Here is a 144,179-nt window from a genome sequence, read left to right as displayed (position 1 = left end):
ATAAATCTACATATTTGGAGGGTTACTATTCCTCATCTATTGAATATTTTATGAGTTATTTCTCTTTACTTCAAAATATTATTGGGTTTTCAAAAAAGGATAGTTGGGAAAAAATAATTTAATTATAAATTAAGTTAGTAATTAATATATGGTCAATATAATTGTAAAATATTAAAAAAATTAAGAAAAAATTAATACTATTAAATTAATAATTTAGTATTATTATTATTTTAACTAATAAATAGATAATCTAATATTAAAATATCTCTTAAATAAAATAGACAAAAAATAAAATATATGATTTTAATCAAATTTTATCTTTACCTTTACTTAAACTAATGCTAATGCTCTTAAAAAAAAAATTGTCAACCAAATTTTCGCTTGCATTTACTTACGTACGTTTGGCTAACGTGGATGGATAAAATGAAAGGGATGCAAAAGCGGAGTCTTGTCGAAAGGAAGACCCCCCACAATGAGCTGCTCGGGGAAATGAATGACCGACAACAGTACTCCAGACAATTTCAGAAGCCGTGACTGCAGAGGCTATATATCAGAAATTGCTATTTTGTCCGCTTATTTTGATATTTTATGTATTTTAATTTTTTTATTAATTATTTTTATTTAATAATTAAAAAAATGATTATTAATGTATTAATATTTTTTAATATTTTTCAAAAATATTTTAAAATAATAAAAAATAAGAATAAAATAATTTTATATTAATGATAAGATGAAGCAATCATAAGCAGCGATAGAGTAGTTGAACCTGGCTATATATATATACGTACTGCTTGCATGCAACAATTAATCGTTCGAGTAATTTTATATATAATTATTAAATGCATAAATATTATATAAATATTTTAAAAAATAATAAAATTTATCGTTAAAAAATTATTATTTTTATATAAATTTTATATTTATTTTTAAATAATTAAGCGATGATTATACAATTTATCATTACAAATATATTTTCTCTATAAAAAGCGTGGACTCCGCACAGTACTCCTCTCACTTTGGATGTATGAATTTATCATATGATTGCACGGGGCAGCAAGTTTTAGGACATCCGCACGCAGCACGCTGGCTCTAAAATCAATTATCTGTCTGCTCGATGCACCAAATGTCTCATGATTACAGCACCACCGTACAACACCAAGAAATTATACATCATTCCGTAAGAAATCATCCATATCTCTACTTTAGGGTTTGAAATTACGGTTTTTTGGTGCCACCGGTTTACCCTTCTCTTTTTTTCTTTTCTTTTTTAATTTTTTTAGGGACATGATCAAGGCGTTTGAACATCCAACAACGGACTGATCAATAGTCCTCGGCCAAAAGACCATGTGCACGTCGTGCTATTCGGCTAGAAGGCTGTCGACATCCATTTACCCTTCTCATCTGTTTCTTAAAGTTATAATCTCATCCGGCCAATTTAAAAAGAAAAAATCTAGTTATAAATAATTATACGTTTCAATACATACACTTATTTTATATGATTAGTCATAAAATAAGTTTTATTAAAAATAATACTAATTTAAATTTTAAATACGAAAGGAATAATATTAATAAACAGATTAATGCACAAATTTATTTATACGTAATAAAACTCATTTAAAAAATTTGATCACTTTTAAATAATTTATTTGTGAGCGAGATGCTAGGAACGTCTATGTCATTATTATGATCATTTTCATTTTGTGAAGTACTGGATTTTAGAGAATTTGTTGGCTGTTTAAAGGCAGTATGTGTATGATCACTACTAGAGTTAATATTCATGGAAATTAGGGAGATCAGAGCTGCAGCTGTACTATGCATGAGATCTCGTCAAAATAAAATGTACGCCGGTCATGCTAACCAAAACAAGGAAAGTCGATACAGGCCAAGGTAGGAGAACCTGCTATCAGGATCCAGAAGACTGAAGAGAACGAAATAAAGAAGCCAATGTCATTAATGTTTGTTGCTCTTTCGCATGTCATTTTGCAGAGTTTCGACGTCGGGATCTTCTAGTTAAGATAATTCGCTCAAAATCACGTCATCCCTTGGAAATACCCTTAAAATGCTGAAGAGATGAGTGCAGTAATTAATAATTAATGCATGCCCAGTACGACAAGTCACATGATGCATGCACCATAATGAGAAATACTAAGGATAAAATCTCTGGTACTAATTTAAATGGTACGAGGTGAGAGAATGGCCGAAAGCTCTTATTATTTAACTAATTAATTGATTCCCATGGCAAACCTAGGCATGCAGACGGCATTGAACTTGAACTAAAGCTTGTCATGTATATGCGGAGAGAGATGAAGATGAAGGTGAAGACTTCGATATATATGCAACGTACGTCCTTTGTTTAATTAACAACGGCCATATCTAATTTAATTACAGTTTTAACTTACTATCATCAATGCGAGTCCAACCATGCTCAAAGCCAAATACCATCATATCTAATTCAACTACCAGAACCAAAGAGAGAGAGAGAGAGGAGGGCGCCCCCCCCCCCCCCCCCCCGGGGGGGGGGGGGGAGGAGATCAGGTTCTTACGCGCGTTCCCAATGATCCCTCCCCCTTGGCCCTCGCAGAAAAGGAAAACCCGGTAAGAAAACGGCAACACTTAAGATAAACCTGAAAGAGAACCAGCGATGAGAATGCTGGTAGTCCATGACCATGACAGTTAAAATTATTTACTAAGATTCATGATATTTACTTGTTTCTCTGCGCGCAGTGCATGTGCTTCTTGCTCTCTGCTCTGGTTTTTCTGTTTCTTTCTTTTAAGGCATAAAGAGCTTATTCCTGCACTGGCATCGCCAAGCTTCAGGGTAGTACTCCAGCGGAGTACTCAGACTAGGGTGAATGGGCACTCGCATGGGCGAGCACGGCGAACACCTCCCGCACTTAGATCGGCACGTAGGCGGTGATGATCCAAAGCCCAGAGCCCTACGACTAGGGACAAACCGCTCAAATATCGCTGATCCTGCTAGTCGTTTCTCGCCCTTCACGGCGTGCTGCCTCGGTACTGCTTGACTACCTGGAAGATAAGGAGCAGAATGAGTCTCGGTGTTGAAATTGTTGATCATAAGGGTTGGTGTGGTTTTTGCGCGCGTACCGTGTTGGGAAAGAGAGATAGCTGTGGCGGAGGCAAAGAAGAGAAATGTGAAGGCTGTGAGAGTTTGCAGAGTGCGACAACAGTGACGATGGTGGTGGTGGCGGCGGTGCAGTACGCCCATTGCAGGCATGGGAGCCGGGCAGGTTAGCGACAAGCCCTCCCGAGAAAATATAAATGCGGCTCAGGAGGGAGGAGAGACTGCATTCTTTAAAAGGAGTGACGTTAAGATTGCAGATTTTGCGTGTAATCGTGCGACTCTTCGAGTGTCGCAAGTCAAAGATACTGTACCTGTGTGTGTGTGTGTGAGAGAGAGAGAGAGAGAGAGAGAGAGAGTTGTACCGGCCGACATCGTGGGGGCTGGGTGTGCTTGGGTGGTGGACCTCCTATGCCCTGATTCCTGAGTATGATTGTGATGGCCTTCATCATCAGGATGAATACAGGCCGTATAGGACACTATGATGGTTAACGCCATTTTGATAACCAGCTGCCGAGGGGAAAAAAAAATGTTGGGAAAAAAAAATCTCATCCTGGAGTGGTTTGATTATTCTTACACAAATTAATATGTTCGTTATAGAGAAAATCTTTTAAGCTATTTTGATAAAAATTGTAGTTTTTTGTTACAAGATGTTTCAGTGTAGACATGAGCTTTTGTCTAGTAATAACCCCATTTCCTCATATTAAATATATTATTGGTATAAAAGATGCCAAATGAAGAAAGATTCACAAATATATATATTATGGAAATTGTATTAATGTTTTTAACTCTATGCATGGGGGTGTTGTAAAGGGTAATATTTACACGACGAGTAAAAAGGGTGCTGGAGTAGATCGATGAATGAAAACGAGAACACGTGTGGGGCGCAATAGAGGGGCGGGGTGGTGTTGTAAGGGGAAGAAGTTGAACATCTGAGTCAAGTCGATCTCTGAAGTTGAGACGGACCCCCAACCCAAACAATGCAAACATCATGGCTTTCGAGCTTTTCCCCTAACGTGGCGTGTACCATGCCCCTATTAAATTTTCCAAACAGTGTGGGGACCCACTTTTTCTGCTCTTGTTTCTTTTCTTATTGGAGCAGAAAGAAAATATTAATAATATTGTGTTGTGACAGGATCTGGAGAGCATGAGAAGGTGGGGGGTTTCATTAAATGAGGCCGTTGGCCGCATGTTGTTTCTGCGGAGTTCCGGCCTTGTGGGGTTCGGTAGCATTTAAAACGATCCCATGACTCAGCCTATTGAGGAGAGTGAGGACCAGAGCTAGACTGCCCAGGTAAGAATGGCCTTCTTTTCAAATAAAATTGATATGCTTAATTTGGTTTAATTATCACTCCATTCGAAGCTGCTTTGGTGTCCAAAGAGGTTGTGAGCATGTAAGATCAAGATGCTGACGATTTGAACAGTCGTGTAAGCAGCATTCTAAATGCTTGCTTACAAACAAAAGATGATGAGTTGCAGTGCACATGATTGCACTTGCACTGCTTCTTTTGTCCGTCTGGTGGGGATTAGTGATGAATCAGTCCGGTCAGGGAAAAAATTCTTAGCTGGGATCTCTCTTTCCATTTCTTCATCTTATCTGATCTCGGTTATCAGAAGTTTACCCAAAAACTTCGTACTTGACAAGATTTATTTATCTGTCCACCGTCATCCATTTTGGAGTTCTTTCTCATCTTACAAGTAAAAAGAAAATTTAGACTCTTTACAAGTAATATTATTATTTATAAATAATAATAAAATAATTTAAAAATGAAATCACCGTAAATTTAAATAAATAAAAATAGATAAATTTTAACTATTTATATTTATAATATAAAGGATAGGGTACCTTGAGGAGAAGGGCCATATGATATGGATGTGGAGGGAAGTCTAGAGCTAGTACGATGGCATGAGGCTGAGGAGTAGCTGGTAGGCAACTGTATGTAAAACCAGAGCAGCAAGCAACCATTATTTGTTTGTTTCGTAGACGTCGGGTGTGGAACAGTGGAAGGTTTGAAAGCGACACCACGGCTGGGCTTGAATCTACAGTTCTACTACGTGCATGCTCCTATAAGACAAAAAAAAATGTTGCTAAATGCATATATACCGGCCCCATCGATTCGAATTTATTGCGTGAATATATCCCGGACACTAATAGTCATATTATATAAATTTACTAACAGTCATACTATTTGATGCCGGATCGTAATTAAAGATAATTCTTACAGCTAGATAGACAACAAAAACTAGAGATTAAGATTAAGAAAAATCATAAATAAAGGGAGACTTTGAGATAAACTCTAAAATTAAGGTTTGAGATCATCATAAATCAAATATACCATTTTAAAACCCACAAGTCAGATTTAAATAGCTAACCAAAAACAAAAAAATTGTAATTAAAGCTAAACAATAGAATAAGGAATAAAATAATTATGGTTAAAATCTAGTTTAAAAATCCATAATTTGTTCCGGCAAATTCTCACTTTGTCCGTTAAAATTTTTTTAACTTAATATTAAGCTCAATAAAATTCATACTCTGTCAAAATAAATTTAAAACTTGTAACCTATTCTAAAATTATAAAATATTCTTATTATAATAGATTTATCTTCCAAATAATTTGTAGACGTAAACCTTATGTCAAATCATGTAAATTCGTATGTCTTAATTTTTATTTTACATTTGTTGTATTTATTTTTTATTTACTACTATGAATATACGTACATGCACTGTGCCACTGTTCCAGATCACCATTTTAGGCTATGGACAACATCGATCGAGGCTCGAGCCGCCATCCTAAACTAGGGATGACTCTTTCTCTTATTTCGATCCTTGAAGAAATTTACGTCCTTAACACTACAAATTAATAAGATTTTATATGATATGTTAGGTTTACATTACAATAAAAGTAACTTTATAATCTAACATACCACATCAAACCATATTTATCTAATATAGCTTCATATGATTTTATTTTTATGAAATCTTTTTATGACTAAAATATTTATCTTACTAATGTATTTTAAATAATTTTTTTTTTAAATTTTGTAAAATTATCCATTGTTCTAAAAGTGAAATATATAATTAATGAGATGAAAAGTGAGGATTCAAATTTCAAACATAAAAATATTATTTATGACAAAAACTTCAATTAATAAAAATGACTGTTAGTGCATTTATTTTATTTTATTTTAATGTTAATAAAAATTAAAATACATTAGCAGTCAAAACCATAGAGCAAAACCAACTGTCCTTGTGGCTTGTAGCAAGACTTAATTGACTTAGGCTATATTTGAATATTATGAGTCTCTCAGATCATTTGTGGATACTAATGAAATAATTTTTAAATAATAATAAATTGTTTTCAAATAGAAGTTAAATAGTCTTAGAAAAATTTAGTTTCCAAGCATACCCTTATACTAAAAGAAAATGCTATGTTGCCTCTCAAGTGTACCGCTATTCTATTTTGATTTTTTTAAGAAGAATATTTTAAAAAATTATGACTAGTGTATTTGTGTATATTTTTCTTAACATTAAAAAAAAACCAATACTAGATGTAGTTATAGAGTATACAAACGATATATAATCTTTTTGAAAAAGAGCGAGATCCATTATTAAAAAATTAATTTTTTCTTTTACGTGGATTTCAAATTTACTAACTTTTTTTAAATAAATTGTATAGTCCTTACGTATTACACGAATGCAAATATTATTTGTCTTTAAAAAAAGAATACACTAATATAAACTTGAAGGAACTGAATAGCATCATCAAATACTAAAACATAGAGTTTTTTTACTCATCATCCTTACACACTATATACCATTTATTTTTATTTTCTAATTTTTTTAATTTTTATTTTTAGTTTTATTATTTCTAAACTAATTGAGTTCTCCTATCTATTATCCATACACCATATATTTAGTAAAAAAAAAAATTAAAAAATTATGTATAATATGTAGTGAAAATAATGAGTATAATTTTTTTAAATAACAATTCTGTATACAATCTTGAAATGCGTAAACATCGTGTAATAGTTTTAAAAAATAGTGTGATTCATTATTAAAAAATTAATTTTTTATATAAATTTTATATTTTATTTACTTTTTAAAAAATAATTATATGATAATTATATAATTCACAATTATAAATATCTTTTCTCCTTTTTAAAAAATATTTACGTCAGGCAGCCTCGGTTTTGGCTTCCCTCCAGTTTGTTATTAACAGGACCTCTCTTATTCTAATAACTAAACATCAACGCGTGTGTTCTTTTCTAACAAATGGTAGAGATTCAAACTCATGGGTTTTTAAATTTTATTTTTCAGGCATCTCCCTTAAGGAATATATACATGTATATACATATAATTCATTATTTTATGAGCAAAATTAAAAAATATTATAAAAATGTTGTTATTTTATAAAAGTATAATTGATTAGAGTCGTCTAAGATCACCTAAATAGTCATATAGTCAGCTCGCCGACACCTAACTATATTTTTTAAAATATTGTGACTGCAAGAATAAATTTTTATCTAATTGTATAATGTGAGTAAAATATTCTAATATGTTATTTTGTTTTTCTTTATTTTTATTTATTAAATTATTTTTTTAGAAAAAAATTAAAACAACGATAAACAATTCTAGCACTACGCTTAATTTTTATTAATCTCTATCTGAATTTAAACATGAAAATATATTATTCGAGTTGAGCTTGAGTTTGATTTTTTAATAATCGAACCAAGTTTGGTCAAATATTACTCAATTTGATTATAATACTACTTTTTATTTTTAAAAATTTGAGATATTGACAAATGAATTTATAATTTAATTTTTCCTTTAAAAATGATGATAACGAGTATAAATTCATAGCTTTACATTTAAAATGAAGAATCATGTAAGTATATAATTTTAGTAACAGAAGATATCATGTCAAATTCTTAAAATATCAATATTTTTATAATCATGCTCATAAAATAGTGAGTTATATATATATATATACACACACTATGATATGATCAACGTGCAAAACAAGTTTGTCTAATTAGGTGAAATGATTATTTTTAAAAAAATAATGTATCTTCATTTTCAATTAATAACATAGTAAATAATTATATCAAATTTTATTAAATTATACGATAAATTAAGATCTCATTTAACAAAATAGACTAATCCATTCAAACAATTATTAATTTCTTATTATCATTATTACTGAACTTAGTTGTAGTAGAATAATAGTTAATAATATAAATTAAATAAAACTATGATTTATGCAAATACAAATATTAAGGCTTCGAATAAGGCCTACAATGGAATAAAACTAAGTAAAAACAAGTCTAATTAAAATAAAGCTCACTTGAGTCCAATTCCAACGTAAAATAACTTAATAATTTTGTAAAACTTAAGCTCTTCAAAAAAATCAATCCCACATAAACCAATAGTCAGAAATAATTCAGCCATGTCTTAAACACTAAGGAGTATATATATAATAATAACAAAATAATCTTTCATTAAATTTTATAAGACTTAACGAATTTAATAAAAAAATAAAAAAATTTAATAAAATAATAATAAAAATTATTATTTATGATTAGATAACGGTTTATTATAATAGAATAGATATTTTTCTTTTGGTAATCTTGCTCGTGGGATTTTTGTGATTTTATTTTTAATCTGTCATAGATATTTTGTTCATGAATCATGTTGTTGGTCTATGCAAAAGTTATGGGCCCATGGCAGATGCTTATAATGAAAGAGAGTTTTAAAACGTTTGAATCTTTACCGTTTGTTAAAAGAGAATACACGTGTCAGTGCTTAGTTATTAGACCAGAAGACGTCCTGGTAATGACGCACTGAAGGTAAGCCGAATCCGTGCTGCCACCGGTTGCTTGAACAAAACGAGGGGCCTGGAGGTCGGGATTGGAGAAAGTGGTATTCAGTGGGCCGAACAGAGAATTGATGGACTGAAGGAAGTAAAGAGACAACAAAAGTCTGGCCCATATGAAATGTAGCATTCTAGGGGTTCTCTTTGACAACTCATCTCCACAAATCAAAGTCAGGACAACGTACGGTACGTCATGTCATAATGCGGTGAGTCAGAGACAACAGAAAAAGGCTGGAGAAGTTTTTTTGTTTTTAAATTTTTTTTCCCTTCTTCTCCTACGTTACGAACTTAATATCATTACATTAAAAAAGATGATTGATAAAAAGATGGTAAAATTTTTCAATAAACACTCCAAAATAATAAATAATAATGTAAAAAAAATATTATTTGAAATCAATTTTTTAATTCTTACCCATATTTTATAAGAAAATACTGTCAATAAAAAAATGGATAAAAAGTATTTACATAAAAATAAATAATGGAATTACTGCCTGAGATGGTAAAAACTTTGCTGGAAGTGTTAAAAATAGAATGTATACTGTTACTTGTTATTTTGAAAAATTAAGATTTAAAAAAAATAGAAACATAGAGTAACAGCTAGAATCTAAACCGAGTCATCGGCGATGAGACAACACTATCGATAGCGGCACATGTAAGAAAAGAGTAGACGAGCTGATCCAAAGAATCAAATGTTAGTGTAGCCCAAGAGGCCGCACGTGGCCCCATAATAGGCTCCAGGACACTATTACGCGTAGAAAACACATGCAATAGGGGTCGAGCGTACATCAAAAGCGCTGAGTGGAAACATAATTTTCTATTGCAAGCATGATGATTGGTAGCTGTAGAGGTGGCGCGTGTAAGAAGGAGGATGTTGGGAAGTAGTAGATCAGTGAGAGTCTGTGATGACCCGCTTTTACGTGTATTTTTACTGAATGAGTGTTTTTAATTTAATTAATATATTGGTTTATTTATTTTAAATTATTGTATTTTAATTGATTTTTAATTTATTTGATGCGGTTTTTAATTTATTTTAGTCGTTTAATGTTTTTAAAATCATTTTCGGCGGATCAGTTTTTGGTCTTCGGAGTGAAGATTGGATCTCATTTCATTTCATTTCTCTTTTTCTTTTTCTCTTTTTCCGTTTTCTTTTTCTTCTTTTCTTTCATTTCTTTCTTTTTCTTCTTCTTTTCTTCCCCGGTTTCTCTCTCCCCTCGCAGCTCTCTTCTCTCTTCCATTCCCGTCGCCGCCGTTGACCAGCCCAGACCCGTCGCTCGCCAGCGATGTGGCCGGCATTGCCCACCTAGAAAAGTTCCCTGCCGGCCGGCGCATCACCCCCACCGAATCTCAGCCCCATCCAGCCAGCCGTTAGCCCCATACGCCTCTTCTAGGCCGCATGGATTCTTGCCGATTTCGGCGCTGTCGTTCCACCTCCAGCCACCATCTCTTCACAGCTTCTTCCCCTACTTCTTGCCAACCTAACCCACCCATTTCCGGTCTCGATCCGTTGTTGGAGCAGCTCCCACGAGCTCAACTCTGTTCAGCTCCTTTTTGGCCTTCCACCGCCATTTCCACCACCACCCACAACCAAACCTCACTTCTTTTAACTTCATAAACATCTCAAAACCATTCCCTATCAATTTCGTGTCTTGGTTTGTCACCGTTCGAAAGTGGGTAATTTATTACCCACAGTTACAGTGTAAAATATACTGTTACGTTGCTTTTCCTCTGTCGTTTGTAACATCGTGAGCTTTCGAAAAATACCGTATAGCGCTATAAGTATTTTTCAAACTCTAATTTTAGATTTAAATATATTTTGCTCTTACAATAATTTATTTAGTTGGTTGGTTGATTCCGGACTGAATCCGATGAGTTCGGAGGTCGGATGGATTGAGGACGAAGTTGTTTGATTTATTGATTGGTTGATTGGTTTGTGCCTTGAGGCGTGTATTACATATTGCATTCACGTGCATTTTATTTAATTGACAAAAATCATGTTTTGTTGACGTAAATGGATTTTCAGGTGTGTGTATCACGACCCCAAGTCGGGATGAGGTATTATCTCGGTGGAGCTCCTCTGGTCAATCGGGAGTAGATAATATTGAGTGACATCCCCTAGGTTGTCGCATGGCGACGACCGGATTGCACGATACGGTTACGCTGTCATGTACACTCCGTGATCCTTAGAGTGGCGGGGACTAGAGGATGGCCTGGCTAGGGACGCGCTGGGTGTGAGTATTGAATATCGCTCATTTAGGTGTCACACGCGTAGTCGTTACTTGCGGTGTGGCATAGAGCCAGAATATGCGGATGATCCCTAGGAGAAATCATGGTGCATGCATAATTTGATCGGTTTTTATGATTTTGGTTACAAGCCATTTTTTGGGAAAATGACGAGATTTGTTTTGAGGCAATGTGATCCATTTTCTGGAAAAATAGTGGTTTGTTTTGGGCAATTATTGGGGATAATGGCGATGAATGGTTTTAATGGTAATGTTTTTAGGCCAAATGAGTTTTTGGCTTGTGTGAAAAAATATGGTTTTACGGGTCATGTGCATTGGCTTTTCTTTCATGCATATTGTTTGAGTTTTAATATGCTTTTATCTAGTGGTATTTGGATCTCACTTACCTACGGCACTATTTTTAGTACCGTAGTTTTTGGTATAGAGTTCGAGGAAGAATAGGAGGTTAAGCCCGAGGATGCGGCTCTGCCGGAGTTCTGAGTGGAGTTATGCTTTATAGATGGTTTTAAAATAATATTTATAGTTTGTAATATTTTATTATATATATTTTGAACAATTTTGTATTAAACTAAGAAAAATTCTGGTATTTAATTATATGACTTTACTATTCGTTACGTATTTATTCGTGTACACACACTTGATACTTATCGATAAGGTGGTGACCCGCAATGTTACTATTTGGACATCTCGATTTTCTCATATTCGTGCGCGGAGATTTGGAGCTAGCCAAAGTCGATACTGTAGAGAAAAAACAAAAGGAAAAATGATGGAATAAAAATAAACGGAAGAGGATATAAATAAAAGAGCCACTGTACTGGCTGTGAGGGGTAGAAGTCGGAGCCAAAGTTCCAAACCCCTTCACCCAGATAGGTGGAATATCGAAGGACGGTTGAAATTCGGCGATGGTACGGAGAGAATGAAAACGAAGTAGCTTCCGTAATGGACAGTCTTTAAAAGCTCGAGTAGTTGTTTGTGTAGGGAGGTCTAATAATTATTATTATTTATTATTATTATTATTATTATTATTAGCGACAGACATGGCAGTAAAAACCCGTCATATGAATTTATACCGCGAAATAATAATAATAATAATAATTATATCTAAGAACCATAGTCAACTGATCACTGCCATACTGTACAAAGGCGGTAGTGTCCCCTAGGCCCTAGTCAACTTAGGTGGTATTGCCGGATGCTGTAAGCCACTGTTTAAGCTGTTACAAATTCATTAATTACACATGCCCTCTTACGTCACTATTCATCATGTTCAGGTTCCATATCCCACTCTTTTCCAACTAGAATGTTGAAGAGAGTTGACGAATGAGTAATTCTAATATATTTGTGCAATATATGGGTATAGTGTAAATACTTTTTCTTTTCTTTTTATTAAAAATAAAATTTTTTATTATATAAGTCTTTATTAACTTACTTTTTTTTAAAACTATTATTTTTTTATATATATTTTATACCTTTTCAAAAAGTCTTATGAAACTTTTTGTCGATCTTCACTCTCAAGTAGTAAATATTTAATTTAAAAAAATTTATATATGACATTATTTGATATAATATACTAAATTATAAAACATATTATATTATATTAATTTCCAAATTTTATTTTAATATTTTTTTTTCTAAATCTAACGATACTTCTTTTTCCTAAATTACTTACCTAAGAACTCTAAACATCCAAATATTACCAAAATTGTGATCATCTAAACGCCATCACACCTTCTATTCGATTTGACAATGTCTAGACCCCTTATATTTGACACCAAAGATGATTAAAATCTAAGCATTGCATTCATTTTCTAGTAAATATATATTTCGGTCTCCATAAATATTTAAGAGAAATTTTATTATTCATCTAAAATCTCATCTTCTATCTTCTTCTGTTACAAGTAATGTTAAATTGTTATGTCAATCACTAAAATGTCATTCACTTTAAATCTATCACATCATCATCATGAATTCATGCATAATTGGATAATAAAAAGAGAAATGATTTATATAAGTCTTAAATACACAGATTTTATATAAATCTTTTATAAAAAAAAATTTCATAATGAAAACATGTGAATTTGTTTTTTAAGATTCATATTTTTAAAATATATATATTTAAAACTGTTATTTTAACGAAAATTATGATAAAGAAAATTATTATTTAATATTTATACTAAAGTTTTTTGCGATCCTGTCCTTACATCTTCGTTTTGCTTTGTTGTTAAATGAAAACACGACCACTGTTCCCCGTAGGGGAGAAAGAACAAAGAAATAAAAAGCTGGAGGGAGTTAAATAAGAAGTAAAATAAAATAAAATAATAGAAGAGGATAATTAGTTTAGACAATAATAATTAAGACAGCGTAGTACGTGGCAGGCTAGGGTGCATCCTAGCTTGTAAAAAGTCCCTAGCAAAGAGGAGAGTCTCCGCCGCGCCTACTCTTTCTTTCTCCAAACTCACTCACCCACCCACCCACCCACCCGCACGCACTCTCTCTCTCTCTCTCTCTCGCACGCTCGTCCCAACTCGCCTCCCCTCCTCTCCTCCCCCAACACATTTAACCCATACCCACCACAAAATTACGACAACTGCACAGATCACCCGCGGGTCCCGGCGGATTCCTCGCCATGAACGCCGCTGCGACAACGACGACGACGACGACGTGCCGGTCCATACTCGACAAACCCCTCAACCAGCTCACCGAGGAGGACATTTCCCAGCTCACCCGCGAAGACTGCCGCAAATTCCTCAAAGATAAAGGTTTCTCCCGCAAACCCCCATCCTCCCCTATTCCCGATTTTGCCCTTCCCCGTGTTTCCCGCTCCCTGAAAACCCGTGGGAGGCTGCGACACTCCCTACACTCCCCCCCTCCACTCCATCCCTCCCCCCTCTCTCTGTGTAAATATGTAACCTGTTTAAAAAATGAATATAAAGAATGACACGTGTCCGTACAGGAATGCGCAGACCCTCGTGGAACAAATCGCAGGCGATCCAGCAGGTGATTTCCCTCAAGGCTCTGCTCGAGCCGAGCGTCGACGATTCCGCCTCCGGAGTTCTCAGGAAGGCCGTCGTTTCTCTTCCGCGCGTGAGTCTCACCCGCTCTTACCCTCCCCCCTCCCCGTTTGGTTCCCCAGAAAATCGACGAAAGAAAAATATCTTTTTATTAGCTTATAAATCCTCTGTGTCTGTTTTTTTTTTTTTTCTGCGAGGGGAGGGGACAGTTAGTGGCGGCTTTAGTTTGAGCAAAAGTACTAGAAGTTTGACCCAAATGTTGAAAAAAGGCTGACTTGAACATTGCTCTCTTTTGTTAATGATATCTAATCCTTTCCTAACTACCAAACAAAGCTTCACTTTTCTTTTTCGTTCAATTTTCGTTTGTTTTATATATTTTGAAAACTTATTTAACATGTTTCTTTTGAATGAATTAATTATATATTTGTAGGCGACTTCAAATTCGGTTGATTCGGTTAAGGAACCGAGTCCTGATGTCCAAGTTTCATTATCGGCAGAAGAATCACAAGGGAGAAGGGATCCGCCCAAATCAGCTCCTTCTGGGGATCGATCGGCTGATATAGATAACAATGCTGTTAGTCCCAGGTCTAGCCTTTAACATTACGTTTCTGGTTATGCCCTTATACTTAATGTGCTTTGAATTTTTTAATCGGTATTAATATGCTGTGATTAGCTAAGGAATTTTTTAACCAGGAAGTTATTGAATGGGGTTAATTTATTATCTGTCTTTGATTCTTTAAGATGGTTTTGAATATATTTTCTGTATGGTTGTTAATTTTTGTTTGCTGAGGCGTGTTCCTTTAGGACCTTTACACAGAAAACATTCTCCAAAATATTCTTTCAATTTTTTTGCGGTTGAAATTGCTTGGCTGCTATGTTGGGGATTGGCCGGTGTTGGTATCTTTGACGGCAAGGGGGATTGTTTAAACTCAAGGCAATATGGTTGGCTGATATTGTTTAAACTCAGAGTAAAGACTGAACAGGGACAGAGATATATGCTGATAGTGGATGCCCTTGCTGGTTAAGTTTCTTCGTAAAGAAGCTGGTGTCGATTGGTTGGTGTTGAGTGTAGGGTATGGTGAAGCCAAAAGTTGCTGAAACAAGATTTTCCTTGCTATATACGAATTATTTTCACACACTTTTTGGAAGTCAATATAGCTAGAAAGGTGAGCAAGAGCAACTGTAGGTATAAAAAGCTACTATATATTAGATAAAATTAGTATTTTTGTGCTCAATTGGAAGGAATCTAGAAAATGGAGGAGATTTTAAAACGGGGGCTGCAGAATGATGTGGCAGAATCATTGAACAGGCTAACTTTATAGCACCAGATTGAACGCCCAAAAAAAAAAAAAAAAAACTTATGCACCCCTACTATGCATGGAAAGTTTTGTGCTATGTCTATATCACAGTGATATCAATCTGTTATCTGGTGAGTAGGATTGGCAGTGTATTGAGAAAGCCATAGCATGAAGATGTACCTAACCAACAGTTAATTGTGCAGATTGTTTCCAGAAACTTTTTCAGTTTTATTGACCAGACACTTTTCTAACATGAGAGATGCACTTTTAATCTAAAAAAAGAAAAAACTCAACTTGGTGAGGTTTAACTTTGCATACCATCCTAATTAGTGAGATATTTGACCCATCGTCAATTCCTTATCTGAATGCTATATTTTGGATTATGTTACTATTTCTGCTAGGGAGTGGTTTATGGTTGGATTTTGTTATGTGGCCTGGGTTTCATGCTATAATGAGGGATTTCCACGAACCAAAGTGATCACACACGCGCACACATGAACCAGAGAGTAGGCTTTGATTCCATTCTAATCCTGCATCCTATTGCAAATCTCTATTCGCCAAATATTGTGCAAATTTAGAAAGAACCAATGCTTTTATCTTTTAGTGCTGAATTTCAGGACAGATAAAAGCAAATGATTTTCTATTTTCTCTTTCCACTTCTTGATATTTTGGATATTAATGAAAGCGATTGAAGTTTAAACTTTAAAGTCATCTGTTGATTATCTGGCAGGATGTGAAAACACCAGATCAAAAATCACCTTGTCTAGAACTTGATGAGCAGAATGTAATTATAAACAGTGCTTTGCACTTTTAAATGTCGTATTTTTTTTTTCTTTAGTGGAATTTTTTTTCTTAAATCAAGTGCAAATTCCATGGCTACTTACTGTAAAAAAGAGTGGCATATCATGTCCATCCACATGTTTGAATAAGTTTTATAAATTGAAGTATTTGACAATGTGGGCACAGGAGTCCGAGTGCTACAAATCCTTCAGTGGGGCAAATGACGATTTTCTATTGTGGCAAGGTGAATGTATATGATGGAGTGCCAACTGATAAGGTAATGATACTTGGATACCTGGTGGTAACTCCAGTCACATGTTGATCTTACAATACAACTATCTGGATTTCACAGGCACAAGCAATCATGCATCTTGCTGCAAGTCCGATCCATTTACCTCAGGATGATGCACTTTGTGGAGCTGCAGCTGTTTGGTCTCCATGCCATTTACAGATATCAAGTGACAAAGATCATCTTATTCCTCCTTGTAACAATATCTCGCAAATCATGCAAACAGGTAACTTTTTCAAAACAATTTCCTAGCTTATTGTTTGAGTACTGTTGGAAGGCTAACCTTATTGTTTGAGCACTGTTGGAAGGCTATGTATCAGTTTTTCTCATGATTGCTTCAGCTGTACTTGAAACTGTACTTGAAGCTGTACTTGATCTGCCATATATAAGCACTTCTTTCGCATTTGCAGATGGATAACATTGCTAATTTATATCTTCCCTTTCTTTTAGATAATTTTACTACTGAAAGTTGACACTTATTTATTTCATGTGAAATTGGCCTGCTGCACTTGTTTTGTTCATTGCTTATTTTCAAAGGTAGCTAGGTAACCAGTTGTTTTTATTTTGTTTCACAGAGAAGGTGACAGAATATGCTCAGCAGTATAGGGACAAAGGGAGCATTCCTCGTGACCCTGGTAAGAAATTTCGTTCGCATATAATTTTTGTGTATTTTGCCTTTTTTTTTTTTGGGGGGGGGGGGGGGGGGGGGGGGGGGGGGGGGTAAGAGGGGGTGGACGGATTCAACTATGTTTACAGTTTTGCATGAAGAAATTCATGAAGGAATTCTTATCACATAAATATTATGGTGGCCAAGGACATGCTTAGTGATATACTTGTATGGGTAAATGCTAAGCATGTGCATGCTTAGATGGTGTATATCCAAATAAGTAAATAAATGAATAACAAAACTTGGGGTGCTTTTGTTAAGTGCCGAGGGGCCATGTACCCGCACATTTGCATTTAACTTAATGAGACCTCTGTGCATGCTATGAGGGGCTGATGATAGCATTTTAGGGAATTAATTAGTCAAAGGAGCTTCCTACCATGTAATATATGAAAATGATCTCCTTTTGAACTTTTGGTGGTCTTTCTTAAGATGTAGAGGGTCAGGCGAACAGAAAGGTCTCATTGCAGAGATATCTGGAAAAGCGGAAAGACAGGTACCTAATCTGGATAAATTTTGTGCTGGGATTGTTTTCAAGTCTTCAATCTCACCTCATATCGTTTTCTGCTCACGTTCCTTGAAGGGGAAGGTTAAAGATAAAGAAAACTATGGGATCGACAACTTCTAGTTTGGAGATGTACTTAAACCATCAAGTGAGGACACATGTACCAAATGGGAAATCAAGCCGGAGTAGCACGAGCTCTCCACCACAGCATGGACTACCACAAACCGTTAGTTCTGTCGACAATCAGCTAAAGAGTGCTGGTCTTGCTGTTGATCTCAACGACAAAGGTAAGCTTGATAGTCATTTGTCTGCATCTTTCTTTACTTGTAATCTGCATAACTCGTTTACACAACTTGTCACACGTATTGATGAAAAAATAATGACACAAAACAGATAGCTGCAATATGAGCATTAATATCTTAGCAGATGATCAACAGGTTCTCCATTTTGACTTGACTGATGACTAGTAGCCATCAAGAAATGGTTATCAAACAAAACTAATTCCTCGTGAACTGGTCATCGGTCATTTATAGATTATTTGTTGGCTGCATTGCAGATGTCCAAGACTGCTGAATTGGAACCACTCTTTAGGTCAGACGGTGTTTGGAGTTAAATTGAGAGCCGTACTTAGATAATCACTAGGCTAAACATAAACGGGGAAGACGAAACCAATGTGACAGCCCCCTCCATGGCCTGCCTTTTGCATGATTTGTGCTGGCTCTACGGACAGTAAGTCTTGTAATGTCTATTTCTGGAGAAGCTGCTGTGGAAAATTTTCTGTTCTGAATGGGGGGGCCAGTTCGAACTAACCTGATCAATTTTGTAATGCCAACAATCATTTTTCCTTCTTTAGGAATCTCTTTCTCGAGGGTAAGATTTCTTGGTTGAGATTAGAGCCGGAAGCAGCCATTTTCCGTTCATTATGTAAATGTATGCTTTATGTTGCTATGCTATTGCCAATAGCTTATTCTACAATTTGAAGTAGTTTTATTTTATTTTTATTCATTTCAGATGGTTAGGGTAACAGATGGTAGTAGTGGCCGTGGTGCCCCCGGTTAAGGGCGATATCCTAAGAGGTAATGATGGTGCTGGTAGTAGTGATATGGTGGCATCATTCGCAATGGGGATGGGGCTGGAAGTTGGGTGCGTTTGACCCTTTTTTGTGTTTGGGGTGACTCAGACGTCTTGTCGTTTTCTACTCATGTTTCCAAAATTTTCACAAACTACTACTTATCGTTTTGTTAGCTGTGGGTCCCCACGGCCACTTTGCAAGGCTATTATTGCATTCCAAAACTGGTTTTCTGGGCGGTGGCAGTTAAAATGTCTCAAGGCGAAATGTGACAGAAAAATCGATTGTTTATCGCAATTGGATTCGAAGTGGAATGCCTCTGCCTTCCACCTCACTGTTTTAGAAAAGTGAGATAATCAATTGCAATACAATTAAGATCATCATTTGTTGATGGCAAAGGCTTGTGTTCTCCTCTCCTGTTTAACTTCCCTTTCCGAATAAATACGTAGTATGTTAATTTTGGTTTTGAGTATTATTTGAGTTAAAAAACAATAATCTTAATTACCCATTATAATTTTTTATTTTTTAAAGTGACTGAGTAATAGGCCTGCAACCCAGGCTGTGTTTGGATCCGACCCGACCCGATTCTCAGAAGAACAAAACATAACTCGATCCGACTAAAGTCGGATCAACCCGACTTCGCTCAGAATATTGAAATAGGCACAGAACTCGCAGGATCTCCACCACGAACTTGGTGTAGCAGAAAACATATAGCATAGTGGAGACGCCGGCCGAATAATAAGATGACGACAACCCGTGTTTTCCTTGGTCTCGTACCCCGTAAGAACGAAGACACTGCCGCCAATGACACACTGATGAGGATTGCCATATCTCCTCCTCGAACTTGGTGTAGCAGAAAACATACAACATAGTGGAGACGCCGGTCGAACAATAAGATGACGACAACTCACGTTTTCCTTGACCTCGTACCTCGTAAGAACGAAGACACTGCCGCCAATGACACACCGATGAGGAACCATGAATCGAGTCCACCAACCACGTTTTCCGTCGAGTCCATGAATCGAGTCAAGATTCGATCCCTCAACTTCAACAGAGTCTCCATGAGCGCCCTCCCATATTTTCCCCAGCTCTGAAACCATCTCTTGGGGAGAAACTCGTCGATCTCTTGGGGAGAACTCGTCCCACCACGTGAACGTCTTCTTCATCTCATGCTGGCTCCAAGCCTTCCGTCGAGTCCATGAATCGAGTCAAGATCCGATTCCTCAACCTCAACAAAGTCTCCATGAGCGCCCTCCCATAGTTTCCCCAGCTCATAAACGATCTCTTGGGGAGAACCTGTTGGCACGAACACCCCCCTTCCTGAAAATTTGAGATCTAGAAAGAAAATAAAGAAGACGAAGACGGGTTGAGCCAGTTGTACGGGTCGAATCCGACCACTAGCCAAAACCGCTCTTCTCAGATCGGATCGGGTCGGTGTTCACGGACAGGTCGGGTCGCTCGGTTTCCTACACAGGCCTACTGAGTAATGTAAGATTATGAAAAATGATGTACATAATAATTTTCACAATTATTTACACAATCCTATTTTAAATTAGTAGTATTTTTTTTTATAAAAGTAATATATTTAAAATATAGTTGTATAAAGAGGATATTATTTTTTATGGCATTTGAATTTTAGTGTATTTTAATTATAAAACGTAAGATTTTATTTATAATAATCAAAATTTAATATGTATATTTCAAATCAAATTATATATATAGTGGGTAGTGTAGAAGTTTTAGATCCCATTTTGATGTTGAGTTAAGATGAATTAAATTCTTTATAAATAGTAGTGAGTTGAGATGGTAAATTGAGTTTTGTAGGATATGTTTAAGATGAATTTAAATATATTTAAATGTTAAGATGAATTTAGATATATTTATAGGAAGTTGAAAAATATTGTGGGTCTTGCGTGTAAAAAGATATTGAATTAAAAAAAATTATAGGTCTCATATGTAATAAAATTTTAAGTTGAAATAGTTTAATTTAAGAATTAAATTCAATTTAAAATTAGACTAAATAAAATTAATTTCACTTCAATCCAACTTCTAACCGTACCTTATAACAACGTTATTTATTAAAAACAGTAACAATGACTCGTATGGTATAGGATGCATCGTAGGATGATATTTTTTTTTTGTTTTTCTTGTTTTTAATACAAGCTAGAGCCACAAACCACAAACGAAAGTAGAGAAAATTAAACGGTACACGTGGCGCACACTGGCGAGAAAATCTTAAACCGGACGTTCGAGAATGATAACCAATAATCTGAATAAATTCTTGTATAAAAACCCGAAAGACACGCCTACAGCTCCTGTCTTCCGCCATTTCTAAAGGTGCGTTTAGAAGTAGCTGAGTCACTCCGAGTCCAAGGGTGAGTCACGCCATGGCAATCGAGGTGAGTTCCTTCTTCTACCCAGCTTGATGATTAGTATCGCTTCCTAGTCTCGCTATCTATTTCGGAGTATAACATTAACGTTTACTCTATAATCATCATTAAAAATTTCGTAGTTGTAGTCCTGATGGTTTTTTTTTTTTTTTTTTAATAAATAAACCTAATAATTAACGGAAAAACAGGCTTGGTTCATGGACGAGAGCGATGAAGATCCGAGGCTTCCGCACCATCGTATTCCTAAAGAGTTTGTTCCATTGGACCACTTGGCTGGTCAGAACTCTCGCTCTCGCTCTCTGTTTTTTTTTGTTCTGTTTTGAACTTATTGCTGATGAGAAGGGGTGACTATGCAGACTTGGGAGTGTTGTATTGGCACTTGAATCCAAAAGACTACGAGAAAGATGAGGAATTGCAGAGAATCAGGGAAGCAAGAGGGTACAATTACATGGTAGTACACTCGAGTTATTATTTTCTGCTCCTTTTCTTCTTCCTAGTATTAAATGATTCGAGGCGACTCTTTGCTTATCGCTAACTGTTTATCTCAATATCTTAATACGGAGGAATTACAACTTCAAAAATAGATATAATTTATTAATCAATACAAGTTTGGGTTGAAATGTCTTTCCTTTTCTTGGCTGTCTACAGAAACAACCGGTTTTGTATTTTTTCCTTCCAGTATCCTCAGTGGCTCAGTGAAAATTCAATATTTTGCTTTGTAGTGTGGAAGAAGAAAATATGAGTGACACGCATTGTAGTGCTATAAAATATATATGTAAGAGTGAAAATATTATATCCCTTATTGGATTGGATCCTTGTATTGAACGAGTAATGGAAGAAAGTCATGCCCGTTTGTCAAATGCTTGTAATGGGTTTGTGGGTTCTTCTACCAAGTGCAGATATTTGTTTTGGCTGACGCGATCGTTTATATTCAATATATTGAAGGATTTGCTTGATTTATGCCCGGAGAAAGTGGTCAACTACGAAGAGAAGCTGAAGAACTTCTACACGGAGCATATACATGCTGACGAAGAAATACGCTACTGTTTGGAAGGAAGCGGGTACTTTGATGTTCGAGACAAAGATGACCGTTGGATTCGCATCTGGATCAAGGCTGGTGATCTTATCATCTTGCCAGCCGGAATCTACCACCGCTTCACTCTTGACACCAATAACTATACCAAGGTAATTGATAAATTTTCTCCAACTTTATGATAAATCACGATTTTCTAGTCATTTTGCTGCTTTCCAACAATGCTATGGAGGACTACCTTCAAGTCGTTGGTAATAAATTTTTTCAGACATTCATAGAATTTTTCTTCATAGATAGCGTTGCAACAAGAAACAAGCCTATTGTCCTTAACCTGAGTGGGGTTTGGGACATTAGGAACCAAAGTACTGATTATGGATTTTACCTCCTTGAGAAGTCATCCCAAAAGAAAGGGATTTAACAACCCAAACTACTGAATTCCCAACAATTTCCCAACCCTTTTTTAAGAACAAGGCATTAAAACCATGTGGTCCAGAGGCCTTACCATCCTTTAGAGTAAAAAAAATCTCCAATCTCCTCATCAGATACATGTTTCACAAGATCCTCGACATTGAGGGGGGTTAATCTTCTCGGTATAGCCTTTAGCGAGGTGTCTAAAACTATCTCAGCTTTCATAGTGCGAGAGGTGAGAACATTTTTAAAGAAATACACAATGTTGTACTTCACCTCACGAGGGTCTTCAAGTTTGGTTCCATCGACGTTTACAAATTGAAATAACTTTACTCCTAACATGGAGGCCATAGAAAGCTAGTGTTTTGGTCACTTTACTGAATTTGCTGCACTCTATTGGTTTTTGTCCAAGGAAACTTTCCTCTTCTCTGAAAATCATTTCTCCTGATATCTTATAATTTGATTGGTTATTATCTTGATTTGATTTCATCTATGACATTCTTGATTATTTGTTACCATTGTCTGGGTAGTAGCCCTGGAGGAGTATTACTTCAATTATGGTCAAGCTTGTAGAATGAAACAAACTATTTATAGCACTGTATATATAAGGGAAACTGCTCCTATAGAGGATTACCTTCTCTAGATTTTCGTTTTCTTCCAGGAAAAAAAAAGGATTTCACCGATGAACAAAATAACTTTACAGCACCCAAATATGTTGGTTTTGATTGTTGTCAAATTGACTTGTAACATTAACAAGGTTTTGCTGGTTGGGTGGCTAATTGGTGTGAGTTGGTTGGACAGTTGATGAGGTTATTTCTTGGAGAGCCAGTGTGGACTGCATATAATCGGCCACAGGAAGATCACCCGGCCAGAAAGGAGTACGTCAAGAGTGTGATTGAGAAAGTGGGAGTGCCATTGGAAGCTCACTAAGCGTTATGTGTAATGCTATGTACCGATATGAGAGTGCCACCTTGAAGCTGGTTGAAGTTGTGGAGTTTAGGGCTAGAAAGTTATATACATGTATTGGTGTTGCAAGGTCTCTCGACTATTTACCATGTTAGTAGATAATTGAGCTGAACTTTACGTGTATAGGCTATTATATGAGATGGAAGAAACTCCATTTAATAAGATAGCGTTGCGTATTAATTATTAATATTTTGTGTTATACTGTTATTAATTTAGGGGATAAAGGAAAGGTCTTCTCTAAGGCCCAACCCAAGGTTTAAACCGGAGTCCTGACCATTCGAGCCCAATTTTTCTGTTTGGACATCCTCGATCACGATCACAGTTATCTTTTTTTTTTTTTTTTTCTAAAGCTGATTATCAAGGAGGTGAGAAATGGTAAACACCGACACTTCTGACAATTATCACCTGAAATGTTCACTATTCGTTTGAAGGCAAAGCAATGATAAATAGTGTCGAGACCATCAATTCATGAATTCAATATGGACGATTATTATTTTTTGGGGGGTGTTACAATTCGTTTTGAATTTTGAAAACACATTCTACCGACCTTTCATGGTTTCATGAACGAAATCCGACCATATGATGGTGGATCAAGTCTGTAACTTCAACAGCCTGATGAATTTCAAGGTCCATTGCATTTTTTTAAGTCTTTTTTATATAACAAATTGATGTGATTGAACTTATAAGATTTAAATTATACCATGTTATTTAGTTATTTATATAAAAATGTAATTATTTATATAAAAATGTAATGTATTGTGTGTAGGGATTATGAGTATTAAAATTCTTTTGTAAAATTCTCGTCTTAATCATAAGATTGAAATTAAAAAGTTAAAATTATTGATAAGATTTACGCGAATATCTTGTATACATCCGACTTACAAGTAGATCAATTTTCACTTGTTTATTTGACCGCACACATAAAATAAAAATAAAAAATATTTGTAATCATGAATTATAAGATTATTGCGTAATTGTTTTGAAAAAAATGAATAAAATATAATATTTATATAAAAAAATATTAATTTTTTTTAATAATAAATTTACTTTTTTTTTTTTTAAATCACTGTATACAATTCATAATTATCCGTAGAATTACTCGACAATAAAAACAAGAGAAACATACAAAACAGGAGAAACGTATAAAACATGCGGCGTGACTCTCTTTGCACGCCAATAGGCACCATTCAGCAACATTCCCTCGTAACCAAAGAGTGGTTTCGTCTTTCTATTTCCCACACTCAAAATATATGTTCATTGAATCGTATGGGGCTCTCTCGTCAAAGGATCAAAGCTTTTTAAGTCTCCACAGCCGAAGGAAGCCAACAATGGGTGCCCCGAAAAAGGTATGGGGTTGTACGGATATCTCTTCTATAGCAGTAAAGCCACTTTTACGGACTTTTATGGGTAAAAAATGGTGGCTAGTTGAGCTTGCGTTCACATTTGCTTCCGCCATCTTCCATCGCCAAAGCCACCTTTATGGGTCAAAAATGGTGGCTAGTTGACAACCTACATCAAGCTTGCGTTCACATTTGCTTCCGCCATCTTCCACCTCCTTTAACTCCTATAAATACATGTTTTTGCTTTTAAAAACCTATCCCATTTTGAAAAGAAAAATTTAGAGAAAGAGAGAGTTTTAGAGAGAAAAATAGTGAGGTTTCTCCTATATATTATCTTTCCTTTTATAATAAAGAGTGAGTTTTCTCATTTTATAAGAGAGGGTATTGTCAATTGTGTTCTCTTTATTCAAGAGAGAAATTCTTGTAATCCTTTTCCTATAAGTGAAATTCTTCTACAATTGGAGTTCCTTATTATTTCTTTTATTCTTTCTCATTTCTACTTCAGTTGTAATTGTATGCCCCGTACCACAAGCACCTAACAGTGGTATCAGAGCATCAGGTTTATAGCCGATTTTCGTGCTACAGTTAGATCCAGTTAGTGGAAAGGAGGCATCTTCAATAATGGCGACGAAGTACGAAATAAAGAAGTTCAATGGGAGTAATTTCTCATTGTGGAAAATGAGAATAAAAGCAATTTTGAGGAAAGATAATTGCTTGACGGCAATTGGAGATAGGCCCGATGAGATCACTGACGAAGGCAAGTGGAACGAGATGGATGACAATGCTATTGCTAATCTACACCTAGCACTAGCTAATGGAGTATTGTCAAGTGTGGCGGAGAAAAAGACAGCAAAAGAGATATGGGATACTCTAATAAAATTGAACGAGGTCAAATCACTACATAACAAAATTTTCTTGAGAAGAAAACTCTACACCATTCGGATGATGGAGTCAACTATGGTGACAGACCACATCAACACCCTTAACACTTTATTTTCACAGCTCATAGCAATGGGGCATAACATAGAGACGGGTGAACGTGCTGAAATTCTACTTCAAAGTCTACCTGATTCGTATGATCAACTCATCATCAACTTAACCAACAACATTGAAGTTCTAGTCTTCGATGATATTGCAGCTGCGGTTCTTGAAGAAGAAAGTTGGCACAAAAGCAAAGAAGATAGACCAGGAGGTTCACAGCAAGCCGAAGTTTTGGTAATGACGAGAGGAAGATCAACGGAACGTGGCCCCAGTGGGAGTCAAAATCAGAGTAGATCAAAATTCAGAAGTAAGAAGAATGTCAAGTGTCATCACTGTGGCAAGAAATGACACTACAAAAGGGAGTGTTGGCATCTCAAGAAGAACGAAGAAGCCAAAGGAAAAGGCCCTGAGTTGTCAAAAGCTCAGGGTTGTGTAGCAAGCACCTCAGATGATGGTGAAATTTTATACAGTGAGCCAACAACAGTTACTGAAGGTAGAAGAAGATTCGCTGATGTCTAGCTTATTGACTCAGGAGCAACATGGCATATGACTCCCCGGAGAGAATGGTTCCATCAATATGAACCTATCTCAGGAGGATCTGTGTTCATAGGAGACGATCATGCCTTGGAGATTGCTGGTATTGGTACCATCAAATTGAAGATGTGTGACGGTACAATTCGCACCATTCAGGAGGTACGACATGTGAAAGGCCTGAAGAAAAATCTATTGTCTTTAGGACAATTAGATAATAGTGGGTGTAAAACCCATATTTAAGATGAGATCATGAAAATAGTTAAAGACGCGCTTGTAATGATGAAAGTGGAAAAGATAGCTGCAAATTTGTACATGCTTAAAGGAGAAACACAACAAGAAGGAGAAGCATCCACTGCGTTGGCAAGTTCGGCAGAAGAATTAACAATGATGTGGCACCGTAAGCTTGGCCACATGTCGGAACGAGGTTTGAAGATTCTTACTGAACAAAAGCTTCTTCCAGGGCTAAAAAGGTTTCATTACCCTTTTGTGAGCATTGTGTTACTAGTAAGCAGCACAGATTGAAATTCAGTAGTTCCTCTGCTAGAAGTAAAGCTATCTTAGAACTAATCCATTCTGATGTTTGGCAAGCACCAGTTTTGTCCCTAGGAGGAGCAAAATACTTTGTGTCATTTATTGACGATTACTCCAGGAGATGTTGAGTGTATCCAATAAAAAATAAAGCAGATGTATTTCTAGTTTTTAAAATATTCAAAGCGCGGGTTGAGCTTGAATCTGAAAAGAAGATCAAGTGTTTAAGGACAGACAATGGAGGAGAATATACTGGTATTGAATTTGATAGCTTCTGTCAACAAGAAGGTATCGAAAGGCAGCTCACGGTGGCATACACTCCACAACAAAATAGAGTAGCAGAGCGGATGAACAGAACCTTGTTAGAACGAACAAGAGCGATGTTGAGAACTGCAGGAATGGCCAAGTCATTTTGGGCAGAAGCAGTCAAGACTGTCTGTCATGTGATCAATCGGTCACCATCAACCGCAATTGATCTGAAAACGCCGATGGAGATGTGGACTGATAAGCCAGCTGATTATTCTCACTTACATACATTTGGAAGTCCTGTTTATGTTATGTACAACGCCCAAGAAACATCAAAGCTAGATCTAAAATCTAGAAAATTTATTTTCTTAGGGTATGCTGATGGAGTCAAGGGGTATTGCCTGTGGGATCCCACTGTCCGCAAGGTGCTAATCAGCAGGGATGTTGTATTTGTAGAAGATAAGGTACAAGAAAAAGAAAATGATAGCGCTTCAAAAGAGAAACCAGAGACTACTACAGTTCAAGTTGAAGAAAGACAAGAATTAGAAGTTCCAGATTCTTTTGAAGCAATATCAGAGCACGAAGAACAAGAACAAGCTGAGTGTGCAATTCCACAAGTTCGACGGTCAACTCGGGAGAGAAGAAAACCAACTTGGCACTCAGAGTACATCATGGAGGGAAATGTCGCATACTGTCTACTAACAGAAGATGGAGAACCATCAAATTTCCATGAGGCTACAAATAGTCAAGAAGCTTCTCTATGGATGGTTGCAATGCAAGAAGAAATTGAAGCTCTCCATAAAAACAAAACATGGGATCTTATACCACTACCACAAGGAAAGAAGGCCATAGGAAACAAATGGGTTTACAAGATCAAACGAAATGACAATGATCAAGTGGAGCGGTATCGTGCTAGATTGGTGGTGAAAGGATTCACTCAGAAAGAAGGCATAGACTTCAACGAAATATTCTCTCCTGTTGTTCGACTCTCAACGGTTCGATCAGTCCTTGCGATGTGTGCTGCATTTAACTTGTACTTAGAACAACTGGACGTGAAAACTGCATTTCTTCATGGAGAAATCGAAGAAGAAATTTACATGCTCCAACTAGAAGGTTTTGAAGAAAAAGAAAAAGAGAACTTGGTTTGCAGGTTGAACAAATCTCTATACGGTCTCAAACAGGCGCCGAGATGTTAGTATAAGAGATTTGATTCCTTTATCATGAGCCTTGGATACAACAGACATAGTTCAGATCCTTGTGTTTACTACAAGAGATTTGGTGATGGTAATTTCATTATTCTGTTGTTGTATATTGACGACATATTGGTAGCAGGCCCCAACAAAGATCGTATTACAGACTTAAAGGCACAGTTGGCTAGGGAGTTTGAAATGAAGGATTTGGGACCAGCAAACAAGATTCTAGGGATGCAAATTTACCGAGACAGAAATAATAGGAAGATATGGCTTTCTCAGAAAAATTATTTGAAGAAAATCTTGCGACGCTTCAACATGCAAGATTATAAGCCAATTTCTACCCCTCTTCCTATTAATTTCAAGTTATCCTCAAGTATGAGTCCTAGCAATGAAGCAGAGAGGATGGAAATGTCTCGAGTACCGTATGCATCAGCAGTGGGTAGCTTAATGTTTGCTATGGTTTGTACAAGACCAGACATTGCACAATCAGTGGGAGTGGTTAGTTGATACATGGCGAATCCTGGTAAAGAGCATTGGAGTGCTGTAAAGAGGATCCTGAGATATGTCAAGGGTACCTCAAATGTCGCATTATGTTATGAAGGATCAGACTTTACTGTCAGAGGCTATGTTGATTCAGATTATGCAGGTGATCTTGACAAGAGTAAGTCCACCTCAGGTTATGTGTTTACTCTTGCTGGAGGAGCTGTGACGCCCCCAAATTCCGTTTGGGATCGGACGGACATTTGAAGCGTCGAGACATGCAACACAAGGTTACCTGCCCCCGTTCATGACATATAAGATGCAATAATCCTAACATGCATCTAACATTATGCAATATTCGCAGCGGATAATTTTTTTTCTTTAGCAATACTATGCACCAAACTGAAAATATCCCAATACTTAAAACATACTTCATACATAAAGATCCATTGAATAACTAAGATCACAGCACTATTCCAAAATAGTTATGATCCAAAAGTACTGGAGATGCAACTCCATCGTACAAGTAGTAATTTAACTACTATATTAACATTAATGACGCACCGTCGTTCAGTCGACTGTGTCTAGTTGGTCAGCTCCTGATCCTCCTTCAGGTCCTGTAATAAGATCTACCATTCGGGGGGAATGGTAGTTGGGACTACCACAGTGAGATTTGATTACAAATCTCAGCAAGTTAACAAAAAACTTCCATACAGACTAATGATGCATGTATGACAGTAAAAGCATAAATGCATAATCAAATTTATAAGTAATTAAAGCATAACTTAACGTACAATATAGCATAATTGACATAGCTTAAAATGAATCATAAACTGAACTTGACTTGACATAAACTTGATCTGAAACTTGACTTAGCATGAACTTGCTCTGAAACTTGAATTAACATGAAAAATACATACTCCACAGTTGTTGTGGCCCCATGTATTCTACGTGTAAATACATACTCCACAGTTGTTGTAGCCCCATGTATTCTACACAAACTTGACTTAACATTAAAAATACATACTCCACAGTTGTTGTGGCCCCATGTATTTTACACAAACTTGACTTAACATGAAAAATACATACTCCACAGTTATTGTGGCCCCATGTATTCTACGTGTAAATACATACTCCACAGTTGTTGTGGCCCCATGTATTCTACATAAACTGAATATACTCAAGATGAAACGTGACTGGAATATGAAAGGACTGAAGGCCTGACGTAACATAACGTGACTTGAACATAATTTGAAATACATAACCAACTTGAGATAGTAACATTTCGTAACATGGCATAACATATAACAAGCAACATATTTAGCATGACATATTTGTAATGTATAGTAATACATGACAGAATATATTGTGCAACAGATAAAAATTGATGACAGAATAAATTCTGTATAATAGACAATTACATGATAACTTGGCATAGCATGACATATATGATAACATACATACATACACTGTAATTCTTTTACTTAGCACACATACACAGTAGACTGCTAGTAAGTTAAAAGCTAACTTACCTCGATCTCCGCGTTTCTTATAAAACTTCAAGTGCGATCACGAGGAACTGTAATTAGTGATTCTAAAAGTTAGAACTAAATCACTAATAATTTGAAATATGGAAAATACTAACTTAAAGAGTAAAATTTTCATTTTACTCTCTACATGTGGGAAAATGACCGTTTTACCCATAACTTAAGGATTTTGCATACTAACTCCAAAAGTTTCTAAAATTTACATTCCTCATGTAAATCTTGTCCTAAACTTAAATATCAACTTAGAAAAATTTAAAACAAAACACAACTATGAAGAACACACTATGGTCGAAACATGCATAGGCCATTTCCCTTTATTTTTGTTGCAATTCCTTCCAACTTCAAAACTCATGCTTAAACCAAAATTTTGCAACAAACATCTTCCAATCCTAAGTTCAAAACCATACTTAAAACATCCATTTAAAAAAAACTAATAATCAACACCAAACTTTTTTGTAAAAAGATCCAAGCACTTGAATCACAAGTTTTGACCTTAAATCAAAACATCTCCAAGAATTTCAAAAATCAAATCTTACTTCTAACATATTCATAATATCATCCTAACATCAACCATGCTTTAAATCATCAAACTAAAGTCACCAAAATCACAAAATAACATTTGGAGTTTTTGGTTTTACACTTAGTCCAAAAACATAAACTTTTCCCTCAACTAGTTTTGATAAATCTCTTGATCTATGACTTATAAATATATGATCTTCAAACCAAACCATCATATGGTTTAAAAAGATGTCCTAAAACATATATAAGCTTCTAATTCAAGATCATATGGTTAGAAATTAACCAAAACATAAATTTAGCCAAGAATATCTACACTTTGACTTATTTGAATATCTCTTTGCATAAAATTTCATATCTTTGAAACTAACATCAAATATCTTCAAAATAATAATATAACATGTATATAAGATGTTTAGGATCCTCCAATAAAATTATCAAAGTCATTAGAATAGGTTTAGACTACCAAAGAGTTAAACTTTCTCAAAACAGAAACTGTTTTTCCTCTTCCAGTTTCTAAGTTTCTAAATCTAAGAACATCTTTCATCAAAACCTTTAATCATGCAAAAATCCTCAACCAATAGTCACATATACATGTTAACAATACTCCGTAAAAATTTCGGACCAATATCTATCCATTAGCTTGGTCAAAAACTCCAAACTATAACATATTCTCCAGTTTATCTCCCAGAATGACCTTTCTATAGTTTACACAATATTTGACTGACCAAATGATCTTCAAATGGGGCAAATAAGATATCCATGTAAACTAGACTCAAAAAGGAACAACTTATATGAAGGAGACTTTATGATAAAACACTTACAACAGCTTCGAAATGGGCATGCAAAAGATCTCCTAAAATCTGTCCGAGAGAGAGTGTTTGATAATCTTTTATTAGAAGGAGTTATTGAAGATAAGTTCATGGGTGATGGCTGGACACATTTATGGACGAGATAAGGGAGGTGATAAGGCTGGAGTTGAGAGTTAAGTGTGGTTTTCTCCTACCCAAAATATCTATAAAAGATTATCTCATAATATTCTATCCAATAATATCTACAAAAAATCAACTTAAGATATTTTTATCTAATAATATCTATAAAAATCAACTCAAAATATTTTTACCCAATAATATTCACGAAAATTACCTCAAGATATTTCTTTTTATCCAATAATATTTACAATTTTGAACAGACATTTTGTCCGAAAATATGAAAAAAAGTTATTGCGCCATAAGATTTTAAATAACCCTCCGAGTCTAATGGCACAAACCATAATACATTTTGACATTTCTAACTATCTCCAATAATCAAAAATACACTTCTAATACATAGTAAATAATAACACTAACTATGTAGTTAGACAAAAAAAAACTATACGATTAATGGATTCGTGAAAACTTATGGGTTTTTCACGAGATTCCTAAAGTTAATAGAAATTTCACAATTAAATTTCTAGCGGGCTGTTACAGGAGCTGTAAGCTGGGTTTCAAAATTGCAGTCTATCGTGGCTACTTCTACAACGGAGACAGAATATGTCGCAGCTACACAAGCTAGCAAAGAGGCAATATGGTTGCAAATGCTACTGGAAGAGCTCGGACACGTACAAGAGAAGGTTGATTTATTTTGTGATAGTCAGAGCGCTTTGCATTTGGCAAAGAATCCAGCATTTCATTCAAGGACAAAGCACATACGAGTTCAGTATCACTTCGTTCGTGAGAAGGTGGAAGAAGGAAGTGTGGATATACAAAAAATCCATACAAAAGACAACCTAGTAGATATATTAATAAAGCCAATTAATAATGACAAGTTTATCTGGTGTCGATCCTCCTTAGGCCTAGCAGATATGTAAGCGGCATGGAGATGGAAAGTGTAGAAAAGATAGAAGGATTACAAAAATGACTTTAAGTGGGAGATATGTAGCGGTAAAGCCACTTTTATGGACTTTTATGGGTCAAAAATGGTGGCTAGTTGACAACCTACATCAAGCTTGCGTTCACATTTGCTTCCGCCATCTTCCACCTCCTTTAACTCTTATAAATACATGTTTTTGCTTTTAAAAACCTATCCCATTTTGAAAAGAAAAATTTAGAGAAAGAGAGAGAGTTTTAGAGAGAAAAATAGTGAGGTTTCTCCTATATATTGTCTTTCCTTTTATAATAAAGAGTGAGTTTTCTCCTTTTATAAGAGAGGGTATTGTCAATTGTGCTCTCCTTATTCAAGAGAGAAATTCTTGTAATCCTTTTACTATAAGTGAAATTCTTCTACAATTGGAGTTCCTTATTATTTCTTTTATTCTTTCTCATTTCTACTTCAGTTGTAATTGTATGCCCCGTACCACAAGCGCCTAACATCTTCCCGTTTGTTTCTCGGCAAAATATTTCCCGCATAAATCTTTGTGAGGCTCTTTTTTATTTTTATTTATTTATATATATATTTTTTTCAGTTGGTAGTATCTCCGTAATCTCTTTGAAGCTTAATCAAGAAGAATATGTTTGTAATGTTATTATACGAGTTGCTTGAATGACGAATTGAGCTTGAGTTTTGATACGTATAACTATAGTCGCGTATTAATCAGTTTATGAATATTGATTTTTTTATATTCAAAATTTAAATTAGTATTATTTTTAATAAAATTTACTTTTTGATTAATTACGTTAAATTGGTATATATATTATTAGATACTTGTGTGTGTAACTAGATTTTCCAACTAATAAACACTTCGATCAGTTTTATTGGGTGATGGTAAGAAGAGCATAACTTGATACAGAGGTCACTTTGATGGACCACGCGTTGATTAGTTTCTTGGAATAGATTTAAACAATTAATTTCTTGTAATTTTGAACAAAAAAACGTTACTTTCAGAGTAAAGCGTGTTGTATTCTGGACTGAATTTTCAACAATTTCTTTCCTCTTTATTTAGGAAATCTATTCCTATCAGGAAGTCCTGGGATTCAATAGAGAAACCTAGGTGTAGTTGCATAGGATTTTTTTGTTCCTTTTTCATCTACTTTATTTTTATTGAACCTGTTTTGTTCTCTGTAGTTAACCAGCCCTGAATCGGTTAAATTAAACTCACCAAACTTTAGTTTTACCAAGATTCTTATTTTACTAGGCTCAAAACGTGCCCTTAACCTCTAGCTTCTAATAGGTACAAGATCCTAGAGAGGAAGTTGTTCAAGCATGGTACATGGATAACAGTGATGAAGATCAGAGACTCCCCCATCACCGGGAACCAAAGGAGTTTGTATCCCTAGATCAACTTACTGGTGAGCTTCTTTAAAGAACATGCTAGTTTAATTAGATATGTAAATGTTTGGATCTCTTACCTCATATGAGCCATGATGTCAACTTGTAGAACTTGGAGTACTCAGTTGGAAACTGGATGCTGATAACTATGAAACTGATGAGGAATTAAAGAAGATTCGTTAAGATCGGGGTTATTCCTACATGGTTTGTCAGTAAAAATTATTGATGTATTAGTTATGTTTGTAACACCGACATACACTTTTTAATTTCTTCTGCTAAACAGTCTTGCAAGACGAGATTGGGCTTGACTAACTTATAATTATTCTCGTGGCTTGTAACCCTAACTTGTGAAGTAAAAACAAGGAAATTCTCTCGATGGTATAAAACATGACAGATATATGAATCTGTCGGGGCTTATAACTCATGAACTATAGCTCAAATGACACCTCCTTTCTCTGTGTAGATAGGATGGAGGGTGAGCTCTTGAGTTCAAAACTTAGCAATTAAAAGATAATATGTTGGATATAGAAAGAGAACTTTATTCTTATTCATTCTTCCACTTACATGTTCAGTATCAGGTCTTGCTTATTAAAAGGAAGTAAATCATGCTTGTACCATAATCTTAATCAGATGAACCTTTCTTCAGGACTTCTGTGAAGTTTGCCCAGAAAAGCTGCCTAATTATGAAGAGAAGATCAAGAATTTTTTTGAGGAACACCTTCACACTGATGAGGAGATACGCTACTGTGTGGCAGGAAGTGGTGAAGTTAGATACACTTTTTATTTTATTGCCGTCACTTTTCCAAAAGGAAAATGATCAGGTTTTTAACTGCTTGATTTTGGTGAAGGTTATTTTGATGTCAGGGATCATAACGACAAGTGAATTCGTGTTTGGTTAAAGAAGGGGGGAATGATTGTTTTGCCTGCTGGAATTTATCACCGCTTTACTCTGGATGCAAACAACTACATCAAAGTATTGATGTCATACATGCACGCACACAAAAGCAGCTTGTCTACATGTTGACAGGAAAAAAAAAAAAAAAGAAGGATTAACTTTGAAAGATCTTCATTCCACAATACTTGTGATATGCACAATAGTTGCCAATATATCGATACATCTGTCAAGAGACATTTGCCTTGCATGACAAGGACTTATATGGAGAGGACTCATGTTATCATAATGAAACACATTACTTCTTATGTTTCCCTTAGTTATTGCTAATTACTATATGGTAATTCAAATTTGGTACATTAGTGTTGGTGGCGCAATTTGCTATTGATATAAACTATGCTGCTCTTAATCTAAGGAGCACATACACGACCGCATGATGAATATGTGCACATGCTAGGCATGTCTTAGACCTGTTCAATTACATTGATTTTACTTTGGAACCATGAGACGTTAGTTTCACATGCCTTGGAGACGTTGACGTGCTTAAGATGCCTTTCACCATGAGTGTGAACTTCCTTTCAAGAAGGCTCACCAGCTCTTAGTATCCTTTTATATCTTTACCTAAGAGATGTTTCTCCTAAGCTTATTTATTCAGGCAATGCGGCTGTTTGTTGGTGATCCAGTCTGGACTCCATTTAATCGTCCTCATGATCATCTGCCTGCAAGGTATATTTTTTGCCATATTCTCTCTATATCGGGCATCAGTTACTTGTCTATATTTTTTTCTTATTTTGATAGGGAATACTTGTCTATTTTGAAACCTAAAAGGGCATTTTAACTGGCTTCCTGGACTTTTATAGAGGTTTTTCTTTCTTGTAGGAAGGAGTATATTAAAGCTTTTGTGGAGAAAGAAATTGGCGATCATGCTGTTAACGCTGCAGCCTGAATTCTTTATTAACTTCTAAAATTGGACTTAAAAATGAAAATGTTGTAGCCTGCTGCCTACTACAGTTTCCTGTGCTTGTATGCTGCATCTCTCTCTCTTTGCTAGCCTGTTTCCTTACCATTCCCGTTTAGAACGCTTAGCTACAAGACATACTTTCTTCCAATTTTCTGTACATGGATACGCACTTCTAAATATGGAATAAGTTTTTTGTAACCTGGTTGTATTATAATGCATGCACGTCTCGGGTGGGCCCCCGCTTATTTCTGCTTCTATTGCACTTCCTGCTTATATAGAGACCCCTATGTATGGTCAGTTTGTTGAGCACTGCTGGCTTTAATCTTCTTGGTATATTGCTGGTGTAAATTTGATTGAAAGGAGGTTCAAACTGAGATGTATTATTGGTAAACAAATTGCAGAGATCTGACCTATCATGCTTTGCAAATCTCGAGCAGGATACTTTGCTCAAAAAGTTCTAATACGATGGCCATTGGCCCCCAAAAGAGAAATGGGGTCATAACTGGACAAAGTATTTGTAAATTTCAACAATCACTCATTTTCAAGTCCTGCCTACTTTTTTCAACTTTGGTTTTGTCTGGCATATTCGGGGCAGGTTCTACACCCTTCCTGAAGCCTCTTAAAATATTAATGCATGCACTGTATGGTCAAGTGGCCAGTAATGAGCATGGCACAGCCTCCAAAGTGATGCCCGGGCTACTTACGGTAGCCTTTGAAGTTTCACCTTTTGGTCCCATTTTTCTTGATAAAGTATGCACAAAGACATAAACACCACTTGTTGAATGGTTAGTGACTAATATAATAAGATACCATGAGCCAAATTTTTGTCCCTCGAAGGAATCATAGCTCTGGGCAGAAAAGATTAAGATCTCGATAATTTGTTTATGAATTTTGCTACATATAAATATAGTCGCGTATTAATATGTATATCAATACTGATTTATTTATATTTAAAATTTAAATTAATATTGTTTTTAATAAAATCTACTTTTTGACCAATCACACCATATTAATACACAATTGTACTTGCAACTATATTTTTCTTTTGTTTATATATAAAAATATTTTGACAATATAGGAATAAACGTAATATAATATATCTCACCCTATTAAAATTGTTATTATTAAACAGTGTAAATCAGAGTATTAATTGTAGTAGAATTTACATATGATGTCTATATCTGATAAATTATAGAAAATACTTAAATAAAAAATTATAAACAATAAGAAATATCTGTCATGTTTGGACGTGTACATGGTGGCACTCTTATTATTCAGCTCGCCTTATGAGAATATTCTGATATTAATATTTATGTTTTACTTTTTTTAACCACAAAATCTGAATCATGGTGAATTGAAATTAGCACGCTAACATCCAAATGGGTATGTGCAATTATTCCATTTCACATGTAATTAATCATCATGATCAAATCGTTAGATGTTACACTCACTGAGTAGTTATTCAAATTTTGGTTACATCCATCGAAGATAAACGTATGTTGTAAACTTCACATTCAAACAATGTTTGCTTTGTCCTCGATCTCCTTAATTGTGATTTCCCATCAAATAATTACGATCACCCGTTTCAAAGTCCGACCCAAGCTGGAATCTGAGACACGCCCGCAGGCTGCAGCAAACAAAAGTGAAAACCAATTCATTCACTTGTGCCATAGAAATTCAAGCGTCTTCTGGAAATCACTTCATTCCCCAGTTGCAGAATTGCTCTAGAACTATCTTTCTTTCTTTCTTTTTTTATTCGCCCGCTCTCTAACTTTCTTCTGTACAAACTTGCCAGATTTGAAGCCATACACTGTGGCAAATTGATTAGTAGTTTCTTTTTATTCGCCTGCTTTTTCAATACTTTAATAAAAATAAATGGATCAATTACCCCCACATTCCACAACCTTCCCTGTCTTGTACCTGGACTAAATAAATATTTAAGCTTGCCCAGTGGCTTTCCCAAATCAGAAAAGAATCAAAGAATTGAAGGAGAGAAAAAAATATCTCAATGCCATTTAGGGTTTCTTTGCACCGTCACCATCTCAACTAATCAATCATATTTCCCCAACAGTAAAATGAGAAATTAAAAGATCAAAAACAAGGAAAAAGAAAACCAGCACCAACCATTTATAACTTGAAGATATCATTTTTATATCTTCCTCTTAATTGCTTAGTTCTTCCAAATTTCAAGCTCCCCTCCCATTCTTGACCTCCACAGCCGCCTAAGCTCCTCTTACCAATGATCGGTCCTTTTCCAGGCTAGAGGTCGGCTGTATCAGAATATTTCTGTTTCTTGTTCATGTTAATGTCTGATTATTATTCTGGGGTCAACGCTTGTCTATAGTATTAAATTTTCTTACTTTTCTTGTTTTCTACTTTCATTCCCAGAACCCATTTGGAGAAACATTCTATTTTCAATCATAATAGCTTTTCATTGATATATGGTTGAAGTTTCAAGGGCATTGTTGTGGCTTAGGCCTGCATATATAGCCAAGAGACACCTTATCTGCTCATAGCCCTAATCGTATTCATAGTTCTGTGACCCACCCATATCACAACAGTTTTAATCTTCTTTTTGTGCACTTTTTCGCAAACATGAGTAATCCTCAAGGCCGAGTGCAGGAGAGGTTTCCAGTAGCAAGTTCGTCCTTTTCGGGCACGCGCGCGTTGTCATCTTTGAAGATCCCTCCTCCCCAACCAATGGAGGGACTCCAAGAAACAGGTCCTCCACCGTTCCTTACCAAAACCTATGACATCGTCGACGATCAGACCACTGACCATATTATTTCTTGGAGTGGAGGGAACAACAGTTTTGTTGTTTGGGATCCCCATGCCCTTTCCACGAGTCTTCTCCCCAGATGTTTCAAGCACAACAATTTCTCAAGCTTTGTCCGGCAGCTCAACACCTATGTAAGATTTTTTTCCTTTATTCTTTTGGCAAATGATTTATAAGCTAGACTTCCATCTGATCATTCCAAGAGTAATGACGAATTTTCTTTTTTTGAACAAATCTACAACTTGTTTCATGTACTTGAAACACTGGATCGAATCAATATATGCTATCTAGCTTTGTTAGCATTTTGTTTTGTGTTTTTTATGTTTTTGTTTTCGTATAGAAGTTATTGTTCTCTCCTTTACTATTTGTATAGTGATCAATTTGATCATGTGAATACATTTTTGTTCATTTAACGGATTGAAAAGGAAAGTGCAAAGATTAGAACATAAAATGTACGAAAGTACCATATTTAATACAAGATTCAGATGTTTCAGTACTCTTATTTTGTGTTGCTTTTTTAGGTGATAGAATTATAATATGGCTTTCAAATAGTCAATATTGTTGCACTAAGTCTCTAATTAAAGTATGTGATCGTGAAGAACGAATTTGATTAATGTTAGGGCTTTAGGAAGGTTGATCCAGATAGGTGGGAGTTTGCCAATGAAGGGTTTCTTAGAGGACGAAAGCATCTTCTAAAGAGTATTAGAAGGAGGAAAACGCCTCAACTTCAGGCTTCACAGCAGGCTCTGGACACTTGTATTGAAGTTGGACGGTTTGGATTAGAAGGAGAAGTTGATTGGTTGAGGCGTGACAAGCAGGTTCTAATGGCAGAACTGGTGAAGCTTAGACAGCAGCAACAGGATAATAGAACTTGCGTCCAAGCAATGGAGGATAGACTTAGAAAGACAGAACTGAAACAGCAACAGATGATGAGTTTCCTGGCAAGAGCAATGCAGAACCCCAACTTTATACAGCAACTAGTTCAGCAGAAGGACGCCCGGAAAGAGCTAGAGGAAGGGAAAACTAAGAAGAGAAGACGACCTCTTGATCAAGGGCCTATTAACCTCGAAGTTGACGAATTAGGCCAAGGTGGAGAAAACTTTGTTAAAGTTGAGCCTCAGGATCATGGTGACATGTCCGAGTATGGAGTTTCAGTGCTGGACAGATCACTTGTTATGAACGTGCAGGGACCATGTACCGGCCGAAGCCAATTAGAGAACCCAGAAGAAGAACATATAGAGGAAGGAGAGAAATATGAAAGGAGAGATAAGGACCTTGACGAGGGACACTTCTGGGAAACTTTGTTGAATGATGGTTGTATCGAAGACGAAATTGGTATAGCGGGTGTTGAAGAAGTGGATGTGTTGGCTGAGCAGCTTGGTTACCTGGTCTCTAGTTCTAATTAAATATTAGAGAAGAACCACCCCTTGTTTTGGTTTTCCACTTGTATTAATGCTCCATTAATTATGAGCTAGGACGTTGGACTCTCCTACACTATTTTGACTACCCAATTATCTGTTTGATTATTTGTTTTTGTTGTTGTTTCTTTATTTTCATGAGTTAATCCGGGTGATCTTCTTGATGTCAAAACCCGGCCATGCAAGGGACAAGCTGAAATACATGAACCATATGCATGCACGTATTACTCCAAGATCATCTACAAGATACAATTAATAATGTCACAGTCACAGCAACATTACATCCTGTGGCATGACTCACATTTTATCTCATCTAGTTGAAGGCGCCCTTAAATATCTTGGTGTGTTGTTACGTATTAATTAGGACTGCAGATTTCAATCGCCTCTCTTTTCCTGGATTTAATCTATAAAGTGATTGCTGGCAGTGATCTGGTATATATGTTGGAATAATTGCTATATCTCGATATGCATGCTGCATGCGCGCAGTGTTATTCTTGTTCTTAAAACATGAATTGTCCCCAAACTCTTTATAAACAGATTGTAATTACAAGATCTTATGCAAGGGATGGGAGTGAATATGTTCATATGCAGCTGTATTTATGGATGGTTATACACATAGCTCCAAGCCTCCAATTTTTCGAACCAAATTAAGGCGGAAAACATGCAGATTTCAGATCACACTGCTGCGCGCAATACTTTGTCTGGGCAGTGTTGTCGGTAATATTATATATATTTTTGCAAAAATTCATGATGTACACTTTTCTTCAGTATATATAATTTGGCATATAATGACCTGCAGTTTCCCAGCTAGCCAGATCAGTCTGTGGATTTTTCCTTATATATATGGCGGTCTCATTGACTCATCACCAATTTATAAAATGATTAAAATCTTAAATATCTGATTGGCATTCCAAGCACACGGAAGAAGACGTTGAGCTTTCAAGTATGGTGAAATGTAGTGTTTAATAAATAGTGATTTCATATAGTATCATATACCATATCGGATCGATATATCTTGAATTCGATCGGATTTAACTCTACATTAATTTTAATCTATTTAATTAAATATTTTAACCTATTTATTGAGAGGTTAGTTTGTCCACAGTTGAGTAAGAGTGTTAAAGATCACAAATAAAAATAATTAAATTTACATATTTTTATCAATTTAAAATTTTAAAATAAGTGATAATTTTAAGAGATGGTTATACATAAAATGCCATGATTACATGTCGGAAAACTCTAAAAAGGTCTATCCTCCCGGCCTGTTTGTTTACACTTGATTTTAGAGGTGAGGATCGATACAAAATCTGTGGCAACACAAGCCACTGTATTTAGATCGAGAGGCCATATGCAGGAAGCTGCTGCTTCTTCTTCTTTATGTGCCATTAAAGCCATGCATGCACTGAAAATCAACCACACATACATATACATTGGCTGGCATTTTAATGCAAATTAATCATCAGCGTCGTTTGTGAATTAGGAGGCCAGGGTTAGCATGGCACAGCCTGTAAACATGACTTGACGGTACTGCATATGATCGAACATAATGTGTGCCAGCTCTTAAAGATGTTTGGTAAATGGTAACCCTTTTCATCTTTTTATGGGCAAAAAGGCCAAAAAAAAGCTGGAATATTTGCCCCCGGCCCCTTTGGTCACAGGAATTTAATGGTGTAACCGCCGAAATTGAGTAACATCTCAAAGCATGCATGTTGCATTATGATCTGTTAAAGCGATAAGGTTGCACATGCTGTGCATGCGTATCTTAAAAAGGCTGTGCTGTCATTGATATTATTGCTCGAATAATTATAGCAAATGAGTTTTTCTTGTAGCAACTCAGATATCTCAGGAATACCGATCGAGCTAAAAGGCAAAAATTGATTTGAATGAATAAAAATTTAAATTTTAAGTTGTTTTAAAATAATATATTAGCAGTACAGAAGTACGTCTTTCATATCTGCTATTCCGTATAATTAAATAAAAATATTAAATTTAATTATATTAAAAAGAAAATTTTAGTTGTAAGTAATTATGCGTATCAATATACGCACCTATCGAACGTAATTGGTTAGAATATCAGACTTTAATAAAAATTATGTCAATTTAAATTTTAAATATGAAAGTAGTATTAGTATGCAGATCGGCACGTGAAATTCACCTGTACGTAGCAAAACTCATATTAAAATAAAGTGTTATGACGTTAAAAAAATTTCACAAAAATAATGTGTCTTCGTATAAAAAGATTTGATAAAAATAATTTTATAATCTAATGTGTCACATCAAATTATGCCATCTCTTTCTTACTACTGTCATTTCTCTTTCTTGAAACTTGTGCACGCTGCATTCTCTTAGCATCGGCTAGTAGGTTTGGTTTTGATTAAAAAAAAAGTTCTGCTACTTACAATTACTTTCGCGTATTCTTTGTACACTTCAGTGATGCGATTAGTCAAATCAGTTATTTTATATTAAAAAAATAAAAACTCTATATGCAGTCACTTTTATGTACTCCTTGCGCACATCACTAATGTGATTGGTTACGTCATTTACTTAATATAAGATAATTATTTTGATCAATCAAATCAGTGAGATGAGCAAGAAATACACAAAAGTAACTATATATAACATAACTATTAAAAGAAGTGATGTAGCCAATCAGTACATTAATGGAATGTACAAGAAGTATACAAAAGTGACTGCACATAGAATTTTTGTTAAAAAAACTACAATTCATCTCATTTCATCTCATTTAATTATTAAAATTTTTATACAAAATATAATAAAAATTTTAATTTTTTTAAATATCAAAATAATAATAATATTAAAAAATAATATTATAATAATATTTTTTTTAATTTTCATCTCAATTCATATCATTTGAACTTACTGTCCAGCGATCCATTGCAATGGTTGCATAAATTCAGCGACAAACTAGAGACTTGGCAGCGGCAGATCGATGAGTCGTTCATATCTTGATAATAATTTATGAGTAATGATACATATACAATACTCTTCATAATACTCTTCAAAACACGTGAAGTAAAATGAGGATATTTTTATAGATTGGTGTTACTTTTATATAGTATTTTACTATAATATCTCTCATTTTAAAACAAGATTGTGAAATATTTTATTGTAAAAAATATTTCACATATTATTAATATGTTATGAAAAATATTGTGTATTTATTTTTTTATTTTTTATAATTTAATGCGACAAATGAGCTGCTTGCATTTCAAACGTCCCATTGGGCTTAGAAAGCATGTCACGACGAGTGGAAAGCATCTGATATATCCTCTAATTATATATATATATATATATATATATATATATATATATATTTATATAAAATTAGAATATTATCAATTTATCATGCACCCTTCACTATTCTGGATAGTATTTATAAGTTCTTCCTTTTTCTTACTATGCTTTCTAGCTAATAGATAGTGAAAAGTATTAGTTTTTTGTAATTTAATAGTGTAATGCATCAATTTTACTATTTTGGAATACATGATGAATTTATCTTAAAATGTAAAAGAAGTGACTGGTTTATATAGAAATCTTATACAATAAGGTTTATATATTGACGCGATGTAACGTCATTTTTATTATAAAATAAATTCAACATATTATATTAATCTAATTCAGCATGTAAAATCTTTTTTTATAAGATTTATGCGCATGCCTGATACTTTCTCAAAATGCAATTGAAATTTACAAGTATTGGGCGTTGCTACAAATTTAGAAAACTTTCTGAACACATAAAAGTGACACAATGTCGTCATAATGAGACTAGGCATTCTCAACCTCAAAGTACTGTCTTTAGCCACAGACATCTAGCCTAACTTCCCTATCTTCATCCTCAGACTCTTCTCTTCTGTCCTTGCAATGCTATCGGTTTGGGTTTGAGTGTTTAGAATTATTAAGATAGGTTGAAAATAGTAATAAAAAAGTATAAAAAAAATAGTAATAAAATATTAAATAGTAATAAAAAATAAATAAATAATAATAGAATATATTAAGAAATATTAATATATTTTCCACACCTAAATATGAATAATAGTGGAGTGTTAGAGATCATACCAAAAAGGCTTTCCAATCCACATGATTCAACTACAAACTCCACACTAGAAGGCTGATCTGTATGAAAACATAATTTGAGACTTTATTAGCAGTACTCCAAGTTCTTCTATAATTATTTATTTCAAAAACTAATATTTAGAGCATTTGGCATGCATCTCTTGTATATTTTAGTTTTTAATTTTTTAAATGTTACAAAAAAATACGCACACAGATACATTAACACTAAAATTTACTTATTCAATCATTTATAAAAAATAAAATATACTAACAGTAAGTTTGAGTGGTATATTCAATAACATTTTTCTTGATAATATTTATCATGTATGTTAGGAGATTGTTCTCCCGAGCCCAATACCCAGGACCCGAATCGACCAAGCCATCCGTTGACCCAATTGAAGGGTTATTGACTGGGATAATCGAATGCGGGGCCTCGGGGTAGGGGTCAATCCACTATCTAAGGAGCGTGGGAAATCTACCCTGGCGAAGAGAAGAGAAACACGTCATCTCGATAGGACTGAATCTTAAGACGAAGCAGAGCATCACGCTACATTAAATGCGCCAATCAAAAGATTACGCCGCATTTAATACATTTCTCAGAGGGGCACATCACATTAAATAGGTATGGCAGAAGGGATTTTGAGAGGACATCCCTTCCTCCAGCTGCAGGGCATAGTTGCCTGACTTTCGAAACCAAGTATAAAAAGAAAACCCCAAGTATCAAAAGGAGGTTATAATCTTGACTCTCTGAATTCTCTCTACTCTCCTGCACACTTTCTAAATGTGACGCCCCCCAATTCCATTTGGGATCGAACGGAAATTTGAAGCGTCGAGACATGCAACACAAGGTTACCTGCCCCCGTTCATGACATATAAGATGCAATGTTCCTAACATGCATCTAATAATATACAATATTCGCAGCGGATAATTTTTTTTTTTTTTTTAGCAATACTATGCACCAAATTGAAAATATCCCAAATGCTTAAAACATACTCCATACATAAAAACCTAATGAACAACTAAAATCACAACACTAGTCCAAAATAGTTATGATCCAAAAGTACTGGAGATGCAACTCCATCGTACAAGTAGTAATTTAACTACTATATTAACATTAACGACGCACCGTCGTTCAATCGACTGTGTCTAGTTGGTCAGCTCCTGATCCTCCTTCAGGTCCTGTAACAAGATCTACCATTCGAGGGGAATGGTAGTTGGGACTACCACAGTGAGATTTGATTTCAAATCTCAGCAAGTTAACAAAAAACTTCCAAAAGTTTCCAAAATTTACATTCCTCATGTAAATTTTGTCCTAAACTTAAATATCAATTCAGAAAAATTTAAAACAAAACACAACTATGAAGAACACACTATGGTCGAAACATCCATAGGCCATTTCCCATTATTTTAGTTGCAATTCCTTCCAACTTCAAAACTCATGCTTAAACCAAAATTTTACAACAAACATCTTCCAATCCTAAGTTCAAAACCATACTTAAAACATCCATTTAGAAAAAGCTAATAATCAACACCAAACTTTTTTGTAAAAAGATCCAAGCACTTGAATCACAAGTTTTGACCTTAAATCAAAACATCTCCAAGAATTTCAAAAATCAAATCTTACTTCTAACATATTCATAATATCATCCTAACATCAACCATGCTTTAAATTATCAAACTAAAGTCACCAAAATCACAAAATAACATTTGGAGTTTTTGGTTTTACACTTAGTCCAAAAACAGGAACTTTTTCCTCAACTAGTTTTGATAAATCTCTTGATATATGACTTATAAATATATGATCTTCAAACCAAACCATTACATGGTTTAAAAAGATGTCCTAAAACATATACAAGCTTCTAATTCAAGATCACATGGTTAGAAATTAACCAAAACATAAATTTAGCCAAGAATATCCACACTTTGGCTTATCTGAATATCTCTTTGCATAAAATTTCATATCTTTGAAACTAACATCAAATATCTTCAAAATAATAATATAACATGTATATAAGATGTTTAGGATCCTCCAATAAAATTATCAAAGTCATTAGAATAGGTTTAGACCACCAAAGAGTTAAACTTTCTCAAAACAGAAACTGTTTTTCCTCTTCCAGTTTCTAAGTTTCTAAATTTAAGAACATCTTTCATCAAAACCTTTAATCATGCAAAAATCCTCAACCAATAGTCACATATACATGTTAACAATACTCCATAAAAATTTCGGACCAATATCTATCCATTAGCTTGGTCAAAAACTCCAAACTATAACATATTCTCCAGTTTATCTCCCAGAATGACCTTTTTATAGTTTACACAATATTTGACTGACCAAATGATCTTCAAATGGGGAAAATAAGATATCCATGTAAACTAGATTAAAAAAGGAACAACTTATATGAAGGAGACTTTATGATAAAACACTTACAACAGCTTCGAAATGGGCGTGCAAAAGATCTCCTAAAATCTGTCCGAGAGAGAGTGTTTGATAATCTTTTATTAGAAGGAGTAATTGAAGATAAGTTCATGGGTGCTGGCTGGACACATTTATGGACGAGATAAGGGAGGTGATAAGGCTGGAGTTGAGAGTTGAGTGTGGTTTTCTCCTACCCAAAATATCTATAAAAGATTATCTCATAATATTCTATCCAATAATATCTACAAAAATCAACTTAAGATATTTTTATCTAATAATATCTATAAAAATCAACTCAAAATATTTTTACCCAATAATATTCACGAAAATTACCTCAAGATATTTCTTTTTATCCAATAATATCTACAGTTTTGAACAGACGTTTTGTCCGAAAATATGAAAAAATGTTATTGCGCCATAAGACTTTATATAACCCTCCGAGTCTAATGGCACAAATCGTAATACATTTTGACACTTCTAACTATCTCAAATAATCAAAATACACTTCTGATACCATAGTAAATAATAACACTAACTATGTAGTTAGACAAAAACCTATACGATTAATGGATTCGTGAAAACTTATGGGTTTTTCACGAGATTCCTAAAGTTAATAGAAATTTCACAATTGAATTTCTAGCGGGCTGTTACACTAAAAGCATTAATGACTTTGACATTGAAGGCTCCCCCGGCTACCACAAGGGCCACCTTCTCTCGATCTTTTCTTTGTGTTCGTAGGCCTCAAGACTGAAGATCCAAACTGTTGAGATATTGACCTAAAGGCATACGAAACACGACGTTAATAATATTAATTAATTTAATATAAAATTGATAGTTCACCGGATATCATTAAAAAATTATTTTATAAAAATAAAATAATTGGATGACTACCTAAAAATAAAAATAATAAAAATATAAAAGAATGTGATGATTGACCATGCACCTCCTAGACTTTGTGGGAATCCCCAGAAGCATCACATTAAACAACTGAAATTGGCCTGGTTATGTTTGGAACATAAATTCAACACTACTAGCTATTCTACAATTTATCTACGATTTATTATTAAGAAATTAATTTTTTTTTTTTACTTTGATTTAAATTGATTGTCCTAGCAACAGTCTAACGTACAAGAAAAAAATAATTATTTAATACTTAATTGTAAACCTATCTTCATATAGTTGTTATTATATCATTTGCCAATTCAATTGATTAAACTAATTATTGATGAGATTTATTATATTTTTAAATTTTTTATAGAAAATTTAAACTCGTATTAATCTATTTCATATATTTAAACATATAATTCAATTTATTTACATTCAAATTCATAAAATACTATCATTCAAATATCAATTCAAATCATTTCAACATTTAGGGTTGCAATCCAATCGAGCCGAGCCAAGTCGGTCTTTGGCTTAGCTCGACTTAAAATACTCGAGCTTGAGTTTAATATTTTTATTTATTTTTTGTTTGAGTTCGATTCAATAAGCTAAACTCTCAATTTGAACTCAAACTTGGCATGAATTGTTTATTATTATTATTATTATTATTTTAATAAGATTTAATAATTAAAAAATTATATAAATAAAAATAAAAAATCTAATATTGAATTTGTACAACTAATAAATATAACTCTATTGAATTATAAGATTTTAAAAATTTATAAATAATTAATATCTAACTATTTGATATTTATCCATAATAACAATATATTATATCCCTACATAAATTATTAATACATACACATAATATGATCAAATATATTTATTTCATATATAATTCTCACATCCTAGTATATGAAATTATTAAATCTTATCAACTAATTATTATACAAATTATAAAATCTAATTATGAAGTATATTAAATATATAAACATGAGTAATTAGGTTACATATATTTATTTAATTATAAAAGCGCTATGCTTATATTATTCAACAATTCTAGGGACAACCAGCGTGCATTCCCACCGCGGCACCTACTGAAGTATGCCATGTCAACCAATATTATTAATAAATAAATAAATAAACAAACAAACAAAATTTGAAAAACGAGAGAAATTGAAATCTTCTTTCTCACGCCAAAACTTCCGTTGTCCTTGCGAAAGCCTGTGAAAATTCTTGTCTTCGGTCGTCCTCATGGGTGAAGGATTTAGTGGGTTGCCGTCACCGTCTCTTCACCATCTTCGGTCGCCATTGTCGATCTTTAAAGCATTCCGGTTATATGTTGTTCCGCTCCATGTCCAGGTCCTCACATTGTTTACAGTCTGCAACGACCTCCTCTTTTTCTTTCTTGTCCCTCAACGAACCAACCCTCAATCCTCCATTTTTCCCTCCTGAAAACACTCAAGGTTTACTCATTTTCTCTCCATATCTCCTCCTGGTTTTTCGCCTTCACAGGTTTTTATCCTTGCACATTGCTGCTTTATGTTTAACACAGAACAATCAAGCATTAACTAGCCCTCTGTTTTATTTCTTGGCCAACCCTTTCCTCACTAAAAAACTATCTAGCCAGCAACCCAGGCATGCATGCCCACTGCATCTCCAACCTTTATGGCAAACTCCTTCACGTCTAACCATAGCACCCTGTAGGCATCAACGTTGCCCTTCAACACTATGGCTCCAGCCCATCACCTTCAAGTTGTAGAACCCGTATCCTCCATTTCGAAAACTAGCCACTGTCCCTCTATGCCAACAACCACCCATCACCCTTAAGCCACTTGCATAAGGAAATCTACACTCTATTTTTAAGCACCGAAATAGAGGATTTAGTTCTATCGGGAGCACCTTTGCTATCCATACTCAGCCATAACCACCGTGTAAGAGAGATCAACCAAGAACAAACTGTTCATGCCTAGATCAGTTCGACGTTTCCTTAGCCCAAATCAGTTTGGGTAGGGTGGTTCTCTTGGGTTTCAAATCTACCTCATTTTTTTTTTTTTTTGGGAATTAAAATACAAAACAAAATGGTTTTGGAATGTGCCACGTAGTACACGATGCCGCGGCGGGGACGCAGGTCGGTTGTCTATAGACTGTTTCTATATTATTAGTTAATATATGTATATATACATATGTATATGTATATTTATCTATATATAAATGAGTTTTAATTAAGTCAAATTAACAAGTTGATTCGAGCATAAACGAGCAGGACTTAATGAGCCTTAGCCGAGTTTTTTCGGGTATGTGCCATTTACTAATTGAGTGAATATCTGTTTTCACAAGCGAACTTCTTTTTTTACTAATCGAGTTATCAATTCGAATTTAATCGATAAATCCAAGCAAACTATCGAACTGACTGATTAATTTACAACCCGATCAACATTTAAATGCAATCTCAATAATGGAATCTTAGTGGTGACTTACCCCTGGTTAATTACCCTTTGTTTAGTTTTTTTAATTATTTTACTTATTCTTTTGAGAATCTAAACATCGAACTATTTTATTTTTTTAATTATAATGTCTCGTCATGCACCCACGTCACTTAGTTAATAAGATGCACCCAACAAATGACACATGCATTGTCTCATCAATTTCATTATTATCTGGTTAAATTCTCCAATTAAGGGCAGGATTGTGGTTAAGGACATTTTTATCTGGGATTCTGGCTTATGTGTAGGACAGTTTCGTCAACCAAAATAGCACGACTGAAAGCGTAACGATGACGACTCGTCGTTCGACTTCGTCAAGACCCAAAAATGCTCCGAAGACGTCTATTTTTCTCCCAAAACCTTCGTTTCGAAGCTCTCTCTCTAACACGATACTCCACGAAATCTTCATCTTCAATCTTGTAAAACCCAACCGATCTAACTCTCCGAATCTCATCTCTCTATTTTTCGTTCTCTGTAATGCAGTTGGCGACAATCAATTACGACTGGGAGATCGGCCGGCTCGTCATCTGATCAGAGCCGACTAATTGAGAATCAACCATTCTTGTATTTTTGAATGGGGTCGGTGCCGTCAACGCCGCTCAAAGGCGGCAATGTGCGGCCACAGGATACCGCGGAGTACCTGATCGGAACGTTTGTCGGCGAGAAATCGTTCCCTATCTCCTCCGATTACTGGCAGAAACTCCTCGAACTCCCTCTAAACCTTCACTGGCCCGCCCACCGTGTTCTCCAGGCCTGTCAGCTTTTCGGTTAGCTAATTCCATCCTAGTCTTCGTTATTATCAGGATTAATTCCCTCTCATTGTATTCGCAGTGCATAGATATGCTTGAATTAGATACTACTTTAAATGCTTAGAATTCGATGCTGTAATTGACTGGTTTATGCTATTTTTTCGAGTTTTTTACATCTGATTTTGTCTTATATAATGTGATCACCCACAATTTCCTCTTTTATTGTTGTTTTGAATTCTTATATTTTGATTTTATGCCTGTTTTGGTTCTCTCCCTTTGTGCAGCGCAAAACAACCAATGCACCAGGCACCTGGCAAAGTTTTTGATCCACCTTTCATGGTGTTTGCAAGACTGTATATCAGCTTCTGGTGCTCCGTCCGATGTATACGATAAGGCTGTTAATGCTGTCTACATCACATCTGTCTTCTTAAAACACTTGATTGAAAATGCCAAAAGTGATGACATTGAGGGTTTGTACCTGTCCTTAGATGAAAAAGAACCTATCCCAAAGGATTTGATTCAAGGTAATTCGTTTGTAATTCGCTGCAATCTAGTTTGAGTTACTCCTTCATGATCATCTATGAAATTAATGATGTGGTTTGAAACAGCTGTTAATAATAGGCGTTTTTCCAAAATTGTATTTTGTTTTATATTAGATATATCATTGATGTGGTTTGAAATGGCAGTTAATAATAGGCGATTATCCAAAATTGTATTATGTTTTATATTAGATTTATCATGGCTTTTATAAAAATCTTTTATATTTCTTGAAGAACGTGTGTAATGTAAGAAATGGAGGAGCATGAACTTTACCTTGGGAGAGTTCTATTTATTTGGAGACAGTTTAGAAAAGAAAGGTATATATTTATATAATTACTGGAAATCAAATATCCACTCTATTTGTTTGTGTTGCGGGGTGCTTGGTCAAAAATTCTTCTGTCTGTATATAATAATTTATCAAAACATCGCATTTGATGCATGGGTGTTTCTTTTTCACCTGCTTGAGTTAACCCTAGATGGGTGATAGTAGCATAGTTGTTATTCTAGATTTCCATATAATGTTAGGGCGTATCTCATTGCCCTAGCATTGCCATGTAAGTTGCTCACACCAATTAGGAGCGGAGCCTCACTTTCTTATCCATCACACTAGTAATGTATGGCGTCAAAAATTCTTCTGTCTGTATATAATAATTTATCAAAACATCGCATTTGATGCATGGGTGTTTCTTTTTCACCTGCTTGAGTTAAGCCTAGATGGGTGATAGTAGCATAGTTGTTATTCTAGATTTCCCTATAATGTTAGGGCGTATCTCATTGCCCTGGCATTGCCATTTAAGTTGCTCACACCATTTAGGAGCGGAGACTCACTTTCTTATCCATCACACTAGTAATGTATGTAGGTAGGAGTGATTGCGACCACTTCCAATCCATAGCTTTTAGATTGTCTTCCTGCAACTATTTCCCTAGAAATCTGCCTTGAACCAATACATAATTTCTTTCCTCGTTGAGAATGCAATGATGATGAAGGATTGGTGTTCTTTTCAACATAATTAGATGGTAGTTAAGGTGGCTGCTAGAGAGTTTCCTGCCCTTGATGGACCTCAAGGTTAAAGTGATTTTGAAGGAAACATTTGATCTGTCCATGAAGGCTTTATCACATGATATACCTTGGGTTAGTTGAACAGATCCTATGTCATTTCTACTGGGGCTTTCCTGGCTTTGTTGGGTGATTGGAATTTGTATTTTAGATAGGAACTGCAATAGGTTCTCCAGTTATTTGTCTTGAGCTGTATTTTAGCTTCTTTTTTTATGGCTATTTTTCTATGCTTAGTAGAAAAATCATTATAGGACTCAAATTAATGTTTTATTTTTATTTTATTTTTATGCAGATGAAAGCATTGAAGATCTAATGATGCATAGGGTGCTTAGTTTTATCACCTCAGTAGCTGTGAGGTACATGTTAGACTTATCTATTGGTTTGTGGTTCTTGAGAATTACGTATTATCTTCCCCTGATTATTTTTTATATTCTCACAAGTCCCAACACGTACCTTCTACATTTGGAGCTTCTTAATTTCATGCTGATTGCAATGTCAACTCAGCTTCTTTGTGGGCCATCTCCAGGACCAAAAGATGTGAACCCATTTATTGACGCTGCAATGGTTCAGGTTACATTATTACGCTTTGGTCCAGATTTCCAGATCATTCCAATACATTGTTAGCATCTCAGATTGCTACTGCTATTTTCAGGATAGCTCTTTGGTTAGTTTGGTTGTGCGCAAATTGCTGCTCAATTACATCTCACAACCTGGCATGCCCTTCAAAAGTGCATCTTATTCTATATTTTATGAAGGAAGTCAGCCTAGTGTTCTTCAAAGAGTAGGTTCTGCAGCTGGTATGGTGGTTTTCTTTGATGCTCATTCTTTCTAGCTTGCTCCTAGGAGTTTTCACTGCGGGTGCCAGTGCCACTGATAATAGATCAAATAGCAATATTTTATGCTTTGTGTTCCATCATTTTCCCAGGATTTCACATATTTATGCTTCTTTAGAATATTATCACATCCTTTTTCATCAATGAGAGATAAGTTTTTGGGCAATGTTTAAGGCTTATATCATTCATTGAATCTTATCCAGATATTCTCCTTGCAGCAAATTTTGTTTTATTACCTCTGAGTTATTTGGGCAATTCGAAAGGTGAATACTCAAAAAGTCCATTGGCAGACTGCAGTCTGCTTGTGCTTCTTGTGCTCATTCATTATCATAAATGTGTTGTGAGCAATGAGTCCAAGACGGACAAGAGTGCTGATAGTGCTACTTCAGATTCCCTTCTAAAAGAGAACACATATTTTTCTGACAACTATTACTGCAAGGCTTTGGAAAATGCAAAAGATGTTGAATGTAAGATTGTTAATCTTACTATTTATTTATTTTAGCAAGGTTTCCTTTAGTAATGTAGTGCCCTGCTTGCAGTTGACCGTATAGATGTTGAAGGAAATGCACATAGTGGTCCAGTTGTGAGGTTACCGTTTGCTTCTCTGTTTGATACTCTTGGCATGTGAGTATGTTTTTTTCCTTCTGTATCAGTGTTTAAAGTTTAGACTTGTTATTTGAATTATTTCATGTGAGGGTACAGTGATATACTGTGTGCACCTAACTTTGAGTATGCTTGATCAAAATGGATCAATTTCATTAACTTTCTTGATAACGAAATATGCCTGCCAATATATTGTACTTGTCTTTTGTGCCTAGCAACAGTAACTTAGAACACCAGGCTCCTGTTATGTATGTTACCAAGCATCTTCTTAGAAACCATAACAGTTCTGACTTTGCAGGTGCTTGGCTGATGAGGCTGCTGTTCTATTGCTTTATTCATTGCTGCAAGGGAACTCTGACTTTTTGGAGTATGTCTTAGTGCGAACTGATTCAGACACATTGGTATGAAGTAGCAATTTAAGTTTTTCTTTTCAGCCTAAACAGAATAAAGACTACTCTCTCTCTCTATCTATATATATATATAGATATCCATATATATGTATATATATGTATGTATGGTGCAAATGACTTGAGCTTAACTAAGTTCTTAAGATTTTTTTAATCAAGCAATCTGTTGTGCCGTCTGTCATATTTACTACTGATGTGGAATAGCTTCAGCACAGCCTGATTCTTATCTGTGTTTTCATGATGAAATTAACAGTTGATGCCCCTTTTGGAGGCTTTATATAATGCTCCTTGGAGGACACCAAATCAAATCTACATGTTGCTGATTATACTTCTCATCCTAAGTCAGGATTCTTCATTTAATGCAAGCATTCATAAGCTGGTAAGGATTTCATCTGTTTGCCATTTAACTTCTACACAAGGATTGTATTGACATAGATTATGGCTTTTTTTGGTTAACAAAAACCAAAAATCTCATCTCATCTCATCTCAACTCATCATCACAATATTTTCAAATCCCCATACAAAATATAATAAACAATCTAACTTTTTCAAATCCCAATACAAAATTAATATTCAAAAATTAGATTATAACAATATTTTATTCATTACTATTTAAAATATCTCATCTCATCTGTGTAACCAAACGGGGCCTATCTGGACAGATATTGCCTAGTGTTCCATGGTACAAAGAACGACTCCTGCAACAGACATCTCTTGGTTCCCTGATGGTCATTATTCTCATAAGGACTGTGCAATATAATCTATCTAAGTTGCGGGTAAGACTTAACAAACACAATTTCCAAATTTCTTATTTTCTATAATTTTGATGACTTTGTTGAAACTTCTATACAAGAGAGTGCTATAACAGGCTTGCTTATTTAACTTGAAATTGATGTCCATTATGAAAAATCCATTTCTACAAAATTCTAACATTTAGTATCTGGGATCTGATGTAGTGACTTGATTCTTTGTTCAATATGTCAAAAGACAGAAAATATTTTAATGACAAGTACATGCAAGTCAATCTCATGGGATTGAACCCATGGTTGTCCTTCATTTCTTATGTTCAGTGGGAGTAGGTGTCATATTGTATGAAGGCTATTTGACATATATATATATTTTTATAAGTAAAAATTTTATTTTTTTAATCGATATATCAATTTTAAGGTTTTTTCGGGGGATGATGGCAGGGCCTCAACCTGAACCTGATCCCCTAGGAAATGGCCCAACGAAGAGTCCCAAATCCGTATTGGATATTTGTGAGTCACCCATTGCCTTGTCATAACTTGGTTATTCAATCCAGAACCTGATCCTCGAGGTTGAGACAGGTTATTAACTGCATTATAGGTGGTTATATTAAAAATTGGTGTATATACCTGAAATTGCTTCAATTTTCAAATCTTAATTCTGAAGCTAGTCCTACCCTACAAAACTTGGCAAGTCTTTTTTTTTTTTTTTTTTTTTTTTTTTTTCTCTCAAGCCAATCCTACCCATTCCACCCTCCAACCCTTATTGGCCATTGGTCTTTGGACCAAATAGCCTTCCCCCTTCTCTCCTTGGAGGTGAAAATAGTTTTTGTAGGGCAAGTTCATAGGTTCAGTGCCTGGTCTTTTGAGTGTTTTGTATTTACCCATCCAAGACCGAAAAAAAAAAAAAAACTGAACAATTTGATGTTTCTCAAAATCAGTTCAGAACCAGTTTCCATAATGTTTTTCATAAATGCATTTCAAATCAAAGACAATGTTGGCATGTAGCTGGTTATCTACTTTTAGGATAACTCTTCTTCCCATGATCATTTATTAAATGGTCAATTATACAGGATGTTTATCTTCATACCACCTGTCTTGCAACATTGGCAAACATGGCACCTCATGTCCACCGTTTGAGTTCATATGCATCGCAGAGGCTGGTCAGCCTTTTCTTTATGCTCTCACGCAAGTAGGTTACTCCATTTTATTTTCCCAGCCTTCATGCTGTGCTGCTTCATGTTCTGGTGTTTTATGATTGCTGCCATTAATGTAACACTGGATTTAGGTATAGCAAATTAGTGGAGCTAAGAGATAATAAGGTGATTCTAGGCAAAGGCAACTCAATAAACAGCCTTTCAGAAGATGTGGTCAGTAACATTCAAATTCGAGGCTATTTGGATTTTGCTTCTCATAGTTTAGTCTATTGCTAAGCTAGATTATTTTTTATTGCAGTCAGCGGAGTTGCATATATATACAGACTTCCTTAGACTTGTTCTTGAAATTTTAAATGCTATTTTGACTTATGCCCTTCCACGGAATCCAGAGGTATCATCTTTTGATGTGTAATGATTTAAGTGATGTTTTTTTTTTTCTTTAAATTTCACGTCAGTTCCTTTCAGGTTTTCTGAATTCCTTTCTTTATGAAATCGAGCAGGTTGTATATGCGATAATGCACAGACAGGAGGTCTTTCAGCCATTCAAGAATCATCCTCGCTTCAATGAGCTGCTTGAAAACATTTATACTGTATGCTCCAGAATATTTTAATAGGGATTTCTTCATCAATTCTGTCTTGGCATTCTTGCAATTTGTTATATGGCAAGGTTATGTTGCTTAATTATCCATATGGATTTCTTATATGCTACTTATAAAAAAAAGGATTTCTTATATGCTATGTTTTCGTGAGTGCATTTGACTTTTATGGTCTTTCTGCCTCTGTAGGTATTAGATTTTTTTAATAGTCGCATGGATGCCCAATCAATGGATGGTGAATGGTCAGTAGAGAAAGTATTGCAAGTCATAATTCTTAACTGTCGATCTTGGCGGGGTGAGGGGATGAAGGTGAAGAATGGAGGAAAAGATTTTAAACTTAGAAGTTTAGTCTAAAATGGGAATATTATCTTGAGGATTAACATGCCTTTGTTTTAACAGATGTTTACGCAACTACGCTTCACATATGAACAAGAGAGTCATCCAGAAGAGTTCTTTATTCCATATGTGTGGCAGCTGGTTTTATCCCGTCGGTACTGTTCCTGCATCCCCCATTCATTATTATTTTATAAAACTCTACTCAACTAGGTCATTATCCAAGTAGTTTGTATCTGCTGCATGATCATGTTGGTTTTGAGTTTCTTAACCTTATTTGAATGATTATCATGGAGATTCCTTTCACACTGGTAATAAATTGGAAAACAGTGTCCATTTTAATGAATCTTGTTATTGATGTTTTAGTTTTAGTTTATTTATTATTAATTTTTTACTTTGCCTTCAATTTGTGGTTCCTGTATGTGTACTGATTCGTTTGTTCCATCATTCAACCTTTCTTCAGTGTACTCAGCTTCAATTCGGGAGCCATAAATTTGTTTCCAGTTGATCCAGTACCTATGGAAGTAAGCTTATGTATACATTTTATGAAGTTCACTTGATAAATTTATGTTTTTAGATTTTTTTTTTTTTAACATTCTATTGTGTGTGTGGGTGGGTATATGCACGTGGTTGCACACGCACACACTTGTCCCCAATAGCATCTCACCTTGGTCATGAAGCGTAACTTAAGTAAATGACCGAATTAAGAACTCCTTCAGGAGTGATGTTACTCAGCTTATGGAGGTCATTGCAGATGTGCTCATGCTAGGTTTATTTTCATTTTTGGCTTGTAACCCTTCCCAATTTCAAGATGCTTGCATACCAAAAAGTTGAGTATCACGCATATAAGCCATGGGTCTTTTAGAGTTTTCAACTGCAGGGATTGTTATAGCTCATAGATACATGTGAGCGTGCACACGCACATTTACATGGCCATTACATTCAAATTTCTTTCTTGAAACAGAAATTTGATTCTTGCTTGTTGCCAGTACACAATATTTCTAACTCCTGTTGAAGCAGATGGCACGGTGCTGGGAGATTTAGTGATAATATTATGATCTCTTTTTTCTTAGCTGATCTTTCTTTTCACGTCAGCAAACAATTTACCTACACATTTTGGTTTGCTCTTTTCAATTACACAGTTCTTTACTTCGTTGTAGAAAAAAGAGAATGATGGAGAGGTAAGTAGCAAGTCCCGCAATGATGAGCCGAGCATGCATGGACTTCTCCTTGATCCATAGGGGGTGCGATAAAAATCGTCAACCAGAAAGATTCACGGTTCCTGGTGCGTGCATTTGTAAATATATGAAATAGGAGAGTTTATATTCTCCTCATTCTTTTTGTTCATATTTTGCTACAAATGTAGAGGCCCTTTCGCACAGAAAACAATTGACATAATCAGTGTAACGGATAAGTATGATGCTGCTCATCAAACGCAAGAAAAAGGATAAGAAAAGATAATTATATATGATTCCCAATTTCCATTTCTATACCATTGTTTTCGGAGTGAAACATTAACATACCCATAACCGCCAAACTATCTGTGTTATGTCCTTTTGTTCTTCCGTTGTTTTAGCATTTTCTGTAACATGGCTGGCCGAGTAGGAATGTTTCTGAAGTGAAAATTGCTATAGTTTTCGAGATTTTAAAAAAAATATTAGATGCGTTTTGTATTGAATTTTATAAAAGTGAATAGGTAAAATGAATGTTGTCCGAGTTATGAAATGTAATCGGGAGATGTGTATTTTTCAGTTCGTTCGAAAGTTATGATTTTTTTTATGTTTATTTTTGTTACAATCAGAAACTCAAGAAAATAGTTTGATGACTATTTTAGAAAGATTTAAAAAAAAAATCATAAGTTGATCCCTTTAATATAAAAATTTACCGTTTCCTTCAACTTCCCCCAAAGTTTCTGCTGATACAAGAATGTGTCGTTAGAGAGCGTGTAAACAACCAGAATGCAGAGGTACCTAAATTCTGGGAGGAAAAAGAAAAATGCAATTTCAAAATTGTGTACTAGAGATAGCGAGGCGCTGTGGACCAGTCGGTCTGTCAAAGTCTGAAAAGCAGCCCGCCATTCACAAGGCGACAAGCTGAAACACCATAAATATTTTACACTTCACCACACATGATCACTAGAAGCACTACACAGAAATTAGCATCTCCATTCTCTCTCAGGTTCATCCCGTCTTCACTCCAAGCTCAGCGTCGTTTTGCACAACCATCAATCCTTGCCGCCCAACAAAGCTTAGTTCCACCGCCACCATCTCAGTCTGATGCCGACATCTCCATTTTTTCAGACCACCTGACCCACACGTAATAAAGAAACTTCAGATAAAGAAACCCCTAATGAATTACTAAATTTCTTCCAACAAACCATTATCAAACGCCCAGTTATTTTTCACTGCCCTTATCCTATTGACTAGAGGCTAGAATGAGGATCAAGAGTTGTTTTTTTTTTTTTTTTTTTTTTTTTCTTTTGATCCGGTAAGAAACTCCACTGTTGTTCTAATTAGGGCTTCATTTCCATCCTTCAAATTAATACATCGAAGTCATAGACATGAGATTAAGAAGAGAAATCCTTGATAATGAGAAGATAACAAAATCACCGAGAAACAATCATGACATTAACAAAACTTAAAGATAAATTTCAAAACTCAAAACTGAGAAAGATTACCGAGAGAGCGCCAATAGAGAAATTTAAAAAAGCAAAAACTGAAAAAGATTATAGAGAGAGATTACCATCTGGATCGAGCTTTACCATCGTCTGGATCCAGCGCCGTGCAGGATGAGGGGGTCGAAAGCTTCAGGGATGGAGTGGAAAAAGCAAGGGAGAAAGGGAATACGAAGGAGTGAAAGAGGGGAAAGTCCTTTGATCGGGCGTATACAGATGCAGATTTTGTCCAATAAATCTCTTACGTGGCGCATGATTATTGGAGGGCTGTTATTTTGGTTTTAGTAGCCCGACCGGTCCCAGGATTTCTCCTAGAGATATACCATCTCACCTAAGCACGTACTGTTTTTGTTTCCATATCTTCTTGTTTCAATACTAGCTGCTCATCTTACTGCGTTGGTATTATTATTTATTAATCATCAAATTAATCTTAATTTTTTAAGATAATAATTAATAGACTGATGAGTAATATTGTAAATGTAGTAACTTGAAGTTGCGGTATCTAACATTTTCGCTTGTATTTTATTGCACTGAAATCGCATAGTACAAGTAATAAACTATATTTATATAAAAATTATTACTTGCTTTCTAGAGTTAAATGGGATCCCATAAAATAGGAAAAGAAAAGAAAAAATTACATGGGATCATTGCACTTGTATTAATTAATGGTGGAGATTGCCCTACACAATGGTTCCACCTTTGACAAATTCAGTAAAGGCAAGTGCAACCAAACCCAACATGGCGAACCTCCCATTCCAAAGCTCAGCATCCGAGGTCATCAACCCCTTCGACTTCGACTCCACGCTCACCCCTTTGAACAGAGGAATTAGAGATGCAAGCGACAGCAAAATACTGGTTCCTAGAAACCATGGGATCCCACCGTCTGATATCTGCGCGAACAGATCCTGCCCCCTTGATACTTCCACCGCCATCGCCGCGACGAAGCCAATCATCGCTAGCCTGCCGTTGATCCTCTCCGGTGCCGGTCCACTGAATGCCAGCACGTCGGAGAACCTCGTACTGACCTGTTAACACAGCAAAACATGCAGTCAAAATGCTGGATTTAACAACGTTTTTCTGTACCCATACATACTCCAGAACCCTAAATCAAACCCTTCCCGGGATTAAGGTCGCTACCTTGGGTGGCTGTGGTGTAGGTGGTGGTGAGTTGACCACGGGCGTCTGCTGCTCCTGCGAGAAGGAAAAAAGACAAGGAATCGTACGTAAGATTTAATTTCACCCTTAACATGATAGGCTATTACAGTAAAACTAATTTCCCATTATGACAGAGATCAAGTTTGAGACCTCGTTATTCTCAGACGTGCAGCGCACCCTCATGCTAGTGTTTCTCGGCAAACGGAACACATAATTAGCATTGGGAAGAAACTGGTTCACCCTCGGCCTGTTTGTCAGATGGGTACTCAAATTGCTCGACAAGATCATGGATTGCATTGCAGCTGAGGTTGCCATCTAAATAGGAAGTGCGGAGATCAGACTTCGAGAATTCTAAGCCTTCGAAATGCGTTGCAAGCTGTAATGGATGATATAAGTGAATAGAGCGTCGGAGTGGCAAGTATATAGAGGCGTGAGGGCAAGCAGAGGGGTGGATATTTAGGATCCACGTCTTCCCTAAACATTTTCAAAAAGTCATTGGTTCACGTGGGCTTGGTTGTCCACACATGTTCGATGTCCTCGACGTGGCCTGCGCACAAACCACAACATTCCTTCGACAGAGTTCGAGGGCAACGCGGGTTGAGGTTTTCTGTCTCGTATGGGGACCAGGAGGACTGAACGTTCAAGACTGTTCCAACTCCACCCCAAGCTGTCACCCGTCTCAAATTCTGCCACGTTTTGGTTTGTAGTTTGTACGATGAAAATATTGCTTGAGAAATACTTTTTGCAGTCGGCAGATACAGTCGGTGTGCAGTCGACTGTAAAAAGAAAATTAATACGGGACCTACATGTAAAAAAAATTATTTTTATAACTTTTTATAATTCATATAGGTCCCCTTGAATATAAAAAATTTTTTTTATAATTTTTTTATTCATTCCGTACAGTCGACTGCACGCCGACTGCATCTGACGACTGTATGTAGCAAAGCCGATATTGCTTTGATTGCAGAGTTTTGAATATTATTTCGGTAGTCACTCCGATTAAAATAATAAAGCGAAATATTTTGATATTAATACTGTATTATATATCGTTTTAAAATTAATTATATATTATATGAAATAATCATATATATATGTAAGTGTATAATGTATAGAAAAATATAGTTATAAATATAATTGTGTATTAATCTGTATACTAATGTGATGTGATTAGTTAAAAGTAGATTTTATTGAAAATAGTATTAATTTAAATTTTAAGTATGAATAAATCAGTATTGGTACACAGATTAGTACGTGACTATGTTTGTATATAGCAAAACTCATCATGTATATGTATATATATATAGAATAATTGAAAATTTATAAAATAAATATAAGTTTAAAAAATCACAAATTTGAGTTGAAAAACAGAAACAAAGAAAAAGAAAAGAATAGAGAAATTATTAAAAATAATAATATTTAAAAAAAAAAAGAGGATGATGAGACATATTTAAAATTATAAAAAATTAAAATTATATAAATTAATTATATATATAAACTATATTTAAAAATAACATCAATATAAAACTTAAAAATATATATATATATAAACTCAATAATACTTTTTAATACAAGTTTAAAAAAATAATAATAATAATTCTAAATTCTCAATCAAACTATTAAAAAAATAATCACTTATATCCGTTAAGTATCAAAGTCATAGCTATCTTTGAATTGAATTGGGCTTATGATAGGCTTTAGCTATCTTTGAATTGAATTGGACTTATGAGAGGCTTGAGCTGACTTGAACCAAAAAAGTATACTGAATGGACGGGCTTGAAGGGATCTTTTAGCTACATGGCTAATATATACCGGCTACATGTGAATGACTTGGATTATATCCAAACAAGGTTACTTTTATCCAGAATACGGAAGATACAACTCAAGCAACCAAACTGGAGTCTGCTTCTTCATTGAGATGCAGCAAATTGTGATTGCTAAGAGCATTAGTATTGGATTCACTAAATTTATTTTTAAAATTTGATAAAAAGTACATATTTTTTATAAATTCAAAACCTTCATATCTATAATTTCATATTGGATTAGCCATTAGATTCATCAAAATAATAATATAATATTATTTTTTTAATAATAATATTTTTATTTTTTTTCTTCATATTTTGTAATTATACTAACCATATGGATATTAATAGTTTAAGAGTTTTGCTACGGATCAGCCACTATTTACGGCTGATCCGTAGCACACCTTAAATATTATTTTTTTAATCATGATCTTCCCCTACACCGAAATCTCTCTCTCTCTCTGTGCTGGCCTCCTGTTTCTCTTTGCCTCTCCCACGACAGGATTCAAATCTAATCCAGCTGAAATTTACAAGTGATCAAAGTTGTTTTCGATGTTCCGTTTCTTCGATAACGGTGATCTCCAAAACTTGTTTAGCTTCAATATTATCCCAGATCTTAGATCTTGAGCACCCATTAACGCACATCATCTCATCAACTCCATAATCTCCTTGTAAAAAAAAAAAAAAAAAACTCCATCATCTCCTTATGCTTTATCTTACCCTTTCTATTTTTAGTTCTTTCCCAAGTGCCTGTTTGGGCCTGAAAACCTACTCTCACAACCCAAAAAAACCCTTGAACCAGAACTTTAATTAGAAAAAAGAAACTGCAGATTTCTAGATGAAGGATTTCGGTGCTCTGAGAATGGGAGACCTGATTTTTTTTTTTACACCAAGTGGAGATGGCAGCCCAAATATTGTAACTTGCCCAAGTCCTTATCAAAACGTTACTTTACCTTTGCTTTCAGTACTGTATCTACTGTTTGGTTGCTGAGAAAATGGAAAAAAGGGTGAAGAATTTTATTTTTCTGTGCTAAGACGGGAAAGATATTATGTTCTATAAGTTTAAATATTTAGGACTTGGGAGAACGAGGAATTCATCCTCTTAGCAATTAGATGGTTGAATCATTCTTGTTGGATTTTTCAAATTGTATACTCCGTAAGGCTATTGAAAAGGTTTTTGGATGATTTGAACTAAGCCTTTCATACGTCGTAAAAAAGAACAGAATCTACCAAACTTTGAATCTGTCTTCTCTATTAGCTTCCTCTGTTTTCTTAACAACAGAAGGATTCGATTATTTTACTGGTGGGGGAGACGGGGGCTGAGAGGGGGATGTTGACAACGGAACTCGGGAGGGAGATCGAAGAAGACGAAACGAAAGAATGAGGAGATTCGGGAGTGGGAGAGGTTGAGCGAGACGAGGGGGAGAGTGCTGCTGGTAGGGGGATGTCGACGGCAGGGAGGGGGAAAGCCGAGGAGAGGAGAGCTCGAGAGGTTCTTTTCGAACTTAAATCGAGCACAGCACTACTGAGGGAGGGAAAGGAAAGTGGGGGTCAATTTAGTCATTACACAACTGACACGTAGGGTGTGCCTCCGGTTGCTCCCAAACAGGGGCTGCTCCCAATATTTATTCATAGTTTAATTTAGTACTTAAATAATTGATTCCCAACTAATTTAAAATAAAATAAAATAAAACCATTACCTATTAAAATTAGAATAAAATATTAGTTTGAATGTGGAATAGTAGACTTTCAAATTTGAAGAAAGAGTAACAATTACTGTAACTCAAAACTTCCTAAATACCTCTTTGATAAATCTAATGTAGGTTCATTTTAAATAAATTCATCAAAATTTGAAAATATATTAACTTTTGATGAAACCAATACTAGTACTCTAATGCCGACAACCAATTTGAAACTTCCTTTTCGAGATTTGAAACTTCATTTCACATACCAAGAAATTTGAAACTTCATTTCAAGATTTGAGAACCCAAAAAAAATTCCAGATTTTGGAGCCTTTGATGAATTTCATCGAATGATAATGATGAACACAATCTTAGAGTTACCAGAGGCATAGCCCCCCACAGCCCACACGGGCAGAGTAGCAATATGCCGAAGCTTTTCTCAAAAAGCTTTGATAGCATGTCAAGAATGGAGTTTGGGGGAGAAGAAATTTTGCTAAAGAGTCATTCTACAGTCATCGCTCATTCCTCCTGCTCTTCTCTCCCGCTCGAGGTGTCATTATATTAAAATATTAAAACAAAAAAAGAAAAAAAGGTTCAGTTAAGCATCTTCACTTTTGACTTCTTTCTTTTTCCCTTAACCATCACTGGCCGTCTACAGCTCCCCTCCATCTTCTTCTTGTCCCTTTTCACTCTCATGCATCTAGATTGCAGCCAGATTAATTTTACTAGTATGAGCTTCTCTCTCTCTCTCTCTCTCTCTCTCTCTCTCGTTCTCTATATATATATATATATGAAATTTTTTTGAGTTTTCTCTTGCAGGATGCATCAGCAATCATCTTCCCCATATTACTAGTCAAGGCAGATGGTGTTCAACAAATATTCTTCCCTGCAACTGTTTCAGTTTGTTACAAAGCTCTACCTGTTAAGAGGGACTACCAGAGAGAGCCAGATGCCGTGAAAAAGAACTGGGATGACATGAAGGCTTCTACGATATCGAGGAAGGCTTCTACAAGGGAGAAGGATTCTTAGAAGGAACTGAGATGGCTTACAAACGATGGATTCGAAGAAAAATTAATGGACTTGGCTTGTGAATGATGGGTTTGGAAGAGTAGAAAGGAAATTAGAGGAGCGAGAATGTTATGTATTCAAATTTATTTTTTTATTATTTAAAAATAGGCCACGAGACATTCCACTTCAAGCAGGAGAGAGGAGCGGGAGAGACGAGAGAGTAGCGGTGGTAGTAGCATTTCTCTTTGCTTAAAGGTAAGAGAAGTAACAGAGGACGGACGAGTAAATTGCCACTAGTTTTCATGCAAAAATTACGAAAAAACCAGGAGTTTTCCATTAATTACAAAACTGCCACAACCATGTCCCTTATGTTTACTTTTCAGACCGAAATCTGTATTTAGTCTAGTCCACTGGAAAGCCGAAATGGACCGAAACATACTGAAACGATCGAAATTTGATCTGGTACGGAATATTTATCTCCATTGTGCTGGCTTTTGTTCTGGAAAGAAAAATTCCAACCATTCTAGCCGGAACGGAATAGTTTTTAAAACTTTACTTGATTGGCAAAAAAAATTTCATGAGTCACTACAACAAATTTGTTTTTGACACAAGTGACTTCTGTAGGTAATTTCTTTTTTCTTTCCTATTGGTCTGTAATAAGGTACTGTATGCTTGAGAAACTGCTATGAATGAGAAGAATTTAATACATAGAAATTAAATTGGGCTAGTCAATGAGAGTTGTAGGGCTGTACAATTGATTACTTGTAGGAAATATAAAAATGTAATCTTTAGAAAGATCACTTACACATGTAAACCTAAGAAAAATCAAGAACGATGTATTTTACTGTCATATGAGTATGTTAATGATTCGTAGGTGATAATGTGCTGTAAAATTACAACTGTGTACTTGTGTATCTAGAGCTACTTGTGAAGGGTTACGAAGTGATTTCTTTTGATATTCAATGGGGATGGAATCGTCACGGGTGGATTCAAGCATTTGAGAAGTTCTTGGATGCTATCAATGTTCATTATGTGAGAGCTTCAATCTATTTTATATCAAAGTTCTTGGATATATACCATGATGCATGCTCTTATGTATTCTCTAATTTTGGCATTCATGATTGGCACATTGCTTTAGTAGTTATGCTGCGCTTCATATAGTTCTAAGCGCAGTGCTAGTTTGAATGCTTGCAAGTTGTAGTTGAAAATTTACAAGCTTTGTGTAACGTGTTTTGAGTATTTTCAATACAAATAATTGATTATTTTAAGTCATTGTGTGATTTGTCTAATACTCAAGTCTTTACATTTCTAAAGCTTGGAAAAGCTTGTGTGTGGTTATATATATATATATATGAAATTAGGTTCAATGGGTATTAGAGTAAAGAGATAAACATACAAGACAAGAGACTTTAATTGTGGAATTTTTAAAATTTTTTCAGGAACCGAGCCTTATATTGGCTGAGAATAGAGCAAAGTTAAAAGGAGATTAAGCTAGTCATAGATGAAATGAACCTCAATCAACAAGATTGGAGGCCAGTCATGCTATCAACTTGGTGGATTTGGATGTCTTAGATTAACAACTATAGTAGTAGCTGTATGAGCATCAGTGGGAGCAAGATTGTAACCCTTGCATGAGTCACAGAATAATTCGAATAAAGAGATTTTATTTATTTCTTTTTTTTAATAAACATACAATTTTATGGCTTTGTTATTAACTTAATAATATTGGGATAGTGGGCTTTTTATTTTCTAAAGAAAGACATTTTATTGCCAATGATGGAATGGAAGAAATTACATTTGAAAGTAAAAAATGAAGTCGTAAGTGAATATATATTGTCTACAAAATTCATTTGAATGAAAAACATTTTTTCAAACGGTATTGTATTGTTTACACGCGTATTGGGGAGAAAAAAAATTGTCCCAAAAAATCCATTCCAATGGAATTCTGGGCTTTCGAACGACCATTCACTACAAGAAAAGCACCTTTATGCCACGAGTTCTTGTTCCACGACACAATATCGTGGCAATCAGTGGTGTATTTGTCACCAGAGTAATCCATGGGAGCGAAACATGTCATTTACCATGAGATGACAGTGGTCACAAATATTTTATTGGCAATAATATTTTTTTCCACGAATTTCATCATTTAATGCCACGATTTTCTTGTAACGGGAAAAAGAATCCAATAATTATTCAACTTCGTGGCTTAAAACTTTTAACGTCAGAATTTAGTCTTTTTCCACCAGATAAACATCATCGCTATTTTGCACGTGGTGATAGGCACATGAATCTGTGAGTACAAGTTATTTGCCACCATTTGTATGAGGCTTTTCCCACGAGTTGATGTTGCCGCAAAACCTGATTAATGAAACTAACTTTACGCACGTTGGGATAACAGCTCTGTTTTATTTTGCAGACTTTTTTCATTTCTTGGATTGCTGACCGGTGCAAAACTGCAAGTGCACAGTATCGTAGTTTTATAGTAAAGTAATAAGAAGAGTATCGTCCTCAGGGATTGGTATCTTACTCTTGCCAAATACCAAAATCATGCTAATCTCAATTTTATCTAGAGGAATCACTAAGGTTTTTGTAGTAGCAATTAAAACTAGATCAACTCAAGAGAAATAAGCAAAGAAAGTAAAACTGATGTTTGAAGATCAAATTCAATAGGGAAGAAAACTTCTAGGAAATCGATTTCACCATAATTCGTCACTACGCTTTTCTCATCCAGCTAATTTAACTTAAACCTCTTTTGTCTATTAGCAAATCTCTAATTCATCCAAAAGCCTCTTTCGATAGTCAATTGGAAGTGATTCTAGTTTATCAATTCACACAAGAGTATGCAAATTAAATAATCAAGAACGCAATAAGACCAATGATTTAATTACTACACAGGTTCATACAAGTCTTTCGATCTCTATACTTACCTATGCTGAAATATCCAAGATCTACCCTATGATTCCCTCTTTCGATAGCAAATCACAAGATTAATAATCATCTAATCAATGGCCAGTTAATTAGAAGCATTAAACTCAGAATAAATCAGATAAACAAAGAGAGAAGCATTAAATTAGCATGGACAAACAAGCATAGTTCGGAATTAGGTTACATCGTTTTCCTAGAAAGAAGAAAATTTAGCTCATACTAGAATTGGAATTCAACATAAACGAATTCACCATAATTGTTCTGAGAAGATGGGAAGAAGAAAATAAACACTGAAAAATCCTCCTTGCAGCCTCAACTGGTCGTCAAAAGCTCAAGAGAACGATTCAACGCCTTTCTCCCGTCCGTGCTCGTGTATGAATCCAACGTACGTGCAATAAATTGGAATTCCGTCTCCAAAACAAATGATTTGAATCCCTCTAGCTATGTTTTTCTCTCCCAAAGAGTGTTCTCCAGTCAAAACCCGCGGCTCTAGAGTGAAGAATGGCCTTTTATATGGTCCCACGGCGGAAAACCTAAAATCTGTCAAAATACGATGTTCGCTCGAGCGGGGTGTCGAGCGCGCGTCGAGCGTTCGACTCTGCCTGATTTCGCTCGAGCGTCCTATCGAGCGCACATCGAGCGTTCGACTCTGCCTGATTTCGCTCGAGCGGCCAATGTCTCCGCTCGAGCGATCTTCGTTTTTCAGCAACTTGCTCGAGCTCCCTGTCGAGCGGCAGTCGAGCGTTTGAATCTGCCTGAATTCGCTCGAGCGGCCAAAAGCCTCCGCTCGAGCGAACTTGTAAAATCTGCAATATGAAATTTTGCAAGCCATCAATTGCCGTTTACCCCCTTTCCCACCCCCGTCCCCCAAACTCGTGATAAGCAAATTGAGACAATTTGGCCTCCTTTCGTCACAGCCGTAGCTCACCCTCGTCGCCGCTCATTAGATCCCCGGAAGCCCCAACCACCCTGAAGCTCACCGACTCAGCCATTTCCCAGAAATACACCCTCGGTTTGCCCTAGCCTCCAGAACCCAGTTCATCAGTCCGCAGTGTGTGCGTCTCACGGAGCCAAAGAAAAGCCACGGTAAGCCTTTTCCATTCTCCCTTCGTTTTCTTCCTCTATGAAGTGGTCTGATGATGTAAAAAAAATTATATATATATATATATATATAAATGCTTACCGTTTCTGGCATTTTGTAAATTTTTATATTTACTTTAAATCTGTGTAATGTAATTTGCCCTGTGATGGAAGAATGATAGTGTTTATAAATTCCAACATGAAAAATTACTAGGATGCATATATTGCAAATATCCTTCTACTGGTGGGTAAACTGATTAGCGTTAAAAAAAAAAACCTAATATTGAGCTTCAGTGTAGGGCAGATTACTCTTAATCAGAGTAGCTACTTTGATTAAGCAAAAAGCCCTGCATGCAGTGGGCAATTCTAAAAGTTTCTAGAACACTTTGTGATGTTAATTGTATTTTGAATTAACAGAGAATTTTGGGGGGGCATATGTAGATCTGCTGCTGGACATGGTTTCTCTGTGTTACCATGTTTTGTTGACAGCAATATTTCAGCTGGGAGGTTATTTGGAAATTGTTGAATGGAATGCATCCCCAGTCCTTCATTAGCTCATTTATGGTTTGTGTTTATTGTAGGGGATTTCATTTCATCTTTGTATGGCATTTGCAAAGAGCAGATTTTTGTCCCTGAAGTTGATTATAAAATGGCAAATGCTCTGTGAATTACATCTGCCACGCTCTTGACTATCTCTTACTTTGTGCACAAAACGATTCTTTATCTGATTTATTCAATGATTTTACGGAGCCCTGATGAAATCATAGATAATCAACGTTACACCGACCGAGTTAAAACATTTCAAATGATTTCATAAGTCAATCACTTAAATTTTGAGTGATTTAAAATACCACACATCGATTAATAACTAAGAGTAATAAAATTCAGTATGAATAACATGATTCTCAAGTACAATTAGGAAAACTCAGATTCTACGTTTGCGGAGACAGAAATTCATATTTTTAGGTATGTATAATAATGTATTACTGTTATGCATATGAACTCGGGGGTTGCAAAGTTCTGAGAAGGAAATGTGTCCATGTATGTGTTTTTGCTCCTTATTTCTGCCATGAACAGGGAGCTACCCATTTCTCCATTTTGTCTTTAAGAATGACAAACTTAGCATGATTCATTTCTCTTTAAGAATATTCAATTTGGTTTAGGGATTTGTGAGACCAGCTGGCTGTTATATTCACATTTATTTCTAGTTCATGAATATATTTAACAAGGGCTGGAATATTTTCAATGGATCATAATATATATGGGCATTCGTGTTTAATTTTTATTGTTTATGTTATATATGGCCTATGTAAATGGAATGTAATGTAGTGGATAGATGGCTTGGGATGTAATGTTTATTGAGAAAGGGCTGGAAACGGGATATGGTGGCCTATGGAATATAATATTTATTGAGAAAGGGGCTGGAAACAGGAGTATTAAAAGAGTAAAAAATGATGTATACAAGTTAAAAAAAAAAACAAAAAAACAAAAATTAAACCCAGATTTAAATCGACCCGAATGAATCAGGTCGGGTCGGGTCACGAACTACTATGGCGCTGGGACACGGGTCACAACGGGTCGGCTCAAATCTTTGATTTAAGCGGGCTGTTGTTCAGGCCCAGGATATATATGGGTCTGGTAATACCTTTGAATCCAAACATAAGCACATAACTTAAATCCTAGGGATGTTGATGTCAATAAAATGTTTATTTATATCTATGTCCTGCTGATGATGCAGTTTTAGAAAATGTGCAGCCATGACATAAATAATAACAAAAAGTAAATGAGACAGAAATCCATATTATATATAATATATAATATGGACGGACCTTTGTTTCCCATTAAAAGAAAGGAAGTCAAAATGCTGAAGGTACTAAAGCATTATGCAGTATCCGCATTGAAACATACCATGCACGCTCCATAATGTATTTCTGTAGATAGGTAACAGTTATTATACAATGGCTCTCTTATCTTCTTCTTCTGACTCACACATCCACCTAGCTGGCCGCCTCGATTTAGGGTTCGTCACTGTAAGGTGAAGAGACCAAGAAATGTGGGCAATCTAGTATGTCAAAAGATTCTATCCAACAAGATTGGTTACCATTATTGTTAGGCTATCTTCATATTTACGGTTTAGCACAAATGCAAATTGTGCTAGCATGAATTAAATCCAACACTTAAAAGATAAATTAATAGATTAGCTAGATCATCATCTATATCAAGTATATAAGAAATGTCAAACCCATGGGGCCCCCACCATGCAACGACTATTACCCTAAGATCATGATCCATATATACACAAAATTCAATTTATTTTGCTTAAGTTCTGGCTATTTGACTTGAGCTAGCTCGTACTAGTGCAGTACTTGGAATAGTCCGGACGTGAATATTCCATTATGTTTTCCTTTTCTTTTTGAGCTTCTTTCACATATAATAACTAACCTTTTACCCCATATAGAATGCGTTTGATATCAACCAACATATAACCAACATATATGTGTGTGTGGGGGCATGTAAGAAGGCAATCAAAGTTCAACTGATCTCAGGTTCAAACTGTGGAAAAATTACTGTGCATGAGCATTTAGATAGAGCAATGGATCTGTAATTATTTGAGCAATGGATATATAATTATTTGAACCAAAAGTTAGGAAGTATTCAAATTGCTGATAACAACATATTCCACTACTCACTTATTCTTAGGACAAATTCCCCCCACCAAAAGACCACTATTTCAAGTGAACCTAACAGCTGAGAGTTGTAATATTATATCATATATATCCATGCCCCTTTTTGAGGAAGATTGACGCGTCTGGACAGGACAAATTATGATATTTGTCACTAATTACCCCCATGCCCCAAAGCAAATACCTCTGGTCTATATGCCCCAAAGCATATATCATGGTATGCCTTTTCTATCATTTGTACATTATGAAAGTATATAATATAACCACCACACAAAACTTATTGGTTCTTTGCTCATATATGTTTATGCTTACATACTTGTATCTTATTTCGAGTGATTTTATACCCATCAGTATTGTTAATTCAGCCTAACTGTTTAGTTCCCTGTTCAATGTGTAGCTGTTTTAAATCATAGTATATATATTATGATGCAATTATATGGACCAGTTTAAACATCCTGTTGTAACACGTACATGATGTTTTTTGCGTTTTCTTTTGAGGTTTTGGATTAGGGGCCTCTTTGGCATTGAATTTTTTCATGAAACTTATTTGTGTTACATATGTTATATTATGTATTCTGTGTCTTTGTTGTCCTCTTCTTGGCTTTACTTGCTTTTTCAGAGCCATCGTTTAATTTTTTATTGGGTGGATTTGAAGACATCTAGTTGGAGGACATATCTTTACTATCATTTCCTGCCCTCCTGTATTTGAAAATATACAGTTAAACTAGATGGTTTAACCGGGTTAGCCATTTGAAATTTCTTCCTAAATCTTACTCATTATTTTCACCGGCCTATGTGTATGATTAGGTGATTATCATACACATATTCAATCTGTGGTTGTGCTGGACACACAAAAATCAGTCATGAGAAAATTAATCCTTGTCAAGGACTGATATATACAATTCCAGATTCCCATATATGATTCTCCTGTCGTGCCCATAGTTATCTTGTCAACATATATTCACTAGTCATGCATCTGTGCTGATCTTGTTCCTCTGCTGAATATAATATATCTGTGGCTGAATCACCAACCTTGTAAAAATCCTAATCTGGGTTCAGCTTTTTAACCCAGTCAAATTGCTATGAAGTAAACATTTACGCCAAGGGACTTTCTAACATGTAAATGATGTAGCCTATTTCAGCCTCGTAACCCATTAAAATATACTTGCACTTTGACCTACCAACCCAAAATTCTACCAATAAATTGGAAGTCTTTTATTCTCAAATATTTTACTTCCACTCATTATACTTATTTAGAATTTAGTTCATGCAGTGTTAGACCTGACTATTGTGCTACGGTATCTTCTTCTTCCCATGTTCCCTTCCCTCCATGCAATACCGGCCTACTCATTGAGAGTGTATATAGGCTCTTTGTTCTGTGACTTTATACTGAAAATTGATGATGTCTAGTAGTGTGGTTAATGTTGGATATTTAGCTCCATCTAAATTAGGCCATTCATGGTTACTCCTCTCACTAAACATGAGATGTAACTATAATATGTTTCGTAACCATTGTTATTCCACTACAATTCCCTCATGTACCTAACAAACTCTTTTCTACTATCTGGTCAGCTACATAAGATGGATAAGGCTTGGATGCATATTGATGATAGATTGCATTCCCGTGAGTATGAAGAAGGTGTTAGACAATTCCTCGCTATGGCCGTAGCGCACACTCCAACCACTGATCAGATTAGGTGTCCATGTAGAAGATGTCGGAATAGAGCTTTCCATTCCATTCGTACTGTCGAAGATCATTTGTTTCTTAGAGGGTTTGATCCAACTTATCAATGCTGGATATTCCATGGAGAAGATGATCCTTTCCTTTCCACTCCTTTGTCTGATGAAGAAGCAGATGACACCTTCGATTTCAGTGAATATCCAGATGATCTGGACGAGATGTTAGATGACATTCGTCATGGCTCGTATATGGGAAGTCACTGGCAAAGGGACGGAGATGTGAACGTGGATGATCAACCATCCACCTATAATACTCAAACAAACTTTACCTTCGAGGAGTTGGTCGCTGATGCACAACGTCCACTTTATCCTTCATGTAAGCAGTTCTCGAAGTTGTCATTCATCGTGAAGTTGCTTCACATCAAAAGCATTGGTAGTTGGACTGTGAAGTCCTTCGATATGGTCATAAAGCTTTTGCAAGAGGCATTTCCGGAAGCTCTATTCCCTGATTCATATGCCGATGCTCGTCGCTTGGAGCGTGGCTTGGGGTTTAGTTACGAAAAGATACATGTGTGCCCGAATGATTGTGCTTTGTTTTGGAAGGAAAATGCCACCTACAATGAATGCCCGAAATGTCAAGCATCTAGGTGGGAGCAAAGCACAAGTTCCGCTCGAAAGATACCGAAAAAAGTTCTCCGATATTTTCCGCTGAAGCCGCGGTTGCAGAGGCTATATATGTCAAAGAAGACAGCCCAGGCCATGAGATGGCATGTAGATGGACGTGTTGACGATCCGACATGCATGCGACATCCATCAGATTCTAGGGTTTGGAAGGACTTTGATATCAAACATCATATGTTTTCCCAAGATCCTCGGAATGTTAGACTTGGTTTGGCCAGTGATGGGTTTAATCCTTTCAATAACATGAGTAGACCATACAGCATTTGGCCCGTACTGCTTGTACCTTACAACTTGCCCCCATGGTCATGCATGAAAGATCCATACACCATGTTGTCGTTGCTAATCCCAGGGCCTAAGTCACCAGGTAATGATATTGACGTGTTCTTGCGTCCTCTGATAGATGAGTTGAAGGAGTTATGGGAAGAGGGTGTTCGTACCTATGATGCGTACAGTGGGCAAAACTTTACTATGCATGCAGCTCTACTTTGGACTATCAATGACTTCCCTGCATACGCCAATCTTTCCGGGTGGAGCACAAAAGGCAAGATGGCATGCCCATATTGTACATCTGACACAAATTCACAATGGTTGGTATATGGTCGCAAACATTGCTACATGGGTCATCGACGATGGTTGCCCGTAGGGCACACATGGAGACGCAGGAAAAATGCTTTTAATGGGTTTGAAGAGCACAGACTCCAACCATCAAGAGTCGATGGAGAGGAATTGCTTGAACAACTAAGTCTTTTGTCACATGTTGAGTTTGGTAAATCTACTTCGAAGAGGAAACGAACGCCCAATCAGCTTAATTGGACAAAAAAATCTATATTTTTTGAACTTCCCTATTGGTTATCCTTGGGTTTGAGACATAACCTGGATGTTATGCATATTGAGAAAAACATATGCGATAATGTCTTGGGAACGTTATTGAATATTGAAGGGAAAACTAAGGACTCTGCCAATGCGCGTAGGGATTTGGCAAACCTTGGAATAAGGAAAGAGTTGCACTTACAACATGAAGGCGATCGTGTAACTATGGGCCTTGGTTGCTACATGTTAAATGTAAATGAGCGAAAGGCTTTTTGTGCATGGTTGTCAAAAGTTAAATTCCCTGATGGGTTTGCCTCGAATATTGGCCGGTGTGTAAATGCTAGTGACGGAAAGATCAGTGGAATGAAGAGCCATGACTGTCATGTCTTTTTGCAAGCACTGCTGCCGGTTGTGATTGGTGGGTTCTTACGGGCCGATGTGCGTCAAGCATTGATAGAGTTGAGTGGGTTCTTCAAAGAGTTATGTTCCCGGACTTTGAACATATTTGTATTGGATCGTCTTAAAGCTAATATTCCCATCATTCTATGCAAACTAGAAATGATATTCCCTCCAGCTTTTTTTGATATAATGCTGCACCTTTCTATTCACTTGCCAGAGGAGGCTCTACTAGCAGGACCCGTGCAATACAGATGGATGTATCCCTTTGAGAGGTATTTAGGGAAGTTCAAGCGTTACGTCCGCAACAGAGCCCGTCCTGAAGGCTCAATTGCTGAGGCATATGTGCATCTCGAGTGCCTAACATTTTGCTCAATGTACCTCCATGATATAGAAACGAAATATAATCGGGACGAACGCAATAGTGATGTACTTATTGGTTCGGTTGAGACGGGAAATGTGGAAAGTTTATCTGTTTTCTCACAAAAGGTTAGACCATTGGGGACACCGCACTCGCACATATTAGCCGACTCGATAAAGTTCAAGGCCCGATGGTATGTACTTAATAATTGCCCAGAGGTTGATCAATACATTGAGTAAGTACATCATGCTCAAATTGTTAAGTTCAGCGTTTATTTTGATATAATCTGCCCAGGCCTCGTAACCATTACCTTGTATTACTCAGGGAGCACTATAATAAGATGAAAGAAGAGGACCCTGATAACATCGACCGTAGGCATCAGAGTCAGTTTCCATCGTGGTTTAGATCACGCGTAAGATAAGACATATATTCCTAATACATCACTATGGCAGAAAATGTACTCAAAAATTATTGTCTATTAGTTTAATAATCTGATCGTATTCGACTCTTTTCTGTGGTAGATTCGAGAGCTGCGTGCAGTTAGCCCAACTGAGGTAACCGATGAGATATATGCATTAGCATGTGGTCCAGATCCGTGTGTAGCGTCTTATGCCGGATGCATCATGAATGGTGTTCGATTTCATACTCAAGAGCGTGAACGGCATCGGCGCACGCAAAACTGTGGGGTTGTTGTTCATAGTGAGCATCAGGGGTCCCCAGTTGACTTCTACGGTTTGTTGCATGATATTATAGAAATACGCTACATGGGTTGGCGTAAGGTTTATCTATTTCAATGCACTTGGTATGATGTTGGGGACCCAAGAAGGGGGATACGTGTAAGGGACCATCTAACTTTAGTGAATACTGGTAGGCAATGGTATAAAGATGAGCCGTTCGCCCTTGCGAGCCAAGCGACGCAAGTATTTTATTTGCCTGATCCGATTTTGGGTGGAAGTTGGCAGGTAGTCCAAAAGGTTACAAGTAGGAATGTTTACAACATTCCTCCTGTAGTTGTGGCCCCAGATGATGATGATTCATCAGGGGGTGATTTTGAAGACGAGGAGCACAATATTCACTCCAACTATCCCCCTATCCAAGATGTCGATGAAGCCATCTTTGATCCCTTGAACCGAGTCGATGAAGAGCATTTGCCCGTAGATGTAGAACACCTCTCGCGTCTTCAACCGTCCCAACCAGTTGACGATGATGTCTTCATTGACCCTAGCCCAATTCGTGAAGACATGGGAATGGAGGACATAAGTGCCAACGATAACTCTGATAGCGAGACCATGTATCATCTGAATGGGGGGACAGATGATGATGACGGTAATCCATATTTTGCGTAGTTTGTTAGGATTGCATAACCATTTCTTTCTATGATTTAATGCATTTCTCCACCCGATGGTTTAACTTTATCAGTCATAATGATGTGACTATAATATATGTGGGTTATGTGTAGACAATGCATGATGTCCAATGCATCGATATTGAAGTCGATGTAATGGTGGGAAACAAGCTACGCAATGCAGCAGGTATTAATCCAAAACTAAGCTTACATGTTCAGGTTATGTTCAAAACCAAAGCCTGGTTGTTCATAGTTGGAGGTCAATTTGTTCCCCTCCATTGCTGGTGTCCCAAGACACTAAGCACTCAAAGTATGAGTGCAGAATTTGGTGATTATACATAGAAGCTTAGACCCTTGGTGGAGATATTTGGTTTACAAATTCAGCGAATGTAAAAGTTGCCTTTTTGTACATAGGTCTATGATCACGCCCAATTGTAATCCATTTGGGCATGATCGTTGTTGCAGATTTGTAACCCAAATATCAATAAAAATAAAACGTAGACTTGATAATTAGTATAATTATACAAGACGTAGGCGTTATCATTATAATGCACTAAATAGAAGCCCAGTTAGTCATTTGGGAGCCTAGACTTGAGGTTACAAGCTGATGCAGCTAGTAAATAATGTGCATAACAGGCTAGAGATACAGCTGTATAATTACATTTAGGACATTATACATGTGGGTATAACCTACTTAGTCACATATGGTATGTAGTTCGTACCTATTTTGGGTGGAGGTTTATACTTAATAAGTTTAAGTATATTTGTTAGCTTTCCTATGGAAGTAAAGAGATACTCATAGTGGATGCTAACATTGTGTGCAGATTAGCTGATATTGCACCTTCAAGTAACAAATTTCAGATTTGTACACCAGTGCTCGACTGTTGATGGAAAGAGGTTGATGCTGTGATATGAGGTTGGATCTTCTTTGAAGTACCAGCAAGGGTGGTGAATGAGGAGCTGTAGTTGTAGAAAAATATGTAATTCAGGTCAATCTAAATATTGGCCTTAATGTGTAATTTGTGTAACTGACTTAGTGACAATATTTTGTGCATGGCTTGTACTTCCAAGGCACGAACATGTTGGCAAAATAGAATGCTAAGACTGCATATGAACTTACTAACATGAGTTGATGCAAGGCACTGTAGATGGATAGTATATGGTATATATGCATTAGCATGGGGTACTATAAGGGAAAGTTAAAAATATCACCTGTGGGGTTATAAAACTAATTGGTGTAAATATGGTGCTACTGGTGGGAATTCAACTTGGTTTTTTAGCTCATGTAGGGTATGTGCATGTTGGAAGATTGATGGGGATTCCTAATTTATAAATTAGGAACACAACAACTGAACTTAAAAAGATTTAAGTTCACTGCAACATTCTACAATCCAGCTTTTAGAGTCCACATATGAAATTGATGAGTTTCTGTTTTCTCACATATAGGCTTCAAGGGTTATGCCCATCCACTCCTGCTGTATAATGAGTAGAGCCCAGGATAAGAACATGTACATCTGACCTGATTAAGAATGTCATATAGTAGGGCTGGTAATTTTCATGCATTAACCAATATGCATTCAGTTATATAAATATATATATACCTATATATATAACAGTATAGGTATATTTGGGATGTAAACTGAATTGTCTCGAGAATGGGGGGACAATGATGATATATTGATAAAGTGTCAGGAGGCACTAACACCTGGCCACGAAAATATCAAATCTACTTATGCAGCATGTTGATTGAGGTAGCAAATGATTGTCATTTTTAATGCTCCATAAAATAATTCTACCACAAAATATGGACCCTCCACTAGAAGGAGTCCAAGTCGGCCACTCACAGTTGAGATGTAAATATGGATACATGCAATATACCTTCTATTTGAGAGTGTATATATATATATATGGCATGTTAGGTGATGCATCAGCAGGAAGTATCCGTTTCTCACATTGTGTAATATATAATTGTGTGGGATGGTAGCCTACCAATTTGCTACATGGATTTTAATTTACCTTGATATAATCTGTTTTATGGAGAAGAAGGTTTATGGCAATATATATTGCCATATATAATCTATGATTTATATATATATATATATAATATGATATAATTTACTATTTACTATTGCCATATATAATCTATGATATAATTAACTATGATATAATCTGTTTTAATTTACTATTGCCATATATATATATATATATATAATATGCAACTTCATATTATATATCGTGCGTACTTTGTAAATAATAGGTGGCATTCATGCCTGATAAGCCTGTAAAAATATGGTGTATATACCATATGTTATATATATATATTATATATATAGCGTACGTGATGGTTATCAAGTAGGTGGTAGACCACACGATATATGGTCAGGACAAAAAGTTGGCTGCAGTGGCTTTCGAACATTATCCTGAAACTTTTGGGCGGGATAAAATTGGGTGGGGGGACTGGTTTGAGTGGGAAATGGCGCCAGAGAACAAAGCTGGGGTCCACAGCAAGGCTTTGTGTGCAGAAGTCCAAAAAACATGGGGTTTACACGTGGTAATAAATTTGGAAACTGTGTATCAGCAGTAGGACTCTACAGAGATACTTAAAACATTTGCCCGTACCCCTTCCCTCCCATATCTTAACACACCCAGCAGAGAGGTAACTGATTTACAGGATACAACTCAAACTGTGGTTGGGGACGAGATATTCTTCTCGTGGAGCTGCTAACCAACTCCTTACAACATTGGCAAACCTTGGAATAACTGCAGAAGAAAAACAGCACACCGTGTAAAAGTGAGTGTTTTCTAGCACAAAAGCATTCTCTGCCACGCAAGGAAGTTGGAGCTGCAACCAGGTACATAAAAAGTTTCAGATTACTGCTTCTACTACTTCTGTTGGCTTTTAACAAAGGCCAACACTGCCTTTTTAACTACTTCTACTACTTCAAAATGATTTTAACAAAGGTCAACACTTACTTCTTGTAATGGTTGTTTTACACACTCAATGGTAACCTGTTGACGTGTTACCATTCCACTTGAGCACAAAAGTATGGTGATGTTAGAGTGGGTTTTGGTTTAAGGCTAGCATGTCAAGACATGGGTAAATGTACTAAGCATTTTTAGGTTGAGTGAGTTTTTAAGGGTAAAATGTTAGAGTGGGATTTGTTTTACTGCCAGGATGTCAAAAGACAGTAAATATACTGTCCAGTACGGCAGGGAATAATAGTGTCATATATGCATATATTCTTCATACCATCGTGGCAGCTTGAGTGTTTCTATGGATGTGGTTACAGATGCCAGACAACCTGGATGTTAGTATTCTGTTTTCTCCTCGTACAACAGTTTATCGAAGGAAAATCAGCTTAATATAGGTCAAGGTGTTTTACCTATTCCATGAGTCATCTCTACATTGTAAAGTAGAGATGACTTTTAGTATGCAATGTTCTGTTAAGAAAAAAAATTCCAGATCTGTGATGAAAGGCACTTACCATTAATCAGCAGAAACTTTAAGAAGGTAAATCATTTGTGAATACTTCACAATATCCATCAATATTGTACCCCCAGGGTTTGGGTCCAAAATTCCCAGAAATACACATGAGTGCAGAAATAGTGTTGGGGTTATAAGTGATAGTGGCTTGGGGTATTGTTTTTAGGATTGTAAAATACACATGCACAAGACTTTGTGGCTGTAAGATGTTTGTTGTTGGATATGACTAACACAATATCCAAAGCTGTAGTTAGTCCATGTGGTTCAGCTTTGTTTTTAAAAAAATGCCAGTGATCCCTAAATTTTTCAAGGCCCACTAGTCGCTACTGGTGGGTATAGTGGATACCATACAAGTTGCCACAACTAAGCAGCTTCTCCTCCACCTACAGCAGTTGGAATAAGCCCATTTAAACACTGCATCTAGGTAATTTTTCCACACTAAATAACATAACTATACAGTTAAAATGTAAACCAGGGGGTACATTTTGGCGTAAGGCTGGGATAGAAGTCCAAACTTCAGAATATAGGAAGTTGGCCTTCTAGTTCCCATTAAAAGGCCAACACTGCACTTTGATGTGAATAACAAAAAGAGTGACAACCACTCTTTTTGTGTGTAAGAGTTAATGCTTGAACATGTTCTAAGGGGTGTTGTTGATAATAATTATGTGGGTTCTGCAGGTGGGAGAACATGGTCAGGGGCATTTTAACAAATGTCATTGATGATGTTATTTCAGATGTGTGTTACACATTCCAAAGGGTGGTTTAATTCCTACTTCTAGTTAGTAGGAATTGGTTTATTTAGAGCCCTGTGATTAGGCTGGATATACTACCATCATGATGGCTAGATGGTAGTAAAAATTAATTCCCTCCAGCATTCAAGCTCATAGCCTGAACTATGAGCTGTTACAACTTGTTGAGCTGTGGGACAGTATTAAATAATGGAAACTTATGTGTATTAGTCTGGTTGTGTTTTCATGTTACAGAAGCTTTTTCCACCTAGCAGAGAAGGCAAGGATGGTGAGAGCTATTAAGTTTCGTGGGGGCCGAATCAGACAAGGTAGAGTAGAGATATGTCGCAGTCCAATAACAGAAGCGCCCTTGCCTCCTCAAACCATGTTGCGGGACGAACCGGATACAAATGATGAAACTCAGGATATAGGAGCCATAGCCGCACAAGAGGCTATGGGTGGAGATGTCGTTGGAGAGGGGCAAACTAATACAGGTATGTCATTAATAAATAAACGATTAACTGAATATATGTGTTATCAAATCATTTTCAACGACATTAAACATTCAATATATAAACGACACCTGAATTAATGTCTTATTTATCCTAATCAATTGAGGACGTGATGTAGATCCACCTAGGAAGAAAAGAGGCCGAGGGCCTGCGAAGGGAACACTATTTGAAAGAATGAGGAAAGTGGGCAAGATACCTCTGGTAATTCAAGATGGTCATCGAGGGCCATCTTGCGAGAATGCATCCATATTCACTGGCCGGCTAACAGACATCATTAAAATACATGCTGACATGAGGCATAATAGTTGGAGTTATGTACCCGAAGCTGAAAAGCAAGAGCTGATTGACCGTGTCAGGGTAGGAGTTTAATTTTTAATAAACATCATGCAATTAAGTTGGCTGCTGACTCTATTAGATTATTCTTCAAATGATGGTTATCAAACTCATGTAACACTTTCAATATTTAATGCAGGCAGATTTTCTACTGGATTGGACAAAAGACAACCACCGGGAGATGGTTGTAAACCATTTGGCCGACAAGTATAATGCATTCCATTATGCATTACACAAAGTGTATAATAAATATGCCTCACATGAAGAGGCACTACGTGGTGGGACAGACAAGGTGGACAAACAAGTATGGGAAAAACTATGTGAAAGGTGGGCAAGTCCTGCATTCAAGGTATTGGACTTTTGTTTAACTTTCAGGTTATAAATATAATTGCAGCCATGAAATTAATTATAAGTTCAGCTTAGGCACTCAATATTGCTACATTCAGGGAATCTACTTTCAATTTGTTGCTTATGTCTGATTTTGAGGAAAGTGATGTACAATTTTGAGGGGGAAAACTAATATTCACAAAACCAAATGCAGGAGAAGTCCAAGAGAAACATTTCAAATAGGCAAAAGCTGAAGGTTGCTCATACCGGTGGTCGCAAATCCTTTATTCGAATATTAGAGGAGAAGGTTTGTGATACTCAACTATAACAAAGTTATACGTATTTAATAGTGTAGCAACAAATTTTCATGACTAACATTCTTCGATTTTCAGCGACCGACGCAGCAAAATATGGTGGCCTTCTATAAGGATACCCACTGGTCAACACGGAAAGGAAAATTCATAAATGAAGCTACTGAACTCAATTACGTAAGCTGATGGTTCTTCAAGTAATTATGATATTTATATATGCTGGATCAACAATAGGTGTCAATTGCTGATAATTTTCCTTCTTCCCGTGCCATTAACAGAATTTAATGATGGAGAGGTTAGCTGAGAAAGAGTCAGACGAGGATCTTGAAGAAGCAGCTTCCACCATCTTCAAAGAAGTATTGGGCAACAAATCTGGATACACGTCTGGTATGGGGCACATGGTGATTCCAGAACCATCTCCTTCAATGCAGAAGAGTAGAGCTTTCATTCGTCTCTCGGAGGAGAATCAAAGGAACAAGAGCAATGCTGAAATGTACAAAAGTAAACTGGATGGAATGATGGCTGATATCCTAGAATTGAGGAGGAATTTTTCAGAGCATGAGAAGCTATTGATGAGCTATCGGAACACTGATTTACCCTCCGGTACTGAGTCTTATAGAGAGACTCAGCTGGATGATTAGCTGGATTTATACCATCAATTTTTTGTGGAGGGGGTTTTTTGTGCATTAACTAATTTTGTGGATAGTTTAGAGCACTATAATGTAACTTCCTAAATTCGAAGCTAAGACATACCTAAGGTACTGTTATTTTAGTCAAGTAACATAATAGTTAGGCTGCCTATCTTATAACATAGTTACAGGAAAGGTTGCATGATGGGTAAACTTTTTGACTTGCTTGGTATTTTGTCTAGTGTTCAAGGGTTCAGTTCTGAAACAAATATGGTACAAAAGGTACATGTATTTTCTTTGCTTTGCATATATGGGAGTAAACAGAATATATATATATATATATATGCTGATTGGTTGTCCCTTCCATTCTAAATTACAGGCTCAATAGCAGTGATGATAGGCTGGGATTTCAGCCTCAGGGATTGTCGATGGTAGAGCAGGGGGATGGTTCATGATCTTAACACATTTTCAGATGAAAGGTAATTTCTTGGGATTCAGCCTAATGTAGCTAGAAATTGCCTAGTAATACTTGGAGATTATTTAACAAAAAGCAAGAGTCCTGGAAGGGACACCATAAACAGGGCAACATCTTAATGTACAGGAAAATAGAAATGAAATTTGTTAACTCAGGTTTTACAATTCATGAAACAGAGTGGGTTATAAGGAAACTCGGTAAACATTTTCCAGTATATTATGTATAATGGAGTCATCAGTTTCCTAATGGAAAATGGTGAATGGACAGTTTACAGATCATATCCTAATAAAGTACTCATAGGACTAGTGATTTATATAATATGTAATATAAATGTTTACAGTTTCTGTAAATTTCAGTAGTGTATGTCAACTAATTCAGTATGTCATAATATATGGGAACAAAACCTGTGGGTGGGTCTGAAATCACTACATTTCAGAGTTGGGTTGTGGGGAAAAAGTGAAAAAAAAATGCCGTGAAGGCAATCAAAGTTGAAATTTGTGCAACGTTGTGATGACCTTTCAATTTGTTTGTTCAGGCCCAAGAAAATTAGGATATACTTGCATATCCTAATATGTAGGAGATGGTAGATGGGAATACCTATAGATGTGTTGGTATTATAGACCAGTTTAGCTGCACATAGTACATTACTCTAATCCAGCAACTTTGTTCTGCATTTGAAGGTTTAAACATCAGTTTAAACCTTATAATATTGGTGTGGTTTCAGCTATAGCAGCTGCATATATACCAGAATATTCTACTGCAGTATATTAAGTATTAGCAAATTTGTAATGCTAATAATAATATAGTGTACATGTATGGGAATATCAACTTAATAATATTGGCAACACATTCATGATTAATTATAGGTAGATGATACATTTGTACAATCTGTGGCTGAATGGGGCATCATTATTAAATGATGCAGGCTTTCATAATGTATATGGGAAATTGATATATTTGTTTATGACATGACATTGAAGTAATGTCATGTAATATGCATGCAGTATATATAATATTGTTTGACAATAAAATGTTTATCTATTTCATTGTAATAGGTGACAACAGAACTGATAATTTCTGGAGCAACAGGCAGAATGCCCTCATGTTGGTTCCACGACAATCTGAAATGCAGATCAGATTCATGCTTAGACGATCCGTGAATATGTCCTTCATCCCATCCTTAAAAGAGTCATTAAACTGATGTACTTAGAATATCAGTTGTAAAGCAAACTGTAGGTTTCATGGCCTTGAATTCATTTGTGATGAATTAACATTAAGGTTTCAGGTTGAACCCATTTGGTACTGTAATTCAGTTGGGAGATTGCATGCCTCCTTTTGTGTCTCTATGGATGTTTGCATTTCTTCCATATCTTGGGAATGTGCTCATATATAGTATATTGACAGGTTATTATGGAAGTTAATGGATAAGTGTATGATTTGTATGTGTTTCTTTGCAAGAAATTGCCAAATACTTGGATTCTGAATAGGGAACATGATTTTGGTATATACTTGGATTCTGAATGTGTTGGGATAACAGGATTTTGTGAATGAGGTTTTGATAATAAGTGATGGTTATTATGAATTGTAAAATTTATATATTCAACATGTAAACAGGTTATTCCCATATTCCCATTTCGTCACAAAAAGTAGGTATATATAATACTCGGTTTTGCCACCACTTTGCAGGGATGGCAAACTTAGCTAGAAAATGATTTTCCCATGTTGGATAATTGATGTGAAAAGATTTAATTGCACAACATGACAGATGGATAATAATTTCTTGCCACGAGTTTTGACTGGGGTCTTTATGCCTAGTTTCCACCATGTTCACCTTTTCCCACCACCAGTGTGTATGGATGTAGCGTATTCGAAACTAAATTCATATATGGAATGGAGTTATTTCCAATGAATTCAAGTGGTGGGCACAAGCTATTTTGCCAAAACATCACAGAATGGGTAATAATATATTGCCAGAAAAACGACTTGTCCGAAACAGAATTTTGTCATTATAGCATCCAATGGCCAATAATATTTTGACAAAACATAACTGAATGGGTAGTGAATATATTGCCACCAAAACTAGTTGTCTAAAATAGATTTTTGTCATTATAGCATCCAATGGGGATAAATTTTTTGCCATATTATGTTCCACGATTGTCAAACATGGCACATACCTTTTTCGGACTACTGGTTTTGACACTAAACATATATTACCCATCATATCGTGTGGTGGAAAAAAGTGGAGTTTCACAATCAGAAACCAAGTTCTGATTGTATAGGCACCACGAAGCTAGTCGCAATTATCTAACTGTAACCAGAAAATATAATTACATATATCTTTTTGCCACCATTATTTCCATGAAAGATCTCGTGGGAGATATATATATCCTGACCAACACACGTTGTGAAAAAAAGAATTTAACTTACCACCGGTAAATAAATCCAAATAGCGTTTGCCACCACACCATACTAATTTTTCCACAAACTGTTTTCGTGGGAAATATTAGTCTTTTCCCACGAAAGTTTTTTAGGGTGAGAATAAAATTTTCCCCACTTATTATATGCCACCAACCTCCCACGAATATAATTTGGTGGGATAAAACTGATTGCGACTGGATGGTAGCCTTTTTCGACAACTCTCAACCATGGCAAAAAGCTGCTTTTGTTGTAGTGATTAGGGATGAAAGAAATAAAAATATGTTCTAATAAAATTTTTGGCTTTCGAATGACTATTAGGGACGAAAGAATTTTCTAAAATAAGCCGTTCGAATGGAACTCATGATGCTGGCATTTGAACGACTATTAGATACGAAAAAAATTTTGTTCAAAAAATAAATCTGTTCCAAAAAATCTTTTAGGACATAGATACTGGGACAACCTTGGGACGAATTCTTTTCATTCCAAAAATATTTTTGAGATGAAAATGCTATTTTTTAGGACAGAAAATTCTATTTTGTTGTAGTGAGTCTCAAATGAGAATAGAAAAAAGAAAAAACATGAAATGTTGCTTATAATATTTATTGTTGTCTATATATATATATATATATATATATATATATATATATCTATGCACATATATTTTAAATAATATTAAATTAATAGTAAATATTATACAAACTTCTTTAGTACCTATGATCTATCTATCTCTTTTGAGACCCTCAAGTAATAATAATTTGAGAAAGGCCATTGATATGACAAAGATCTCTTATTATCTTAGAGCATCTGCATCCGGATGCCTAAAGTCTCAAATTCTCTAAATTTTAGTAAAAACACCTTTCCATCTGGTTCCTTATTTTAATAAAAGGTTTTGAGATGTGAACAGTTATTTCCCATATTTGAGGAGTCGCTGTTTATCTCTAAATCACTCTTGATAAATAATTTATTCTAACAAATAAAACAAATTCTTTTTCCAAACATCAATACTTTCTCTCATATTTATATTTGTTATCGTTGAAATTGGAAAAAAAAATGTCACCATTGAGATGATCTAATTATTTTTGTTTTTTTTTAATTGACCATGTGTGAAAATATGATTTTTTTAAAAATATTATTATTACTAAAGCACTGATTTAAAAAATATTATCATTTAGAGAGATGAGTAGTTTTAAAAAAATCATTACAAAAAAATTTGAGAATATGGATACAACAAATAATTAAATAATTACGAAAATGTGAAAAAAAAGTTAAAAAATAGGGAGTGAGATATAGGAGGTTTTTTAAAGGAACGATGCTACTCATCATCCCACTCCACACCTTAAATATTTTTAAATCATTTATTTTTATTTTTATTATATTTTATCATTGTTAAACTATTTGAGTTGTTCTACTTATCATCCAAATACCATATTACTTGTTACAAGAAAAATAAAAATAAAAAATTTAAATAGATGTGGTGTGTGAAAATGATAAGTATAATTATTCTTTTGAAAAATGAGTAAAATTTAAGAAAAAATTTTAAAAAATTTATTTTTTAAGTAAATTATATGAAAATTTATGAATGTTACAATGCTAATGTGTACAGTATTATTAATATTAAGTATAAAGTAATGTTAGTTGCAGCATCCCGTCATAACGAAAGTAATGTTAGTTGCAGCATCCCATCCCATCAGAACGCTTACGACATTATTAATGTGAGTATATTTATTAAAAGTTGTAATCTAACTTTTAAATTTAATTATTTATAAGCAATACTCAACATCAATGATATTGTCTATTAGTGTAAGTAGGAATAACATTTTTTTATATTTTTTTGAAAGGATGGATAATAGTTTTACGTCCTAAATTGTTTACTCTATTATTCTCATATGTTATTTTTTCGTTTAGATTTATAGATGAGATGAAATAATTTTAAATAAAAATTAAATAAAATATTATTATAATATTATCTTTTAATATTATTATTATTTTAAAATTTAAAAATATTGAATTGAGATTTAAAAAAATTCTCATATGCTTTTTTAATTTATTTTCTTTTTTGTTAATAGTTAAAGAAACGACTGTTAGTATATTTGTATGTTTTTAAAAAAATATAGGATAATCACTCGTATAAAGTACGTGGCTGAAGCCTATAGGCTATTATGTCATCTGATGATTCCACCGCTACAAGTCAACAATGGTGCTAGCAGTTTAGGGCCGGGGGACATGATTAGTGTAAAGTGGGTGTCATTATTATTAGCATAAGCCGCTAATCCAATGGATATGCTCAAAAAATTATTTATTAGTCGTTACATCAATCTTTATTTTTTACGATAATAAATTAATAGACCGATGAGTAATATCAGAAAAGTAGTCACCTGACGTTGTGCAGTATCTAACATTTTCGCTTGTATTTTAATGCACTGATATCGGATTGTACAAGTAATAAACTATTATTTATATAAAAATTATTTAGAATTACATGGGATCCCATAAAAAAGGAGAAGAAAAGAAAAAAGTACATGGGATCGTTGCACTTGTACGTATTAGTTTAATGGCGGAGATAGGCCTACACAATGGTTCCACCTTTAACAAACTCAGTAAAGGCAAGTGCAACCAAACCCAACATGACGGCCCTCCCATTCAAAAGCTCAGCATCCGAGGTCATGAACCCCTCCGACCTCGACTCCACGCTCACCCCCTTGGACAGAGGAATTAGAGATGCAAAAGACAGCAAAATGCTGGTTCCTAGAAACCATGGGATCCCACCGTCTGATATCTGCGCGAACAGATCCTGCCCTCTATATACCTCCACCGCCATCGCCGCGACGAAGCCGATCATCGCTAGCCTGCCGTTGATCCTCTCCGGTGCCGGTCCACTGAATGCAAGCAAGTCGGAGAACCTCGTACTGAACTGTTCACAGTAAAACATGCAGTCAAAATGCTGGGTTTAACAACGTTTACCTGTACCCATACATACTCCAGAACCCTAAATCAAACTCTCCCCGGGATTAAGATCGCTACCTTGGGTGGCTGTGGTGTAGGTGATGAGGATCGATCCTGCAAAAAAAAAAAAAAGAAAAAAAAAAGGCAAGGAAACGTACGTAAGTTTTAAGTTCACTCTTAACCTGATAAGCTATAACAGTAAAACTAATTTCCCATTAAAACAGAGATCAAGTTTGAGACCTCGTTTTTCTGAAACATGCAGCGCACCCTCATGCAATTGTTTCTCGGCAAACCGAGCACATCATTAGAATTGGGAAGAAACTGGTTCACCCTGGGCCTGTTTGTCAGACGGATACTCAAATTGCTCGACAAGATCATGGATTGCATTGCAGCTGAGGTTGCCATCTAAATATATAGGAAGTGCAGAGATCAGACTTTGAGAATTATTCTAAGCTTTCGAAATGCGTTGCAAGCTGTAATGGAATGGAAGATATAAGTGTATTGAACGTCGGAGTGGCAAATATATAGAGGCGTGAGGGCAAGCAGGGGGGTGGATATTTAGGATCCACGTCTTCCCTAAATATCTTCAAAAAGTCATTGGTTCACGTGGGCTTGGTTGTCCACACGTGTCCGATGTCCTCGACGTGGCCTGCGCACAAACCACAACGTACATTCTATCAGAAGAGTTCGAGGCCGACGCTGGTCGAGGTTTTCTTTCTCGTGAGGGGCCAGGAGGACTGAACCTTTAAGATTGTTCCAACTTCCACCCCGAGTTACCCGTCTCAAAATCTGCCACGGTCTGGTTTGTGGTTTGTGCAAAGAAATATAGTTTGATTGGCTAGAGAAGGGAACGTCCCTGGACAATTATTTTCTCGCATGCGTTTGTTTGGCGGGACAAGGTTTTCCTAGGAAGCCCACACAACTCACATTTTACTAAAGCGCCACTTGTTTCCACACGGGGCTAAAATTTGAGTGCCGAACCTGCCGGTCCCCGCTAAATACGAAGCATTCTCAACAGAACAGGCGTAGCTAAATTTCCATTTTAACTAATTTAACTATATTACGCATTTACGAGTGGATTCACGCATTTGAGAAGTTCTTGGATGCTATCAATGTTCATTATGTAAGAGCTTCAATCTATTTTATATCGAAGTTCTGGATACCATGATGCCTGCTCTTATGTACTCTCTAATTTTGACATTCTTGATTAGCACATTGCTTCAGTAGTTATACTGGGCTTCATATAGTTCTAAGCGGAGAGCTAGTTTGAATGCTTGCAAGTTGTAGTTGGAAATTTACAAGCTTTTTGTAAGATCTACAGGTTTTGAGTACTTTCAACACAAATAATTGATTATTTTAAGTCATTGTGTGATTTGTCTAATACTCAAGTTAGTCTTTACATTTTAAAGCTTGGAAAAGCTTGTGTGTGGTTATATATATATGAAATTAGGTTCAATGGGTATTAGAGTAAAGAGATAAACATACATGACAAGAGACTTTAATTGTGGAATTTTTAAAATTTTTTCAGGAACTTAGCCTTAAATTGGCTGAGAATAGAGCAAAGTTAAAAGGAAATTAAGCTAGTCATAGATGAGATGAACTTCAAGCAACAAGATTTGTAAAAAATTGAACTTGAGGATGAAGTTGACGTTTGAAGGAGAAGGATGAGGAGGTGAATGAGAGAAACTTGAGAGACAACTCTGTTGAAGAGAAAACTTCTTGCTATTGATTCAACGTTTACAATGGTGAAGTGCAGTCATTATATACAGCTTGAAAGATTATAAAAGAAAGCTAGAAAAGTTAAAAACAATTTTTGACACACTTTACACAAATGGTCATATGCACTATACCGAGAGCAGGGGGTACAAAACACGTCCATCTTAGTACTAGGGCACTCACTTACTTGGTGCAAGGTTGTCTGAACTTGCAGCTTTCTGTGTAGTGGATGCACCTTCATCTGCTGCTGCAGCAGACTTAATTCCTTTCCTTATGGGCCTCAATGCATTAGGCTTATCTGTTATGGGCCTCATTGCATTTGGTCTTTGTGAAGATTGGAGGTCATGCTATCAACTTGGTGGATTTGGATGTCTTAGATTAACAACTATAGTAGTAGCTGTATGAGCATAAGTGGGAGCAAGATTGTAACCCTTGCATGAGTCACAGAATAATTCGAATAAAGAGATTTTTTATTTTTTTATTTTAGTAAACATACAATTTTATAGCTTTGTTGTTAACTTAATAATATTGGGATAATGGGGCTTTTTATTTTCTATAGAAAGACATTTTATTGGTAATGATGGAATGGAAGAAATTACATTTGAACGTAAAAAATGAAGTCGTGAATATTGTCTATAAAATTCATTTGAATGAAAAACATTTCTTCAAATGGTATTGTTATTGTTTACACGCGTATTAGGGAGAAAAAAAATTGTCCCAAAAAAACCATTAGAATGGAATTCTAGGCTTTCGAATCACTATTAGGGATGAAAGAAATAAAAATATGTTCGAATAAAATTTTTGGCTTTCGAATGATTATTAGGGATGATAGAATTGTCTAAAAAAGGTCGTTCGAATGGAACTGTTGGCATTTGAACGACTATTAGGGATCAAAAAAATTTTGTTTAAAAAGGATAAAATTCCATTCCAAAAATTCTTTGAAGACATAGATACTGGGACAACCTTGGGACGAATTCTTTTCATCCCAAAAATATTTTTGAGATGAAGATGCTATTTTTTGGGACAAAAAATTCTATTTTATTGCGGTGAGTCTCAAATGAGAAAAGAAAAAAAAAAAATAGGTGAAGTGTTGCTTATAATATTTATTGTTGTCTATATATATACACACATATATTTTAAATAGTATTAAATTAATAGCAAATATTATACAAACTACTTTAGTACCTATGATCTATCTCTTTTTGTCTTTTAATTTGAGTCGACCCTCAAGTTATAATAATTTGAGAAAGGCCATTGATTTCACAAAGATCTCTTATTATCTTAGAGCATCCGGATCTGGATGCCCAATGCCTCCAATTCTCTAAATTTTAGCTAAATAAATTAACATTTTGACAAAAATACCTCTCCATCTAGTTCCTTATTTTAGGAAAAGGTTTTGAAATGTGAACGGCTACTTTCCATATTTGAGGAGTCACTATTCATCCTTAAATTACTTTTGATAAATAATTTATTCTAATAAATAAAACAAATTCTTCTTTCAATCATTTACACTTTCTCTCATGTTTATATTTGTTATCGTTGAAATTTGAAAAAATGTCACCATTGAGACGATCTAATTTTTTTCTTTAAATTGACCGTTTGTGAAAATATGATTTTTTAAAAAATATTATTATTACTAAAGCACTAATTTTAAAAATATTATCATTTAAAGAGATGAGTAGTTTTAAAAAATACATTACAGAAAAAATTGAAAATTTGGATACAACAAATAATTAAATAATTATGAAAATGTGAAAAAAAATAGAGAGTGAGATGTAGGAGATTTCTGAAATGAACGATGCTAGTCATTATCCCACAACACACACTTTACATATTTTAAAATTATTTTTTATTTTTATTTTTATTTTATCTTTTATTAAACTATTTGAGTTGTTCTATGTATCATCTAAACACCATATACTTGTTATAGGAAAAATAAAAATAAAAAATTTAAATAGATCGATGTGGTGTGTGAAAATGATAAGTAGAATTATTCTTTTGAAAGATGAGTAGAATTTAAGAAAAAATTTTAAAAAATTTAATTTTTAACTAAATTATAGGGAAAACCAACGTGGATGTTACAATGCTAAGGTGCACAGTATTATTACTTTTAAGTATAAAGTAATGTTAGTTGCAGCATCCCATCATAACGCTTACGACATTATTAATTAATGTGAGTATATTTATCAAAAGTTGTAATCTAACTTTTAAATTTAATTATTTATAAGCAATACTCAACATAATGATATTGTCTATTAGTGTACGTAGGAATAACATTTTTTTTATATTTTTTGAATGGATGGATGATAGTTTTACATCCTAAATTGTTCACTCTATTATTCTCATATGCTATTTTCTCGTTTGAATTTTTAGATGAGAGGAAATGATTTTAAATGAAAGTTGAAAGTCGAATAAAATATTATTATAATATAATTTTTTAATAATATTATTATTTTAAAATTTAAAAATATTGAATTGAAATTTGAAAAAATTGAATTATTTATTATATTTTATATAAAAATTTTAAAAATAAATTTTAATAATGAGATGAGATGAAATAATATCTAAATCCAAACAAACTTTTTCGTCTCATGTGAGATATGTACGTGTCTAATGTATAATAGATTTGGTAGATGCTGATTTTTCTCTCATTTGATCTCTTAAGTTTAACCGTCCTTCATGCTTTTATTTTATTTTATTTTCTTTTTTGTTAATAGTTAAAGAAACGAATGTTAGTATATTTGTATGTTTTTTAAAAAATATTTAAAGATATTTAAAAAATATTTTTTTGAAAAATAATACAATTAGATTAGATGGCACGCTTAACGATAAGTACTTGAAGGTAGAAGAAAAGGGTCCAATAGGTTTTAATCTATTTTCTCACTATAATTCCTATAAGAAGGTTTGTTTATTGAAATACAATTAATAGAAAATTAAAGCCCGATCCATTTGAATTTTGTTATGATCATTATGATCTCACAGTAAACACACTTGTTTTTAAAAACTAAAACTCATGAGGATTATATAAATTAATTACATTCTCTGTGTGATATTATTATTCGTGTATCCTTAAATATTATAATTAGTTTATAATAATATAATACTACATTAACAAAATGCAATGAAAGTGGTGCATATAGGATAATCACTCGTATACAGTACGTGGCTGAAGCCTATAGGCTATTGTGTCATCTGATGATTCCACCGCTACAAGTCAACAATGGTGCTAGTAGCTTAGGGCCGGGGGGCATGATTAGTGTAAAGTGGGTGTCATTATTATTAGCATAAGCCGCTAATCCAATGGATATGCTCAAAAAATTATTTATTAGTCGTTAAATCAATCTTTATTTTTTACGAAAATAAATTAATAGACTGATGAGTAATATCAGAAAAGTAGTCACCTGACGTTGTGCAGTATCTAACATTTTCGCTTGTATTTTAATGCACTGAAATCGGATTGTACAAGTAATAAACTATTATTTATATAAAAATTATTTAGAATTACATGGGATCCCATAAAAAAGGAGAAGAAAAGAAAAAAGTACATGGGATCGTTGCACTTGCACGTATTAGTTTAATGGCGGAGATAGGCCTACACAATGGTTCCACCTTTAACAAACTCAGTAAAGGCAAGTGCAACCAAACCCAACATGGCGGCCCTCCCATTCAAAAGCTCAGCATCCGAGGTCATGAACCCCTCCGACCTCGACTCCACGCTCACCCCTTTGGACAGAGGAATTAGAGATGCAAAAGACAGCAAAATGCTGGTTCCTAGAAACCATGGGATCCCACCGTCTGATATCTGCGCGAACAGATCCTGCCCTCTATATACCTCCACCGCCATCGCCGCGACGAAGCCGATCATCGCTAGCCTGCCGTTGATCCTCTCCGGTGCCGGTCCACTGAATGCAAGCAAGTCGGAGAACCTCGTACTGAACTGTTCACAGTAAAACATGCAGTCAAAATGCTGGGTTTAACAACGTTAACCTGTACCCATACATACTCCAGAACCCAGTCCCGTTTGGTTGCATATTATGTTTTAAATAATAATGAGTAAAATATTATTTTAATATTATTTTTTAATATTAATATTGTATTAAAATTTAAAAAAATTAAATTATTTATTATATTTTATATAAAAATTTAAAAAGATTATAATGGTGAGTTAATATGAGATAATATATTTTAAATTTTAATAAACAATCGGGACTAAATCAAACTCTCCCCGCATTAAGATCGCTACCTTGGGTGGCTGTGGTGATGAGGATCGATCCTGCAAAATAAAAAGAAAAAAAAAGGGCAAGGAATCGTACGTAAGTTTTAAGTTCACTCTTAACGTGATAAGCTATAACAGTAAAACTAATTTCCCATTAAGACAGAGATCAAGTTTGAGACCTCATTTTTCTGAGACATGCAGCGCACCCTCATGCAAGTGTTTCTCGGCAAACGGAGCACATCATTAGCATTGGGAAGAAACTGGTTCACCCTGGGCCTGTTTGTCAGACGGATACTCAAATTGCTCGACAAGATCATGGATTGCATTGCAGCTGAGGTTGCCATCTAAATATATAGGAAGTGCAGAGATCAGACTTTGAGAATTATTCTAAGCTTTCGAAATGCGTTGCAAGCTGTAATGGAACGGAAGATATAAGTGTATTGAACGTCGGAGTGGCAAATATATAGAGGCGTGAGGGCAAGCAGGGGGGTGGATATTTAGGATCCACGTCTTCCCTAAATAGCTTCAAAAAGTCATTGGTTCACGTGGGCTTGGTTGTCCACACGTGTCCGATGTCCTCGACGTGGCCTGCGCACAAACCACAACGTACATTCTATCAGAAGAGTTCGGGGCCGACGCTGGTCGAGGTTTTCTTTCTCGTAAGGGGCCAGGAGGACTGCACCTTCAAGATTGTTCCAACTCCACCCCGAGTTACCCGTCTCAAAATCTGCCACGGTCTGGTTTGTAGTTTGTGCAAAGAAATATAGTTTGAGAAAATAATTAATATTATTTTTCTCGCAAGCGTTTGTTTGGCTGGACAAGGTTTTCCTAGGAAGCCCACACAACTCACATTTTACTAAAGCGCCACTTGTTTCCACACGGGGCTGAAATTTGAGTGCCGGACCTGTCGGTCCCTGCTAAATACGAAGCATTCTCAACACCCTACAAGAAAAATAAGTTTTTGCGATTAATTTATAACAACGAAAAAACTATTAATAACGAAAAGAAAATAAGTCTTTTCGTTACTATAAATTGGTCACAATTATCTATTTTTTTTTGTAGTGACAGAACAGGCATAGCTAAATTTCTATTTTAACTAATATAACTATATTACGCATTTACCTAGTTCATTTGCATTCCATCACTATTGAATTATCTATTTATTTATTATATAATAATAAAATAATATTAATTTTTATTTTTATTTTATCTTCTTTTACCATTCTACCAATTATATATTAATTACTAATCAAAATCTAATCAAATGATGGTTAAAAAATCATAATTTTAATAGTCATTTAATACTAATATACACAAAAGTCTAATTAAACTCATATAAAATTTAATATAATATCTTAATTACAAATCAAATTTCTATATTTTCCTTCCAACTAATAAGATTTTCCAAATAAATTACTATAAGGGCAGAGCAAATGGAAATGTTGAGAGAAGAGAGAGAGAGTAGAAAAATATGATTAAAATCAGATTTAGCTGATGAATAATATAGATCAAAGATATATATATATATATATATATATATATATATTTATATTTACATTACGGTAGCAAAACTCATAGATAAGAAGATTGTGACAATTAACCACACGATTCTCGCTTAGTAATGTGGCTCCCAGCACCAAGCTGATAATGCTACAATTTCAACAAGATATATCTAATGAACGTTCTTTACTTTATTTTTCCTGAACATACAACACGAGGTAGTAGAAAAAGCAGATAGAGAAGAAAGGTTTCACTTCAGAGGTTTGCGATTTAATTACTTTGGTGGGGTATTTGCATTCTTCCATTTGGTGGGGTATTTGCATTCTTCCATTCAAATTTAGCTAACATGGCAGGATCTCTTTCTCCACCAACTTCATTGGCGGGCACAGCTCCAGAAATTTCTTTCAAATCCTCTTGAGTAAGCTTCAATGCCAAGGAACCAATGTTGCCATCGAGATTCTTAACCTTAGTCGTCCCTGCAACTCATCCAAATCAATTTCTTTCACATCAAGCTCTAGCTGAATCTCATCTCGTTTTTCATGGAAAAGAGAATAGCAATTGATCATCTATTAAACTGAACAATTAGCCTATGTTCATAAATAACTCAATTACCTATGATACCATTAATAGATTTCAATTAAGAAAGTAATGTACCAGGGATTGGGATTATATTGTCTCCTTGATGGAGAAGTGAAGCCAGAGCTAGCTGAGGCGGAGTGCAGGCATGCTTTGCAGCCAGGTCGGAAAGTCGGGCATATAGAAGTTTGTTCTTCTCTAAGTTCTCCCCAATGAATCTTGGATGCATAGCCTATGCCAAGAAAATCAAAGTGAGAGTACATACCAATTCTTGTTGTGATACCATATATTAATTTTTGTTAATGGTATTGCTGCATGCACTGTTAAGACATGAAATTACTTGCTCTATATCTGGGTTGGATAGGCGTTGAAACGAAATTCATTTAATAGAAAGAACCATGAGCTGAGCTTATATTCAATGATTTTTTTTACTGGAAATTTATTCACTTTGGTCGATCTCCTCACCTCATTAGCATAACAGAACATATCTAGTGAAAAAAATACTGATGTAAGACAAACTTAATAATCATGCTTCTATGTGTTAGTGTATGGAAAACATGAGATGTTATATTTAGTTACCAGTCACGTACTCACCAGGTAACTGTCATTAGGCAAGCTTTCGAGGACTCCTTTTCCACCGAATTAAGAACCAGTGACCAAGAGGGCTATATGCCACTATCCCAATACCAAGTTCTCTGTGAGATTTAACAAAATCATTTAATACTTTGAAATTTTTCTTGACGCTCTCTCTAATAATATTGTTCACAAAATGTTTGATTCATGGTCAATTCAAATACCACAAAGACATAACTATCACCCATGTCGTTAGTACAATGACGGGCTTTGAAATGCAAACATCAAATAAACCTGCAAAGTGGAATTATCTCGTCTTTGATGTCACATGTCCACAACGAACACTCCATTTGTAGCGCAGTGATGGGATGAACTGCATGAGCTCTTCTAATTGTGTCTGCACTGGCTTCGGATAACCCAATGTATTTTATCTTTCCTTCCTCCACCAGCTTCTTAAGCTCCTCCATCTACCATTGCATGGCAAGCAAAATCAAATTACAGTGAAGAACTATATTAAATTGAAAAATATCAAAGTTCCAAGTTTGAATCATTTGGAAAGACAAAATATTGCTCAAGAATCAAGACTCACAGTATTCTCTATTGGCACTGAGGTGTCCACACGATGCTGATAGTAGAGATCGATATAGTCTGTTGTGAAAAAACGATGACAATGAATTGAAAAAGAGAATATGGAACGAGAAAAGCAATAAACAATCACACATGACATAAGATTTACGTGGTTCGACAAATTGTCTACATTCACGGGAGCTGCAGAGGATTTTATTATTGAAGAATATCACACTACAATGATGGATCTCAACATAGTACGTCCACTGTGTTCACTCGTACGACCATATGATGTAAAACATCATATATATAGTTAAACGGCGAAAAAACCCTAAAAAATGCATGTTCGCTCGAGCGGCGTGTCGAGCGAACTTCCATTCCGCATCTGCTCAAGCTCACTGTCGAGCTGACATCAAGCGTTCAACTTTGCTTGACTTCGCTCGAGTGGCCAATGCCTCCGCTCGAGCGAAAGCTTCCTGCTTGAGCTCACTGTCGAGCTTACATCGAGCGTTTGAATCTGTCTGAATTTGCTCAAGCGGCCAATGCCTTCGCTCGAGCGGTGTGGACTAGACTCCACAGTACTCAACAATTCTCCCACTTGGAGACTGGTACACTCGCTGTATCGCCGTCTTCCTCAAACATGATATCCTCCACCTCTGCAACTCACTGCCCCTGTCTTCATGCTAGAAGACCAACTGAAGTTGTGCACAACTTCAGTTTCTCAAGTGTAACACCCTTTGTCAACATATCAGCAGGGTTCTTGCTTCCACAAATCTTCTCAAGTAACAACTGTCCGTCATCTAACAATGATCGTATGAAGTGATACCTAATCTGAATGTGCTTGGTTCTGGAATGGAATGCTGGATTCTTGGCAAGGAATATGACACTCTGACTATCACTGTAGAGAGTGCCTTTTTTATTCTTTTTACCCAACTCCTCCAAGAAGCCCTGTAGCCATACCATCTCCTTTGTAGCCTCTGACACTGCAATATAGGCTTCTGTAGTGGATAAAGAAACTGTTTTATGTAGATTAGAACCCCATGACACTGCAGTACCACTAAGTGTATAAACAAAATCCGTGCTACTCTTTCTGCTATTAATATCTCCAGCTAAATCAGTATCAACATAGCCCTGCACCTCCAAGCTCTCTCTAGAGAAACATAAACAGGTTTCTGAGGAACTCTTTAGGTACCTCAAAATCCATTTCATTGCTTCCCAATGTTGCTTTCCTGGGTTACTCATGTATCTACTCACAACTCCCACTGCATGGGTAATATCCGGTCTTGTGCAAACCATAACATACATAAGTGAACCAATAGCTGAGGCATAAGGAACCTTACTCATGTAATCTTGTTCCTCCTCTGACTCTGGTGACTGATTCTTGCTGAATCTGAAGTGACTTCCCAAGGGTGTGCCAACTGGTTTGGCCTTGTCCATATTGAACCTGCTGAGTACCTTTTTCACATACTCAGCCTATGAGAGTCTCAATGTACCTCTGACTCTATCTCTGACAATTCTCATGCGAAGGGTTTGCTTTGTAGCTACCAAATCCTTCATTACAAAGTGCTCTGACATCTGCTTCTTCATATTATTGATCTCATCAATACTAGCCCCTGCAATAAGCATGTCATCCACATACAACAGCAGAATAATATAAGAATTGTCAAAATGCCTGACATAGCAACAGTGATCTGCCTGACATCTAATGTACCCTGCACTGTGCATGAAGTTATTAAATTTCTTGTACCACTGTCTAGGAGCTTGTTTCAGGCCATACAAGCTATTCTTCAATCTGCAAACTGAACCTTCCTTTTCCTGTACCACAAACCCCTCAGGCTGGTGCATGTAGATGTTTTCTTCAAGGTCTCCATGAAGAAAAGTTGTCTTCACATTTAACTACTCAAGAAATAGATCTTCAGTAGCAACCATAACCAGTACCATCCTGATGGTTATGATCTTCACTACAGAAGAAAAGATCTCAGAGTAGTCAATACCCTGCTTCTGCTGAAAGTCTTTTACAACAAGTCTAGCCTTATACCTCTTACTGCCATCATGCTCAGTTTTCACCCGGTACACCCACTTGTTGTGTAATGCCTTCTTCCTTGATGGAAGTTCTGTCAACTCCCATGTCTGATTCTCTAACAGGGAATCCATCTCATCTTTCATGGCCAGCTCCCACTTGCTAGAATTTTCATCTTGCAAGGTTTCTTCGTAACTCTGCGGTTCTCCACCATCTGTTAACAGAATATAATTCAAAGTAGGTGAGAAACGCTGTGGAGAACGTATAGTCCTAACTGACCTGGGAACTGCAACTGTAGGAGTGGACGGTTCTGAAACTGCCTGCGGAATAATAGGAATGGGTGCACTGAACCCACTCTCCCCATCACTCACATCTCTACACTACATTGTGACCTCTGGTAAGTCATCTAGTCTTACAAATTCGGACTCCTGAGGAGCTACTACAGAAGTTGTACTAGACTTATCATTGTACATAATTTTCTTATTGAAAATCACATTTCTACTTCTTATGATTTTTCGACCCTGATCATCCTAGAAACGATAGCCAAATGCCTCGTCTCCATAGCCAATGAAATAACATTTATTTGACTTAGCCTCAAGTTTACTACGAGCATCAGAATCAACAAACACATAAGAAAGACAACCAAAAGTTTTAAGGTGAGAAAATTTGACCTCTTTCCCGCTCCAAACCTCCTCAGGCAATCCACAATCCAGTGGAACTGATGGCCCTCTGTTTATCAAGTAACGGCAGTGCTGACTGCATCTGCACAGAAAGTGGGTGGTAGTCCAGCGTGCAACCTCATACTTCTAGCACGCTCATTAATGGTTCTGTTCATACGCTCAACAACTCCATTTTGCTATGGTGTCCTAGGAATGGTCTTCTCCATTCTGATACCCAGAGCTGCACAATACTCCTTGAACCCGCCATCGACATGCTCACCACCATTATCAGACCTCAAACATTTCAGTTTCAAGCCTGTCTCTGTCTCAACCATGGCTTTCCAAATTTTGAACACATTAAATACATCAGATTTATGCTTCAAAAAATAAACCCATACCTTTCTACTATGATCATCAATGAACGTGACATAGTAGCGAGAACCTCCAAGAGATGCCACTGGGGAAGGACCCCACACATCTGTGTGCACAAGATCCAGTCTTCCTGTCTTAGGTGTCCTATCACTTTTCAAGAAGCTGACCTTCTTTTGTTTCCCCATAACACAACTCTCACATATACTGAGATCAACTGACTTCAGTTCTGGTAGCTTGCCTCTAGACAGAAGTTCTTTCATACTCTTCTAACTCATATGGCCAAGCCTGCAATGCCACAAATCTGCTGTGCTCTCTGCAACAGTAGTAGCAATAGTGTCAATTAAACCAGTAGTCATATATAGTGTACCAGTTTTCTTACCCCGAGCTAGTACCAATGCCCCTTTTGTGACCTTCCAGGTGCTATCTGAGAACACCACTGAATGACCACACTCATCGAGCTGCCCAACAGAAATGAGGTTCTTCTTCAACTCAGGAATGTGCCTGACCTTTTGCAAGGTCCATTTGTTCTTGTTAGGGAGTGCAATATCAATGTCTCCCATCCCCACTACGTTCAAAGCCTCACCATCAGCCAAATATATATTCCCAAAATCACCTGCAACATAGTTCCGCATTAGCTCCAGATGGGAAGATGTAGGGAAGGAAGTTCTTGAATCCAGTATCCAGTCATCAACTGGACTATGAACTGCAAGCAATAGTGCATCCTATACTTCTTCAGTTACCACATTAGCACTATCATTCTCCGTCTTCTTAGGGTTTTTGCAGTTCTTCTTTATGTGGCCAGCTTTGCCACAATTCCAGCAAGTTGCCTGCTGACTAGGCCTCGACTTGCTCTTGCCCCTGTACTTTGATTTTGATCTTCTTCTGTTTGAGTTCCTGTCGTGTGATCTCCCTCGAGAATCAACATTTAGAGTTGAACTCAAACTCGAGGTCTCGCCTGAATCTTTCCTGCGCACCTCCTCAGCCAAAATCAAATCACGAATATCATCATATTTTAATTTAGATTTTCCAGCAGAATTACTAACAGCCATTCTCATGGCTTCTCAACTATTTGGCAGTGAAGCCAATAGTATCAGTGCAGGTATCTCATCATCAAATTCAATTTCAACAGACGACAATTGATTTGTGATAGTATTAAAATCATTCAGATGTTGTGCAACAGACGTACTATCTGTCATCTTCAAATTGAATAACTTTTTCATCAAATGTACCTTATTATTCGCTGACGGCTTTTCATATATACCTGACAAAGCCGCCATGAGATCCGTAGTCATCTTCTCCTTGATGACGTTGTGTACAACGGATCTCGATAGGGTTAATCGAATAACCCCTAGAACCTGTCGATCCAACAGGTTCCAATTAGCATCATCCATCTTCTCCGGTTGCTTCCCCAATAGTGGAAGATGAAGTTTCTTCTTATAAAGGTAGTCCTCTATCTGCATCCTCTAGTATCCAAAGTCCGTGCCATCAAACTTCTCGATCCCCGATACCTTCAAATCATCTCCAGCCATCATTTTTCCTCAGACCCGAACTTGGCTCTGATATCAATTGTTGTGAAAAAACGATGACAATGAATTGAAAAAGAGAATATGGAACGAGAAAAGCAATAAACAATCACACACGACACAAGATTTACGTGGTTCGACAAATTGCCTACGTCCGCGGGAGCTGCAGATGATTTTATTATTGAGGAATATCACACTACAATGATGGATCTCAACACAGTACATCTACTGTGTTCACTCGTATGGCCATATGATGTAAAAACGGTGAAAAAACCCTAAAAAATGCATGTTCGCTCGAGCGGCGTGTCGAGCGAACTTCCCTTCCGCATCGGCTCGAGCTCACTGTCGAGTTGACATCGAGTGTTCAACTCTGCCTGACTTCACTCGAGCGGCCAATGCCTCCGCTCGAGCGAAAGCTTCCTGCTCAAGCTTACATCAAGTGTTTGAATCTGTCTGAATTTGCTCGAGCGGTCAATACCTCCGCTCGAGCGGTGTGGACCAGACTCCACAGTACTCAACAATAGTCCACATCAAGATACTTGAGACTAGCTTCAAAACATTCCCGTTCATATTCAGGGGTACACTTGACACTGATTTGACCTTCCTCTAAAATAGAAAATCCAAATTTTGTAGCTAATTGAATTCTCTCTCGAGGAAGTTGCTTCAATGCCTAGAAATACAAGATAAATTCACTCAATTTAATATGTCCAACATTCATAGAATATACATGTTTCTGCTTGGCACGAGGCAAGTCACATCTTTTTTGGTTTCAATATGAGTATAGGCCAGGCAATTACATACCTTGCTAATCATGATTTCGTTATCATGATTCTGTCCATAAACATTTGTGTTGGAAAATAGATAATTGATTCCCTCAATCTTTGGTGTATTAGGAAACCTATATATTTGTATCTTTGACTTCCCTAAGAGTAGGGGATAGCCATTAAGGAATCCTACTGATATAGAAACCTGTTTTAGGAATTGAAGGAAAGTTACCTATTTTATTTTCCTTGTAATTAGCTCTGTAAATCAGCCATGTAATCGTATATATATAGTTTGTGTAAAGGCTACAATCAAAATAATACAATTGATTCATTTTTTTCCCACATGGTATCAGAGCTTTAGGCTCTTTTTTGGGATTCTTGGCCTTCATTGTGAAATCAAAGTATCCAATACTATGGCACAATCTGAGGACGCCCTTTCACATCAGTCATTCGGTGACCTGCAAAATATTCAGGTAGCATATAGGCTGAACGGAAAGAACTACTTGAAGTGGTCCCAATTTATTCGAACCTATTTGAAGGGAAAAGGAAAACTTAGCCATCTCCTAGGGACTAGATTGAATGAAGGAGATCCACGGTATAATGTGTGGGATGAACTAGATTCCATGATCATGGTTATGGAATTTGAAGAACCTGGAGATTAGCGACACTTGTATGTTTTTATCCTCAGCTAAAGAAATCTGGGATGTGGTTCGATAGACGTACTCAAAGGCCCGTGATGCAACTCAAGTATATGAGATCAAGGTCAAGACCAATGCAACTAGATAAGGCAATAAAACTATAACTGAATATGCCAACTTGCTGAAAAATCTGTGGCAGGAACTTGATCATTACCGGTGCATAGAGACTAAATGTGCACCAGATGCTGCCATCTTAAAATGTTTTATTGAAAAGGATAGAGTCCACGACTTCCTTGCAGGACTTAATGCAGAATTCGATCAGGTCAGGGTTCAAATTCTCGGCAAAGAAGAGGTACCATCTCTCAATGAGACTATCTCTCTGATTCGTGCTGTGGAAAGTCGTAGGGGAGTTATGCTGGAACCCCAAGTTCTGGAAGGTTCAACCATGGTGACTAAAACAGAGTAGCAACCAATACAAGAGAACGTGAAGAGAGATCCATTGAGAAAATCAGGACGAGATAACAAAGATGCCTTCTAGTGCACTTATTGCAAGAAACCATACAAAACAAAATTGTTGGAACCTGAATGGCAAACCACCAAGCAAAGAATGGGGTTTACCAAGGAGGACAGAAGCAAAATCCAAACCAAGCCTACTTCACCACGACTCAACCCACAAATTAGCAACATCAAGAAAATTCCCAAAATCTGGTTGAGCTCAATAAGGAAGAGATTGAGAAATTTAGGGTCCTTTTGGGATCATTGGAGAAGCCTACTGGTGCATGTTCTCTTGCACTCTCATTTAAGTTCTCCATTTCTCAAGAATTAAATGTCTCAGATGAACCTATTAGGAATTTATGGGTTATTGACTCAGGAGCCACGGATCATATGGCTCACTCTTCACTACATTTTAACAGTTATACCTCATGCCCAAGCAATCAAAAAATAGCCGTTGTCGATGGTTCTCTGACTACAGTAGCTGGTCTAGGGGATATCCTCATCAATCCATCTCTTATCCTAAAAAATGTTTTTCATGTCCCCAAATTATCCACCAACCTAGTATCCATCCAAAAACTAACTCATGATATTAATTGCATTGTGGTTTTCTATTCCTCTTACTATGTATTTCAAGACTGGGATTCAGGGAAGAGGATTAGACTTGCTAGGGAGAAGGACGGGCTCTACTATCTTGAGGAATCAGGCATATCAAATATTGTTAGGAATAAATTATCTCTGTCACTGTTATCATCATCCAATAGAGACACCATTTGGCTTCATCATTTTAGACTAGGGCACCCATCATTTGGAGTTTTAAAAACTATGTTTCCTTCATTGTTTAAAGGGCTGAATTCTGAACCTTTTTTCTGTGATGTATGTGAGTTTGCAAAACATAAACATGTACCTTTTCCAATAAGTAATGAGAGAAGTTTAGTTCCATTTGCTTTGATTCATAGTGATATATGGGGACCCTCCAAATTTCCAAATGTTTCAAGTTCACAATGGTTTGTCTCTTTTATCGATGATTGCACTAGAGTCTATTGGATCTTTCTCCTCAAAACAAAATCTGATGCAAGCAGTGTGCTCCCAAATTTTCATAACATGGTTCAAAACCAGTTTGGTGTTAAAATAAAAAATTTTATATCGGATAATGCACGGGATTATTTCAATCGTATCTTATCTTCTTACTTCCAAAAAGAAGGTATTATCCATGAATCCTCCTGCATTAATACCCCATAGCAAAATGGCATTGCTGAGGGGAAGAATGGTCATTTGCTAGCCACAGCTCGAGCCTTCCTTTTCCATCAAAATGCTCCAAAAACTTTTTGGGGGGAGGCTGTACTCACAGCTACATATATCATAAACCGATTGCCATCAAGGATGCTAAGGTTTAAAACACCAATGGAGACACTTTCTTAGTTTTATCCCGATCTAAGAATAACAAATCATCTAATTTCACGAATTTTTAGTTGCATAGCCTTTGTTCATATTCATAGCCATTAAAGAGGAAAACTGGATCTAAGAACAGTTAAGTATATTTTTGTGGGGTATTCATCAACCTAAAAGGGGTACAAGTGTTATCATCCACCTACCAGGAAGTTCTTTATTTCTATTGATGTCAGCTTTGAGGAGCAACAATCATACTTTACTCAGCCTTATCTTCAGGGGGAGCCCTCGTCATTCATTGAAGATAAGGACAAAGATTTGTTTTTACTTGACTTACCATCGAATCCTTCAATTCCTCAAACCTCAAACTCAGCCCCTGAATCTGTCCAATCCACTTCCATACCTGCTAAACCATCTCAAACTGTGACAGAGAATGATGAATTTTGTGACTTTAGAAGATTTGTGTAGGTTTACTCAAGACGAAGAGATCCGAACCCTAATCCTGAGCAAATTCAAGCTTCAACTCCAAATCTTGAGAATGAGGTAAGTCCTGATATTTCTCCTCCATCAACTCATGATCATGATCTTCCTATTGCTATTAAGGAAGGCACAAGAGAATGCACTAAACACCCATTGTACCCTTGATCAAAGTTTGTGTCATTTAGAAAATTCTCAAAATCACATAGGAGTTTTCCAGTCAGCATAAATACCATTCCTATTCCTAATACTTTATGTTGAATCCAAGATTTCAAATTTTGTATAATTATATATTTACACATAGATTTGATGATAACAAATAAATTCAAATAATAAAGGAGTTTCAACCTCAAGTTGTCTACACAATAGAGTCAATCACATCAAGGAACCAAGCATGAGTAAGAAGGGAACAAATTCACATAAAGTCATAGAATAATGTTGTAAATCTCTTAAAAATTTGAAATTAGGATTAAGGCTTAAAATTAATATTTTATCATAAAACATTAAAATACATTTTCAACATGTACATGAATATTTTGAAAATTATGAAGGATGATTGATTGTCATCTTTCACATGTGTATTACATGATTAAATGTTCGAATTTTAAAAATATTAAAGATGATTGATTGTCATCTTTCACATGTACATGTTTTATTTGAATATTTTCAAAAATAATTGATACTTTTTTTGACTTATGCAAAAGGTAGATGTTTTTGTTTGAAAATTTTGGAAAGTAAAGTGTGCTCAATTTGTCATATGCAAAAAGTAAAAAGATTAGATTTGAAAATTTTGAAAAGTAAAGTGTGCTCCTTTTGTCATATACAAAAAGTAAAAAGATTAGGTTTGAAATATTTGAAAAGTAAAGTGTGCTCCTTTTGTCATATGCCAAAAGTAAAAGATTAGGTTTGCAGTTTTTAAAAAATGAATGAAGTTGTTTTTGACAATTGAAAAAGAAGAACCTTTTATTTGAATTTTTTGAAAAAGTGAATGATATTGTTTTTGATATGTGAATCTTTTAAAATTTGAATATGAAGTCTCATATGCCTATAAATAGATCATTTGAGAACTTCACATTTACAACATCCAGAGCATACAACATTCATTCAAAGTTTTCATTCTCTCTTCTCTAAGCATTGAGCCTTAATCCTTGTTCATTTTGAGAGAGATATAATTTGCACTGTATTGTTCTTATTTCACATATTGAGGAGGGTTTTCTGATAACCTACCCACTATCAACTCTTGTATCAGTAAAATGGTTTGTATAACTCTTGTGAGTGTAGAAAGTGTTCTACACAGAGAATAGTTGAATCACCACGTGTAAGGTGATTGCAAGTATAGAGAGTGTTCTACACAGATCTTTTCTAGCGGTATTGTTCAAAAGTATAATAGGTTTCTATCTCCACCTGAAGGAGGTTGAATAGTGAATTTGAAAATTCTCAAATGGTAGCTTGAGGCGAAGACGTAGGCAGTGGGGTCGAACCTCGTTAACATACTGAGTTTGCTTCTTTCTTACCCTTACTCTTTATATTTATTGCTGTTTCGTATTTTGTTATATTTTATATTATATATTTAATTTATAATTGTTATTTTTTTTAAATACAACTCAATTCACCCCCCTCTTGTGTTAGTCATCTGGGCAATAATTGGTATCAGAGCAAGCTCTGTTATAAGATTAACTATTTTTTGAGTTAAGATCTTATGGCTAACATTGCAGTTTCATTTGGTGAAAGTCAATGTAGCAGTCGGTCTCCACTCTTTTGTGGAGACAATTACTCATTCTGAAAAGTTAGAATGAGAATAATCCTTCAGACTCAAGATCGAGAAATCTGGAAATGAATTGTAAATGAACCTTATATTCCAACAAAAATGGTTGATGGAGTAAAGGTTAGAAAGGAAAAAGAAGAGTTTGATCGTGAAGACGATAGACTTTATACTTTGAATTTAACTGCTATGAATATATTATTTAATGCTCTAAATGAAAATGAGTCTAATATAATAATGACTTGCGCTACGGTAAAAGAAATTTGGGATAATTTGAAAGTTACTTATGAAGGAATTTCGTAAGTCAAGGAATCAAAAATTTATAGTCTAACTCATGAATATGAAATGTTTAACATGAATGATGATGAATCTATTTCTAGTATGCACACTCGTTTTACTAACATTATAAACAGATTGACAGCTCTTGGTAAAATTTATTCCAAGGTAGAAATAGTAAGAAAAATTCTCAACTCTTTACTAAAATGCTGGGAATCAAAAGTGACAATGATTCTTGAAGTTAGAGACCTCAAGAAGCTCGAAGTGAATGAACTCATCGGATCATTTATCACCCATGAGTACACATTGAAAAGAGGAGAAGAAGAAGGAAAGCCAAAGAAGAACTTGGCACTTAAAATTATTCCTTACGAAAGTGAAAGTGATGAAAATGAAGAAAATGACGACAAAGATGAAAAAGTTGCAATGATAATAAGAAGAATTTAGAGGTTTTTAATGAAAAATAAAACTCATCCAAGGAAATCTTTCAAAAAGTTTTTTAAGACAGATTTAGGTAAAAATGACACTTTAATTTGTTATAAATGCAATAAGTCTGATCATATCAAACCAGATTGCACTCTGCTAAAGAAAGATCGAAACAAGGGCAAGAAAGTAATGAAAACTACATGAGATGACGATTCAAGTAGTTCAGATAGTGAAACAAGCAATAGAAAATCAACAAATCTTTGTCTTATGACTAAAGATGACATTGAGGTAACAAATCTTGATAATATTGAAGATTCTTCATATGAAAAATTACAAAATGTTTTAGAAGAATTTTTTAGGTGGAGAATCTTGAGGAACTTGAAAAATTGGGTATCAAGTATATTGTTTTGAGAAAGAAAAATTTTTCTTTAACAAACGAAATTGATATTTTAAGAAAAGAAAGTATCGTTTTGAAAGATAAAAATCTTGAGTTGAAAAAGAAGAAAACTGATTTAGAAAATATTGTTGAAAACTTTATGAATAGAAAAAGAAATTTTGAAAAAGTTCTTGGTAGTAAAAAATGTGTTTTTGACAAGGCATGCTTGGGATATATGCCGAAACAAAAATACAAAACTTATAAAAACTTCTTTGATAATCATTCTACATCAAAGTCTAATATTCAAAATTCTTTTCATAAAAATAATTTTGTCAAAAAAAGATACTATTATAATCACTCAAGTTTTTCATATATGCCACATGCTATTTATAATTTTTGTAATAGAAATGGTCATAATTATTATACTTGTCTTATTAGAAGAAAGCATACAATGACTACTAGGGCCATATGGATACCTAAAAATCTTATTTGTTTTAATACTAATAAATAAAAGACCCAAAGAACTTGGGTACAAAAAAAAATCATTTTAATTGTTTTTATAGATATGCATGAAGTCATTCACAAGTAAAAATAATTGGTTTTTAGATAGTGGATGCTCAAGATACATGACGGGAAACAAAACTAAGTTCTTTGATCTTAGATCTAAAGAAGAAATACACGTGATATTTGGAGACAACTCGAAAGGGAAGATCGTGGGAATATGTAAAATTGGTAATGAATCTTCTCTCATAATTGAAGATATTCTCTACTCGTTGAAGGTCTAAAACATAATCTTTTGAGCATAAGTCAATTATGTGATAAAAAATTTACGGTTATTTTCAAAATAGATAAGTGCATTATTTTGAATGATCATGATTGTAATATTTGTTTTATTGTTTTTAGAAGTAACAATGTTTATACAATCGATTTTGAAGAAATTACCTCACAAGATGCTATTTGTTTTTTAGCTCAAAATGAAACTAGTTGGTTATGGCATAGAAGACTAAGTCATGCCAACATGGAACTTATTTCCAAATTTTTAACAAATGATCTTGTGAGAAGTTTACCAAAAATAAATTTTCTTAAAGACAAAATTTGTGATGCATGTCAATTTGATAAAAAAATAAAAACTTCTTTTAAAATCAAGAAATATATTTCCACTACTAGATCATTGCAACTGATACACATCGATCTTTTTGGACCGAATAGAGTTGCAAGTCTAGGAGGAAAATATTATGCATTTGTTATTATTGATGATTTCTCTAAATATACTTGGGTCATTTTTCTTGCTCATAAAGATGAGGTACATAATGCTTTTACCAGGTTATGCAAGAGAATTCAAAATGAAAATGACTATACTATTTCAAGTATCCGAAGTGATAGAGGAAAAGAGTTTGTTAATAAAAATATTGAAATATTTTGTGATAAAAATGGTTTTATGCATAATTTTTTTGCTCCTCGAACTCCTCAACAAAATGGGGTAGTTGAGAGGAAAAATAGATCTCTTCAAGAGATGACAAGAACAATGCTCAATGAGAACAACTTGCTTTGTTATTTTTGGGCCGAAACTGTAAGTAATGCATGTTATGTTATAAATAGAGTTATGCTAAAGTTTAAGTTAGATAAAAACCCCCTATGAGCTTTGGAATGAGAAAAAATTCAACATTGGTTACTTTCATGTATTTAGATGCAAATGTTTTATTTTGAATGACATGGATAATTTATGCAAGTTTGATGCAAAATCTGATGAATGTATCTTTCTCAGGTATTCTACTAATAGTAAAGCTTATAGAGTATTCAATAAAAAGATTTTGACTGCACAATAATCCATGCATGTAGTTTTTGATGAATCTAATTCTTTACTCTTCAAAAAATCTATTGATGAAGAAACAGAAGGTATAAATAATACGGAAAGTCTCAATTTCAACAAAGAAAACACAATAGAGGAAGTTCAACATGGAAACATCAGGAAAGATTATCAAAATTCAATACAAGATACAACCAAACAGTGGAAATTTGTGAAAGATCATCTAGTGGAATAAATTTTTGGAGAACCTTCACGAGGTGTAAGTACTCAATCATCTCTTAGAAATATTTGCAATCATACTATTTTTTTATTTCAGATTGAATCCAAAAATATTGATGAAATACTTATTGATGAATATTGGATTCTAACTATACAAGAAAAGTTGAATCAATTTGAAAAGAATGATATTTGGATACTTGTTCTTAGACCCAAAAATATACTATTATTGGAACAAAATGAGTTTTTAGAAACAAGAAAGATGAGTCCGGAGTCATTACTAGAAATAAGACTCAACTTGTAGCCCAAGGTTTCAATCAAGAAGAAGGAATCGATTATGATGAGACATATGCACCAGTAGCAAGATTAAAAGTTATTCGAATGCTACTTGCATATGCTTGTTATAAAAATTTCAAACTTTTTCAAATGGATGTTAAAAGTACTTTCTTAAATGGTTTTATAAATGAAGAGGTATATGTTGAGCAACCTCCAGGTTTTGAAAATCATATTTTCCCACATCATGTTTTCAAACTCACAAAAGTACTATATGGACTCAAACAAGCTCCTAGAATTTGGTACGAGAGATTTAGTGGTTTCTTGATTGAAAAAAGTTTTTTCAAGAGGAAAAATCGACACAACTCTTTTTATTAAATATGAAAATGATGATATTATTTTTATTCGAATTTATGTTGATGATATAATATTCGGTGCTACTAATGACAATATGTGCCAAGTTTTTGCTAAGACTATATGGGAAGAATTTGAAATGAGCATGATAGGAGAACTTACATTCTTTCTCGGATTGCAAATTAAGCAAGCAAAAAGTGGAACATTCATCAATCAATCAAAATATATTAAAGAATTATTGAAGAAATTTGGGATGGAAGGTGCTAAGGAAATTGGAACACCAATGAGCCCATCAACTGAACTTGATAAAGATGAAACCGGTAAGCCAGTTGACTCGAAAGTATATCGAGGTATGATTGGTAGCTTATTATATTTGACAGCTAATAGACTAGATATTATGTTTAGTGTGTGCTTATATGCATGTTTTCAATCATCTCCAAAAGAATCTCATTTAATTGCCGTTAAACGCATTCTTAAATATCTTAGTAGTACAATTAACGTAGGGTTATGGTACCCTAAACACATATCTTTCGATCTAATCAGCTACACATATGTTGATTATACTGGTTGTAAAATAGATCGAAAAAGCACTAGTGGAACATGCCATTTCTTAGGTCATGCACTAGTTTCCTGATTTAGTAAAAAACAAAATTCTGTTGCACTATCTACTGCTGAGGCAGAATATGTTGCTACAGGTAATTGTTGTGCTTAAGTTCTTTACATGAAGCAACAACTTGAAGATTTTAAACTCATGTATTATCACATTCCAATCAAATGTGATAATACAAGTGCTATAAATCTTTCAAAGAACCCAATACAACATTCTAGAACTAAGCATATTGAAATAAGATATCATTTTTTTCGAGATCATGTGCAGAAATGCGATATAGTATTAGAGTTCACAAACACACACGATCAGTTAGCAGATATTTTTACAAAACCTTTACCAGAAGATAGATTATGTATGATTAGAAGAGAAATAGGTATGGTGCATGCTATGAATATCTCTTAAAAGATAGATCAGAATCAATAAAAATAGAAAGAGATTTTTTAAATACTTTTACATAAACTTGAGATTCTTAGCCTCATGTTTGAGACGCTCATTCTCTTCATACAATATCATGTTATTCTTATCCATGAGAACTGGCAAGTGGAATGAAGAATCTAATAGAGATTTCAATTGTTTATTCTTCTGCTGAATGATTCATTCCTTTGTGTGAGACTCTTGAACAATTCGTTGAAGTACAACAATTTGTTCTTTAAGTTTTTCAACCTCATGGTTTCTGACTTGTAGCGACTGGAAAAAAACAACAATAGAGGAGGAGTAGCGAGTCCCAAAACTCACCAAGTTGTAAATAGCATCGAAATCTGACTTATTAGCTAAATTATTATTTTATTGCTGCAACATGACACCAATGGCAACTGCAGAAAGGACATGAGGTTGATGTGCATAATACCTCATGGATGGATCTAGAGAAATGTTGGTTGAATGAGCCATTGAGAAAAAAATTGAAGGCTTAAAGCGAGACTATTGAAGGAATGCAGATGAGTTATAGAGATGAGAAGAAAATTTGATGCGGATTGGATGAACTTTAAGACTGATTTTATAGAGATAGCATAAAGAACAAGACGAGCTATCATACAAGTCAAAGAGCAATGTAATTTTTTTTACCGATTGGTGAAAATGACATTTTTTTTAGAAACTCGGAACCCTTACTCTTGTTTGTCAACAGCATCAAGCGATTTTTTCAAATCTCCAGCCACACTTGTTGGGTCACGGACGGATCCATTTTTTCAACTATCTACAGTTTCTACTAACACACCGTTTTTTTCAATCTATTTACTTGCTGCGGATCCTTTTTAATGATGCTAAAAGGGAGAGAAATGTTAGATGAGAACATTAACATTATTTGAATTACTAAACTTGTTATATATGCTTGGAACTATATTTATACTTTTGCTTGAAAAACTAACGCACATTCTCAGGGGGAGCTTAAGTATTAATACAGGTTTCAGGTTCTATCAAGTATTTGTCATCATAAAAAATGGGGAGATTGTTGAACTCAAGGTTTCAAATTTCGTGTAATTATATATTTACACATGAATTTTGATGATAACAAATGAATTCAAATAATAAAGGAGTTTCAAGGTCAAGTTGTCTACACAATGGAGTCAAGCACATCAAGAAATCGAGCATGAGCAAGAAGGGAACAAGTTCACATTAAAGTCATAGAGTAATATTGTAAATCTCTTAAAAATTCGAAATTAGGATTAAGGTTTAAAATTAATATTTTTATCATAAAGTATTAAAATACATTTTCAACATGTGCATGAATATTTTGAAAATTATAAAAGATGATTGATTGTCATATTTCATATGTGCATTACATGATTAAAGGTTTGAATTTTGAAAATATTAAAAATGATTGATTGCCATCTTTCACATGTGCATATTTTATTTGAATATTTTTCAAAAGTGATTGATGCCTTTTTTGACTTATGCCAAAGGTAAATGTTTTTGTTTGAAAAATTTGAAAAGTAAAGTGTGCTCATTTTGTCATATGCAAAAAGTAAAAAGATTATATTTGAAAATTTTGAAAAGTAAAGTGTGCTCTTTTTGTCATATGTCAAAAGTAAAAGATTAGATTTGAAATTTTTGAAAAATAAATGATGTTGTCTTTGACAATTAAAAATGAAGAACCTTTTATTTGAATTTTTTGAAAAAGTGAATGATGTTGTCTTTGACATGTGAATATTTTTAAATTTGAATATAAAGTCTCATATGCCTATAAATAGATCATTTGAGAACTTTACATTTACAACATCTGGAGCATACAACATTCATTCAAATCTTTCATTCTCTCTTCTCTAAGCATTGAGGCTTAATCATTGTTCATTTTGAGAGAAATATAATTTGCATTGTATTGTTCTTATTTCACTCATTGAGGAGTGTTTTCTGATAACCTACCCACTATCAGTTCTTGTATCAGTAAAATGGTGTGTATAACCCTTGTGTGTGTAAAAAGTGTTCTACACAGGGAATAGTGGAATCACCACGTATAAGGTGATTGCAAGTATAGAGGGTGTTCTACACAGATCCTTTGTAGCGGTGTTGTTCAAAGGTGTAATAGATTTCTATCTCCACCTGAAGGAGGTTGAATAGTGAATTTGAGGATCCTCAAGGGGTAGCTTGAGGCGAGGATGTAGGCAGTGGGGCCGAACCTCATTAACATACTGAGTTTACTTCTCTCTTACCCTTACTATTTATATTTATTGTTGTTTCGTATTTTGTTTATATTTTATATTGTATATTTGATTTATAATTATTATTATTTTTAAATACAACTCAATTCACCCCCTCTTGTGTTAGTCATCTGGGCAACACTTTATTTGAGGTATTATCTAATAAGAATTGGAGAAATGCTATGAATGAAGAGATGCAGGCACTAAGGAAAAATCAGACATGGGAAATTATGGATTTACCACTCGGGAAGAAAGCTGTGGGATGCAAGTGGGTATTTACAGTGAAGTACAAGTCAGATGGTTCCTTGGAGAGATACAAGGCCATACTAGTGGCAAAATGATACACGCAAACTTATGGTGTTGACTATCATGAAACATTTGCTCCAGCGGCTAAGATGAGTACAGTAAGAGTGTTGCTATCACTAGCTGCTAACTTTGACTGGTACTTGGAGCAATTCGATGTAAAAAACTCATTTCTTCATGAAGAGTTGGAGGAAGAAATATACATAGATGTTTCTCCAGGCTTTAAGGGAAATCTGAAAAGTAATAAAGTTTGCAGATTGAAGAAAGCACTTTATGGTCTTAAAGTAATGCTTGGTTTGGAAGGTTTACCAAAGTAATGCTTGCCATTGGATACAGACAGAGTCAAGGAGATCATATACTCTTTGTTAAGCACTTAGATGCAGGGGGAGTCATAGCTCTTTTAGTATATGTTGATGACATAATTGTGACAGGAAATTATGAGAATGAGAAGGAAGCCTTGAGAATGTGTCTTCTTAGAGAATTTGAGATAAAGGAACTTGGAAGACTAAAGTATTTTCTAGGAATTGAAGTAGCTCATTCCAAAGAAGGAATCTTTATTTCACAATAGAAATGTGTAACTGATCTTCTAAGGGAGATAGGAAAGTTGGCATGTAAACTAGTCTCCACATCGATCGAGCCAAACCACAAACTTGGAGAGGCAAATGAAGATCTAGCTGTAGACAAGGAAATGTACCAGAAACTAGTAGGAAAACTCATCTATCTTGCTCACACACGGCCAGACATTGCATATGCTGTGAGTGTGGTTAGTCAATTTATGCATAGCTCGAGAGAAGTTCACCTACATGCAGCATACCGTGTACTACATTACCTAAAGGCCAATCCTGGCAAGGGGGTTCTATTTAGAAGAAACATCGGATTGATTCTTAAAGCATATATCGATGCTGATTATGCAAGCTCACCAGTTGATAGGAGGTCTACTATAGGTTACTGCACTTTCCTTGGAGGCAATCTTGTGACCTGGAGGAGTAAGAAGCAGAATGTGGTAGCTAGATCAAGTTCGGAGGCAGAATTTAGGGCAATGGCTCAAGGAGTGTGTGAATTTCTATGGCTCAAGATAATTTTGGAAGACCTTGGAATCAGATGGGAATGACCAATGAAATTATTTTGTGACAACAAGTTGGCCATCAACATTGCTCACAATCCTGTTCCACATGATAGAACAAAGCACATTGAAGTGGATAGACACTTCATAAAAGAGAAGTTGGATAGTGGATTAATTTGTACCCCATATGTGTCAACTAATGGTCAACTAGAGGACGTACTCACAAGAGGGCTTACTAGTGCAGCATTCCAAGGACTTATCTTCAAGTTGGGAATGAAAGATTTATATTCACTAGCTTTTTGTTGGGGGGGGGGGGGGGGGGGGGGGGGGGGGTAGTGTTGTAAATTAGATAATTGATTCCCTCAATCTTTGGTTTATTAGGAAACTTATATATTTGTATCTTTGACTTCCCTAGGATTAGGGGATAACCATTAAGGAATCCTACTGATATAGAAACTTGTTTTAGGAATGAAAGTTTTCTATTTTATTTTTCTTGTAATTAGCTCTATAAATTAGTCATGTAATCGTATATATATAGTCTGTGTAAAGGCTACAATCAGAATAATACAATTGATTCATTTTTTCCCACATTGCTGTATCAAAGAATGTTATACCCTTATAAAAAGCTTCCTTCAGAACGGAGCATCTAGCTTCATGTGACAGATGAACATTCAATTTTTCAGAGAGTCCCTCGCATCCAAAGCCCAATCTAGAAACCTGCAGTCAGAAAATTGATTCCATGAAAAGAATCTCATGCAAGTGAAAGTTGAAACTAAGCTGAGGAAACTACCAATCCAAGAGTTTTGAGTTTCCATGTAGTATCCAAGGTTCACCAAATACCGGACCAATATTGATCTTAAAGACTTAATTGGACAAGTAGTTTTGGAAAAGGTATAAAAAAACAAAGAAAGAAAAAGTTGGAATTTTTTAAATTATTTCTCAGTTAATTATTTGAACAAAATAGACTCATGCATGATTTGTATCCTTCGGCTTTTCTACTCAAAATTTGATTCGAGAATTAGATGCTTGGCCTTTCTATCTTTTAGAGAACCCATTAAAGAACGGCCTTGATTAAAGTGAAGCATCGAAAGATAGGAAGATGGCAAAAAAAAAAAAAAAAAAAAAGCTACACGATTTCTTGGGCTTAAAACCAGTCCCAACTGCCAAACTATGGAGTTTTCCAAATTGGAATGTTGGTGCAATCTATACAAGATTGTGGAAGTATAAAAGAAAACTTGCAAACTATGATCTCAAGGATTGTAATTAAGAAATTGAAGATTGTCAATATAACCCTGATTAGAACACTCACCAGGTAAACGATTAGGAAAAATCTAGTTGTAAGTATAAATGTGCACTAATATATACATCAATCTAATGTGATTGGTCAAAAAATAAATTTTATTGAAAACAGTACTAATTTAAATTTTAAATATGAAGAAATCAGTATTGGTATGCAGATTAGTATGCGACTTTGCTTGTACATAGCAAAACTCAAACGATCAAACGATCAATCTATTTTTCTGTTTGGACTTTTTGGTTGCATAGTATGTACGTGCTGCCATTCAACCAAAGATGCATTGTGAAATCACTGATTAGATTCAAAAAAGGAGGGGAAAAAACATCTTGCATGAACCTAGGTGGCTTTATTTTTGGCTATGATGATCGTGAGGGTGTGATTTGTTGAGAAAGGTATGGATCAATACAATTACACAATTACAGTTAAGCCAAACTGGGTATGATATGAACTTGACTGAGACTCTGTCGTTTGGGATGAGCTGTATGAACTTAAGTTGCAACGTAGCGTTTTGGAAACGTACAAAATGAATAAACGGGATGCATGGGGGGGGGGGGGGGGGGGGGGCTTAAAACACGGTTGTTTTAAAGGGATTCTAGAACAACAGTTTTGCTATAGCAGATTTCCATCAACGTTGATATAAATTCTAGAGGATAGAAGAAAATAGTTATGGAAAATCTCTTGTAGAACATTGAACCTGTGGAGGCCGGATTACCTCGAATAAATCCCCAATCTTATGACAGTATTTTAATTTCATCTTCTGCTTGGAATCTGATTACAATTTGAAGTATTACTGGAACCTAAAACTTGGCATCAGAGCCATACGATTTTTCGGACGGGGTAAGATTCAAGAAGCAGTAAGAAAATTTGATGTTAATCAAATCCATGGATGAAATTATTGAAGCAATCATGCAGCTCAGGGATTTAGTTGACCGAACACATGAAAATTACAAGGTTTTCAAACATCAATTAAAGGAAGACTTCGAAGGATGGCAAGACCAGGTTGCGGAGGAAGAAGTAACAAATGCAGCAGAGGTGGAAGATATTGTGGCAGTGCTGACGGGAGTTTATCCCAAAGAAATTCCCCTCTTCCCTCTCCATACCCACCCTCTCATTCCTAACCCTAGAATAATCATTCCCAAGGGCAAAAACCGTATTTGCCACATTCACAAACATCATCAAATCCTCAAATCCCATGTTTATAATCATTTTCTTCTTCCTCACAAAAGCATTCCCAAAGATCTGATCCCCTTCCTCCCATTCTATGCACCCCTTTCTCTTCCGAGAACTCTTGTCACTGGGCCCTCGTATTGCTCAATGACCTCACCTTCACTTTTAGGCTGTGTTTGAATGTTAAGTTAAGCTAAATTGGATTCAGTTCTTTATAAATAGTAATAAGTTGAGATAATAGAGTGAGTTTTGTAGGATCCATCTAAGATAAGTTTAGATATATTTAAATGTTAAGATGAGTTTAATATTATTTATGAGAAGCTAAAAAAAGTTATGAATTGCATGTGTAAAGAGTTGTTAAGTTAAAAAAATTATGAATTACATGTGTAAGGAGATTTTTAATTGAGACGTGAATTTAATAATTTGAGAATTATATATTTAAATATTAAAATCAATTTAAAATTAAACTAAACTAAGTGCATTCCATCAATCAAACTAACCCTTAAGTCAAATCAATTACTGGGGGGTGAATTTTTGACCCTGGCATTCGCACGCCCTTTCCATAGGGGTCATGGGAGCCGCCATCATTGCTTGCCAAACCACCACGGGATACTCTAACACCTCCAAAGGCACTGTCATTGATTATGCCTCCATCCAAGTGCGTGAGTAGAAGTTCTTTTTTGAGCTAACGAAGGAAGCTTCGGAAATAAATGGATGCTTTAGTTCAAGAGTTAGGCATGTCCTTGATTTTCATGTTGCCTCTGGAATGCAGGGATATTTATTTTGTTTGCATCATTGTTTCAAGAATGATCAACAGGCAATGGTACTAGAGGGACGGATGCGAGGTGAATATGTCACAATGAATGCGATTGCAATCAGACCAATCCTTAAGAAGTATGATAAAGTTCATTGCTCATAAAATGGGAGGAACACATTGAGCTTTTGCAATCTCCTTTGCTCATAGAATTGGATGCTTTTTATTTGAGTTTCAATGGGAAAGAAAATGAAAGCTTAATGAGTTTTCTAGTAAGTTTTTTCGTGATTTTGATGCAACCCCACCTGTAATGACATTGAGGCTTCCGCATTCTTTAAGGCTAGAATATGATCTGACTTGCGCTGTTTGCTTGGATGTTGTTTTTAATTCATAAGCATTGAGTTGCGGCCATTTTTTTGCAATTCATGTGCTTGCTCATCTGCTTCTGCCTTGATCTTCCAAGGTACGCATGATTTCTGTATGAGTTTTGCACTCAACTTGTTCAATAAAATACACAAGGGAGATTTATGTTCTAGGATATTGGAATTTGAGGTTGATGATGAACGGACCCTCCAGATCAGCAAGGAAAGGGGTTGGGGGCACCAGCCAAATTACCCCGCACTCGTCCAATCCCAACTTGCCATCAAGGATACAGAGTCTTTAAGAGCTTCGACAATGAAGTATCATATTCCTAATAATCTTAGTGACCTTAAAGAGACAGACATTATTGTTTTAAAGAACTACTTGGATGCTCAATACCATGGTGAGATTGGGATCCGAACTCTCCCTTAGAATTACTCTGTAATTGTTGACACCGGTAGCTCAGATCTATGAATGCCATCATCTAAGTGCTATCTCTCAGTGCCATGTTATTTCCATGCCAAGTACAAAACAAGCAATTCGAGTACCTACAAGAAAAATGGGACATTGGCTAAATGCAATATGGTAGTGGAGCAATTTCTGGTTTCTTTAGCTATGGCAAAGTCAAAGTTGGTAATCGAGTTGTGAAGGATAAGGAGTTTATTGAGGCAACTAGAGAGCCTAGTATTACATTTTTAGTGGCACAGTTTGATGGTAGGGTACTCATTTCATAATAATTGATATTGGTGCTGACAGTTTAGGAAAAAGAGAAGGGAATATTCCAAAAGAGGCTATGAGAAATCCTACGGTGATCTCAGACAAGATTGGTAATTATGTGGGTTATGTAGCTGGGATGAGATCCAGTCTGTTGGCTTTAATGGTGTTTGAAGTAAACGGGTCTGATCTTTATTTCTGGATAGCAATCATTCCTATTGCTCTTGTTCTTCTGGTGGGCACAAAGCTGCAGCATGTTAGTGAAACCTTGGCATTAGAGAATGCAGGTATAACTGGATTCTTCATAGGATCAAAGTTGAGGCCTCGAGATGATTTTTCCTGGTTTATGAAGCTAAAACTATTGTTGCCCTTGATCCATTTTATTCTATTCCAGAATGCAATTGAATTGGTTTCATTATGTTGGTTTTGGTGACAGTTTGGGTATAATTCTTGCCTTGTTGGGAATCATTTGTTTGTGTACCTAAGGTTGGCTTTGGGATTTGCTAGACAGTTTTTGTGCAACTATAATGCCATGTATGATCCAGAGTATGGGACAATGGTTGATGGGACTTGCTACAATAGGGACGTCAATTCACAAGCCATGGCAAAGATAAGAAGTGTTTGCAATGATGTTGGGAACACCAATACTGCAATTGACAAGAGAGTTACTTATTACAAAAGGAGTTCTAAGGAAGAGGTTGCTGAATGGGAAGGAACAAAACCTCAAGTTATGAACCTAATAATGGGTTTATTGCTGCTGAAGAGGTTTTGTATTAATGCTTAAACCTTGAGGAATAGGTTCTTTAAAGGAAGGAGATTTGTTATGAACCTGACTGAGATGTTATCGTTTGGGATGAGCTGTATGAACTTAAGTTACAACGTAGCGTTTCAGGAACATACAAAAGGAATAAACGGGATGCATGGGGGGCTTGAAACACAGTCGTTTTAAAGGGATTCTAGAAGCAGCAGTTTTCAACTATTGCTACACTAGATTTCCATCAACGTTGATATAAATTCTAGAGGATAGAAGAAAACAACTATAGAAAATCTCTTGTAGAACCTTGAACCTGTGGATGCCAGATTACCTCGAATTAATCCCCAATCTTGTGACAGTATTTTCATTTCATCTTCTTGTGTAGCTTGGAATCTGATTAATTTAAAGTATTATGGAAGGGTCCTAATAGGGTATAACCATGATCTGCAATTGAAGATTGACTTAATCTCAAAGGGTTGGAAAATAGAAGCTTACCTCTAGTCCCTGGCTGCCAAGTCCCACTCTGGAAATTTGGATATGGGCCCCTCCATCCTAAGATACCACTGCTAAGTTGCAAGATTAAGATGCTATAATGGAAAAGGAGGGTGTAAATGTTGTAAACTACCGAAGTGTGAAACCAAAAAGTCCAAAGGCTGCTCTGCACCGTCCTATATATTGTTGCAGGTTGAACATAACTCATGTAGCTCCCCAACTATCTCATTTAGTAAAGGTTCTTCTATAAAAGGAGAGCTCTGATGGGTAAAAGTGTGTGCGTGAAAAATAGAGAGATAGAGAGCTTTATTTGAATGTTGTACAAATACATTGAAATATAGTAAATTTCCGCTCCAATGGACATAGATAAATTGTCGAATTAATTAAATATCATTTTGTGTGTTTTTGGACAGTTTTGTGTGCAACAGTAAATGATTCCATAGTACCTACTGCACTGCTTCAAGATATTGAGGACTCCGCTTGCAAAAGTCTCGTCCTACCCACCAACTCCATAAGATGATGTTCTTGGTGGGGACATTTGAGAACTCTTTTTTATTTGTGGTTTCGTTTATTTATTGCCTGTTTGTGGAAGGAAGCAACGGATGAACTAGAAAAGGCACAAAAATGCGAGAAGAATCTCACTGGGCTAAAGTTACAACCTATAACGTTCTTTGAATTTTACTGGCGAATTAATGTTTGAAATAGAAGAAAGCGACAAGAGAGACGGCATTTTTTATTACACATACAATGAGATAAAATTAAAAATTGAGTAAAATATTATTAAAATATAAAATTTTAATATTATTTAAAAAAAATTAACAAGATAAAATGATTTGTATAATCAAACGAGTCCTAACTTCTCCAGCAAAAGAAGCCTTAATTGTTCTCACCATGGAGAGGAAGTTTTAGTGCATGCTTGGTGGATACATGGAGTCTTTTAGATTAGAAAAATATTATTTATATTTATAATTTTTATTCACATAACAACACTTACCAACGTGTAGCACGCATTAGCTATTGTGATAGGCTAAAGATTAAGAAATTTAAAATTTAAAATTCGACTTAGAAAAAGAAAAAAAATAAGAAAATAGATCTTTTACAAAATGCATATAATATTGTGCGTAATATTGTAAGTACGTATAACACTAATTTTTTTATGAATAATAGTGGAACGATTTGAGTTAAAATATTTTATTAGATTTAAAAAAAGAAATAGATAAAAATTAAATAAAATTATTATAAAGTTAAAATATTATTTGAATATAATTTACTAATATTAGTTTTGTTTTGAAGTTTGTAAAAATTCTATTAATTTTTATGTTTAAGTAATGATTAGATGAACAAGTCGAAGATTTAAAATTAAAAAAAAAAAAAATTTTGTTTGGTGATATTTAAGAATAAAATTATGAAAATTTTTGAAAATTCTATACTTCATCTCTGTATCTAAACGTCCCTTAACGCAGGTTGTTAAATGGTCTTGGCAAATTTAACGCCCAGTGTTTTTCTAGGAAACATGCGAGACATGCACTATTTAATAGAGAAGAAATCTATTTGCAAACTGGTCGTAGGATCCACCTTCTACACAATTGATATGTTGAATTGAACAAGAACAAAACTTGTAAAGTCTATAAACTTCTCTTACAAACCAATTTCTACAATATCAACATTCCACGCTCGCTTGAAGACGTTCTCGCAATTCTTTACATTCTTGGCACATGCATGAACCATAAACCATCTCATAACTAGTCTCACTCACAAAATTAAGAAAGAAAGGCCCAGGCCCGACAACCCCAATGAGCTTAATTGTAGCTTAAGATTATTTACAATGTTTCTACCAAATTACAAACAACATAGGTAATACAAAAAGCAGATCGAGAAGAAAGGTTTCACTTCAGAGGTTTGCAATTTAATTACTTTGGTGGGGTATTTGCATTCTTCCATTCAAATTTAGCTAAAATGGCAGGATCTCTTTCTCCAGCAACTTCATTGGCGGGCACAGCTTCAGAAATTTCTTTCAAATCCTCTTGCGTAAGCTTCAATGCCAAGGAACCAATGTTGCTATCGAGATTCTTAACCTTAGTCGTCCCTGCAATTCATCCAAGTCAATTTCTTTCACATCATGCTCTAGCAGAATTTCATCTCGTTTTTCATGGAAGGAAAGAATAGCTATTGATCATCTATTAGACTGAACAATTAGCCCTATGTACATAAACAACTCAACTACCTATGATACCAATAGATTTCAATTAAGAGAGTAATGTACCAGGGATTGGTATTATATCATCTCCCTGATGGAGAAGCCAAGCCAGAGCTAGCTGAGGCGGAGTGCAGGCATGCTTTGCAGCCAGGCTGGAAAGTCGGGCATACAGAAGTTTGTTCTTCTCTAAGTTCTCCCCCATGAATCTTGGATGCACAGCCTATGCCAAGAAAATCAAAATGAGTGTGCATACTAATTCTTGTTGTAATACCATATGATAGTTGAAATCCATTTACCAGATGTGTCCAGTTAAAAAAAAAAAAACACTGGCAAGATTTATTCACTTTGGTCGATCTCCTCATCTCATTAGCATAACAGAGCATATCTAGTGAAAAAATCACCGTTGTAAGACAAACTTAAAATATTTATGTGTTGGTGTATGTGATGGTCCCAACAAACTTAGTATGAACGCTGTTTCCAGACAACCTGGTACTAACAAAAAAAAATGTATGTGTTGGTGTATGAAAAACATGAGATGCTATATTTAGCTAATAGTCACGTACTCACCAGGTAACTGTCATTAGGAAAGCTTTCAACGACTCCTTTTCCACCGAAGAACCCGCGACCAAGAGGGCTATATGCCACTATCCCAATACCAAGTTCTCTGTGAGATTTAACAAAATCATTTAATGCTGTGAAAATTTTCTTGATGCACTCTCTAATAATATTGTTCACAAAATGTTTGATTCATGGTCAATTCAAATACCACAAAGACATAACTTTCACCCATGTTGTTAGTACAATGACTGGCTTTGAAATGCAAACATCAAATAAACCTGCAAAGTGGAATTATCTCGTCTTCGATGTCACGTGTCCACAACGAATACTCCATCTGTAGCGCAGTGATGGGATGAACTGCATGAGCTCTTCTAATTGTGTCTGCACTGGCTTCGGATAACCCAATGTATTTTATCTTTCCTTCCTCCACCAGCTTCTTAAGCTCCTCCATCTACCATTGCATGGCAAGCAAAATCAAATTACAGTGAAGAACTATATCACATCAAAATATATCAAAGTTCCTGAGTTTGAATAATTTGGAAAGAAAAAATATTGCTCCATAATCAAGACTCACAGTATTCTCTATTGGCACTGAGGTGTCCACACGATGCTGATAGTAGAGATCGATATAGTCCACATCAAGATACTTGAGACTAGCTTCACAGCATTCCCGTGCATATTCAGGGGTACACTTGACACTGATTTGACCTTCCTCTGAACTAGAAAATCCGAATTTTGTAGCTAATCGAATTCTTTCTCGAGGAAGTTGTTTCAATGCCTAGAAATACAAGATAATTCACTCAATTTAATATGTCCAACATTCATAGAATATATATATTTCTACTTGGCAGGAGGCAAGTCACATCTTTTTTAGCTTCAATATTAGTATAGGGCAATTACATACCTTGCCAATCATGATTTCATTATCATGATTCCGTCCATAAGCATTTGCTGTATCAAAGAAGGTTATACCCTTATAAAAAGCTTCCTTCAGAACCGAGCATCCAGCTTCATGCGACAGAGGAGCATTCAAATATCCAGAGAGTCCCCCGCATCCAAAGCCCAATCTAGAAATCTGCAGCCAGAAAATTGATTCCATGAAAAGAATTTCATGCAAGTGAAACTAAGCTGACGAAGTTACCAATCCAAGAGTTTGAGTTTCCATGCAGTATCCAAGGTTCACCAAATCCCGGACCAATATTGATCTTAAAGACTTGATTGGACAAGCAGTTTTGAAAAAGGTGCCAAAAAATAAAAAATAAAAACTAAAAAGGAAAGAAAAAGTTGGATTTTTTTTCATTATTTCTCAGGTAGTTGAACAGAACAGACTCATTCAGTCATTTGTATCCTTGGGCTTTTCTATACAAAATTTGATTCAAGAATTAGATGCTTGGCCATTCTATCTTTCAGAGAACCCGTTAAAGAATGACCTTGATTAAAGCGAAGCACCGGAAGGATAGGAAGATGGCAGGAAAAATAAAAAAACGACAACATTTCTTGTGCTTAAAACCAGTCCCAACTGCCAAATTCAGGGTTTCTGTAGCAGATCTCATGGATCGTAATTAAGAAACTGAAGATCGTCAATATAACCCTGATTAGAACAGCCAGCAGGTGAACGATGAGACTATTTTCTGTCTTTGGACTTTCTGATTACATAGTATGTGCGTGCTGCAATTCAATTAAAGATGCAAATCACCAATTAGACGCAAAAAGAACAATCTTGCATGAACCTAGACGGTATTCTTTTTGGCTACGATGATCATCAGGGTGTGATTTGTTGAATTGATTAATACAATTACACATTTACAGTTAAGCCAAGCTGGGTATAACCATGATCTGTAATTGGAGATTGACTTAATCCGAAAAGGTTGGAAAGAAGAAGCTTACCTCCAGTCCCTGGCTGCCAAGTCTCACTCTCGGAATTTGGATATGGGGCTTCCCCTCCATCCTAAGATACCACTGCTAAGTTGCAAGATCAAGATGCTATAATGAAAAGGAGAGTGTAAATCTTTGCGCGGTGCCTACTGCACACCTTCAAGATATTAAGGACTCCGCTTGCAAAAGTCTCATCCTTCCCACCAACTCCAAAAGATTGTAGTTCAGGTTATCTGTGAAGAGGGAACGGATGAACATGTGAGGGGTTTTTTCCCTTCTACCCCCGGGCACTGACATGGGCCATCCAGGGGCAAGAAGCCGGGCCATGAGGGGTCCTTTCAGCCTGACCCAGGGCAATACCCAGGAAAGGGATGCGTCGACTAGGCAACTCCTCGAACAATGCCCGACCTTCAAATACCTATCCACATGGACCAGCGAGAAGTGAGGAGAACCTTTAATTCTCTGATATAACTTCATGGACGGGCCATAGGAGTAGCCAATAGGAGAAGGTCAGACGGGAAACTATGCTGCAGTAATAGTAGCCCAACTTGAGCCATGCGCAACATGAATGATGCTGTGGCATAGGCACGCTGCATTAATAAGACTGATAATAAAGAGCAATGAGGAGGACAAGGGTCCACAGGAGCAAGGGGGATTTGTCTCCTCTCATACACCAGTATAAATAAGCCACCACCTAGATACAAGGAGGCTCTTTGGCTCTCTTTATTTTGCTCTCAGTATTTATTTATAAACATCCCATAAGCTTTTACTGACTTTGGCATTGGAGGCTCTTTGGCCCCAAGGCCACCCTCTTCCAACTTCATATTTTTCATGTTTTACAAGGCCCGCATTGAAGACTCGAGTCCCTGGAGCTCGATCTAAATGCATACGAAACATGACGTTAACCAACCAAATAAGGCACAAGATGCGAGAAGAATATCATTGGGTTGAAGTGTTATGTTATCACCTATAATGATCATTGAATTTTAATTGTGAAATGTTTGAAATAGAAGAAAGCAACTACTGTATTGACTATAGAGAGACCTTTGCTTCTCTGACAAAAGAAGCTGGCTCCGTTTGGATGTTTAGCTGAGAGATGACTTGAGTTATTTATAAATAGTAGTGAACTGAGATGGTAAAGTAAATTTTGTAAGGTCCATCTAAGATAAATTTATATGTATTTGAATGTTAAAATAAGTTTAAATATTTTATGAGAAATTAAAAAAGATTGTGGGTCTCACATGATAAAGAGGTATTGAGTTAAAAAATAATAATTGTGGTTCTTTGTGTAAAGAAATTTTGAGTTGAGTGATATTTAATAATTTGAGAGCTGTGTATTTAAATATTGAGATAGGTTTAAAAAAAAATTCAACTAAAATGAACTGACCTGATTCAAAAATCTAAACGAAGCCTAATTTCTCACTATAGTGGAGAAGTTGTTTAATCTCTGCAAACTTAACGCCTAATGTTTTTTTCTAGGAAACATGAAAGACATGCACTATTTAATAGAGAAAAAAATCCATTTGTAAACTGGTCATAGGACCCACCTTCTACCTAATTGATATGTTAATTAAATTGAAAATGAACAAAACTTTAAAGTCTATAAACTTCTCTTAGAAACCAATTTCTACAATGTCAACATTCCCCACTAGCTTGAAGTCGTTCTTGCAATTCTTTATTAAATATCAATTCTCGGTGGCAGCAGCTGCAACAGTGGCGATGACTGGCAATGGGAAGGCCTCATATTTAAAATACTAAGAAGTTAATACTTTTGGGAATGCGGCGAGGTTGTTAGATTAAAATGCACCGTTTCATTAAATGGTATAGGTGGAATTGGTGAGCAATCCGTCCCCCAACTTGCCTTCATCCAGACTTCTCCTTTAAAGGTTTGATTCGCTCTAGGGAATTATTCTGCCTTTAGAGGGGTTAGAAAGCTGGGGTGCAATGTACTTTGTAAATCCACAATGCCTAGGTTTGTCTATCAATAAAATGAAAAAATAAATAATGACATATACAAGCCTTAAATCTATAAGCTTCATGCATATCTTTTATAAAAAAAAGTGGACCTTATTATGAAATTGTGAAAAATTTATTTTTTCTTAATAGAATCCACTTTTTTACAAAAAGTTTGCGCAAGGCTTATTATGGAAAAATCTAGTTGCAAGAACGATTGTGTACTAATCTGTGCACTAATTTAATGTGATTGGTCAAAAAGTAGATTTTATTGAAAACAATATTAATTTAAATTTTAAGTATAAAGGAATCGGTATTGGTATGCAGATTAGTATACAAGTCTGCTTGTATATAGCAAAATTCTTACTCATAAAAAAATACCATATGATGAATGTATTTGTCATAGACGATACATTGATTCCATGACCATAAACGCAATGTTTAAGAATAGAAAAAATCTTCTGTAAGCTTTTTTATTGACACAACCAATCTTGTGGTGCATTTATACACTGACTTATATGTAGTATAATTTGTTTGCAGTATAAGTCCCACGATTGAAGGAGTCCAAAACTGTAGAAAGTTAAATATGATGGCCTATTTAATTTTCATTTTTATTCATATTGACATACCAATACACTCTTTGGGGCCAAGGGCTCAAGAACTGCCTTTCTAGCAAAGAAACCACGACTAAACAAATGATTCAGGAAGCCTAACCCGCCTTCGGATCCCCAACAAACGATTTAGGGAAACAATAAACTTAGAATGGGAGGACTAGCTCGAGTGTTTGCACTAACATCTAAAGTTGCTGAGGACGACAATGACGCGATCACAGGTACTCTACTGTTTTCCTTCTTGATAATTATGTTTTAAGTTGAGTGGGGCCTAATCATGATTGTTTTTTAATGGATCTTCCTCTAAGTTTTATAGCTTAGAATATTGAAGTTTGGATTGAATTGAATGTGCATGATTTCCTAAGGAAGGCATAGGCCATATAAGAGCGCACAAAAGTGTGTAGTCCAAAATTATAAGCCTGGTAAGAATTGCACGATTAGTCATTGAAAGGAATTAGACTAATAATTCATATCCATGAGATTCTAGCCTTAGGTGTTTGGTTGGTTAGCGTGTATAATTGAAGTGTGAATTTTTTTAGAGATTTGATGGTTTGAGAGTAGACTTGTGAGGATTCGGGAATTGTGATTTGAGCTCCCTTAGACTTAACTTTGGAGCATTTGATTGTACTATTATTTAGAGGTTTAAATGTTATTTTGGGAGTTCTCTTTTAGATATAAGTGAGGTTTTAGTTAAAATAATAATAATAACAATAGAGGAATTATTAAACTTGCAAATCCATAGTTTAGGTTCATGTGGTTTGGATTTGAGCTCACTGTGGAAATTGACATTTGGATTTTGGGAAATTATTGGGGGAGAGATTTTGGGAAAGTTAAGATTTTTGAAATAGGAGGGATTAGTGTATTAGTTTTTACTTTTGAGGCAACAAATTTTAAAGACGAAATTTTTTAAGGATGGAGGATGTAACACCCAAGTCCAGCACTAGGCCTGCTTTCTAAATATTTTTGGGTTTATAGGTATGAAAAGCTCATTTGGGATTATAAATAAATTTTTAGAAGAGACTACGAGTCTAAGATTTTATTTTTGGCAGATATCGAAATTTTATTAGACTTGCCATTTTAGTTAAAATTAAATATTTTGGTTTGGATGGAATCTTAGTTTGGGCCGAGGAATTTATGGAACAAGTATATTTTTTTTAAGGATTAGTCGAGACCCAAAATTAGAAGAAAAAGCCTAAGACGTGAGATCTTGTATTAGACTCCACGCTCTACTCAATGAATGTCCGTTTGTCAAAGCATGCACGCTTCAATCATGTCCGTTTTCTACGGTTTGCCAATGCACGTCTCTCTTTCCCTCCCTCTCTAGGATTTTGTTTTCAATTCTCTATATATATACTTATGCACATCAACCATCCCTCATGCATAAAGAAACCTCAAGTTGCTGCTGCCCTCTTTTCACGACCTAAGCCATCCAAACATCTTCTATGATTTATCCTCCATTAAGAAAGCATGGCAACCACCTACGGGTAGGAACGTTTGCACCTTTGTTTTGTTGCCAAAAAATATAGCACATTTGTGCTCTTAGCCCGTGCATAGCAGAAGCCGAGTGATGTCGCCGCGCACTGCGATCCACCGTCGATCTTCAGTCTTGCTTAGTCACCGTCACCCTCACGCCGTCTTGGTATGTACACGTAGAGCTTCCACCACTTTCATCTCTCTCTCTCTCTCTCTCTCTCTCTCTCTCTCTCTCTCTCTCTCTCTCTCTCTCTCTCTCTCTCTCTCGTTCAACCACTTAGATCAGTTGCCTGCTACGCTCGGCGTCCCTGGCCACGCCACCGTGATACTCTCTCGGCAACTAGCCCGTTGCTTGGTCACTTTTGCAACTTTGGGTAAACTACCGCCGCTTAACACTCTGGTTTTAGAAATGTTTTATTCGTTAAGCTGCTTTTAATGCAAGAGTTGAAAAATTACGGTCTCACCCTTAAGTTCAATTCTTGGCAAGTATGAGGAGGGATGGGTTTAGTTTATGGTGGGCTTGTTGTGTTGGGTCTGATAAATTGATATTGGTTGATTTTTCATGTCGGCTTTATGATAAGTTGTAGGGGTGTTCAATCGGGCCGGATAAAAAATCCAGCCCGGCCTGGATTCTGGTTCCGGTTTTCGGCCTGGGTCAAATCCGGGCCGAAACCCGGATTGAGAAAACCGGATTAATCCGGTTCGGGTACCGGAATTTAAATCCAGGACCCAGGTTTAAACCCGGTACCCGTTTATAAATTGGAAAAAAAAAAAAAAAAAAAAAAAAAACCCTAATTCTACCCTCCCCCCAAAATTTCAAATCTCTCTCTCTCTCTCTCTCTCTCTCTCTCTCTCTCTCTCTCTCTGCGATGCGAAGTGGGTCTCTCCCTCCCCCAGTTTCCCTCTCTGCCTCCTGCGAGTGCTACCAAAAGCTGCTTCCGAAACCCTAGATTATCCGATCCTCCTAAATTCCACAATTACCTGAGCTACTCTCCCTCTCTATCTCCCTCTTGACTACCTTGGCTTTGTATCTTTGGAGCTCCAATCCAGTTTTCGTCGGTGTGTGTTTGTTTGTCTAGCTCGATTGGATCTTCCTTCTCTCTTTCTCTCTCGCTCTCGCTCGCTCAATCTCGCGACTCATTAATGGGGGAAGGCAAGCTCGATCTTCCGGACGATCTCATCTCATCTAAGCCTTCTGATCATTCCTGGACCTTGAAAGGTATTTCCCCGCTCTTCCACTCTACTTCATTTTTCCTTTTCATTTGAATTTGTTCGAGATTTTCATCGGTTTTGATTGGTTTTTTTTTCACTGTCGTGTCTGTCTCGATTGCCGATGACCAATGTGAATGATGAATGTAAATGTGGTAGATCTAGTGATTGGGTGAACTGGGTCTCTCTGTGCTTGGATAGATCTGGTAGATCTAGTGATTTGGTGAACTGGGTCTCTCTGTGTTTGGATAGATTTGGTAGAAAGCAATGATACCCTGATACCCTGCATACTAATATTTGTAGTCCAAGAGTTTTCATTACTGATGCAAAAACAATGATACCCTGCATACTAAAGCTTGAATAGTATACACTTAGTGTAACTAAAAAAAAAAAAAAGCAAATCACTTTATGGACAAGAATTGTCAAGTAAGTCAATGATATATAAGTGACTAATAAAACTGTTTATATACTATAGTTCTTGTGAAAAACCCCATCCTTAGAGTCCAAGTTTTAGTGGATGTGGTTAAGGGTGCAAAGGGCATCTTGAAATGTTTAAAATGGAGGCAGTTTCCAGACTTTGTACTCGCATATTCTTTATCCTTTTGTTTGAAGCAAATTGGAACTTGCGAGTATTTGTCCAAATTTGAATATTTTACATGCGTATTGGAACTGCTACCTAAATTGGCCGGGGGACTTGAAATAAATTTGACTTCTTCTAAAAGCAGGGATTCTAAAAGAATTCATAAAGAATTGCTCTAGTATTCATAAAATTGTAGATTATCATACATGAACGTTCTTAAGGGTTTACTAAGTTTAGAAATCTACGAGAAGTGAGAAATGTACACTGTTTATGCTTTATTGTTACAAGCTGGTAATATCTCTTATACATCATACTTCAAAATTAAAACTCTTGGCACTTGGACTGAGTTTTGGCTCTTTTCATTTCTAAAATGATGTGGGTATGGGAACTTGTGTGATTCTTGGCTCTTTTTATTTTCTTCTAGACATGACCCACCTGATTTTGTTTGACATGAAATACAACAATGTCCAGATTCATAATTAATTAGATGAGTCTGATGAATATGTTAACTGGGTTGTACTAATTATCATCATTTGTTTTTAATTTATATTGTTTTTGCCTTTTTCATGATCTGTGTATTTTTCTATTGATTATCTTTGCAAACCGAAATCCATGGCAGGGCCAGGCAGTTCTATGCTCTATTCTATCCTTCTGTTCACAGTCATCCTCTAGCTTCAAGAAGTGTATAGAGGGAAGTTAGCAGGCTGGCAATCCTTTCCTTGACCAAAACTTCACTGCCAATTCGTGTGAACCATCACCTGGCCCTGTTCTAATGCCGTGTGTAGCAGAATACCAGCATCACCCCCATTTCTTCAGACTACCAGCATCAAGTCCATATGATCATTGATATTAAATCATTGATGGAAGACCATGCTATTTGCTAATGATTTTGTAATTCATATCTTGTAATTTTGTATTTGGTAATGTTATGTATAAATAACAAAATAATGGAATATGTAGTGGATTGCATGCATTCCAATTTTTTATTTTTATAGATTTTTATTATTCTAACAATGTTAGTATTATGCTTTTTGACATGACTTAGAAAAAGTTTTCATAAAATACAGGGATTTTCAACGTTTTTTTAAATAAATATAGGATTTTACACGAAGGAAAGTATGCTTTTCAGCTTGGATTTTTATTGAAAAGTCTTTAATATAATATAGGCATTTTTTTTTTTAAAAAAAAAAAAATAGGCACTAAAATATGGGCTTAAAAAAAAAAAAAAAAGGGTTTGATCCGAAACCCGGATTCCGGGTTGTAAAAATCCGGATTAATCCGGATTTCGGACCGGGTCATAATCTGGGTATAACTGGGCCGGAACCCGGTCCGATTTTTAAATCCGGTTTCCGGTCCGGGTATACCCGGATACCCAGTCTGAAATCCGGTTGAACACCCCTAATGAGTTGGACTTGCTTTCAAAGTCAGGGCTTAGTTTTAAAGGATAGCTTTGATATCTCATGTGAGTTTTTTTATTATAAAAAAATTCAGCTCATGTGTTTTGGACTTGGGCAGTAAATTATTTTGGGCGTGTTAGTATTTTGGTTATATTTTTTGAGTATTCAATTGGTTTGGGTTTAATATTTTTTAAGTGGATATTTATGAATTTGAGAAATGATAATATTTTAGGGTTACGAGAATTTTGGACTTTTAAGAAAAATAAGTAATTAAGTATTTTAGATTTAAGTATCGAAATATATGGTTAATTGAAAACTTATGAAAGTTATGTGATAATCTTATAGGTGACAAGTAATTTTCGTTCGGCACTGTTATGAGAAAATTTTTGAAAAGTTAAAAGTTTAGGTAAGTGGGATTACCATGCAGACTTTGGGTAAAAATAAAATGAACTGAGGTTAATTTATGAAAATATGTATTATATGTTATGAAAATAATTATGAAAACAATCTCAATAATTTGTTCTACATCATTCATAAACTCTGATGAAAGAGAAAGCATTTTGTCATAACTGGTGTAGACATGAACTTATTTTTCTGACCTTAAGTTTCTAAATTATGCAAAAGAGAGCGAATATGAAATTTTATTCATAAATTATGTTTTTGTGATCTGATTTTGTTATGTTCTAAAGATGTTCTATATTCTGATTTGACGTGATGTGATTTTTGAAAACTTTTGGCATGGCATTCTGAATTTGGATATAGTTTGTGGATGATGATTTGTTTGACTTATCACGGGTGCTAATAGTGGCTTCTGTTTGGGTTGTTACCAACTGTTATGTTTCTGGTGCGCCCACTTTAGAAACAAAGTGATTTTTTCGGTAGTCTTTCCTGTGTGCACACTCGGGGCTCTGAGAATAAATAAGGAGAAGATTCAAATTCTGTTTTTACTCGGTTAACTATCGAGGTTTGCATAACCCTACCATGGAGGATAAATAAGGCTTCTGATGTGATATGATGTTCTGGTATGATGGTGGTTAGTTATGCTATGTCAAAAGAATTTTGAATAAGAATATTTTTGAACTTTTGCTCTGACATTTTTGCTCATGTTTCACACTGGTATATGTTCTTTGCTTACTAAGTTGTTGATAACTAATCCCCTTATCTCCACAACATTTTTAAGATAATCTTGATGGTTCGGTTGGAGAGCAAGAGTAGGAGGTGTAAGAAAATTTTGATGGTCATAGATGAATAAGTGTCTGAGGTTACAAGTGCTTATTTGAGTCATAGTTAAGTAAATTGGTTATTTTTAGGTTATTTTGATCTGCTAAGTTAATGATATTTTCGAGTCTTTGAGAAGTTTCTAATTTATTTTATTGAGAATTTTTTTGTTATCCCTATGAACATAGATATTTGGAGCAAATGAATTCATATTTTATAGAATTTTTTTAAATTTTATAACTATGATATTGGAGTTGATATTAAGTAATAAGGACTAACCCTCCAGACCTTTGAATCTGAGGCACTACGGAGTGAGAGTTGGTGGCAATCATAATGCAAAAGATATGGCTTAGATAAAATACACTAATATAATCACTCTAATTATTACACAAAGAGTTGAACTATCGAAATTAACAACAAAATAAGAAATAAGAAAAGTCGACAAGCAAACCTGTACGAATCTGCTATCTACGTTGAATAACGTGTAATTCAACTTGGTCCATTCGATCTCGTCCGTAAATTCATTTAGTTTGATTTGTAAGTTTGTTTGTGCTTTCATTTGGATTTGTAAGATTTGCAATTTTGCTTGGTGCGATTGTTTTGGACTTTTTTGGCAAAAACATGGTGGTCTGATGGTAGTAGTGCTAACCTACAACCTAGGATTCAGACAGGAGCACTTGTCAATAGGGGCAAGGTCGGGGACCAAGTCACTCACTCCCTCGGGGTCCATGTGGCGATGAACAGAGCTAATCACTCGTTTGTGGCTTACAGGTAGTAAAATGATAGTAAAAATCCTTATGGCTATTTATCTCTCTAATATTTGTGAGGTACCAAAAAAAAATAAAAAAATACATAGTCATATTGTTTTTAGCATCTACAGTAGAATATATGCACAAGGTTCTTCTATCTACACAAGAATGTAAGAGATGAGATAAGAGATCGGAGGAGATGAGATGAAATATGAAATAAGATAAGATATGAGATGAGATGAAAGATGTGATGAGATGCAATGCAATGCGAGATGGGAGATACGATGTTAGATGAGAAATGTGATGCAATGCGATGAGATGAGTGATAAGATGATGAGGTTTACATCCGTAATGCAAAAAAATAAAGTAAAACACAATTGCATTGCAAAGTAGTAAATGTATTGAAAAAACATGAGATGAGAAATGCGATGCAAGATCAGAGATGCAATGCAAAATGCGATGAGATGAGATGATATATGAGATATGATGAGATGAGATGATATATGATATATGAGATGATCCGTAATGATATGAAATATATGATATGAGATATGATGAGATGATTTATGAGATTAGATGCTAGATGAGATTGTGATGTGAGATACGATGCGAGATGAAAGATGTGATGTGGTGCGAGATGAGAGATGAGAACAATTTGCTTTGCAAAGTTACATAATTGTTCTTGAATTAATAAAGTGAATTTATACATCAAAAAGGGAGAAAAGTGTGCAGGAAAAAAAAAACTAAATATTCAGGATTTCATTGTTCGAAACAAATATTTTAATATTTAAAAATTAATTAAAACTAAATTAAAAAATTATTTATATTATATATTCTAATTTAGAATTTATATATTAAACTAATTATAATAATAACCAATTATAATAATATAATAATAACAATATTTATTTTATTCTAATTAATAATTCTAATAGAAATATTAGAATTATAATAATAGAATTCTAATATTTATTTTATTAGAATTTAAATTCTATAGTCTATATATTATATATAATTAAAAATAGAATTCTATTTTAAAAATAGAATTCTAATGACATTAAACTGGACCATAATTTTTTTTTTTTTTTGTCGAATATATTTAAACTCTTTGGTTCTAACAAAAACACAGGCTGTGAAAGAATTGTATCGGCAAAATGTATTCTATATCGTTTTCGTGCTACATCAATCACACCAAAGTTCACCCATACTATTAAAGTAATCAATAAAGTAATCAATAAGCAATTATAGTATGGGTGAACTTTGTTCTGCACATCAATGCATATACTTCCTCACTTCGTGAGATTATCCACACAAAAATAGCAATACAGAAAGGAACCACTCAAGAGAACAACAACACAAAAAAAATAAGAATACCAAGATTTGGTAGAAAAAAGAGAGCTAAATAATGTCACTGATCTACTTCAAATTTCATGCAATAAATTTCACAAAATAGCATGCAATAATTTATTGAGAAATTCGTACCCTTTTTTGTTCAGCTTTAAATTTCATGACTGCAGCAAATGAAAGTCCCAACACTCAGAAGTTGATTTCCCTGTAAAAAAAATGCTTCGGGGTTTGTGGAACATTCGAAAGAATTCAAAGAGTTAAATTTACTACACGGAAAATGCTACACAACCTCTCAACACACCATATTTTATTTTTTTTTAATTTTTTAATATTTTTTTAATATTTTTTTTGAATTTATTCTTTTCAAATTAATTTAATTCTTTTATTCATTATTTATATATTAAATATTTAATAAAAAATAAAATAATAAAAATTAAAAAAAATGTGGAGTGTAGAGTGTTGGGAGGTTGTGAAGATTTTTTCTTACTACACAGCATCCATTTTCGACTCGTAGATTTATTTTAGGAATTACGTTTGACTCAAAAAGAATAAAATCAAACTAAATCTGTATGGTTCTATCAAATTGATTAAAAAATACTTACGAATCAATAATCCAAATTGGTTCCAAAAGACAACTCCGCTTTAGATTCAATGAAATTAAAATCCAAATGTCTCAAGTCCAGCTAATGATTGCGTTATCTCGCCATTGGATATTGTGACTCTAGCAAACAAAAGCCGATTGCAGATTCAATCCATTGATGCGAAAAAAATCAAAGCCAATGTAAATTTCACATAAAACTAGCAGATAAAAAAGTAACAAACATAGATGTATTGAGATTTAGAAAAGGAATCTGAAGTACCTCTTGCTGTTGCAGGGGAACGACAGCTCCTGTGGCCATCTCTTGTTGTTTCCATTGAGAGTTCTCAATGAGTGCACGACTTAAAATCTTTCCAAGACATTATTAATATAATTATGCGAGGAATATAAAAATAATGTGAAAACAGCAAAAAATAATATAACCCTACCTTGGACCTTTTCAACTTTATGCTAAGGTCTACACGATCAACCTTTCCACCACAAGGCACAAACCCTTGTATAAAGTATTCAAGGCTCATATATACACGGAATGAAAGGAAGAGAAGTTGAGGAAAATATTCTTTCTAGATAGAAGGATCAATGTATGAAGACTAGAATCTGTACTTTGAGCTTTTGAGATAGTGGAAATTAAAATATGCGAATTCCTTTGTTAAATCCACCAAAAACTAAGTACTCAAATATTAGAGAAATTAAAATGAATCATGCCTCAACCCTAATAACGCTTCATATCCTGGTTAACTTCTTAACAACTTCAGTTTAAGAAAGTCGATTTAAAAGACCACCACGTCCAAGTGTTAGAAAATGAAGCAAAGAGAAACCAAAGCATAGTCTTGGAAGGAGATATTCATATATTAATTTAAAAACCAACTACACAGCCAAACAAAGAAAAAAGAAAACAAAAAACAAACGAAAGCTTTGTCAAGCGGAGATTCAAACATTCCTGATCTCATGACTTCTGCGTCAAGTGACGAATGATACACCTCAGATAATTTTCTAAGACTTGTGATACAATCATAAAATCCCATGACTGTTTCTATTAGCACAGACCCATATATACTAATAGCAACTAACTTCTCGCTTCTCCAACAGTAATCAACCATAAGAGTGTTGATAACAATGAATATACTCACAACCTCTAAAACCACAGACACAGGATACTGCACTTCAGAAAATCCATACTATCAAAACCAAATTAGTTCACTATTCAATTTGAGATATATTGTCAGTCAATTAGTTTTGATTACAAACCAAAAATGCATATTTTGCCGTCACTTTCCAAATCACAATGGAACACAAAAATATCCCAAGATCCACCAGCTAAGAAGCTTAAAACGCAATTCGACCATCAAAGAGCTAAAAAAGCATAATTCTTTTCCCGTCAAACTTCCATTTACAACAAACCATTAATATTTGTTTGTAACATTATTACTTTCCAGCTTTAATAACTGTGAACAACCTTATATGAGATAAGATGAAAGATGATATGAGATGAGATGAGATGAGAAATAAGAGATGCAAGTAGGGCTGAACAAAAAACCCGAATACTTGACCCGACCCGTTTTTCGAAGTTGGCCGATCTGAAAAGCCGGCCCGTTTGCTGTTAAATCGGAAACGGGTATTACCCGTTACCCGATTTAAGCATCTTCTCTGTTTGTTTCTCTTTTACATTTCTGGGTTTTTCTTCTAGGTAGCGATGTGCTCTTATTTTTCTCTGCTTTCATCATATTTGGCAGCATCTACGTTCCAGCCGAGTGTCACGCGCAAACCCAAAACCCATGAAAAATTCCATCGGAGCCTTGAAGGAGAGCTCTTGGATGATAAATGAAGCGACGATGCTGCTTCACTGAACCAATCCCAGAGACCATTCGAGGAAGAAAATAAAAAAGTAAGGCTTCTGATTCTAGCTCCTTCACTGAACCAATCCCAACGCAGCTAAAGGCCTCCTTAAATAAATTTATTTATTTATTTAGATTAAGCCATAAAAGGGTAAAACTTATTAAGGAAACCGAAACTGAAAGCAAATGCTGAAAGAGTCAAGAAAATCTCTCTAGTTTCTTTTTTTCTTCATTTTATGAAAATTCTCGCCAACCAAACAGAGGAGCTGAGGTTTTTCTAGGGTTAAACAAATTGAGAGAGAGAGAGAGAGAGAGAGAGCTGGAATAAATTACTTGACTTTCATACGAGCAAGGCGATCAGCAACGGAAGTGTCCTCCATCTTCGGCTCTTTTGTCTCGAAGGTGTAGCTTGAAAATGGATACGTGTCTACCACTGATGACGATGCTTCCAAGAAGAAGAGGAAGAAGGATTCGGGTAATCGGTTAACGGGTAATTGCCCAATCGGTATGAAGCATCTTCGGTTCGGGTCGGAATTTGGTGTTTCCGGAACGGGTCGGGTTGGTGAACTCCCCTAGATGCAAGATGCGATGCAATGCAATGCGAGATGCGATGCGATGTAAGATGAGAAATGCAATGCGAGATTAGAGATGCAAGATGCGATGGGAGATGAGACATGCGATGCAATGCGATAAAATAAAATGAGATGAGATGCAAGATGAGAGATGCAATGCTATGAAATAAAATGAAACGAGACGAGATGAAATGAGATGAGATGCAGGATGAGAGTGTTAAAAAGCCACCCTACGTGTGTGAGAAACATGCACCGTTTCTCTTTTAGCTTATTAGGCACTGTTCGGTGCTTTTGTATTGTTAGGCACCTCCCCAAGCATCATGCAGCAAATTGCTGCAACGTAGTGATCTGCTTTCCTATTTATAGGAGAGCTTAAGTGTGCAGAAAAACTCATCCTCACTGCGGTGAGAGATCAAGGGCAGTGGAAGAAAGAAAAACAGAGAAAGAGGGACGTGAGGGAGAGATGAGAATTTGTAGATTTTTGTAAATCTTGTACAAATTCTATAAAAGAGGCTCCAATGGACGTAGGCAATTTGCTGAACCACTTTAAAATTGTTTTGTGTGATTTTCGGACAGGCTAAAGGCACAACAAATGGTATCAGAGCTCTGGTTCGATCTGTCTGAAAATTCAAGTTGCTCAAAATCAATTTTTGACACCTCCAGGGTGTTCCTCGCGTCGAGACGAATCCGTTGCCGCACACGCGCCCCTAGAAGGTCAGCGCGTGCACTGCTGTCATCCACGCGCCCCCACGCGCGTCAGAGGAGGAAGACGACTGAGCTACATGCGCCCACGCGCCCTCACGCGTGCCAGAGGTTGAAGACGCGTGGCGGACACGCGCGCCCCCACGCGTCCGAAAATCACACAAAACAATTTTAAAGTGGTTCAGCAAATCGCTTACGTCCACTGGAGCCTCTTTTATAGAATTTGTACAAGATTTACAAAAATCTACAAATTCTCATCCCTCCCTCACGTCCCTCTTTCTCTGTTTTTCTTTCTCCCACTGCCCTTGATCTCTCACCGTAGTGAGGATCATTTTCCCTTCACAAATTGTCTCCTTTTAGAGGAGAAACCATGGAGTACAAGACACATGCAATCTTTCGGTGCAACTTGATCAAGAGCCCTCTTGGTCAATATTTGCTGCATAATTACGGTGGAGTGGGTGGCCTAACAAGTGGGTGGTGGTGGGTGAGCACACTTGGGTTGATTTCAACAATCATCCCCTCCACCCAAGTGTGTCATACCAGGCCGCTTGCAAACTGATTCATTTTTCAAATGAATGCACCTCTTTCTTTGACATGAGAGATTTCTGCTATCAAATACGCTCCAATGCATCTACAGGTACGTCTTCAAATGGATGTCCAGATGCTTCTCCAAATGCATCTTCAAATGCATTAGTATCGTTTACACCCATGGAGCTTGCAAGGGATTTTCTTCAGAGGAGATTTACAAGTGCTTCACTGCACAATCTCAACTCTCTAGGATTCTTTTTTCACTCGAGTCCACGAGTCCGCACTCATGTACACCTTGAGCAAACTGAGTTTCACTCGAGCCACAACCGAGCGAACAATCCACCTGGTGCCTTTACAGCTTTCAAACCAGGCTCCATAATCCTACAATCACACCAATCTCCAACCTGGAGACTGGTTCTCAACATGCCGAGCTCTATCTCCAGCATGATCCCTTATCATCTATGCAATTTTACAGCTCATGTCTTCATCTTAGAAGACTAACTAAAGTGATGCATAACTTTAGTTTATCACGTACAGTGCCCTTAATCAACACATACATATAGGGGCAACACATTTCCTACTGCACTAGGAATCAATGGTCTCGCACGGACCTTGACACATATCAGAGAACCTGTTGCTGAGGTCTCCATCTCTGACTTGACTGACTCATCATCCTGCTGCTGCCTTCAATCGCATGTGCCCATCTTGTGTGCAGTCTCCGACTTGCATAATCTTCCTTCCTGCAAGATTTTTTTTCATACCGTAGTTCACTGCCTTCATTCAGCAGGATATAGTTTAAGGTAGTAACCACCATGGAAGTCTGATCGTCTTGGCAGCCATGTGATCATCAATTTTAGGTGTAGATATCCATGGAACATTTGACGTTTTGTTCTCATCTCTCACACCTTTGCTTCATGTTGTGGTCTAGGGAAATTTCTTCATGTCCTTATCTAATTCACACGACTATTACCACAAGCCAAGATCAATGAATCATTCTTGACCTTCCATATCTTTTTGAGAAAACACTACTGAATGACTGCTGTCTTCAAGCTGTCTTTAACAGCATTGTGCACTGCAAGAAATGCAACGCCATGTATTTCTTCAGTCACCATATTCACAGCATCATTCACAACTTTCTCCTGATTTTAGTAGTCTCTTGTGGCCTGTCTTGCCACAATTTATAGCGAGTCATCTGTTGTCCAGATCTTGACTTGTCTCTGTCCTTACTATCAACATTCAGGACCAACAACTCGAGATCTTGCCAAAATCTCTTCTGCGCACCTCCTCATCTAGGATAAGATCTCCCAACCTTTTGACCACAACGTCAAATGCTATTGGGCAACAATAGTATCCTCTGCCTTTTCTGAAGTTGAACAATTTCTTCATTAGCATTTTGTTATTTCCAACAGGCTTTTCAAAGAAAGCCACAATGAGCTCCGATATGGTTCCCCTCTTAATAACATTATGCTCCATAAGTTGTCTTACTGCCAAAATCTGCTGATATAACAAGTTAATCAGCATCGTCCAATGATCAGAAGTTTGCTCCTCAAACTTCACGATCCCGACTGGCTTAAATCAAGCCCAAACGAACCGAATCCGGCAACATTGGACTCCAGCTGGTTGACATCAAGCCCCAAAACCAATGAGTCTGGCACGACTCCAACTGGCTGCGATCAAGTCCTAAACACATGAGTCCATCATGACTCCAACCGGCTGCGATCAAGCCCAAAACAAATGAGTCCATCATGACTCTGACTGGCTACGATCAAGCCCACAACTGATCTGCAACTATGAATGGTTCAGATCAAAAATACGGATGGCGAATCTCAACATTCTCACCGTACCGATGAGTCTGAAATGATCCAAATAGTTTGTCAGCACTATTTGATCATCGCAACGGAACTCCAACTGATGTGGATCTAGCCCAAAATGATCTGCAACACGTGGACGGTTCAGATCGAATGTACTGATGGCGAATCTTAACATTCCCATCGTACGGATGAGTCCGGAATGATCCAAATAGTTTGTCAGCAGTATTTAATCATCACAACGGAACTCCAACTGGCGTAGATCTAGCCCAA

General features: G+C 35.6%; 10 protein-coding genes, 2 long non-coding RNA genes and 2 pseudogenes across 19 annotated transcripts; 8 read left to right on the top strand and 6 right to left on the bottom strand.

The window, feature by feature from the left end:
* Nucleotides 1-2,330: 2,330 nt before the first annotated feature.
* On the bottom strand, nucleotides 2,331-3,375 carry LOC122295135 (EPIDERMAL PATTERNING FACTOR-like protein 5). The gene is made up of 2 exons (XM_043104201.1): nucleotides 3,106-3,375; nucleotides 2,331-3,027 (listed from the first exon to the last, which is right to left on the bottom strand). The coding sequence occupies exons 1-2, from the start codon at nucleotides 3,233-3,235 to the stop codon at nucleotides 2,771-2,773; spliced, it is 387 nt and encodes a 128-aa protein (XP_042960135.1). The 5' UTR covers nucleotides 3,236-3,375; the 3' UTR covers nucleotides 2,331-2,770.
* An 800-nt stretch (nucleotides 3,376-4,175) lies between these two features.
* On the top strand, nucleotides 4,176-5,275 carry LOC122295128. The gene is made up of 2 exons (XR_006237863.1): nucleotides 4,176-4,373; nucleotides 4,916-5,275. It is a non-coding gene; the product is annotated as an uncharacterized LOC122295128 (long non-coding RNA).
* An 8,378-nt stretch (nucleotides 5,276-13,653) lies between these two features.
* Nucleotides 13,654-19,277, top strand: LOC122300768 (protein TIFY 4B). 4 transcript variants are annotated; one of them, XR_006240079.1, is made up of 10 exons: nucleotides 13,654-13,948; nucleotides 14,143-14,273; nucleotides 14,631-14,785; nucleotides 16,465-16,555; nucleotides 16,631-16,793; nucleotides 17,143-17,202; nucleotides 17,664-17,727; nucleotides 17,815-18,023; nucleotides 18,293-18,606; nucleotides 18,748-19,277. XR_006240079.1 is itself a non-coding variant. In XM_043111647.1 (9 exons), exons 1-9 carry the CDS (start codon nucleotides 13,816-13,818, stop codon nucleotides 18,753-18,755), a joined length of 1,014 nt encoding a protein of 337 aa, XP_042967581.1. In that variant the 5' UTR covers nucleotides 13,654-13,815; the 3' UTR covers nucleotides 18,756-19,277. The 4 variants fall into 4 exon arrangements, 3 of the variants coding, with proteins under 3 accessions (XP_042967581.1, XP_042967580.1, XP_042967579.1); XM_043111647.1 differs by lacking the exon at nucleotides 18,293-18,606; XM_043111646.1 differs by lacking the exon at nucleotides 18,748-19,277 and having other exon boundaries at nucleotides 17,670-17,727; nucleotides 18,293-18,711.
* A 1,765-nt stretch (nucleotides 19,278-21,042) lies between these two features.
* Nucleotides 21,043-23,789, top strand: LOC122300767 (1,2-dihydroxy-3-keto-5-methylthiopentene dioxygenase 1). Its single transcript, XM_043111644.1, has 5 exons — nucleotides 21,043-21,204; nucleotides 21,384-21,471; nucleotides 21,552-21,646; nucleotides 22,141-22,380; nucleotides 23,438-23,789. The coding sequence occupies exons 1-5, from the start codon at nucleotides 21,193-21,195 to the stop codon at nucleotides 23,564-23,566; spliced, it is 564 nt and encodes a 187-aa protein (XP_042967578.1). The 5' UTR covers nucleotides 21,043-21,192; the 3' UTR covers nucleotides 23,567-23,789.
* A 10,247-nt stretch (nucleotides 23,790-34,036) lies between these two features.
* On the top strand, nucleotides 34,037-36,297 carry LOC122295123. The gene is made up of 3 exons (XR_006237862.1): nucleotides 34,037-34,233; nucleotides 34,860-35,831; nucleotides 35,985-36,297. It is a non-coding gene; the product is annotated as an uncharacterized LOC122295123 (long non-coding RNA).
* Nucleotides 36,298-38,066: 1,769 nt separating this feature from the next.
* Nucleotides 38,067-40,368, top strand: LOC122300766 (heat stress transcription factor A-6b-like). The gene is made up of 2 exons (XM_043111643.1): nucleotides 38,067-38,976; nucleotides 39,463-40,368. The coding sequence occupies exons 1-2, from the start codon at nucleotides 38,662-38,664 to the stop codon at nucleotides 40,246-40,248; spliced, it is 1,101 nt and encodes a 366-aa protein (XP_042967577.1). The 5' UTR covers nucleotides 38,067-38,661; the 3' UTR covers nucleotides 40,249-40,368.
* Nucleotides 40,369-50,432: 10,064 nt separating this feature from the next.
* Nucleotides 50,433-58,630, top strand: LOC122300763 (dymeclin-like). 4 transcript variants are annotated; one of them, XM_043111640.1, is made up of 18 exons: nucleotides 50,433-50,886; nucleotides 51,153-51,392; nucleotides 52,758-52,821; nucleotides 52,906-53,035; nucleotides 53,118-53,262; nucleotides 53,502-53,765; nucleotides 53,838-53,922; nucleotides 54,200-54,302; nucleotides 54,562-54,687; nucleotides 54,971-55,084; nucleotides 56,128-56,246; nucleotides 56,343-56,424; nucleotides 56,510-56,602; nucleotides 56,712-56,801; nucleotides 56,997-57,116; nucleotides 57,207-57,298; nucleotides 57,604-57,664; nucleotides 58,283-58,630. In XM_043111640.1, exons 1-18 carry the CDS (start codon nucleotides 50,694-50,696, stop codon nucleotides 58,298-58,300), a joined length of 2,139 nt encoding a protein of 712 aa, XP_042967574.1. In that variant the 5' UTR covers nucleotides 50,433-50,693; the 3' UTR covers nucleotides 58,301-58,630. The 4 variants fall into 4 exon arrangements, 3 of the variants coding, with proteins under 3 accessions (XP_042967574.1, XP_042967572.1, XP_042967573.1); XM_043111638.1 differs by having other exon boundaries at nucleotides 50,435-50,886; nucleotides 58,301-58,630; XM_043111639.1 differs by having other exon boundaries at nucleotides 50,436-50,886; nucleotides 53,517-53,765; nucleotides 58,301-58,630.
* Nucleotides 58,631-60,307: 1,677 nt separating this feature from the next.
* On the bottom strand, nucleotides 60,308-61,374 carry LOC122300765 (early light-induced protein 1, chloroplastic-like). The gene is made up of 3 exons (XM_043111641.1): nucleotides 61,120-61,374; nucleotides 60,952-61,005; nucleotides 60,308-60,839 (listed from the first exon to the last, which is right to left on the bottom strand). Exons 1-3 carry the CDS (start codon nucleotides 61,282-61,284, stop codon nucleotides 60,495-60,497), a joined length of 564 nt encoding a protein of 187 aa, XP_042967575.1. The 5' UTR covers nucleotides 61,285-61,374; the 3' UTR covers nucleotides 60,308-60,494.
* Nucleotides 61,375-73,728: 12,354 nt separating this feature from the next.
* Nucleotides 73,729-77,421, top strand: LOC122301878. Its single transcript, XM_043113240.1, has 3 exons — nucleotides 73,729-76,268; nucleotides 76,370-76,487; nucleotides 76,597-77,421. Exons 1-3 carry the CDS (start codon nucleotides 73,729-73,731, stop codon nucleotides 77,419-77,421), a joined length of 3,483 nt encoding a protein of 1,160 aa, XP_042969174.1.
* An 11,645-nt stretch (nucleotides 77,422-89,066) lies between these two features.
* LOC122300762 (early light-induced protein 1, chloroplastic-like) lies at nucleotides 89,067-90,090 on the bottom strand. The gene is made up of 3 exons (XM_043111637.1): nucleotides 89,821-90,090; nucleotides 89,659-89,694; nucleotides 89,067-89,548 (listed from the first exon to the last, which is right to left on the bottom strand). The coding sequence occupies exons 1-3, from the start codon at nucleotides 89,983-89,985 to the stop codon at nucleotides 89,204-89,206; spliced, it is 546 nt and encodes a 181-aa protein (XP_042967571.1). The 5' UTR covers nucleotides 89,986-90,090; the 3' UTR covers nucleotides 89,067-89,203.
* A 4,663-nt stretch (nucleotides 90,091-94,753) lies between these two features.
* On the bottom strand, nucleotides 94,754-95,965 carry LOC122295118 (early light-induced protein 1, chloroplastic-like). The gene is made up of 3 exons (XM_043104172.1): nucleotides 95,692-95,965; nucleotides 95,540-95,569; nucleotides 94,754-95,233 (listed from the first exon to the last, which is right to left on the bottom strand). The coding sequence occupies exons 1-3, from the start codon at nucleotides 95,854-95,856 to the stop codon at nucleotides 94,889-94,891; spliced, it is 540 nt and encodes a 179-aa protein (XP_042960106.1). The 5' UTR covers nucleotides 95,857-95,965; the 3' UTR covers nucleotides 94,754-94,888.
* Nucleotides 95,966-97,282: 1,317 nt separating this feature from the next.
* On the bottom strand, nucleotides 97,283-122,904 carry LOC122301877 (annotated as a pseudogene).
* Nucleotides 119,338-123,168, top strand: LOC122295623 (annotated as a pseudogene).
* Nucleotides 123,169-124,312: 1,144 nt separating this feature from the next.
* On the bottom strand, nucleotides 124,313-127,829 carry LOC122300761 (perakine reductase-like). Of its 2 annotated transcripts, XM_043111635.1 has the most exons (8): nucleotides 127,339-127,829; nucleotides 126,882-127,119; nucleotides 126,356-126,526; nucleotides 126,026-126,229; nucleotides 125,730-125,902; nucleotides 125,461-125,557; nucleotides 124,960-125,113; nucleotides 124,313-124,782 (listed from the first exon to the last, which is right to left on the bottom strand). In XM_043111635.1, the coding sequence occupies exons 2-8, from the start codon at nucleotides 127,002-127,004 to the stop codon at nucleotides 124,607-124,609; spliced, it is 1,098 nt and encodes a 365-aa protein (XP_042967569.1). In that variant the 5' UTR covers nucleotides 127,005-127,119; nucleotides 127,339-127,829; the 3' UTR covers nucleotides 124,313-124,606. The 2 variants fall into 2 exon arrangements, with proteins under 2 accessions (XP_042967569.1, XP_042967570.1); XM_043111636.1 differs by lacking the exon at nucleotides 126,882-127,119 and having other exon boundaries at nucleotides 127,339-127,813.
* Between the last annotated feature and the right edge of the window lie 16,350 nt (nucleotides 127,830-144,179).

Source organism: Carya illinoinensis, chromosome 2 (genome assembly GCF_018687715.1).
Source record: "Carya illinoinensis cultivar Pawnee chromosome 2, C.illinoinensisPawnee_v1, whole genome shotgun sequence".
NCBI lineage: Eukaryota > Viridiplantae > Streptophyta > Magnoliopsida > Fagales > Juglandaceae > Carya > Carya illinoinensis.
This window is presented reverse-complemented; position numbering and strand designations above follow the sequence as displayed.

Bases quoted from the DNA above. Each gene is read 5' to 3' on its own strand.
- LOC122295135 (XM_043104201.1), bottom strand. From the start codon at position 3,235: ATGCCTGCAATGGGCGTACTGCACCGCCGCCACCACCACCATCGTCAC. The intron at 3,028-3,105 runs GTACGCGCGCAA...CTTATCTTCCAG, and splicing joins TATCTCTCTTTCCCAACACG to GTAGTCAAGCAGTACCGAGG.
- LOC122300768 (XM_043111645.1), top strand. From the start codon at position 13,816: ATGAACGCCGCTGCGACAACGACGACGACGACGACGTGCCGGTCCATA. The intron at 14,786-16,464 runs GTCTAGCCTTTA...ATGTGGGCACAG, and splicing joins AACAATGCTGTTAGTCCCAG to GAGTCCGAGTGCTACAAATC. The intron at 17,203-17,663 runs GTAAGAAATTTC...GTCTTTCTTAAG, and splicing joins GAGCATTCCTCGTGACCCTG to ATGTAGAGGGTCAGGCGAAC.
- LOC122300767 (XM_043111644.1), top strand. The intron at 21,472-21,551 runs GTCAGAACTCTC...GTGACTATGCAG, and splicing joins TCCATTGGACCACTTGGCTG to ACTTGGGAGTGTTGTATTGG. The intron at 21,647-22,140 runs GTAGTACACTCG...AATATATTGAAG, and splicing joins CAAGAGGGTACAATTACATG to GATTTGCTTGATTTATGCCC.
- LOC122300766 (XM_043111643.1), top strand. From the start codon at position 38,662: ATGAGTAATCCTCAAGGCCGAGTGCAGGAGAGGTTTCCAGTAGCAAGT. The intron at 38,977-39,462 runs GTAAGATTTTTT...GATTAATGTTAG, and splicing joins TCCGGCAGCTCAACACCTAT to GGCTTTAGGAAGGTTGATCC.
- LOC122300763 (XM_043111638.1), top strand. From the start codon at position 50,694: ATGGGGTCGGTGCCGTCAACGCCGCTCAAAGGCGGCAATGTGCGGCCA. The intron at 53,036-53,117 runs GTTACATTATTA...TGCTATTTTCAG, and splicing joins TTGACGCTGCAATGGTTCAG to GATAGCTCTTTGGTTAGTTT. The intron at 57,665-58,300 runs GTAAGCTTATGT...ACTTCGTTGTAG, and splicing joins TTGATCCAGTACCTATGGAA to AAAAAAGAGAATGATGGAGA.
- LOC122300765 (XM_043111641.1), bottom strand. From the start codon at position 61,284: ATGGCAACCTCAGCTGCAATGCAATCCATGATCTTGTCGAGCAATTTG. The intron at 61,006-61,119 runs GTCTCAAACTTG...TCCTTCTCGCAG, and splicing joins GCACGTCTGAGAATAACGAG to GAGCAGCAGACGCCCGTGGT. The intron at 60,840-60,951 runs GTAGCGACCTTA...CTGTGTTAACAG, and splicing joins CTACACCACAGCCACCCAAG to GTCAGTACGAGGTTCTCCGA.
- LOC122301878 (XM_043113240.1), top strand. From the start codon at position 73,729: ATGGATAAGGCTTGGATGCATATTGATGATAGATTGCATTCCCGTGAG. The intron at 76,269-76,369 runs GTATGTACTTAA...TAATCTGCCCAG, and splicing joins ATAAAGTTCAAGGCCCGATG to GCCTCGTAACCATTACCTTG. The intron at 76,488-76,596 runs GTAAGATAAGAC...TTTCTGTGGTAG, and splicing joins CATCGTGGTTTAGATCACGC to ATTCGAGAGCTGCGTGCAGT.
- LOC122300762 (XM_043111637.1), bottom strand. From the start codon at position 89,985: ATGGCAACCTCAGCTGCAATGCAATCCATGATCTTGTCGAGCAATTTG. The intron at 89,695-89,820 runs GTCTCAAACTTG...TTTTTTTTGCAG, and splicing joins GCATGTTTCAGAAAAACGAG to GATCGATCCTCATCACCTAC. The intron at 89,549-89,658 runs GTAGCGATCTTA...TACTGTGAACAG, and splicing joins CTACACCACAGCCACCCAAG to TTCAGTACGAGGTTCTCCGA.
- LOC122295118 (XM_043104172.1), bottom strand. From the start codon at position 95,856: ATGGCAACCTCAGCTGCAATGCAATCCATGATCTTGTCGAGCAATTTG. The intron at 95,570-95,691 runs GTCTCAAACTTG...TTTATTTTGCAG, and splicing joins GCATGTCTCAGAAAAATGAG to GATCGATCCTCATCACCACA. The intron at 95,234-95,539 runs GTAGCGATCTTA...TACTGTGAACAG, and splicing joins CATCACCACAGCCACCCAAG to TTCAGTACGAGGTTCTCCGA.
- LOC122300761 (XM_043111635.1), bottom strand. From the start codon at position 127,004: ATGAGATCTGCTACAGAAACCCTGAATTTGGCAGTTGGGACTGGTTTT. The intron at 125,903-126,025 runs GTGAGTCTTGAT...ATGCAATGGTAG, and splicing joins CAGTGCCAATAGAGAATACT to ATGGAGGAGCTTAAGAAGCT. The intron at 125,114-125,460 runs GTGAGTACGTGA...TTCTTGGCATAG, and splicing joins TTCCTAATGACAGTTACCTG to GCTGTGCATCCAAGATTCAT.